The 144,179-nt window shown below is 44.6% G+C and overlaps 1 protein-coding gene across 1 annotated transcript; it reads left to right on the top strand.

Annotated features, from left to right (window-relative positions):
• The first annotated feature begins 17,936 nt into the window (after positions 1 to 17,936).
• Positions 17,937 to 114,189, top strand: LOC115470455 (C-factor-like). The gene is made up of 6 exons (XM_030203647.1): positions 17,937 to 18,201; positions 43,766 to 43,817; positions 62,492 to 62,679; positions 84,619 to 84,780; positions 90,058 to 90,168; positions 113,963 to 114,189. The coding sequence occupies exons 1-6, from the start codon at positions 18,055 to 18,057 to the stop codon at positions 114,074 to 114,076; spliced, it is 774 nt and encodes a 257-aa protein (XP_030059507.1). The 5' UTR covers positions 17,937 to 18,054; the 3' UTR covers positions 114,077 to 114,189.
• Positions 114,190 to 144,179: the final 29,990 nt, after the last annotated feature.

Here is a 144,179-nt window from a genome sequence, read left to right on the forward strand (position 1 = left end):
CCAGGTTGTGTTCAGTTTTGGAGGCCGTATCTTGCGAAGGATGTTAAAAAAATGGAAGCGGTGCAAAGGAAAGCTACGAGGATGGTATGGGATTTACGTTCCAAGAGAGGCTTGCCGACCTGAACATGTACACCCTGGAGGAAAGGAGGAACAGGGGTGATATGATACAGACGTTCAAATATTTGAAAGGTATTAATCCGCAAACGAATCTTTTCCGGAGATGGGAAGGTGGTAGAACGAGAGGACATGAAATGAGATTGAAGGGGGGCAGACTCAGGAAAGATGTCAGGAAGTATTTTTTCACGGAGAGGGTGGTGGACGCTTGGAATGCCCTCCCGCGGGAGGTGGTGGAGATGAAAACGGTAACGGAGTTCAAACATGCGTGGGATATGCATAGAGGAATCCTGTGCAGAAGGAATGGATCCTCAGAAGCTTAGCTGAAATTGGGTGGTGGAGCAGTTGGGGGGAAGAGGGGGGTGGTTGGGAGGCGAGGATAGGGGAGGGCAGACTTATACGGTCTGTACCAGAGCCGGTGATGGGAGGCGGGACTGGTGGTTGGGAGGCGGGTAATACTGCTGTGCAGACTTATATGGTCTGTGCCCTGAAAAGGACAGGTACAAATTCAAGGTAATGTATACACATATGAGTTTGTCTTGGGCAGACTGGATGGACCATGCAGGTCTTTTTCTGCCGTCATCTACTATGTTACTATGTTACTATGTTGTGGGAGACGGTCCTTGGGAAGAAAGGTCTTACTCTTTTTAATTTCCACATTGAGTGGAACATCTTCTTGGTTGTGTTTTTCGGGTGACTCTCAAGTGTCTCATTAGATGTCCTACCTTCCTTGGGGTTAATTTTGGCTTAGTGGCCTTTTATACCCATCCCCATCAATTTTATTTTAAAGCCCTCTTTAGTACTTTAGCCAGCCTTTTGCTGAAGACACTCCTTCCCTTCCTTGACAGATGGACACCATCACCACTCAGTGCCTCTTGGAAAATCATTTGAAGGCGGCCAGGGATGGAGCTAGTCGTAACGGCTCAGGAAGCCCATTCCAGGCATAAGGTGCGGCGAGACAAAAGGAACGGAGTCTGGAGTTAGCAATGGAGGAGAAGGGTGCAATTAGGAGAGATTTGCCTAGTGAACGGAGTTCCTGGGAGGGAGTGTAGGGAGAGATGAGGGTGGAGAGGTAGTGGGGGCTGCAGAGTGAATGCACTTATAAGTCAATAAGAGGAGCTTGAATTTTATACGGAAATGGATAGGGAGCCAGTGAAGTGACTTCAGGAGAGGGCTGATATGGGCATAACGACTTTGGCGAAATATTAGTCGTGCAGCAGAATTTTGAACAGATTGAAGAGGAGAGAGGTGGCTGAGTGGAAGACCTGTGTGAGAAGCAAGTTGCAGTAATCTAAGCACGAGGTGATGAGGGTGTGGATGAGGGTTCTGATAACGTGTTCAGAAAGGAAAGGGCGAATTTTGGCGATATTATAAAGGAAGAAATGACAGGTTTTAGCAATCTGTTGAATATGTGCAGAGAAGGAGAGGGAGGAGTCAAAGAAGGAAGAATGAGCGTGTTGTCGACAGAAATAAAGAATGGGGGAAGGGATGAAGTTGGTTTAGGTGGGAAGATAAGGAGCTCAGATTTGGACATATTGAGCTTCAGGTGGCGGTGAGACATCCAGGTAGCAATGTCAGAGAGGCAGGCAGATACCTTGGACTGGATTTCTGCCGAGATTTCTGGTGTGGAGAGGTAGATCTGGGAGTCATCAGTGTAAAGGTAATAATGAAAACCGTGGGAAGAGATCAGAGCACCAAGGGAGGAAGTATAGATGGAGAAAAGGGTCCTAGGACGGATCCTTGAGGCACACCCACTGACAGCGGCATAGAGGAAGAGGAGGATCCACCAGCGTATACACTAAAAGAACGCTGTGAGAGATAGGAAGAAAACCATGAGAGAGCAGAATTCTGAAATCCAAGTGAGGACAGCGTGTCAAGGAGTAGGCTGTGATCAACAGAGTCAAAAGCAGCAGAAAGATCGAGAAGGAAGAGGATAGAATAGAGTCCTTTGGATTTAGCCAGGAATAGATCATTGGAGACTTTAGCAAGTGCTGTTTCAGTTGAATAAAGGGGACAAAAGCCAGATTGGAGTGGATCAAGAATAGGTTGAGAAGAAAGAAAGTCGAGGCAGCGACGGTGGACAGCACGTTCTAGTATCTTGGATAAGAAAGGGAGGAGGGAGATGGGGCGATAGTTGGAAGGAGAGGTAGGATCCAGAGAAGGTTTATTGAGGAGTGGGGTGACCATGGCAAGGCATCAGGGACAGTCGCAGTGGAACGTGACAGATTGAGGATATGACAGATGAAAGGGGTGACAGCAGGAGAGATAGTGTTGAGAAGATGAGTGGGAATAGGGTCAGTGGAGCAGGTGGTTAGTTTTGAGGATGACAGAAAAAGTAAAGTTTCTTCTTCAGTGATTTCGGAAAAGGAAGAAAAGGAGGCAGGGGTAAGAGGGTTGAGAGAGTGGACTAAGGGAAGAAGGGGTGGAGGAGAGCTGGTTGTGAATTCAAGTTTAATCTTGTGAACCTTATCATGAAAGTAATCAGCCAGAGTCTGGGGAGAAAGTGAAGGGGGAGTAGGAGGAGAAGGCACTTTGAGGCATCTACTTCCTCTGTCTTCCCTCCCCTCCATCCATGTCCAGCATTTCTCCTCTCTTCCCTCCACTCCATCCATGTGCATTTCCTTCCTGACTTCCCTCCCCTCCATCCATCCATGTCCAGCAACTCTCCATTCTACCCTGCCCTTTCCTCCATCCTCCCATATCCCAACCCTCTCCCCTGCCCCCTCCATTCATCCATCCATGTCCAGCAATTCTCTTCTCTCCCCTGCCCTCTCCTCCATCCATCCATCCATATCCAGCAAAATTCCTCTCTCCCCTGCCCCAATTCATCCATCCATGTCCAGCAATTCTCCTCTCCCATGCCCTCCCCTCCACCTATCCATGTCCAGCAACTCTCCATTCTCCCCTGCCCTCTCCTCCATCCACCCACATCCAGCAAAATTCCTCTCTCCCCTGCCCCCATTCATCCATCCATGTCCAGCAATTCTCCTCTCTCCCCTGCCCTCCCCTCCTCTTCTGTCCAGCGATCTCTTCTCTCCCCCTGCCCTCCTCTCCCATCCATGTCCAGCGATTTTTCCCTGTCCTCCCTCAGCTTCCCAACAGCCCTCCTCTCCGTTCCTCCCCCCCCCCCCCCGGCACGTTTAACCTTTTATTTCAATGGCAGCGAAGGCAGTAAAGAAGAAAGCACTGCGGGCTTGCCTCCAGCTTCTCCCTTCCCTCACACAGTGTCCTGCCTTCTGCGATGATGTATTTCCTGTTTCCACAGGGCAAGACACTGTGTGAGGGAAGGGAGAAGCTGGAGGCGAGCCCGCAGTGCTTTCTTCTTTACTGCCTTCGCTGCCATTGAAATAAAAGGTTAAACGTGCCGGGGGGGGGGGGGGGATGAACGGAGAGGAGGGCTGTCAGTCGGGGAGCTGAGAGCTCAGGGTGGGATGGAGGGAGAGCTGCCTGCAGCATTGCGCTGGCCCTGAGTTTGCCCCTCCCCAAACTACGCCCATGTGCTTCCCCCTGAAACAAATGTGGCATAAAGGCAGTGGCATACCTAGGGTATTTGACACCCGGGGACGGTCATTTTTTAGCACCCTCCTCCAAAATCCAGTACTAGGCATACTGAGAATACAAAACACTCAGGACCTATGGAGCAATTCTACCATATCATAAGCAGTAATTTCTACGAGTCACACAAAGGTGTACCTAGGAAAAGGAAGCATCTTAAACATTGCAGTGAGCACTAGAACATCAATTCACCTAATGTAAAACAAAGATCGTCGATCCTGCACAGTCAATGCCAACTAGAAGCCATATCTTTTTCACAGACACAGATACACCCTAATACACTATAGAATAAATAACCATAAACTTAAATAAAACTGAACCCACAAGAAGCCAGATTCTGCATACAATGCAACATCACAGAAACAGAAAATGTCCCCTAGTACTGTGCAAAATATAAAGACAGCAGATGTAAATTTGAAAAACCTAACATGTACCAATCACCACTTTACAAATTAACAAATAGAAATAAAACAAATATAGAAAATAAAATATCATCATTTTATTGGACTAATACATTTAGCTTTCAGAGGCCAAAACATCCCTCCTCAGGTCAATATAGTATAGTACTGTTACAGTATCCTATCCTGACCTGAGGAAGGGGGTTTTGTTCTCCGAAAGTTAGTCAAAATGTATTAAAATTTGTCCAATAAAAAGATTACCTTGTTTACATGTTCTATTATAAACATTTATTAATACAGCTATAATACTACTTTATCCTAAAGCAAAAAAAGAAAAATATATATTTTATTTACAGTTTGTTTCTGGTTTCTTCTTTCCTCATCTTCTCTTCACTCTCTCCCTTCCATCCAGCATCTGCCTTCTCTCTCTTCCTGCCATCCAGTGTCTGCCTTCTCTCTCTCCCTGCCCCTGCCATCCAGTGTCTGCCCTCTCTCTCCTATCCCCTCCATCCACCGTCTGCCCTCTCTCACTATCTGCCCTATATCTCCCTTCCATCTAGCGTCTGCTCTCTATCTCTGCCCCTTCCATCCACCACCATCTGCCCCTGTCTGCTCTCTCTCCCCCTTCTAACCACTGTCTGCTCTCTCTCCCTTCCATCCACTGTCTGCCCTTTCTCTCCCTTCCATCCACTGTCTGCCTTTTCTCTCTGTCCCTTCCATCCACCATTTGCCCTCCCTCTCTCATCCATCCAGGGTCTGCCCTCCTTCTCGCTCCCTTCCATCCAGGATATGTCCTCTCTTTCTCTCTCTCTGCCCCCTCTTTTCATCCCCCAGTTCTAGCCCCATTATCCCACCTGCCCCTAGTTCCAGCCCCAGCCCACTTCTCCCACCTGTCCCCCCTTTTCAGACCCCAGTTCCAGCTCCATTATCCCACCAGTCCCCAGTTCCAGCCTCAGCCCACTTCTCCCACCTGCCCCCCTTTTCAGACCCCAGTACCAGCCCCATTATCTCACCAGTCACCAGTTTCAGCTTAGTTTCAGCCTCAGCCCTTTTCTCCCACCAGTCCCTGAGCTTCAGTCCCAGGCACTTTCTCCCTGCCCTCTTTTTAGCCCCCAGTCCCCACAGTTTTAGCCCCTGCCCCTTTTCAGCCCCCAGTTCTAGAATAGCCCCCTTATCCCACCTACCCTCCTTTTCAGCCCCCAGTTCCAGTCCTCTTCATCCACCTGCCTTGCATTATGGCCCCCGCTTTTCAGCCCCATTCTCTCATCTGCCCCCCCCCCCTCTTTCCAGCCCCAGACCCATTCTCCCACCTGCTCATGCATGGCCGCATTCTCCCTCCTGCTACTGCCCCAGGCATGGCCCCAATTCCAGTTCCAGCCCCCTTCTCCCATCTGAGCCCCCCTAGACCCAGTCCCCACCTGTCTACCCTCAGCTCCCTCGACAGCCCCCTTCTCTCTGCCACTCGGCCCCATGCAAAGCTTCTTTCACAGACGGAAGCGAGGCACTGCACGCTGGCGCTGCGCTGCCAATTAAGATGTTTTTAAAATGCATTGCAGAGGACTGGGTGGCAGAGAGAAGGGGGCTGTCGAGGAAGCTGAGAGTAGGCAGGTGGAATGTTGCCAGATGGCAAAAATGTTTACCGCACAAAACCAGCCCCAAACAGCACAAAATTAATATAAATATTAATAAGGCAAATATGAATATTAACAAGGCATATAAAATAATATTAATAAAATAAATATGAATGAGGTCAATATGAATATTAATAAGGTAACCACAATCATCATAAACAGAATCATCAGCAGCAAAATCACAAATTCATAATCCATCTACAAAACAAAAGGAGCAAGTTCCCATCACAAACTATTTCTCTTTTGATGTAGGCACAGGAAAATAAATTTTTTACTTCTCCCCTAGATTTCAACTTAAAACATGTTTAATGTGGGATATAAATGTAAATAACTAAATAGAAACTGAATGTTGAGGATCTGATTCTCATAACATATCTGTTTTAGTGGCCCTTTACCAGGAGAAATAAAATATATCTCTTCAAGATACAACACGTGCTAGGCTAGCCTTGTGTCCCTATAACCAGCCCCTCCAAATGCCACACTGATTAATGACCTAAAACAAAGTACAAGTAACTTCATTACGTCCTCTGTGAATCTGTATGCTGCACAACCAGAAAGTTTGAAAATACAAGTCAGATTAAATATAAATGCTACCAAGCACAACGTGGTAACAACAGCTCATTATGGCAGATCCGCAGTCCGCTCCATCCCTCCCCCTCCCCGGGCCTCTCCTCCTCAGTGACTTACCGGCTGTCTGGCTCATCATCGTCGTTGTTCTTTCTTGGCCACGGTGTGGGCAGGTCCCCTGATCGCTCTGACTCTCCAGACCAGATCAGGAGGAGGGGAGCCGCCGCCACCACCACCACAACTGACCCCAGCGGGCCACAGCCAGCCGGCCACTTCACTTGACATTGCTGCGCTGCTGTCTGACCTGCAGGGCCAGGGGAACCCAGGGAATAAAGGGACGAGGAGGAGGAGGACGCGCACAGCCTGCAGGCATTTAAAGGAAACCTGCAGTCCTGTCTTCTATTGGTCCAATTGGACCAATAGAAGCCTGCAGCCCGCCTCTGCAGGGCTTCTATTGGCTTCGGCCATGGGAAAACCAGCCAATCCACGACTGTAGGGAAAACCACCAACCTGCGGCTGCGGTGGCAAAAAGCCACCCAAATTCCTGCAACCTGCGGCCGTCAAGAAAAATTGCAGTGGGTCGTGGAAATTAGCCCAATTGTGCGAGAAACCCGCCCAATTGACAACTGAGTGCGGCACCAGCAACATGAATAAAAAACAGGACGGGGTGGGAGCAGAGCACCCCCCTTTATGCTTACACCTGGGGCAGACTGCCTCGCCTTTGGTACGCCACTGCATAAAGGCATAGAGCTATTGTCTAGATCTAGCTACTGATGACTCTGCTGGTTCTGCACCTTAAAAATAGGAAGTTCATATCAGAAGAAGTAGGACTGGCAGAGCCATCAACTGTGCATACTAAACAGCAGCTCCATACCAATACAAGTCTTTAATTTTTTAATTTATTATTTATTTGCTGGAAGTTGGGGTGGGGTGGGGGGGGGGGGGGGGGAAAGGAAAGATGCTGGACCAGAGTGCAGAATGCCAAGGGTGGACCATCCCAAACACTAAGAATGAAGGCCAATGAATGAAATTTTCCTCTTGGTTCAATTTGGGGTATAAATTTGGCAAAGTGTGAAGGGCCTGAGGAAGGGCTGCTGGCTACTTTTATTGGCACGTAATGCTTCACGTGATACTAAAATGGATTTCTGTATCTAAACCCCATACACATCTAAGGAAACAATTCAACTGTATTAAAAAAAACCCTCAAGAGCTAGTATCATGTAATTTAAACCTCATCAGACAAAAGACTGATATAAAACAACCACCTCAACACACATCAGATCCCGTAGCATGTTCTAAAACCTCATCTGATATTATAACTAAAATTATATTAATGTTTTGATTAAATTCCTTCATTGCAAAACACTATGCACAAACTTGTGCAAAAGCACACTCAGATATCATGATAGCACTAACTCTCAGGACAAAGAGGTGCAAACTTCACTCCAGTCACCAGACCAGCTCTCTGCATTCCAGTTTAAAATCCAGTCTGCATTCCAGTTCCAGTCCTGCTCTCATTCCCAGTCTCCAGCCCCGCTCAGTGATCCTTTCTCTGTTACTGCTTGACACTCCAGCCTCTGCGGCCTTCCACCTGTGAGCTCTATTCCCAAGTGCTTTCTTGTAGTCGGCCACTGTCATCTGGTTCTCTCCTGACCTTCTGGTTAAGGGCCACTGGCAGCCCAAGAGCTCACTTATCAAGATCCGTGACACTGGCAGAAGGTGGTGATAAATGGAACCTGCTCGGAGAAAAGAAAAGCGAGTACTGGAGTGCCTCAGGAATCATTGCTGGGGCCAATTCAATTTACTATATTTGTGAGTGACATTCCCAAAAGGTTAGGAGGAAAAGTTTGCCTTTTTGTTGATGACACAAAGATTACAAACAGAGTGGATACCGTAGAGGGAGTAGAAAACATGAGAAGCAATCTACAAAAAAATTAGAAGAATGATCAAAGAATTTGCAGTTAAAATTTAATATGAAGAAGTGCAAAGTCATGCACTTGGGATGCAGAAATCCAAAGGAGACGTACCAGGTTGGAGATGAGAGACTGATAAGCTCAACTCAGGAGATGGACCTTGGGGTGATAGTGTCTGAAGATCTCAAAGCAGCAAAACAGTGTGGCAAGGTGGTGGCCATAGCCATAAGGATGCTAGGCTGCATAGAAAGAGGTACAACCAGCAGAAGAACAGAGGTGTTGATGCCACTGTGTAAAGTCGCTGTCGAGTCCCCACTTGGAGTACTGCGTTCAGTTTTGGAGGCTGTAAAGATTTGAAACAGTTTTAAAAAAGTGACATTGATATGGGGTTTGGACCGAAAGATGTGTGAGAAGGGACTAAAGGAACTAATATGTATAGTCTGGAGGAAAGAAGGGATAGGGGTAATATGACATAGATGTTTAAATATTTAAAAAGTATTAATATGCATACAAATCTTTTCCAGAGAAGGGAAAGCAGTAGAACTAGAGGATATGAATTGAGGTTGCTGGGGGGGGGGGGGGGGGTCAATTTAGGAGTAATGCCAGGAAGTACTTTTTCACAGAGAGGGGTGGTGATGCCAGGAATGCCCTTCCACAAGAGGCGATGGGGATGAAAATGGTAACAGAATTAAAAAACGTGTGAGATAAACATATAGAATTTCTATATGGAAAGAGAATGGAATCAAACCAAAAAATTAGTGGTGCTTAGACTCTAGTAATTGGGAAATAACACCAATAAGAGTCAGACTTCTACGGTCTGTGCCCAAAGTATGGCTAGACAGATCTGGCTGGCTGGAGTAGGCTTTGATGGCAACTCCAGTAGTTGGGGAATATGTCCAATGCTGGGCAGACTGCAATGGTCTGTGCCCTGAAAGTACAGATTAAGATCAAGAATATTGTTATACTGCATCATATGCTTTGAGTTTATCTTATTGGACAGATTGGATGGGCCATGCAGGTCTTTATCTTTCATCATCTACTACGTTACCATGTAAAGGGATGGGGGGTGAGTGTGGGGAAAATGGCAAAGAGGAAATGTGTGGTCCTCCCCCCCCCCCCCCCCCACAGTCCACTCCTGCTCCCCCTCCAAGAAAATGGACTTCTGGCTAATCTACTGATGTCTAATATGACATTATGTGGACATACCATTTATACTCGAATATAAACTGAGATTTTGGGGCCCAAAAATGGGGATCTCAATTTATATTTGAGTTTCTGGTTCTTCCTTCCTCTCTCCTCCTGTCCTTTTGTCCTCTGCCTCCCCAACCGATAACCAGCACTTCTGTCCTCCGCCTCCCTACCCAATAACCAGCACTTTTGTATTGCTGCTACCTGTACCATTCCTTTGCTGGCTGAAATTGACGCCAGTGCTATGTGCTGGGCCAGTATGGGACCTTGAGGATCTGTGCATGCTCAAGGCCTGCAATCGCCTACCTTCTCAGGAGATGGCATAGAACACTGCATAAGCTTCAGCCAGAAAGAGAGTGCTGGTGGGTGAAGGACAGAAGTGCTGGTTATCAGAGGGGGGAGGAGAGAACAGAAGCGCCAATCATCAGGGGCAGGGGGGGAGGACAGAAGTGCTGGTTGTCGGGTGCAGTAACTCATGGCCGTCCAATACTAACTAGCTTTGAAGCTATGTGAGTGTATCGAGGTTGACTGTGCTTTAGTCCTGGAATTCTCAGATGAGGCTTGTGCCACTTAGAAGATTCCTGGCATGGGAGCTGTTGGATGTTGGCTGCTGACATGATACAGAGGGCTGTGAGAGTTCTGGGCACTGCCTTAGACACCTGTACGAAGGTTGCTAAAGCTCACTGCAAGCTTTGCAGCATGTGGCCACAGGAGTGTGGCCCAAAGGGGCCCAAGAGGCCAGGAACTCTGGTGCTTTCTTCTACTGAATTGTGAGCACTAGGTTCTTCATATTATGGGGAAGAAGCAGAAAATCAAGGAAGGTGCTAGCTCCAAGCAGATGACCATGATTGGTCCAATGGACAGACATATGCAAAAGTTGCCTGATCCAATCAAAGTTGTGATAGCCTCCTCCACTCTCAATTCATTTTCTGGTGCATCTCTTAGTTCTAGGGGTCCCCTAAACCCATTCCCTCCTTTGACATCTATATTTTTTCCTGAAGGAGGGTCTACTACTAAGGTTCCCAGACCTCAGAGAAGTGGTGTTGTGGGTCCTGAGCAAGCAGGTCTCCTTCCCTCTATGGGCTCTGCTATTTTGAAACCTGGTGGTTAAACACCAGGAATTTTCTCTGGGAATTCTGGAGCAGATGCCTCTTGATGTTACTTTGATGGATATTTGGAAGCTTATTAAGGGTATGGAAACCATGCTTAAGGGCTCTGTCACAATTTTGTGATTACACTGAACCATCTTCTCAGGCGTTGGCTTCTATGGACAAGAAGCTGTTGGATTATGATAAATGTTTGAACAATTTGTAGCCTAAGGTTTTGATACTTCAAGTGACAAGTATCTCACGTATAAAAGATACTTTGGCATTTTATCATAAAAACGAACAGTTCAAAGAGCCACAAATTTGTGGATTTTGAATTTTCATTTTACTCCTTTGTTATCCCCTGAGATTTTGTTCAGGAAATACCTAACAGAAGTGTTATCTCTCAGAAATGCTGACTCTTTATTAATATCTAAAATATACTTTTTGCCACAGAAGAAAATTGTTGGTAACCTGGAGAGTGGTAATATGGATGTGCTTGAAGACATTTCTTAATTAGATTTACCAAAGTTTTTTGAAACTTTGGGGATGACTTCAAGCAAAGTGCCACACTCTTGGTAATGTTAGTTTCTGAAATGGATAAGTTTATGATACTGATAGCTTACTTTAAAATGAAAAATGAAAACTTTTGTGGTCAGAAATTACAAATTTTCCCTGATGTAGCTAGAGCCACACAGGTTAAAAGGAAGACATTTTTGGAATTAAACCAGCGCTTATTGGCCAGGGAACTATCTTTTTAAAATTTCCGTGCAAATGTTTCATTACATTGCAAAATGTTCAGTATGGTTTGTTTTTTTTTAATCTGGAAAATTTAACCAATTTTTTTGGATGAGGAACATATATTTGATAGAACATAAGTACATAAGTAATGCCATACTGGGAAAAGACCAAGGGTCCATCGAGCCCAGCATCCTGTCCACGACAGCGACCAATCCAGGCCAAGGGCACCTGGCAAGCTTCCCAAACGTACAAACATTCTATACATGTTATTCCTGGAATTGTGGATTTTTCCCAAGTCCATTTAGTAGCGGTTTATGGACTTATCCTTTAGGAAACCGTCCAACCCCTTTTTAAACTCTGCTAAGCTAACCGCCTTCACCACTTTCTCCGGCAACGAATTCCAGAGTTTAATTAAACGTTGGGTAAAGAAACATTTTCTCCGATTTGTTTTAAATTTACTACACTGTAGTTTCATTGCATGCCCCCTAGTCCTAGTGTTTTTGGAAAGCGTGATCAGACGCTTCACATCCACCTGTTCCACTCCACTCATTATTTTATATACCTCTATCATGTCTCCCCTCAGCCGTCTCTTCTCCAAGCTGAATAGCCCTAGCCTCCTTAATCTTTCTTCATAGGGAAGTCGTCCCATCCCCGCTATCATTTTAGTCGCCCTTCGCTGCACCTTTTCCAATTGTACTATATCTTTCTTGAGATGCAGCGACCAGAATTGAACACAATACTCAAGGTGCGGTCGCACCATGGAGCGATACAATGGCATTATAACATAGACAAGGATTAGTATTTTGGGATAAGCAATATAGCAGTATTGGTACACTTTCAGGCTTATTTTCGAAAGTGATCGCCGGCCATTTTCCGACATAAATCGGGAGATGGCTGGCGATCTCTCAAAAGCGGCGAAATCGGTATAATCGAAAGCGGCTTTTTTGACACCATCGCCGCTTTCCCGTTGCTGCACCAGCGAAAGTTCAAGGGGGCGTGTTGGCGGCATAGTGAAGGCGGAACATGGGCGGGCATGGGCGTGGCTACCAGATGGCCGGCTTTCACGGATAATGGGAAAAAAAAGCGGTGTTAATCAGTATTTCGCCGGGTTTGCTTGGTCCTTTTATTTTCACGACCAAGCCTCAAAAGGGTGCCCGAACTGACCAGATGACCACTGGAGGGAATGGAGGATGATCTCCCTGTAGTCCCCCAGTGGTCACCAACCCCCTCCCACACTAAAAAAATAAAAATAGAAACCTTTTTTTACCAGCCTGTATGCCAGCCTCAAATGTCATACCCAGCTCCCTGACAGCAGTATGCAGGTCCCTGGAGCAGTTTTTAATGGGTGCAGTGCACTTCAGGCAGGCAGACTCAGGTCCATCCCCCCCCCTACCTGTTACACTTGTGGTGCTAAGTGTTGAGACCTCCAAACCCCCCCCAAACCCACTGTACCCACATGTAGGTGCCCCCTTCACCCATAAGGGCTATGGTAATGGTGTAGAGTTGTGGGGAGAGGGTTTGGGGGGGATTTGGGGGGCTTAGCATCGAAGGTAAGAGAGCTATGCACCTGGGAGTTATTTGTGTATTTTTAAAACATTTTTAGAAGTGCCCCCTGGGGTGCCCAGTTGGTGTCCTGGCATGTGAGGGGGACCAGTGCACTACAAATGCTGGCTCCTCCCATGACCAAATGCCTTGGATTTCACTGGGTTTGAGATGGCCGCCATTTTTTTCCATTATCGCTGAAAAACAAAACTGGCGATCTGAAACCCGGCAAACTCTGGCATTTGGCCGGGCTAAACCGTATTATTGAAAGAAAAGATGGCCGGCCATCTTTTTCGATAATACGGTTCCGGCCACCTGTTGTGCCACAGCCAAAATAGATCGCTGGCGACATTCGATTATGCTCCTCTTTGATGCTATTTTCTTCCCCTTTTTTTAAAACATAATCTATGCCACTCCCTTAATGTGGGCTTGAAATATATCTTATTTGATTGTAAGGGGATTTATTTCTCTTTTTCCTGTTTTATTTACTTGAAAATGCTTTGTTTCTATGTTGAAACTGATATAAATAAAAAATTAAAAGGAAGATCCCTGGCACTGCTCCTTTCCAACTGGACTTAAAGTCACTGCACATGGAGGTAGTGGCAACATCCGCAGAACAGGATCTACTGGAGTGACAAGTTAGACTCTTACTTACACAGAAGTATGAAAGAAAAAAATTGTCTGCACAAAGATTGGCTATCTGCCTCATAATGATTGCTGACAAAACAGGTGATACTTTCAAGTTTGTGGAAACATCCTTTGGCAGTGCTTACACTCTCCTGGTTATGGTCCATGCAAGAAATATCAGGCATCTCAAGTGATGCATCAAAGTTCTAGATCTTTTTACAGAACTGTATATATATGTATATATTTTATTTATTTGTTGCATTTGTATCCCACATTTTCCCACCTATTTGCAGGCTCAATGTGGCTTACATTAAGCCGTAGTGGCGATCACCATTATCGGAATGAGAAATACAGAGTGGTATTGCATTATTAAAGTTCATAAGTGACAGAGTACTTTAAGCAGTCAGGTATAGAGAGTTCATTTCCGGACTGAGAAATAAAGTGGTATTGCGTTAAAGTTCAATAGTGACAGAGTAAATTAAGCAATCAAGTTATCAATGGTTCAGTTTTGTCCAGTTCTGGTATACGTTTTGTTATCTGGTAGTGTAACCAGGCGCCTCTCTTGTGCAGCCAGGGATAGAACAATCTCCTCTAACCACAGGCTCCCGGTACAATGAAGAAACAGATATTCACCAGTAACTTCAAACTCAAGGACTTTATTCCATGCAGGTTTCTAGTACACAGTTCCAACAGCAGCATTCACCTTCAATCCTAAGCACCTATAAGCCACCTGAAAATGTGTGGCCAGTAGTCCCCTTTAGGCAGAAGGCTCTTTGCACATGTCCGGATTCAATATAGGCTACAGTCGGCTTCAGTCTAGGCTCTTTATCCAGTGCACCATAAACATTAGTTCAATTCCAAACAGCAGCAGTCCATTCAATTCGTCATCATAGTTAACTCACAAAGCAGCAGTTATACTTCTATTCTCTTCACCCTCATAATGAGCTCCATATTTTAGGGACTTCTCATGCCCAAGGGATTCCCCCTGCAACAGCTTCACTAGTAAGGTCAATACTTTAGGGACTTCTTCTTACCCCAATGATTTTCAGCCTGCAAATACTTCCAAGACTTCAGTACTTTAGGGACCTCCCTGCCCAAGGGTTTTCAGCCTGCAACTGCTTCTCGCCTTCCTTGCTGCTCTCCCTGAACGGCTGAGACTCCTTCCCACCTGCCTAATCAATCCCTGGCTTCTCCACTCATTAGCTTCTCTACACACCCATACCAGCTGAGTTGAGCATGAGCCTAATGAGGAGCTCCTGCACACAGGGTTTCCTAGCTCTCTTTCCCCCTAGGGGCAGCCAATCTACACATCCTGTCAGCTCATTCCCTTGTCTTCCTCTATTGCAGCTAGAAGTCCAGTCCGGGTTCCTCATCTCACCTCCTGGCTCCTTGCCTGAAATGCCTTCTGGGACTTGTAGTTCAGACTGAAACTGCCTTAACCCAACTATCCTGGATGTGACTTTATCACAGTATTTAGGATCGATCATTATGGTATGCCTTTTTGAACAGGTTGGTTTTTGGTGATCAGACTGTTATGACTGTTGGAAGGGATTGGGGGAACGGGCAGGGGATAGGGAAGCCTTGTGGGGCCCTTATCCAGGTATGGGCAGCTCCTTGAAGTCACCTAGGTGCGCCAAAATTCAGTGGCAGTATCCAAATAACTAAGCATAGTTAAAACCACATTTTATGTGGTCCTTCTTGCCCAGCTGGTTATCTGGGCACCAGCATTAAAAATTGGCAGCACCCAGATACTTTCCGGGCCCACCCTGACTCTGTCCCTGGACTGCCTCACCACAAGCCATACTGTCACTGATATCCAGGCAACTATCTCGTAAGTGCCGCTAATATCCAGATCTGGCCCAGTAAGTAACTTAACTTGATAAGACCCTTTTCTATTCAGATACGTTCTGCTAAATATTGGATCCAAATATTTTCGAAGCAAGCCCATTTAGAAAGAAGCAGAGATGGCCAAGGGTGAACCATACTTAAGGCCTAAAGCATTAGATTTTTCCACAGTGTGTCTAGGACATACGTCTAGAAAGACTCAAGTGGAGGAGTAGCCAAGTGGTTAGAGCTCCAGACCTGACACCCAGGGGTGCCTGCTCCTTCTGATCTTAAGCTACCTAACCCTCCATCGCCTCAAGTACAGATTGTGAGCCCTGCAAGGAGAGGGATATACTTTCTATACCCAAATGTAACTCAGCTTGAGCTAGTACTGAAAAAGTGTATTATTGCTTTGGAAATTAACAAAGCAGAATAAAATATTTGTTTTTTTCTTTAGAACCTCTGTACACAGTGGAAGCAATATGGGAAAGTTTTCTGGGCTGAAAATTACCTTCTATTAAGTAGCTAAAAATATGATCATGGATTTCAGAGTAAGGAGGGCAACGGGAGGCCAAGAACACAGGAAGCTGTGCTCAGATTTCTTCCTACTCTGGTCCTCTTTAAGGTTTGTCTCTCTTGAAAGCAGTTATGGGGATCAGTGCACTAGAACTAATTTTTGGATTTTTTTTTTTCAGTTAGTAGCGCAAGGTGAGTTACATTCAGGTACACTGGGCATCTCTCTGTTCCTGGAGGGCTCACAATCTAAGTTTGTAACTGAGGCAATGGAGGGTCAAGTGACCCATGCAGGATTACAAGGAGTGGTGTTGGTTTACATGTAATCTTAAATGGTTCATATACAGCCATATATGTATTGGGCTAATTTCAAAATCTCAGATGTTTTTAATGTTTTGGATGTTTGATTTTACAATACTTATACATGTAGTAAGTTTTTGAAATGCATCAGTTATTTAATTTTCATATTAATTTTTGTTTATACTATATGTGTATTAAAAAAAAAACTAAGTTTTGCATTTATTATATGCATATTTACTTTATCATATGTACGTTGTTTTTTTAAAATCTAGACTTTTTATGATTTGTATATGATTTTTGTATGTTGTTTTAGACTCCTGAAGCAGGCGCACAGGCGCCGAAACATAGCTGCTGTGTCGAGTTGTTTGATGTTCTTTAATAAAGACTTTGTCATGCTATAGATCTCCCTGGGACATTGAAGGTGCCAGATCATCCTACTCCTTTTTTTGCTGCAAAGCCCCATATGAGCCAACTCTGTGGGGGCTGTGGGTGCTTGAGACCCCCCCCCCCCCAATATTGAGAAAAATCTTTGTTTGTGTCCATGGAGGGTTTATTTCCATTGGGCTTAGCACCCCCAATAATTTTAAAAAGTTGGTTCCTATGCAAAGCCCTAGCTACTGGGTATGACAATGTGGAGGAGTGGCCTAGTGGTTAGGGTGGTGGATTCTGGTCCTGAGGAACTGAGTTCAATTCCTACTTCAGGCACAGGCAGCTCCTTGTGACTCTGGGCAAGTCACTTAACCCTCCATTGCCCCAGGTACAAATAAGTACCTGTATATAATATGTAAGCCACATTGAGCCTGCCATGAGTGGGAAAGCACAGGGTAGAAATGTAACAACAACAATGCAAGTTTGTAGTAATCTTGTGAAGGGAGTATTAAATCTTAAATGCAGCTCTGAAAATTATTTACTTCAAGTTATTTCATGAAGCATGCCATCTGTAACTTGTTGATCTATTTTCATTCTCCAGCTTTAACAAGAGCTAAAAGATATCCTATATAATAAAACTCACCCTCAACGTTCTGAGGACACTGATGTCACTGTCAGTTCCTCCGGGCACTTCCTTCCGGTTCGAAGGGTTCGTGGTGGTGAAGCCACTGAAATCACTGTGTTGGGGCCCCGCCCTCACGTCAAATGTGATGACGTCGAGGGTGGAGCAATGGCGTCAGTGGCTTCACAACCAACGACCAGTGTTGCCAGGTGGCGGTTTTACCACCCAATTGGGCGGTTTTCCGCGACCCGCCACAGGAAATTTTTGCCCGCGGCGGGTTGCGGTTTTTTGGGCTTCTTTTTTGTCTTTTGGGCGGTTTTTAGGCGTTTTTTTCGGCCGTGGGGGGCGGGGTTAGTGATGTTTTGGGCGGGGATAGTGATGTTCTGGGCGGGGCCGATGACGGCGGGGGTGATGACGCGGGGGTGGGGGTGTCAGGGGCGGGGTTTGAGTTTGTGCGGGTTTTGGGCTGGATTTAGGCTGGTTTGGGTGGGAAAAAAATTTTCCACCTGGCAACTCTGCCAACGACTCAGCACATTGAAGGTGGCGTTGGTGTGCGTTGACGAGGTCCGCAACAATGGCGGTCAGTGCCTTCACAACGCCGAAGGGGTGAGCAGGGAGGGTGGGGTTCGGGAGGAAAACCTTGCTAGCGCCCGTTTAATTTGCGCCTGAAATGGGCATGTTTTACTAGTACATTAAAATAATGCAGCCTGTGAAAAACACTGCACATGGTATATCAAGAATAAATAGACATAAACAATATACCTGAATATAACTCACCTTGAGCTACTACTGAAAAGATGTGAGCAAAATCCAAATAAATAAATGAATAACTGTGTTAAACAAGAGACATTTCTCCTTAAGACAGACTCATTCCTCCTATTAAGAGATTTTGGGTGTGGACTTCTTCTATTGTCGAATAGTGCGGGCAGTTTCCAAATGGGAGGAAATTCCCTGCAAAGGACTTAAAAGCAAACCTGCCAGACAAGATACAACTTTTGCTACAGAGAGCAGAGGAGAAAGAGAGTGCGACAGAAAAAGTGAGGCAGAGACTTTAGCAGAGTGAAAATGACAGGGCCAGTGCCTCGAACAGTTTTAATTACAGGTTGTAATCGTGGCATTGGACTGGAACTGGTCAAACAGCTTCTCGCAAAGCCCAATCCCCCAGATTTGCTTTTTGCTACTTGTCGGAGCCCAGGCACCCCTCAGTGCCAGGTAAGAAACTAATTTTATCAATCGTGCTGTTTCTGCTTTGGTCTAGCTCTGTGCCTGTTGTTTATGAAAGTGACCGCAGTCTTGTAATTGGGGCTTTAAGTTCATGCCTATACAGGGAAATATGTTTCATGTAAACACTGTCGACAGGCAGGACTGGATGGATTTGGACTAACTGGTCCTTTCAGTGGTTTCAGCTCTAGCACAGTTCAGTAGTTGTGATCGTTTTAGCACAGCAGCCTGGGGACGGTGTAAAAACCGGATACAGCGGGATCTTCAGGATCTTCCCGGATTCGATTGCCAACATTTTAAAACGTCATTTTTCTTTTGGTAGTCGTATACATATGAACATTTTACATGTAACCTCCTAATGTTTTTTTTTGTTTTCTCCGTCTCCTTTGTTCAGCATTTCCAGCACCATCATTACCTCAACTACTTTACTCCTTCTACCCCTTTCCAAATAATATGGAAGGGATCAAGGAGGAAAGGGAATATCAGTGTGGCAGTGCCGCTTCATACCTGCAGCCCGAGGACACACATTCGAAAAGCTGGCCCTGGCCTGAAATCCAGAAACTGGCACTGCATAGTTTTTTTTTTACTGAGTAAAATTGTTATACAGTCTTCTGTAGCAGTGGTGTAGCTAGCCTAGGACTGAATAGGCCCCTAGGGCATCGTTTTAAGACAGTAGAGGTGTGTGCATACCCACCCCATATAAGAGACTTCCACAACTGTGCCTTTACCTGGCTTCCTTCCCAGTATTGCTCTGTTCCTTTGCTTTCTCCTTCCATATATTGCCCCATCTTTCCTTCTTGCCAACCAGTATTGCTCCTCTAACTCTCCCCAACCCCATCCACCGCTATGCAGAACCTTTTTCCTCCCTCCTTGTTGCCACATCCACCAGGCATATGCTCGCTATGCAGCACTGCTGCTCCCATTGACTTCACAGTTTGCATAGTAGTATAGGGCCTGTGGAAATGGCAACAGGAATGAGGGAGCAAAAAGGTGCTGCAGAACAAGGGGGGGGGGGGGGGGGAGTGAAAGAGAGGCAATACTGTATGGCAGAAGAGGGATGGGGCAATATAGGATGGGTGGGGGATGAGAGGCAATGCTGAAAAGGCTGCAGAGAGAGACAGAGGCAATGTTGTATGGGCTGCAGGTAGAGACAACAGGCAGGGAAAATACCATGGGGGGAGAGATGGAGATAATTATAGGTGGGGAGACTAGAGAGAGGCAGGGACATTGGTATGGGGGGAGAGAGAAGGGGCAATGCTGCATAGCATCAGGGCCACTTTAACCACCTATGGGGCCCTGGGCAAATATTTATAGATGGGGTGGAGGAGTAGCTTAGTGGTTAGTGCAGCAGACTCTAATCCTGGGAAACTGGGTTCAATTCCCATTACAGCTCCTTGTGACTCTGGGCAAGTCACTTAACCCTTCATTGTCCCAGGTACAAAATAATATGTAAACCACTTTGAATGTAGTTGGAAAAACCACAGAAAAGTGGTATATAAGTCCCATTCCCTTCCCTTCTCCCCTGGGCCATCTGCACATCTCCCTTAGCTCCTTGCCAGCCAAGCTCCTTCCCCCTGAAACAAATTTGGCATAAAGACATGGAGTTGTTGTCTAGATCAAGTCAGGGGCGTAGCCAGACACCCAAATTTGGATGGGCCTGGGCCCAAGATGGGTGGGCAGAAGAACTCCACCTTGTCCCACAAGTGATTTGGTCTCTCCCTCTCTTGCCTGCATCCATATGGTCTCTCAAACATCTGCCCTTCCCTGAATACCTTTTAAATAGCAGATTTTCACCAACAGCGAGCAGCAACTAATACACACTGCTCATGCTGGCCCCACAACCTTTCCTCTGATGCAACTTCCTGTTTCCACATAGGCGGGAATACATCAGAGGGAAGGCTGCGGGGCCTGTGCGAACAGTATGTATTAGTCGCTGCTTGCTGCAGGCAAAGATCTGCTATTTAAAAGGTATGCAGGAGGGACAGTTGGAAGTTTTCGGCTTGTGGGGCTTGGGAATCCCTGCCAGCCACATTATAGATGTGTTGCTACTGGGTGGGCCTGAACCCAAAGTGGATGGGCCTGGGCCCATCCAAGCCCACCCTTGGCTACGCCACTGGATCAAGTTACTGATGACTCTGCAGGTTCTGCACCATGAACCTGAAAATGGATTTCTGTATCATGGTATATTTCATATTTTAAACAACTTATTTCAAGCACTTACTAATTCTAAACCACATGCACATCTAAGGAAATAATTCAACTGTATTTTAAAAAAATCCTCAAGAGGCAGTACCTTATAATTTAAACCTCATCAGACAAATGTCTGCTATATAAAAAAAAAACACCTCAACATACATCAAATCCTGCAGCATGTTCTAAAACCCCATCTGATATTATAACTAAAATTATATTAATATTTTGATGTAATCTCAGTATGGCCAACACAAAGTCCCTTCATTGTAAAAAAGCACACTCGGATATCTTAACAGCACTAACTCCCAGGACTCAAAGAGGAACAAACTTATCCATGAAAAGAAAGCACTGTAAATATTACACCAGGCCCAAGATCTCCAATAGTGGAAAAAAAGAAAATAAAGAACAGGACTGCTACAGATGTCTAGAAACTACATGCTAGCAGAATATTGCACCTTGGTCAAAAGCACAAAATACAGACAGACCCTCAACAAATATGAAATATGTACTCCTGCCGGAATTCTGCGTGTCTGCAGAGAACAGAATTCCACAACTGCACAGAATTCAGTATTTTTTTTGCAGAATCAGGCACAGGCAGCTCCTTGTGACTCTTGGCAAGTCACTTAACCCTCCATTGCCCCATGTAAGCCGCATTGAGCCTGCCATGAGTGGGAAAGCGCGGGGTACAAATGTAACAAAAAAAAAATCTGCGCTCGGAGGTTGGCTGGTTGGCCTCCATGCCACTCCCCTGTGCCACGGTGTGCCCTCCCCAGCCCACGGTGCTGGCTGGCTCTTCTGCTGCCCTCCTGGGCCTACCTGAGTACACCTTGGTAGTCTAAAGGCCTCTTCGGGGGCAGGGGGGCTCTTTCCTGTTGCCACTTCTCTCTGGCTCGTGCTGCTGCTTCTTCAAAATGGCTGCCGAGACTTCAAGTGGTAATCTCATGAGACTGCCACAGGAAGTCTCGGTGGCCATTTGGAAAAAACGGTGGCACCGGCCAAGAGCAGTGGCAGTGGACAGGAAAGAATGGGTTTCAATTTGGCAACCTACCAAAAACATTGTTAGGTAAATCATTTTATGGTTGCCAGTAACCACAGTATATCTTTTAAAGTGGTGCTTGAACACCGCTGTTCAAATGGCCAATAGGAAGATAATAGACTGGGGGCTAAAGCTGGCTGGGAACCAAGTGTCAAAGTATCTGCTTATATTTCCAGAATACTGCAAATATTGTTCTGCTTAATATGTTGTATTTTGGTGCATTTTGATTTTTTTGAACGTACTGTCTGGAGTTTATTCAGTATGTACATTACCATCATTAACAGAGGTACTGGGGGGGGGGGGGGGGCAGCTTGTACAGTTGCTCCCTACCCCAAGGATTTTAATTTGCTCTGTTTTTTTTCCAGTCTTCCCCATACCTTGACCCTAGCCCCAGCCCATATCTTCACCCTAGTCTTGCCTCACTTTAGCCTCCCCAAATAGTTGAGTCACTGACCACCTATAGGTGTGATGTGTTTCTGCAGTGGGTAAGATGTCTAAGGTTTGGGGGGAAGGGCATGTGTATGTCAAGGGCATCTTGGATGTGGTGTGTGGGAATAAATGTAGGTGAGGTGTGTCAATGTGGTGTGGCTAGGGCAATAGCGGCATGTGGCAGGGTGTGTGTATGTGCATAGAAGGTACCAAGATGTGTGTTGGTTGCACTGTGAAGTTATGGGTTGGGAATGGTCTGAGAAGGGCTTCTGAGATGGTGGTGGAAGTGTCTGAGGTTGGTCTAACGGAATGTATCGGGGGTATAAGGGAGAGGAGGTATCCAAAGTGGGTCTTACAGGGGGGCTGGGAGTGCAATAGAAAGTTTAGGAAATTCACCCGCTTCTTTCCCTTTCCCTTAGGGCCTATGAAATATTTTTAGAATCTGTGAAATGGGTGGAGGTCACTGTGATACACACTGTATTTACCTCTAGCAGTGCTGCTGCCACATTGCCGCCTGATCTGTCTTCACCTTTCTCCATGTAGCTGGGCAGCAGATAAAGTGTTTGAGCACTTCATCTCGGGATGCTGCGGGGCTGAAGTCGTGTAGTAAGAGCTGTGAAATCACGGTTGTTATCATGAGACTTCAGCCCTGCAGGAGCCTGAGATAAAGTGCTGTTTGTTACCCAGCCACATGGAAGGGGGTGAGCTCTGGGATTGGGAGGCAGTGTGGCAACAGCACTGCTAGATAGGTACAGTGAGTGCCGTGCTCCCCTCCCAGCACTGCTACCTGCCTCAGATTTTTTTCAAAAATTGAATTGCCTTCAGTCCAGCAGAAGGCAGCCTCTGCCAGTAGGCAACCCCAAGCATTTTGCTGGGTTCATTTAGCAGCTGTGCCCCTATTATTAGACAAAAATATGCACCTGAATATTAATAATTCATCAAATGCCTCTATCCCCACCTCACTCCCAGGCTGTGATACCTACTCAGACTGACTGTGGCACATCTCTCACACTGACTGTGACCATGTGGAAAGAGATATACCCAAGTCTCCCGCTTACAGCACAGCATCTGGATCCTGTTAGGATGAGCTAAATTACTTATGTAACAAATCTGTCACAGAGAGGGAGAGGCTAGATCCAGAAAATCTGTCACAGAGAGGGAGAGGATAGATCCAGAGGTCTTGCATAACAAAGGAAAAAGTGACTGGTATGTTATTTATTTATCTGTTACATTTGTTTCTCACATTTTCCCACCTATTTGTAGGCTCAATGTGGCTTACATAGTACCGGAGAGGTGTTTGCAGACTCCGGTGTAAACAAATACAAAGTGATATTGTGGTTAGATCGAGTTCATGTGGCACAGCCACATTATTGAATCGTACAACGGAAGAGTTGTGTTATGTCCATTATGTACTTTAGTTTTGTTGTGTTGCAGAGATCAGGCATTTATGTTGGATTGGCAGGGTATGCCTGTTTAAACAGGTTAGTTTTTAGTTTTCTCCGGAAGTTTAGGTGGTCGTACGTAGTTTTCACGGCTTTTGGTAATGTGTTCCACAGTTGTGTGCTTATGTAGGAGAAACTGGATGCATAAGTTGATTTGTATTTGAGTCCTTTGCAGCTTGGGTAGTGCAGATTTAGGTACGTTCGTGTTGATTTGGATGTGTTTCTAGTAGGTAGGTCGATCAAGTCTGTAACGAATCCCAGGGCTTCGCTGTAGATGATTTTGAAAGCTATGTGTTCTTTGATTGGGAGCCAGTGTAGTTTTTTGCGGGGGGGGGGGGGGGGGTTTGCACTTTCAAATCATTTTTTTCCAAAGATAAGCCTAGCTGCTGTGTTTTGAGCGGTCTGAAGTTTCTTTAATGTTTGTTCTTTGCATCCCGCATAGATTCCATTGCAGTAGTCTACCTGGCTTAGTACCATTGATTGTATCAGGTTGCGAAATGTTTCCCTCAGGAAGAATTGTTTCACGCATTTGAGTTTCCACATTGAGTGGAACATTTTCTTTGTTGTGGATGTCACTTGGCTATCTAGTGTTAGGTTGCAGTCCAATGTAACACCGAGGATTTTCAGGCTGTCTGAGATAGGGAGGGTATAATCTGGGGTGTTGATAATTGTGGGGTTGTCCGCACTGTGTTGGGATGAGAGGATAAGACATTGAGTTTTTTCTTTGTTGAGTTTTAGTTGAAATGGATTTGCACAAGAGCCCCTGATGTTCAAGCTGATCTTGATTTTGTTGGTGATTTCTGTCAGTTTAGATTTGTACGGAATGTATATTGTGACATCGTCTGCATAGATGAAGGGGTTAAGGCCTTGGTTGGATAAGGACTTGGCTAGTGGGGTCATCATTAGGTTGAAGAGGATTGGTGATAGCGGTGATCCTTGTGGTACTCCACAGTCTGCTTTCCACGGTGATGATATGTTTGAGTTTGATTTTACTTGATATGTTCTTGTGGTTAGGAAACCCTTGAGCCAGCTTAGTATGTTTCCACAGATCCCAAACTTGTCTAGTAATCTTATTAATATATTGTGGTTTACCATGTCGAATGCACTAGACATGTCGGATTGGAGGAGGAGGATGTTTTTGCCTATTGCTATTTCATGCTTGAATTTGGCTAGGAGAGTGAGTAGTACTGTTTCTGTGCTGTGGAGGGGGCGAAAACCTGACTGTGATTCGTGTAATATTGAGAATTTGTTTATATAATCTGTAAGTTGTTTGGCTACCATGCTTTCCATCAGTTTGACTGACAACGGGATGGATGCTACTGGACGGTAGTTAGTGATTTTGTTTGTTTTTTCTTGGTGTCTTTTGGTATCGGGGTGAGTAGGATATTGCCATTTTCCTTAGGGAAGAGACCTTGCTGTAGCATGTAATTTAGGTGGGATGTGAGGTCAGGGGCGGATTTCATTAGGTAGTTGGGGCAGGTATCTAGTTTACAGTGAGTGTTGGAGAACCTGCTGATCGTCCGTGCAACTGTATTGACGGTGAGGAGGGAAAAATTTAGCCAAGTTTGGTCAGCCGGGTATTCTCCAGTGGTTGGGTCCAACTCATTTAGGAAGTTTTCGATGTCAGTGTTGTCCTGAGGTAGTGTGTTGCATAGGTTTACAATTTTTTCATTGAAATATTTGGCAAGTTTATCTGCAGATGGGATGTCTGTATTCGATATAGTGACCAGGTTGGTGTCTAGGAGTTTGTTCACGAGTAGGTATAATTTCTTTGTGTCTTTGTAATCTGTCCCTATTTTAGTTTTATAGTATGATCTTTTGGTCCATCTTATAGCATATTTGTACTTTTCTTTGTGATTTGTTTCCATGTGTTGAGTGCGTGTTCATCTTTTGTTTTTTTCCATGCTCGTTCGAGTTTTCTGGATTGTGTTTTTAGCTTTTTCAGTTCATCGTTGAACCATGGTATCGAGTTATGCTTACGTGAAGATCTTGTTCTTAATGGTGCTATTTCATCTAGTATGCATTTGCATCTTTTATCCCATTCCATGAGGTAGTATATGGAGTCTATTTGTGCTGTCCATTCATTGTTATATATCTGTTGCCAGAATGTTTTCATGTCTATTTGACCTCTTGTTCTGAAGGATGTGTGTTCTTGTATTTGGTGTAATCCCTTCTTCTGCCAGTGTAGGGCTAAGTTTAGTTTGTTGTGGTCAGTCCAGGGTGTTTCTGTCCATTTAATATCTGTTATTATTAAGTTTTGGTCTGTTGAAAGTTTGTGTAAGATGAGATCAAGTGTGTGCCCTTTGACGTGGGTTGCTTGCATTTGTGGCCATTTTAGATCCCATGATTGGAGGAATTCCTTACATTCTCATGTGTTGATTGAGTTTGGGTCTTCTAAGTGAAGTTCGATGTCTCCTATTACTAATACATTGGAGTTGGTTACATATATGTTTGAAATGAAGTCCATGAAGTTAGTCTGGCCTACGTTCCAATTACCTGGAGGTCTGTAGAACAGGACACAATTCAAATGATCGCAAAGGGTTTTGTTGTGGATTCTGATTGAGGCCATTTCAAGTTGAGGTGTCATAGACTCAGCGGTGGTTTCGGTGGTAAAGTGGGATCAATAGATTAATGCTATGCCTCCGCCTCTCTTTTCCTTTCTGGGTCCAGTGTGTGATTTTGTTAAACAGGGAGGATCCAAAGAGTGCAACACATTGATGTAAAAGGGCCTTCATGAAAAGGGGTAAACAATGCTGCTCACAGACTAAACTGAAGTAAGTAAAACAAGGCATGTGATGAAAGACAAATGGGAACTGTATAGAATGTTTGTACGTTTGGGAAGCTTGCCAGGTGCCCTTGGCCTGGATTGGCCGCTGTCGTGGACAGGATGCTGGGCTCGATGGACCCTTGGTCTTTTCCCAGTATGGCATTACTTATGTACTTATGTAACTGTAAGAATGCATAAACACCTTTATTGGTGATACCCATAAAATGTATTTACAGTCCAAAACAGGAAGAATATTCAATAGGTAGTTTTATTTATTTATTTATTTATTGTTCACTTATATCCCACATTTTCCCACTCATGCAGGCACAATGTGGCTTACAAACATTAAATAAAATACAGAATAGGAAAACTTAAAAGAATATACAAGGAGTACGCAGGGGGAGAAGCATCTAACAGGGCGAACTAGCAGGGTAGGAGCCAGGGAGGGTGCATCACAGCAGCGGTATAAAGTGAGGAGTAGGTCTTGGCAAAGAAGTAGGTCTATAACAACTTCTTGAAGAGGGCGTGGTCCGCTTGAGTTTTAAGGTGTTGCGGGAGAGAATTCCAGTGCTTAGGACTCCAATAGCGGAAAGATGAGGCGAAGATCCTCTTGTACTTGACACCCTTACAGTTTGGGAAGTGAAGGTGGAGGAAGGAACGAGCAGTAGGGTTGGCATTCCTGGGCGGGAGGTCGATCAAGGGGTGCATAGGCAAACCCATAGATAATTTTATGGGTCAAGGAGCAGAGTTTAAAGGCAATGCGCTCCTGAACAGGCAGCCAGTGTAATTTGAACTGTAAGGGTTCGGCATGTGCAAAGCGTTGCTCTTTCAGGATGAGTCTCGCAGCAGTGTTCTGAACTGTTTGGAACTTTTTCAACAGAGAGGCCTGGCAGCCCGCGTAAATTCCGCTGCAATAGTTCAGTTCACACGATAGAGTTGCAAAGTTCTTGGATCTGAAACACTCTGATATTGTTTTCTTATCTACCTCCCGGCACACAAGCTCCTTTTGTCTTGGGCTGGGGATCTCATTTCACTGCTATTGTACTTCACTTCTGCAACTAAGGAATAAAAGCCACACAAGTCCAGTTCTTCATACCTTTAACAGATGCTGCCAGTGTATATTGGCACTGGATATTAGATGAAAAATCCAAACACTGAACCTCAAAAAATGCATAAAGATACGTGGCCAAAGTGGAGGTAAAAGTTATTCTCAGAGGACGAGCAGGCACAATATTCCCACACATGAGTAACACCACTCCCATGGACCCTGGTGTGGAAGTGCTCCCCAACTTCTAATTCCAGAAGGATTTGGAAATGGCCATTGCACATGTGTGCACCTTACCGCTTGTGAGCACTACACAGGACCAAAGAGCAAACCTGGCATGCTTCAGCCATCTCCTCAATGTTCGCACCTGTGTTAAACCTAATTCAAGCCTACTTGTTCTTTTTCACCTGTTTCTCAGCTGTAAGTGCTGCATGGGACCTCATTCCAGCAGTTTCTTAGTTTTCTCAGCATAAGTACGTATTGCCATACTGGGAAAGACCAAAGGTCCATCAAGCCCAGCATCCTGTTTCCAACAGTGGCCAATCCAGGTCACAAATACCTGGCAAGATCCCAAAAAAGTACTGCTTATCCCAGAAATAGTGGATTTTCCCCAAGTCAATTTAATAATGGTCTATGGACTTTTCCTTTAGGAAGCCGTCCAAACCTTTTTAAAACTCCGCTAAGCTAACTGCCTTTACCACATTCTCTGGCAATGAATTCCAGAGTTTAATTACATGTTGAGTGAAGAAAAGTTTTTTCCGATTTCGTTTTAAATTTACTACATTGTAGCTTCATCGCATGCTCCCTAGTCCTAGTATTTTTGGAAAGTGTAAACAGACGATTCACATCTACCCAGCCACTCATTATTTTATAGACCTATATCATATCTCCCCTGAGCCGCCTTTTCTCCAAGCTGAAGAGCCCTAGCCGCTTTAGCCTTTCCTCATAGGGAAGTCGTCCCATCCCCGTTATCATTTTCGTCGCCCTTCTCTGCACCTTTTCTAATTCCACTATATCTTGAGATGCGGCGACCAGAATTGAACACAATATTCAAGGTGTGGTCGCACCATGGAGCGATACAAAGGCATTATAACATCGTCATTTTTGTTTTCCATTCCTTTCCTAATAATACCTAACATTCTATTTGCTTTCTTAGCTGCAGCAGCACACTGAGCAGAATGTTTCAACATATTATCAACGACGACACCTAGATCCCTTTCTTGGTCTGTGACTCCTAACGTGGAACCTTGCATGACGTAGCTATAATTTGGATTCCTCTTTCCCACATGCATCACTTTGCACTTGCTCACATTAAACGTCATCTGCCATTTAGACGCCCAGTCTCCCAATCTCGTAAGGTCCTCTTGTAATTTTTCACAATCCACCCGTGATTTAATGACTTTGAATAACTTTGTGTCATCAGCAAATTTAATTACCTCACTAGTTACTCCCAGGTAGGGTCAAGTGAAGGCTTCTTCAGGAGTGGTGTGACCACAGCATGTTTGAAGGCATCAGGAACGGTTGCAGTGGAAAGAGAGAGATTGAGGCTAATTATTGAAGCTAATATCAAATCCGATCATATTATGATCACTGTTATCAAGTGGCCCCAGCACCATTACCTCCCGCACCAGATCATGCGCTCCACTAAGGACTAGGTCTAGAATTTTGCCTTCTCTCGTCGGCTCCTGTGATTTCATCAAGAAAGTTTACCTCCCTAGCTTGCCCCAGTGTTACATTTACCCAGTTAATATCGGGGTAATTGAAATCACCCATTATTATTGTGTTGCCCAGTTTGTTTGCTTCCCTAATTTCCTTTAACATTTCTGCATTTGTCTGTTCATCCTGGCCAGGCGGACAGTAGTACACTCCTATCACTATCCTTTTCCCCTTTACACATGGAATTTCAATCCACAGTGATTCCAAGAAGTGTTTTGTTTCCTGCAGAATTTTCAATCTATTTGATTCAAGGCTCTCGTTAATATATAATGCTACCCCTCCACCAATTCGATCCACCCTGTCACTACGATATAATTTGTACCCCGGTATGACAGTGTCCCACTGGTTATCCTCCTTCCACCAGGTCTCAGAGATGCCCATTATATCTAATTTTTCATTTAATGCAATATATTCTAACTCTCCCATCTTATTTCTTAGACTCCTGGCATTCGCATATAGACATTTCAAACTATGTTTGTTGTTCCTATTTACTTGATGCTTAGTACTTGACATTATTCATTTGCAATCTTTTGTCTGATTTTTATTTTTATTTAAGGACACCTGATCTACTACGGTCCTCTTGCAATCTCACTATCAGGATACCCTATCTTCCCTGTTTTGGTGATATCTTTGAAAGATACCTTATCCCGAACCATGCGCTTTTGAGCGACTGTTGTCCTTCCCCCCCCATTTCTAGTTTAAAAGCTGCTCTATCTCCTTTTTAAATGCCGATGCCAGCAGCCTGGTCACACCCTGGTTAAGGTGGAGCCCATCCTTTCGGAATAGGCTCCCCCTTCCCCAGAATGTTGCCCAGTTCCTAACAAATCTAAAACCCTCCTCCCTGCACCATCGTCTCATCCATGCATTGAGACTCCGGAGCTCTGCCTGTCTCTTGGGCCCTGCGCGTGGAACGGGTAGTACTTCAGAAAATGCTACCCTAGAGGTTCTGGATTTAAGCTTTCTACCTAAAAGCCTAAATTTGGCTTCCAGAACCTCTCTCCCACATTTTCCTATGTCATTGGTACCCACATGTACCAAGATAGCTGGCTCCTCCCCAGCACTATCTAAAATCCTATCTAGGTGAGGCGTGAGGTCCGCCACCTTTGCACCAGGCAGGCAAGTTACCAGGCGATCCACAAGCCACCCAGCTATCTATATGCCTATTGATCGAATCACCAACTACAACAGCTGTCCTAACTTTTTTCCTCCCGGTCAGCACTTGGAGACATATCCTCGGCAGTTAGTATGATTTATTTTTCTGCAACTTGTTAGACCCCCTTAAGCCTGAGCACTCCAGTCTGGGTTCCATCCTTATTTTTTCCACAATTTAACCATTTGATTTCACTTCAGCTATTTTTCTTTTTCTTTTTTTTCTTTATAAATTTTCACATTTACATTTATGCAATATACATAAATCTTGAAATATGGAAAAAAGTAATTATAAAGATTAAATCAAAGTAAGGCAATAAAAAATTATAGATTAGTCCACAATTGGTGATCCAAGAACTAGAAAATTGTCTTATATAAGACACAATTAAATTATAAGAAATAATAATTATCTATAGAATGGAAGGAATTAGAGTTGGCACAGCCAATTAAAATAGCATTTATGATCCAGGATAAATACTACATTACTCTTTACTGGAAATAAATTCTAACATCTTCCCTGGGTCAAAAAATATATAATTAGTGGAATCCAAAGAAATATGATATCTGCATGGAAACTTAAGTAAAAAAGTCCCTCCTAAATGGAGAACTCTTGCTTTCATCAACATAAACTCTTTTCTTCTTTTTTTTGTGTATCTCTTGAGAGATCAGGAATCAGCTATTTTTCTGACGATATCTCAGACAACTTCTAGTGGTTTTAAGAAGTATTCCCAGTGTGACAAAAATCATGTCACTTACTGACCCTAATAACTGGTGTTTGCCTTGTCTGGGACCCATCCATAATAATTCTGTTTGTAAACTCTGTTCAAGAATGTGAAAGAAAACCATTTAGAGTAAAGAGTAGCACAAAAATATTTTTGTCACTGAGAAGTCCAGTCCATTGACTTCTGTATCAGAAGCATTGGTCCCCATTGCTTCACAACTTCACCACACAGTGGGGATGCATCGATATCAAGGAGGTCTCTGTCTATCTCTGTGTCAATTATTGGTAGCGCCCATCGGGATTGAGCACCCCGGATCCCACTTTGAGGACACATAAGGATTCAATGCCGTTCTTGTCGGCGCTAAAAGGCTCTGTCATGCATCGAGCAGAGACCAAGCAGTATCAGCATCGGTCCTCTTCTAGGCATAGCACCAGTAAATCACTGGTTAGTCCCAAGGAACAATCTGCTCCTGGATTCAAGTCATCTAAAGAACGTGTCACACTGTTGGTTGTCATAAGTTGGAGTTATTGCTGATTGGTAAATCTAAAAATCCTTGTGCATTCAAAAACATACATAACCTTCCATTGTTGTATAGATGCCGAGGTTTTCCTTGACTGGTATGACACTTGCTTCATACCGGAGGTGAAAAGATTTCAGCTTCGTACAGGAAAACAAGGAGATGTCATTTTATTTTTGGACAATGCACCTTTACATCCTACAGCTGAAAGCCTAGAACGAGAGGAAGGTAGATTCAAAGTGTTTTTTTTGCCACCAAATGTGACCTATTTAATGCAGCCAATGGATCAAGGAGTTATTGTTTCACTGAAACGACTTTATAGGAAACAGCTGCTTAAAAAAAACCCCCAACTTATTTTGTCTGACAGAGAAACTGAAAGTGGCATGATCCAATACATAAGAGAATGTGCCAGAGACTTTTTTGGGATCTTGCCAGGTATTTGCGACCTTGATTGGCCACTGTTGGAAACAGGATACTGGGCTTGATGGACCTTTAGTCTGTCCTAGTATGGCAATACTTATGTACTTATGAACATAAAAGATTGTTCCTACATGGTTGCTGATGATTGGAATCATGTTAAAAACCAAGCACTGAAAAAGGTGTGGAACATAATTCTAAACAAACGAGAAAGAAGAAGATGATGTTCTTGAAAACATTGCCAGAAATCTTCTACAGGTTCCTGGTTCCTCTGATTGTCATGTTGAGAACATCAGTGCATGGATATGCAGTGATGCAAATTATACAGGGTATCAGATCATAACAGATGATGAAATTGTGGAATCTGTACAAGACAAGGAACATGAAGAACCTGAAACTGATGATGATCACCAGGTTGATGCTGATGCGGGACCAACACATGCAGAAGTCTTTGAATGTTTGAAATAAAAGGGGAGAAGGTGAGAGCACTGAAAGTGAGAGGACGTACTGTGGTGGTCTGTGATAGGGAAAGGAATAATTTGAAGTTTTATTTGGGGAAAGTATAAATGCTAAAGAGGACAGTTGAGACACTGGTTGTGGGTGACTGGTGAGAGTGAGAGGGACTGTGATTTTTGGTTGGTAAATGCACTAATTGAGGAAATTTATAAGAAGGTCTGGGAAAAAGTGTGAAAGTGTTATGCATTTATGTGAAGTCTATGACATGGAATGTTAAACCACCAGTTGGATATGAAATGTAATACTGTGTGAGATCTCTGAATGCAGTGAAAGTGTGCAGTGCAGGAGTCTTCTGCAGAAATTTAAAATAGGGAACCAACAGTGAAATATATATTCTGAAGTGTAAAAACCTTTAACTTATTTCATTTTAATTAGAGTGTGTGGCCACAGTCTTGAACAAGGATTAATTGTCACCAGAGAGAAGTTTCCAGACAAGGACAGGGAGTTTAGGATTTTGCCTCCCTGGTTATTTCCTTTGCAAGTGAGGTTTAGGAAGAAGAAACCAGTGAAACATCCTGCATCAAAGCAGGGGCGTAGCCAGACACCCAATTTTGGGTGGGCCTGGGCCCAAGATGGGTGGGCAGAAGAACCCCACCCCATCCCATCCCATAGGTGATTTGGTCTCTCCTCTCGCCTGCATGCCATATGGTCTCTCAAATATCCCCCCTCTCCTGCACACCTTTTAAATTTCAGATTTTCACTGGCAGTGAGGAGCATGTAGGCCCCACATCTTTCCCACTGATGCAGCTTCCTGTTTCTGCATAGGCGGGAATATGTCAGAGGGAAGGCTGTGGGGCCGGTGTAAACAGTATGTATCAGTCGCTGCTTCCTGCAAGCGAAGATCTGCTATTTATAAGGTATGCAGGAGGGACAGTTGTTGGGAGTTTTCAGCTTGGGAATCTCTGCTGGCCACATCATAGGTGTGCTGCTACTAGTGGGCCTGAGCTCAACGTGGGTGGGCCTGGGCCCACCCAAGCCCACCCTTGGCTACGCCACTGCATCAAAGACTTCTTCAAGGGCCCCCCACACAAGAAAGAATTTGCTCCCATTGGTCACAGACTGAGCAGCTACAGCTAAGTGCCAATATCAGAGGAAAAACTTTGTCAATTTGAATTAGTATGAAGGAAAGGGAAAATATTTAGCTGAGTAATCCAGACGACTGAAAGAGATGGTCCTGTAAAATAAAAATTGAAACCCAAAGAATCAAATTCTTTAAGCATTTGCATAAGAGAAACAATTACAGAGTTCTCTGGAAGTAAATGTAAAATGTTGTAAAAGGGAGAAACACTTATCTGATGTTTGAGTTTTTTGTCTGAGAAGTTCAGTTGACCTGTTGACATACAGAACAAACAAGAGTTGAATGTGAAGTGACATTTATAAGGAAACAGTTTGTTAAGTAAATAAAAATTGGTCTATACATTATATAGTTAAATATTTACTTCAATTTGAAAACATAAAAATAAAAAAAAACAGTTCTTAACATGCAAAATTGAAGGTTTGGTTATTCAAACTTTTGGGTTAAATTGGGAAAAAATCGAGTTTAATTACTTTCCTCGCCTTCTTAAAGTGAGCAAGGGGATACGTTTTTTTTTGTATCCCTCGCCCTTCTCCAGCGGAGGATTCAGAGTCACGGGCACGACTACTGATACAGAGTACTCTGATCCTTCTGATCCAAACTGCCTCACTTTATTCATCAAAATAAAGTGAACATGGGTCACTCATATATAATTTTGTGGAGATATTTTTCTGGTAAACCTTGTGGTTCAGCATTTATCATTGCAAAGATAATTGTTCATTTTGCATTGACACAGTTTTGGGTGTAAAGGAATTGACCTTAAAAGGAGTGGGGAAGTTCTGCTTCGTGATTGGTCCCCACACATCAGGTAACAGAGGAAGATGGAGGAGTTGCAGAGGCAGATCAATAGCTGAGAAATTCAATGGAAGGCTGGAGACAAAGTGGGCCGAGTGCTTGAGTCAGCAACCCACTACCGTGGTTATTCAGAGGGAAAAGAATATCCCTGATTTTTATGGGTTTCCTACTCGTTCGGGAGACTTAACAGTGGAGGAGTGGGTAGACACAGCAAGATCTGCCCTTAAGATTCTCCGTGTTCCAGCAGAAGAACAACTAGAAATCTTGAAGGATCACATCAAGGGTGAAGTGAAAGACACGGTGAAATACATGGCTCGGGAACGAGGGCGTATGATAGATGCAGTATTTGAGTTGTTGCTGCAAGTTTATGGAGATAAAGTCCCATTGGGGCTGAGAATAAGAGAATTCTACGAGAGGCCACAGCAGGACAGAGAAACAATCAGAGCCTTTGCATACCAGCTGCAAGAAAAGCTAGACTCAATCCGTGCTCGAGACATCACCCGAGTGGGGTGCCCAGAGAGCGCCCTGAGAGAACAGTTCTTGCTAGACCTAAGGGACGATAGAGAAGGGAGATGACCAGTCGTTGGGAGGAGAATCCTGATATTAGATTTACTGAACTGATGCAGGCTGCCATCAGGTGGTCAGAGGAAGAGCGCATGCCAGAAGTGGGGTCTTCAGGGGTGAGAATTCAGTGAGGCCGTGGTGAAAACTCGGGACAGTCCACTTCAGCAGAAACAGGGGTACTGGTCTCGGCTCTGACTGAAATAAGCAGATTGCTGGGACAAATGGGAAAAAAACAGGATGAGTTGTTAGAAAGACAAAGAAAAGAGACCATATGCCATGCAGAAGACATGAGAAGAGAAAGTGCAGTGTCATATAGGAGTGCAACCCCGAGAACACCTCTGCCTAATGATAGGGGGCTATTGATATGTTATAGGTGCCAGGAACCTGGGCATATAGCCAGGTTTTTTCAAAGCGAGCGGAGGGTGACTCCTGGAATATCGCAAGCTAGAAATTTGGAGGAAGACAACCGACCGTCAACAAGTGCAAGCGCTTCCAATTGTGAGAGGACAGGAAAAACGCTGGTGAAGTCAGTCAATGAAAGAGAAATTCAGAAGACAGTAGTGAGAATGCAGAGCGTACAGGGGAAGAACTCTGAAACCAATTGGGAGAGTTTCAAGGAGAAAGCGATAGGAAGTAGCCCTGTTTTGACAGTGTCCTTTGGGGGAATTAACACTCCATGCATAATAGATATCGTGGCGAGTCATTTCTATAGACACTTTCAGGATGTGAGCCAATTACAGGATGCCAGTTGGATCACCTTGACTGCAGCAAATTGCACTGATCTACCTGTGTTAGGATGCATTGAAGCAGATGTGGAATGTTTGGGTCAAGTGGTACCGTCGTGCTGCATCTTGATAGTTAGTGACAATTTGAACACTAACAAAGCAGAAATAATTGTATCCCTGGAATTTTGGGGATGAACGTGTTGCTGTTTAAAGATCTGTCACAGCTGTCACCAGGTTCCAAACATGCAGGAGTCACACGAATCTGGCATGACATAAGGCAGCGAAGAAAGTTTAAAGAACATGATTCGTCCAAAGGGTTAGGTTTTATTAAGATGACAGGGAACGAGAAACATACCATACCACCCTTATCTGAGAAAATGTTTAAGGGCTAATGTCACAGTGTGAGGGGAATGACTGCATGCACTATGATGGTGACCGTTGGCAATGAGAAGGAGGGGCAGAGACCCCCAGTAGTAAGAACAAGGAAGAAGGACACCTCAGCACTAAGCATGGAGGGGGGAAGGACCCCAAACAGTGTTGGGAAGGATGGCGAAAAGGGGACAGAAGAAAGGGCACCTAGTGCCTATAAGGAAGGGGAATCTGGGGTAAAACTGAAGAGGAAGAAGAAGAGAAGGAGTCAAGCAGCGAGAGCAGTGAAGGCGAATTCAGCAGCGATGAGGAGGAAGACGAAGCAAAAGCTGATGAAAAGGGGGCTGAAAACTCGGAAGGGAGCACAGAAGGCAGTTCAGGAACAGCTGCAGCAGCGGGGGATAAAGCGAAGCTAGAGACCCCAGGGGCTCAAACAGAGGTGGAAGAAACCACCACGGAACCAGCTACAGTAGAAGAAAACATTAAAGAAGATGAAGAGAAGTTACATGTTGCTCGTGACCTGGCCAGAGTGTCTTCAGAGCAAAGTGGTTTGAGGGTGAAGAAAGCTTATGATCAGCGTGCCTGCAGACAGATTGTGGAGCCTGGTGTGTGGGTTCTGATCAGGAAACAGAATTTCGGGGGACGACATAAGCTGCAAAATGTTTGGGGGGAAGAACCGTATCAAGTGGTGGAGAGGCTGGGAATTGGTGACTACGTGTACAGAATTTGAACGCGGTGTGGAAGGGAGAAAGTTTTCCATAGAAACCAATTAAAGCAAGTTTATTGGGATGTTGATGAAAGTACCTATGGTTTGACTGATGATAAAATTGTCGCAGAGGGTATTGGGGTTTCCTTGGCGAATGAACAATTATCTAAAGGGCTGAATGAGACTAAGCCAAAGCCACCTGAGACATCTTGGCTTATAATTACTAATGAGGTTATTCCTCATGAAATTGAGAAAATGGAACATTGTGAAACTGTTTCAAGTAATGATTTGGGTGCACGAACCTCTGAAAGAGAAACTAAAGGGAAAATTCCTAGATATTTAAAAGAGCATTTTATTATGTAAAATCATTAAGTAAATAGGAAAGAATGGGATGAGGAAAGAGTGGTGTAGGGAAAAAATGTTATTGTGCATAAAGTTGAACTGGAATGATATGTGGTTGGTGGGCTGATGAAAAAAAAAAGAAATGTTTACTGCGTACATTTTTTTTTTTACTTGGTCAGCGCGAATGTAACCCTAAGGGGTTAAAATAATCTTACCTGAGCTCCTCCAGAGGAAAACAAATAAGGGTTCTAAAGTGACATCACTCTGGGACAACAGCTGAGCAAGCTGAGACCTGGCTGCCTTGGCAACGGCTTGCTGGTCAGTTGAGGGTTGGGCAGAGGCAGCTGAGGAGAGAAGAAGCACTGTGAGTGTGTCTCTGTTTGAAATAAAAGGGGAGAAGGTGAGAGCACTGAGAGTGAGAAGACGTACTGTGGTGGTCTGTGATAGGGAAAGGAATAATTTGAAGTTTTATTTGGGGAAAGTATAAATGTTAAAGAGGACAGTTGAGACACTGGTTGTGGGTGACTGGTGAGAGTGAGAGGGACTGGTTGGTAAATGCACTAATTGAGGAAAATTATAAGAAGGTCTGGGAAAAAGTGTGAAAGGATTTAAAGGGTGACTGAGGGGAGTCTGAAGGTGAGTTTAATATTTGGGAAAGGAAATCTTAAAGCTGTGTCTGTGTGAAAGGTATGTTGTGTGACAGTGGTATGAGGTAGAGGTTTGGGAATTGATTGTAAGTAAAGGAAGATTCAGCACTGCTTCTCTTTGAGTATGCTGCAGGGGCGTAGCCAGACAACAGATTTTGGGTGGGCCTAGGCCAGAAGTGGGTGAGCACCAAATGTTCTTCCCCCCCCCCCACCCAAAAAATATCTCAGCTAGTGGGAAAACGCTTCTTTCCACCTTGGCAGTCTGCAGCAGACATGCACTGAAAACTGAGCATGTGCAGGTGCTAGTATTGTGGAGAGTAGCGTTTTCGTTAACATCAGGAGAAACTTCAGCTGGTGGAGCTTGGGATCCCCACCAGCTACCGCTAAATGTGTGCTACTGTTGGGTGGGCCTGAGCCCTACCAGGCCCACCTGTGGCTACGCCACTGGTGTGCTGAGTTTTCAAGGTTGATCTGATAGTTGCTCAGGGTAATGTTATGCATTTATGTGAAGTCTGTGACATGGAATGTTAAACCACCAGTTGGATATGAAATGTAATACTGTGTGAGATCTCTGAATGCAGTGCTGGAGTCTTCTGCAGAAATTTAAAATAGGGAACCAACAGTGAAATATAGGTTCTGAAGTGAGAAAACCTTTAACTTATTTCATTTTAATTAGAGTGTGTGGCCACAGTATTGAACAAGGATTAATTGTCACCAGAGAGAAGTTTCCAGTCAAGGACAGGGAGTTTAGGGTTTTGCCTCCTTGATTATTTCCTTTGAAAGTGAGGTTTAGGAAGAAGAAACCAGTGAAGCATCCTGCATCAAAGACTTCTTCAAGGGCCCCCACACAAGAAAGAATTCACTCCCATTGGTCATAGACTGAGCAGCTACAGCTAAGTGCCAATATCAGAGGAAAAACGTTGTCAATTTGAATTAGTATGAAGGAAAGGGACAATACTTACCTGAGAATTTAGCTGAGTAATCCAGACGACTGAAAGAGATGGTCCTGTAAAATAAAAATTGAAACCCAAAGAATCAAATTCTTTAAGCATTTGCATAAGAGAAACAATTACAGAGTTCTCAGGAAGTAAATGTAAAATGTTGTAAAAGGGAGAAACACTTATCTGATGTTTGAGTTTTCTGTCTGAGAAGTTCAGTTGACCTGTTGACATACAGAACAAACAAGAGTTGAATGTGAAGTGACATTTATAAGGAAACAGTTTGTTAAGTAAATAAAAATTGGTCTATACATTATATAGTTAAATATTTACTTCAATTTGAAAACATAAAAATAAAAAAAAACAGTTCTTAACATGCAAAATTGAAGGTTTGGTTATTCAAACTTTTGGGTTAAATTGGGAAAAAATTGAGTTTAATTACTTTCCTCGCCTTCTTAAGGTGAGCAAGAGGATACGTTTTTTTTTTGTATCCCTCGCCCTTCTCCAGCGGAGGATTCAGAGTCACGGGCACGACTACTGATACAGAGTACTCTGATCTTTCTGATCCAAACTGCCTGAGAAGGGGCGGGGCATACATATGCATGGGGTTTATGTTTGGTGCAGGACAGATTGTTTACTTAGAAATCTGTCATCAAGAGCATGCTAAAGGCATTATTTAAGAGTATACCAAGCACTACTCACACCTATATGCCTAGTGCCCCCTCATGTTAAGTCTGGGCCTCCCCAAAATGGCAAGTCTGGCGACACCACTGCATAGGCTGTGCAAGGACTGATAGAATTCATCTCCACAAGTTTATGAACAGATGCAGCCTTGAAGATGTGTGTAGACTATTGGGCTCATTTTCAAAAGAGAAGGACGCCCATCTTTCGACATAAATCGGAAGATGGACATCTTTCTCCCAGGGTCGTCCAAATCAGTATAATTGAAAGCTGATTTTGGATGTCCCCAACTGCACTCCATCGCAGGGATGGCCAAAGTTCAAGGGGGCATGTCGGAGGCATAGCGAAGGCGGGACTTGGGCTTGCCTAACACTTGGACGTCCTTGACCCATAATCAAAAAAAAGAAGGACGTCCCTGACGAACACTTGGATGTTTTCACCTGGTGGACCTGTTTTTATTATGACTAAGGCATAAAAAGGTGCCTGAACTGACCAGATGACCACCGGAGAGAATCGGGGATGACCTCCTGTTACTCCCCAAGTGGTCACTAACCTCCTCCCACCCTCAAAAAAACATCTTTCAAAATATTTTGTGTCAGCCTCTATGCCAGCCTCAGATATCATACTCAGGTCCATGACAGCAGTATGCAGGTCCCTGGGGCAGTTTTAGTGGGTGAATGCACTTCAGACAGGCAGACCCACCCCCATCCCCCACCCCCTACCTGTTACATTTGTGGAGGAAACAGCGAGCCCTCCAAAACCCACCACAAACCCACTGTAAGAATCAATCCTAACCAAGCCTGGGAAAGATGCTACCATGTGTGGCTCCTATTGGCTAATATCTTTCCTAGACACTTTTACAAAGATTTTAGCTGCTCATTTGCAGTGTTACTGATTTGACCTAATCCATAGCAACCTGGCCCGTTTTATTACAGGTCATCAAATCAGTGTTAATATTTGAAGGCTCTTAGATTTAATTTGGCAGGACATTAGAGGCCTTCTTCAGCAGTCCTATTTACTATAGAAGGGAAAGGGAAATGGGCCTTTCTGAGGTTTTTGCAACTACATTCAAAGCGGTTTACATATATTCAGGTACTTATTTTGTACCAGGGGCAGGGCAATGGAGGGTTAAGTTACTTGCCCAGAGTCACAAGGAGCTGCAGTGGGAATAGAACTCAGTTCCCCAGGATCAAAGTCCACTGCACTAACCACTAGGCTACTACTCCCTTTGGCCCTTTAATATGGCTACCCAAAGCATGATGGGGATTGGTGGCCTAACTTGGCCACCCCTGTTTGAATGTTAATGTGAGCGTCAGTGATTTTTTTTTTTTAATTAAAAAGAGGTACTTGGCAGCAGAAGCATAGCCAGGTTTTGGCATCAGGGGAGCAGACAGTGTAAAAAAAAAAATAAAATTATATATATATATATATTTTTTTATTTTATTTTATTTTATTTTTTTCATTGTAAGTCTGTTTGGGGGAGATTCCATTCCCGTTGCACCTCACCTCCCCTAGCTACACCTCTGCTTGACAGGTTTGCCCTCTCTTGACACTGATCTTTGCATTGCTAATGGAGCCATTTGTTCAGACTGGAGACATAAGATGCTCCCATTTGCAGATTAAGTGTTCATGATAACAGATCCCCAAGTAGCCCCTGACAGCTATAGTTAACCAAATAAGAGGTTTGGAGACAGGTTTTCTGGGTTCAAAAGAATTATTGCCAAGTCAGAAATCTTAAACCTAAACCTGCTGGGAGAATAAGCCAGTGAGATTCAAAGTCAACACTAATTTTACAGGGCAAAATCCCACATCAGATATCGGGGGGTGAATATATTAGGAAATATGGATAGGTTTGCTATAAATTACCCTCCCTTGATTAAAGCTATTTTTGAAGATTTGGATGAATGGGAGGGCCTTAGAGTGTCATGGTTAGGCAGAATTAATGCTGTGAAATGGTAGTTTTACCCACTCTTTTGTATTTGTTTGCATGTTTTACCTGCATTCATTCCTAAGTCCATTTTTATTAAGCTGCAAAGAAAAACATTTGCCTATGTTTTGACACACAAGCCACCAGGAGTAAAGAGGGAAAAAATATTCCTCTCCAGAAGTACTTAGGCATGGGTGTGCCTGACTCATTTGCATTGACTTTCATTTGCACTATCAGGGTGCTCAATTGAAAGCACTGACAGAGTGGTTTTCCAGGTCTCATAAAGCGTGGGTTAAGTTGGAACAAAACTTATTAGGAGCTGCTCCTCTATGAGCAGTACCATTGCGTCTTCCTAAGCAGCTTTGCTTACACTCTTAGTGGACTTGTTATAACATGGCCTAAACCTTGGAGGTCTGACAAGAGATGCAATTTAAACTCTTTCCACATATGCAGTATTTCTTTGCTACATGCATAAAATACGCTCCATGCTTTCTTGAGAATGCACTATTTCTGGGATTAGCAGTATAAGAATGTTTTGTACTTTTTTGGGATCTTGCCAGGTATTTGTGACCTGGATTGACCACTGTTGGGAACAGAATGCTGTGCTTGATGGACTTTGGTCTGTCCCAGTATGACAATACTTATGTACTTTCTTCTGAGGAGACAGAGCTCTGTTTTTCAGAGTTGGGGCGAGTAGATTTCTCCAGGTGGGTTTTGATGGGATTATTATTCCTTTTGATACCCTTCGGGATAAATATGAGATGGATTGAACTGATACATTTTCGTATCTTCAGCTCCGGGACTTTTTGAAAGTATTGACCTAAGGAGGAAGCACAGAAATTTTATTTTTGAAAGAATTGAGTTTGAGGTCTGGAAAAGGGAGCATTTCTAGGCTGTATAAATCGCTGCTCCTTAGCAAGTCACCTTACAGAAAATAGGAAAATTGTGAAACCCTGTTGTGCTACACCATAGATGGTATGGAGTGGAAGGAATTGTACACGTGCCCTCTTGGGATTTTCATTGCTAGTAACTTGATTGAGCACAGCTATAAGATCTTATTCCAATGGTACTATACTCCTTGTTGCCTCCATAAAATGTATGGGTTAGGCTCTGGTGAATTGTTGGAGAAGTTTTGGATAGAGGCACCTTTGTACATGTTTGATGGAAATTTTGTAAGGCACAATCATACTGGAATACTGTGGTACAACACTTAGAAGAAATTTTGCACATTAAGGACACTGAACCATGTACATGACCATTGGACATGTACATTTTTTAATGAATGGACCAAATCTGGACTTGGAAGGAGGTGGTCAGGAAGTGGTGGCCCTGGTAGAGTAGGGTTGTTATCTGATTGGAAACAACCCAAGCTATCCTCTAGAGGGAAAGGGAAATGGGACTTGATATACCGCCTTTCTGAGGTTTTTGCAACTACATTCAAAGCGGTTCACATATATTCAGGTACTTATTTTGTACCAAGGGCAATGGAGAGTTAAGAAAAGCTGTTAGTGGAATTGATCACATCTATTTAATGTCCAAGCTAACAGCTTTGAGAGAGCAAAATTTGCACTTAACATTTGCCAGCCCTGCCAGCTCTACCAGCATTGGAGGAGTCTTTCAAGGTAGAAAATATTAATGAGGGAGGAAGGTTTGGAAGGAAGCATGGGAGAGGGAGAGGTTTGGATTGTACGTTATGTTATTAAAAACTGTTCGAAGCCTGTATGAAGGTTTGTTTGCTGTAACGTGTCATTTTTACTAAATTTGTTAAGTTCCGGGATTAGTACATGTTCAATAATTAAAGAATGAAATAAAAGAAATAGAGGTAGAACGTACTATGTGTTCAAATGATGCTTTGTTGTGTGTAGAGTATGTGTATGAAAATGGCAGCTCTAGCTTTCCTAATACTAAGCAAACCCTTTCACTGTGTCCAAGGAGGGGTAATTTGTGTTACAATTAGCACCCTACCCTTTTGAAAAGTTGATTCCTATGAACAGATTTCTATGTCCAGAAAAATCAATAGAGTTCTAAAAATAAAAATAAACAATGGACATAGTTTTCAAAGATATATTTCCCACATGAAACATTGGTTTACACATGCAAATAGCTTGTTATAAAATTGCTCTGACTTTATATGAGTTAAATTATGTGTGTAATGCCTTTTTGCTCATACTTGTACCTGTGGTAAATGGAGGCTTTTTTGGGGGCAGAGTGTAGACATACTTTTGGATTTTCAAAAAGTACACACACACATTTTCTAAAAATAGCAGGTAGGCCATTGCTTTTCTATGGAAACAAGCTATGCAGTGGACTGAGAACATAGGAAACTGGGCAAGTCACTTAACCCGCCATTGCCCCAGCTACAAAAACATAGTTGTGAAAACACTAGAGACAGAGAAAGTACCTGCATGCATGTAATAAATGTAAAACCGCTTTGGTTTGCACCCACAGAAAGGCAGTATATCAAATCCATGACCCTTTTTACCTTTTTGGAATATTCAGGTACTTCTGGACTAGCTACTGTTGGAGACAGGATGCTGGGCTTAGAGGACCTTGGTCTGACTCAGCAGTGCATTTCTTATGTTCAGGTATAAGTGTGCTATATTTCAGTGGGATCCATTCTCAACAGAATTTGCATATATGTTCTTTATTAAATTTCACCAAGGCCCACACAGGAGAAAGTATGCACCTATGTTTTATGCATGCCTGCAGTTATAAAATTATACCCAGTATATATATGATGGAATATAGTAATTAGTTAAAATAAGGTTTATGATTTTTAGAACTCCACCCGTATAGTGGGTTTGTATTTATCTTTCTTTAACATTTTTATATTTTAGGAGCTGACAAATTTGGCTGCAAAACATCCCAACCTTTCTGTGATCAGCCTAGGTATGTCTGTTTGTTATATTTAAGTGATTTTTTATATCACCTTTCAATAAATAACGACAAAGACATGGGCATTTTCGATCTGACATCTAAATCCGACTTTGGACAATTTGCTGAAAAGTCCAAAAATCAAGTAGTGAAAATGACCATTTCCAAACCAGAAAAATGTCTCTCTTTTTTTCTTTGAAAATGACCATTTCCTAGATGTTGTTGTACTTAGTATATCTATCTTTTTGGACCATTAAAAAAAAAAAAAAAGTACAAATGAAAAATGCACAAAATCAAGCCACTGGGATGTAGGATGAGCCAGCTTTCCTAGTAGACTGGCCACAGTGGTATATCCCAGCAGAACAGTGGAGCACCTTAGGGGACACTGCAGTGGACTTCACATAAAAGGTCCTAGGTACATATCTCATGGGGTGGAGGGGGGGGGGGTCAGTGATCACTGAAGGTGTAAGGAGATGTAATTCTTTTATTCCTGCAGTGGTCATCTGGTCTTTTAATTTACTTTTATATGGCTTATTCATTAATAAAGAGGTCTAGACCAAAACATCCAACTTATAGCCCTGGATGTTTTTGTTTTGTTCTATTATGGCAGAAAAATGTCCAAGTGTTAGGAACACCTAGATCCCACCCTTAACACGCCCCTGAAAACCCCCCTTGTAATTTGAATGCACTTCTGACCACGGGCATATCTGCGTGGGGCCACAGGGGCCTGGGCCCCCGCAGATTTCGCCCTGGCCCCCCTCCCCGCCGTCAACCCCCGCTGCTTACTTTTGCTGGCGGGGGGCCCCAACCCCCGCCAGCCGAGGTCTGACCCGCAGTCTTCATATTTCGTCTTCCTCCGACTCCTCCGTGGCCATTCTGTAAGTAACGCTGCTGATTTGTTGAATCCAGTTCGGATTGGGGGCCCCCCGCCAGCAAAGGTAAGCAGCGGGGGAGGGTTGACGGTGGGGGTGTGTGGGGTGTGGAGAGTGGCAGTGGCGGCGGGGAGGCAAAAATGTGCCCCCTCTCTCTGACTCTGGCCCCCCCTACCGCTGGATTCCAGATACGCCCCTGCTTCTGACAGACTTTATAGAAAAGTGTCTAAAAATTGGTTTTGAAAATACCAGTTTGGACGTTTTTGTGAGAAACAAATGCAGATTTATATGACTTTTTGGACTTTTTTCTCTTTTGAAAATGAGGTTCCATACTAACATAGTAGATGACAGCATGTAAAGACCTGTATGGTCCATCCAGTCTGCCTAACAAGATAAACTCATAGCATAAAGTATGATATGATAGTACTTATGTATAACTGATTTTGATTTGTGCTTGCCTCTTTAAGGACACAAACCATCTGCTTGGCACTGGCCTTGTTCTCCAACTACTGAAATTGTCATCAAAGCCCCACTCTAGCCCATCCAAATCTGTTCAGCCACGATCAGAGCACAGACTGTAGATGACTGCCCGGCACTGGGCTTGCTCTCCAGCTACTGAAGATGAATTTTTCCAGCCATGATCAGGGCACAGACTGTAGAATCTGCCCAGCACTGGTTTTGCTTCCAAATTACTAGTGTTGCCATCTAAACACCACTAAATGTGTTTGGTTCCATGCCTTCTACATAGGATTCCTTTGTGTTTATCCTATGCATTTTTGAATTCCATTACTGTTTTCATCTCCACCACCCTCCACAGGAGGGCATTCCAAGTGTCTACCACCTTCTTCATGAAAAAGTACTTTCTGACATTATTCTTGAGTCATCCCCCCTGCAACCTCAATTCATGCCCTTTAGTTCTACCACTTTCCCGTCTCTGGAAAGGGTTGGCTTGTAGCTGTATCATATCACCCCATCTCTCCTTTCCTCCAGGGTATGCATGTTCAGGTTCTCAAGTCTCTTCTCATTTGTCTTGTGACGCAAACCCCATACCATATTTGTCACTTTTCTCTGAACTGCTTCAAATCTTTTTATGTCCTTAGCAAGATACGACCTCCAAAATTGAACACAGTACTCCAAGTGGAGCCTCACTAACGACTTGTACAGGGACATCAACATCTCATTTCTTCTGCTGGTTATACTTGTGTCTATGCAGCCTAGCGTCCTTCTGGCCATGGCAACTGCTTTGTCGCATTTTATCAGCTTGAGATTCTCAGACACCAAGGTTTCTCTCAAGAGCTGTGCTTATTGATCTCTCTCCTCCTATCTGGTACATCTCCTTTGGATTTCCAACCCTAATGAATCACTCTGCTCTTCTTTGCATTAAATTTTAACTGCCAGACCTTTGACCAGTCTTCTAATTTTTGGAGATATCTTCAATGGTTTCTCTGGGGTATCCGCTCTATTGGCTATCTTTGTGTCATCCACAAAAAGGCAAACTTTTCTTTCTAACCCTTCAGCAATATCTCTCACAAATATATTAAACAGAATTGGCCCTAGTACTGACCCCTGAGGCACTTCACTACTCACTTTCCTTTCCTCCAAGCGGATTCCATTTACTACTACCCTCTGTGGCCTGCCGGTCAACCAGTTTCCAATCTAGTTCATCACTTTGGGTCCTAAGTTCAGCCCTCTCAGCTTATTCATTAGTCTTCTGCGAGGAACTGTATCAAAGGCTTTGCTGAAATCCAAATAGATTACATCTAGCACATATCTTATTTTATCCAGTTCTTTGGTCACCCAGTCAAAGAAATCAATCAGATTTATTTGACAGGATTTTCCTTTGGTAAAGCCACATTCCTCAGATCCTGCAACCTGTTGGATTCTAAAAAGTTAACTAGCTTTTTTCCTTCAGCAGCAACTCCATTATTTTTTCTACCACCTACATGAGGCTCAAAAGCCTGAGGTTTCCCTCTTCTTCCCTGTCCCCGCTTTTGTGAAGATGGACCAAATCAGCTCATCTCCAATCCCATAGAACCTCTCCTCTCTAAAGATCTATCAAATAAATCTTTAAGAGGTCCTGCCAGGATTTCTCTGAGCTCCCTCAGTATCCTGGGATGTATCCCATCTGGCCCCATAGCTTTGTCCACTTTCAGATTTTCAAGTTGTTTATAAAACGCTTTCTTCCATGAACAGTGCAATATACACCCCATTCCCAGATATATCCTAGCTAGCTGACCATGGTTCTTCTGCAAGATTTTCTTCCATGAACACTGAAGAGAAGTATTTGTTAGCATGTTCGCTTTATCCTCATCATTCTCCACATATCTATTCTCTGCATCTTTCAGCCTTACAATTTCATTCCTAGCTTTTCTCCTTTTCCCAAAATATCTGAAAAGGGTCTTGTCACCTCTCTTTATATCTTTAGCCACTTTTTCGCTAGCTATATTTCCCTGTTAGCTTCTTTGAGTTCAATCTGGTAATCTTTTCAATGATCCACTTGTTGTGGTCTTCTGTATTTTTTTTTGAATGCGGCCTCTTTTGCCCTTATTTTTTTTGGCCACTTGTTTCTCTTGTTTTTGTTTACTTTCCTTGTATAAAGATCTGTTGCCATGCAGCTTTCAGCTTGGACCACTGCATTTCCACTTCTATTCTTACCCATGTTGTCAGCTCCTTCAGGTATTTCTCCATTGTGCCCAACCCACATCAGCGTGTCTGAAATCCTGTAGTTTGAGCTTTGTGCGTTTGCACTCTGCTTTTATATTAAACTATATCATGTGATTATCACTATTGCCTAGGTGGGCACCCACCCAGATATTGGAAATACTTCCTCAATTTGTGAGCATTAGATCCAGCATCAACCCTTCCCTTGTGGGTTCTGTCACCATTTGTCTGAACAAAACACTTTGACAGACATCCACGATTGATCTCTCTACTTTTTTTCATTTCTGCCGATGGGACGTTGCAATCCACATCAGGAAAGTTGAAATCTCCCAAAACAGTGCCTCCCCTTTCATTCCAAGCATATGGATATTTTCAATCAGATCCTTGTTCAGCTTCTCCATTTGTGCTGGCGATCTGTAAATAATACCCATGTGGATACAGGTTCCATCTTCTCTTTCAAGGATGATCCATATAGCTTGCAGCCGCTCTGATATTACTTTTCACATACAGTGCCACTCCTCCACCTCTTTGGCTCTCCCTAGCCTTCCTAAAAAGATTATTGCCAATATGGTCGCATCCCATTAATGGGAATCATTGAATCATGTCTCTGTAATAGCAACAATATTCAAGCCTTCCTGAAACATCAGGGCTTGCAAATCTTGAACTTTTTTTTTTTACTTTGATTACATGCATTTGTGCTCATTGATTTCCATGTGTTATTAAGTGAGTTTAGATGTTTTTCTATATTAATATTACCTTCCCCACTGCCGTCATATTTTTCCTGGGGTGACTTTCTAAATTCCTTGCTTCCTTTTCTCACGTCCACCCTCAGTTTAAATGTCTAGAAACATATTGTCTGAATTTCTCTGCAAGGATCCTTTTTCCTGTCACAGAAAGGTGTAGCCCATCATTACAGTACAGCCTGTTATTTTTTTCATATACTGCCCCATCCTCCTGTGTATCTAAAACCTTGATGTAAAGAACTCCTCTGTTTTACGTAGTCTTTCCTTTCCCTTCCCATATGTAGGAATAACTTCAGAAAAAAAACAGTCTGAACCAAAGACTTGAACCCCTCCCCATTTTTGCTATCGTTGGCCAGGCCATTTATCCCCAGGTTGATTACAATATCAGTATTAGAATCCTTACTATATTCTCAGATCACATTCAGTATTTGGTACTTCTGATAGCAGAGGATCCTGAAAGGCATTTCTCTAGGTTGGCATCTTTGAGCTGTGTTCCTAAGTTAATGCCTCTTATAATGGAGTCTCCTAATAGTAAGAATTTTCTGCTATGAGCTGCTCTGTCATTGTTTTGGGGATGTCCTTTTACATTCCTTGCCTCTGGCTCCAGTTCAGTACTTCTTTACGGATTATCATAATGCTCCAATGTATCAAAGGAATTATATAGGAGCAAAGGCTGGGAGGATGAAAGCCTCTGTTATACAGGTTGTAATCTATCTGAGCCTACTGTGACCCATCTATTTCTCTGTTGACTTTATTCTCTGTGGCAGTGCTGGTGGTAAACTGGATGGGAATTGGGTAGTCCTGGATGCTTCCTTAATTTCAGCCAGTTCCTTCTTGAGTTTGTTGATTTCATCTTTCATAGCTGATATTTGGAGACAGATGAGGCAAGCTCTAAGGTTCCAGATGTTTTGCCTTAGGACTAAGGCACAATATATATTGCATTGAATGAAAGTAATTTTGATATGATTAACAAGTGTGAGAAGACAATGTTGGGGGATATCAAAGAGCATGATTATCCAACATAGGGTTTATTGAAGATAATTGTCTCTTGGTTTTCCTAGCCTAGGTATAGGTGGGAGAGGGGTAGGTATGGAGGGATTATATAAAGTCAGGAGGAGGACAGAAATATAGCAAGTGAGAGGAAAGGAAGGATTTTTTTTTCTTTTATATAGGATAGATGGAGATAAAGTCAGTAGATTATCAGGAAGATATTGAGAGAGAGAGAGACACGGGTAAGAAAGCAGTTTAGAATCTATGAATCAATCCAAATACTATTAGTCTTCCCTTTGCTGAGAAGTTCTTTCTTGTGGTTTACTGCTTAGGGTATACCCTAGTCCACTGTACTAGAGGGCTCTGCAAGACCATCTGCTACTGGTCTTACAGAGCCCTGCCAACAGGACTTAGAGGCAGATGCACTAAAGCTAAATGAGCCTTTAATGACTCTCCAACGAGGAAAATTTGATCCGTTGCATGCATCAAAGGGCTTTTACCGAGGAAGCCAGCAGCTAACGAAAACGGAATGGAGATGAGCAATTAGTGTGAAAACCCCATTGAAACGACATGCACTAACCTTTTCCGATTGCCTTTACGCAGGAAAAAGGCAGGAAAACTAACGAGAGGTCTGGACCACTCGTTAGGTCAGCTCTGTGGCAGGAAAAATCATTAAGAGAAAAAATAAACAAACTTTGAGCCAATCCCAGCGCATTAGCAGAGCTAAAAGCGCTGTGATTGGTCCAAAGGAAGTCAGAAAAACAAAAATAAAAAAAAAAAAAAAAGGATCGGGAGGGGGCAAGGGCGCTCATCAGGAGCGTCCTGTACGGACGGCCTTGCCCCCCCCCCCGCTGCTCGCCACTTTCCGCCGCTCCCCCCACCCCGAAAAAGCAAAATTCGAGCAGCCCCTGCCCCCTCCCTTCCTCACTACTCTCTCACCTCAGCTCCGCCTCCCGACATCCTCCGTCCTGTGCCCCGCCCCCTTTTGGGGTCGTCGCCGCCATTCCCCTCTTCCATCGGGCCCCCCTCCCTCTTACCGGGCCCGTGCAGCGCCTCTCTCCTCTGTCCGAAGGCGCTGCACGGGCAACAAGAAAGCTGATGGCTGCCTTCGCCCAGCTTCGATGGCGCGTCTTTCTCCTGCTGGGCCCGCCCCTGTCTGACGTCAGTAACCTACGTAGGTGTTTTGACTGTTTGTGGCATGCGCAGAGCAGCTAACATAACGCTTGGCTGCTCTGCGCATGATTTGGGGGCCGATTAACGATGTGTATTGTGATTCTTTGGTACATTGTACGTTTCAATACCGATCTCAGCATGTGTGACTTTTTTTTTTTTTGGTGCATTTTTCGTTATTTTAAAATCGTTAGGGACTTTAACGATTTAGATTTTTTTACGTTTGGTTGCTGCATCTGCCTCTTAAGCAGCAACTGGCTTGCAGAAACAAAACCAACAGACAAAAGACCACTTTCTCTCTAAAGCTGGGGCCTTAAATAAGTAAAAGAACATTCCTGTTTCCTATCCTTGGCACATTCCAGCTGGGAAGCAGCAAGCACAGTCATAGGCTTGTATTTCTTTATGTTTCTTCCAGGGCAGATCTACCCCTGAAAAAAAGAGAAAATTCACCTTCAGTTGTAAGGATTTTAGCAACACCTGGGTCACATCTATAACAATAGTTTCTGGTTTGCCTGGTTTAACTGCTGATCAGTATCAATCGCATACTGATACTAGGTAATTTATTTTTCCCTGTAACCTTTTCTGATCTTGACAGAAGGAAAATTCCATACCAGCAAGTTACTATGTGCCTGGAGAGATGTTCCTTCAGAAAAGATGTTGTGTATCCAAGAGCAAGTATAAGCTTGAAGGAGATTAAGCTTGTTGATCCCTTGCTATACCCTCAGGAGAAACTCATCTTTCCTGGCAAACAAGTTGCTGAGCAAATAAAGCTATCATAAGTACATAAGTATTGCCATACTCAGGGCCGGTCTTAGGCAGAGTCGACCAAGGCGACCGCATAGGGCCCCGTGCCTAAGGGGGCCCCGCGCAGCGCCTAAGGGGGCCCCGTGCAGCGCCTCAACTCTGCCTCGCTCGTGCCTCCACTCCGACCTCCACCACTGCTCGCCTTAGTCGCCTGAGATGATCCCCATTCCCGCGGCTCGGCCACTCCGCTCCCGCCACCACCAGCGCGGCATCCACCCCCGGCTTGGGCCCGCTACTAATTGTAGTGGACTTGAACTGAATAATTTCTGGGGAGGGGAGGTTTCATGATAGCATTGTGCTTGTTATTTCAATCAGGTTTTTTTGTATAAGTTTAGCTTCATTTGTCTTTATTTGAAATTTCGTAAATAAAAAAATGTTCTAAAAATGGAATAATCTCATCAATGGGGTGGAGCTAGGGTGGGGGCGGGGCTAGGGTAGGCAGGGCTAGGATGGGGCCCCACCAAATTGGTCTGCATATGGCCCCGCACTTGCTAAGACCGGCCCTGGCCATACTGGGAAAGACCAAAGTCCATCAAGTCCAGCATCCTGTTTCCAACAGTAGCCAATCCAGGTCACAAATACCTGGCAAGATCCCAAAAAAGTACAAAACATTTTATACTGCTTATCCCAGAAATAGCAACTTAGAAGCCAGAAGATGACTCTGTCCCGATGCTCAAAGCTAACCAGGCTTGCAACATTTCATTTAGTCTGGTTTTAGACAGTTTAGCATGCATGTTATTGTGCACCTAATGCACAAAAGGTTTTTGCGCTTTTACTGTTCACGAAAGAAGCGACCAAATATTTTATGCAAATTTGCTCATTAGTATTAAAATATCATGTAAATGAGGCTAGTAGCGATTCTCTCCAATGCTCAGGAAAATGGCATACAAAATCCCCTGCCCTAATGACTAAAACCTGCTGACAGCTATGAGCAAACATTAGAGTGAGTGTGCAACTGATCTTTGCGTAATTTCAAGGATTCCCCGCTGCTCTCTAGTTCTTGATGTAGGAGGTTTCGGGTACCAGAAAGCTGTGTCTCTGTTCAGCTGTGCAGTTTCTACAATCAGCTTCTGGTATCGTCTTCAGTGTTACTGTTTTTAAAACTTTTTTTTACTTATATATTTTTACATTTTTGCTGTCTGCCAGGCACGTTCCTCCACCTTTAACTTCCAATATGCAACACTAGCAGCATGCATATAATTTGCATGTTGTTAGTGTTGAGCATTGTGCAGTAATTTTTCTTCGGTATTCAAGCCAGTGTTTTCCAGAGCTGTTCCCTGCAGCACCAGAGTTCTGAGCATTTGGGCCTCAGTTATTTGGTACAAGCATGTAAACTGTGTTTAGTATAAGTTTTCTTGTCATCAAGCAGATGAAGCCATTACGTATGGGTTATGTCCATCAACCAGCAGGGGAGATAGAGAGCACTCAAACTTTCACAGTGCCCTCTTGGCCAGCTAGCTCCACTGCCTCTTCAGTATTCTCTATCTCCCTTAGCAGGGTGGCTGCAGCTTGTTCGAGCTCCAGAAAAATCTGCTGGGAGGTGGTTCCTGGCTTGCCAGTTGTTAACCGGGGTGTTGGAGGCTATAGCAGCTTCACTTTAAAGGCACATAGGTTAGCCCTTTCCCTGCCTTACCCATACCTCTGTGGATGTGGACATATTGCCTTGCTTTCCCTGTCCTTACCCACCAACAGTGGATGCAGGCATATAGGTTCGCCCTTTCCCTGCCTTTCCCACTCATCTGAGCCTCCGGAGTCTTCAATACCTCTGCTTTCCTCACAGCTTAAAAAAAAAAAAAAAAAAGTCGCGTCGCGTTTTTAAACGCAGAGACGCTGGAACAGAGGTTATTGACCTTATTTTCAGCAGGATCGTAGTTGTACACTAGATCCTTTGAGGTAAGAGTGTTTTCCAACTCCTCCGGGGTGGGCCCGCGATCGGGGCGATGTTGGCGCGAAACCACCATTTTGGATTTTACCGCCGTTTTTTGGTGATGGCTGCGGACAATGTAAAGCGCTGTTCCACTTGTGGCAAGCGCAAATCAGCAGCAGGGCTCTGTAAATCGTGCTGTACTGGCATAGGAGCCGGCCCGAGCATGGCGAGCGATGTTTCTTCCCGCTCTGAGCTGGCAGTGGGCTCCATTTTGCTTACACCGCATGACGCGGCCTCTGTGGACACGGAGAGACCTGAGCCGGGTGGGGCACCTCGAGATGGGGTTATTTCAGGAGTGGCTAGCACCGGACAGGATTTGGGTGCCCAGGGTGAGATTTTCTCCCCGGATTTTGTGCTTTTGCTGCATAAAGCATACATGATGAAAAGAGCCCTTCCTCAAGGGTCGCCTGAGGCTCCTCTGATTGCCCCCCCGATGGATTCTGGCCTGGGACTGCCCAGTGAGGCTTTTTCCCGGATGCTTGGCCTAAAGATAAGCGCAGAAGGGTTAATTCCCCTTCAGATTGTGGTGCACCTTTTTCCCCCCCGTGGTCGGGGTGTGAGGATTCGGAGAACTCTGACAGACGTTCTTGGTCTGAGGAACCAGAGTCAGGTGCGGATTTACCACAGGATCTGGATGATCCCTCCGCGGTGAGGATTTTCCACCGTGATGAGCTGCCAGCGCTTATTTCAGATACCCTGCAGGCCCTCTCGATTGAAGATCCTGACAGTGGCATGGCCTCCTCGGGTAATCCCAGGATGGCTAGTACCAAGAAAGCTGCTCGGGCCTTCCCTTTGCATGACTCCATCCTAGAGCTTGTTTCGGCTCAGTGGGCTGACCCCGAGGGACCTTTGAGAGTTTCCAGGGCTATGGGGCAGTTATACCCTCTGCGTGAGGGACATATGGCTCGTTTTCAAATGCCTACAGTGGATGCCCTAGTCACTGCGGTGACAAAGAGAACTACCCTCCCTGTTGAAGGATTTGTTGCCCTGAAGGATGTTCAAGACCGTAGGCTGGAAACAGCATTGAAACGGTCCTTTGAAATTGCAGGTCTCACTGTTCGGGCGTCTGCATGCAGCTGTTATGCTGTGAGAGCCTGCCTAGCTTGGCTGCAACAGGCAGTGGCTCAGCCCGGAGATGGAGCGGAGCCCTTCTTGGATGTGGCTCTGCGGATGGAGGTGGCCTTGTCCTTTCTGGCTGATGCCCGTTATGACCTTGTCAGAGCTTCGGCTAAACAAATGGCAGTAGCAGTGGCGGCTCGCCGTCGTCTGTGGCTACGACACTGGGCAGCGGACATGGCCTCTAAGCAAAGGTTGGTGAAGTTGCCTTTTCAAGGACTTCTCCTATTTGGTGAAGAGTTGGAGAAAATTGTGAAAGGCCTGGGTGATCCAAAACCCCAGCGCTTGCCCGAAGATAGGCAGAGGCCTTCCTCTAAGGGCCAGGCGGTCCACTCCTCGTACAGACCTCACTTCCGTGAAGCTAGAAGGTACCGCCCGGGGCGTTCTGCTGGGTTCACTTCACGTGCCCGTGGTCAGCTGAGGAACTCCTTTCGCTCGGACAAGCGTTCCGCAGCCGGTGGCTCAAGACCAGGAGTTCAGGGGCGACCCTCTCAATGATGGTGCGCCGGCCCTCTCCTCGATGCCTGTCATCGGAGGATGGCTTTCCCTCTTTGTCGAGGAGTGGGCCAAGATTTCCTCAGATCAGTGGGTTCTGGACCTAATCAGAGATGGATACAGACTAGAATTCAACGCCCCAGTGTTTGTGGAGTCCCGATGCAGTTCTGCCGTCAAACGGGCGGCGGTGGAGGAGACTTTACAAGGTCTGATTCAGTTAGGGGCAGTGACCCCGGTGCCTCCCGCCGAGCAAGGCTGCGGCCGATACTCCATCTACTTTGTGGTGCCGCGAAAAGGTGGGTCCTTTTGCCCTATTCTGGACTTAAAAGAAGTGAACAAGTCCCTGAGAGTGCGGCATTTCCACATGGAATCCCTGCGCTCCGTCATTGTGGCGGTTCAGCCAGGAGAGTTTCTCACGTCTCTAGACCTGAAAGAAGCTTACTTGCACATAGCGATTTGGCCCCCGCACCAGACGTTTCTGAGGTTTGCGGTGTTGGGAAAACATTTCCAGTTCAGGGCCTTGCCTTTTGGCCTCGCCACAGCTCCCCGAACCTTTTCGAAGGTAATGGTGGTAGTAGCTGCTTTTCTCAGGCGAGAAGGTATCAGGGTTCACCCGTACCTAGACGACTGGCTCATCAGAGCAGACTCTGCAACAGAGAGCTTACAAGCTACAGCCAGAGTGGTCTCTAGGCTGGGTCGTCAATATGGCCAAAAGTCACTTGTCCCCTTCACAGTCTCTAGAGTTTTTGGGGGCCAGGTTCGACACAGTCTCGGGCTATGTGTTCCTACCCGAGCTAAGGCGGTGCAAGCTTCAGAATCAGGTCCATCTGCTCCTGAGGATGCCCCGCCCGCGAGCTTGGGACATTGTCCAGCTGCTGGGATCGATGACAGCCACGATGGAAGTGGTACCCTGGGCGAGAGCGCACCTGAGACCTCTACAGTATTCCCTACTCCGGAGATGGTCTCCTATTTCTCAGGATTACCAATGCAGACTTACTTGGCTCCCTGCGGCCCGTCTCAGCATGGAATGGTGGCTCTCGGACAGCATGCTGCGGCGAGGAATGCCACTGACGCTCCCCATTTGGTGCCTAGTGGTAACAGATGCCAGCCTGAAGGGCTGGGGCGCACACTGCAAGGGGAAACATGCCCAGGGTCTATGGACACCCGAGGAGTCGGAGTGGTCCATCAACCGCCTAGAGTTGAAAGCGGTGTTTCAGGCGCTTCTGGCCTTTCAAGTGACCCTGGAAGGATAGAGTGATGTCGGACAACACGACAACGGTGGCCTATATAAATCGACAAGGCGGAACAAGGTGCAGAGCACTAGCCGTGCAGGCCGAACTGATTTGCCACTGGGCCGAGCTGCATCTTCAGTGTCTGTCGGCAGCTCATATTGCAGGTCAGAGCAATGTGCAGGCCGATTATCTGAGCAGGCATCAGATCGATCCAGCAGAATGGAATCTGGCAGACGAAGTATTCCTGCAGATCTGTGCCAAATGGGGCAAGCCCGAGATGGATCTAATGGCAGCAAGTGCCAATACCAAAGTCCTGTGCTTCTTCAGCAGACGGAGAGATCCTCGCTCGACGGGGTTGGATGCCTTGGCTCAACCCTGGCCTCCGGGTCTACTTTGTGTTTCCCCCATGGCCCTTGATAGGGCGCCTGCTCTTGCGGATTCGGCTGCACCCAGGAGAAGTGGTCCTCATCGCCCCGGATTGGCCAAGGAGACCTTGGTATGCAGACCTCCGACAGATGCTCCTGGAGGCTCCTCTGCTGTTACCTCTGGTACCGAACCTGTTGACTCAGGGACCGGTAGCCATGGAGGACACCGGCCGCTTTGGTCTTACGGCATGGCTATTGAGAGGGCGCAATTGAGGGATAAAGGTTATTCCAATAAAGTTATTTCCACTCTCCTGCAAGCCCGCAAGCGGTCCACTTCCGTGGCTTATGCCAGGATTTGGTGCCTGTTTGAGTCTTGGTGTGCTTCCAGAGCCATTGTTCCAATGCGGGCTCCTGTCTCGCCGATTCTGGACGTTTTGCAGGAAGGTGTACAAAAAGGCTTGGCCTATAATTCCCTGCGGGTGCAGGTGGCAGCGTTGGCCTCCCTTCGTGGTAAGGTGGAAGGCGTGTCTTTGGCTGCTCACCCAGATGTGGCACGGTTTCTTAGAGGGGTGCTTCGGCTCCTACCTCCAGTGCGAGCACCCTGTCCAGCTTGGAACCTGGGGCTAGTTTTGAAAACCCTGCAGGCATCTCCTTTTGAGCCGCTTCGGCGAGCATCGGAGAAAGACTTGACACTGAAGGCCGTTTTTTCTGGTGGCCATTACCTCGGCGAGACGGGTGTCAGAGCTCCAGGCGCTGTCCTGTAGAGACCCATTTCTGCAATTTTCAGAGTCCGGAGTCACGGTTCGGACCGTGCCTTCCTTTATACCTAAGGTGGTTTCAGCCTTTCACTTAAACCAGCCTATTTTCTTGCCCTCTTTTTCAGAGGAAGAGTTTCCAGAATCTTTTGGGCAGCTGCACCTTTTGGATGTGCGCAGGACTCTGCTGCAGTATCTGCGAGTTACTAACTCTTTCAGGACTTCTGATCATCTGTTTGTTTTGCTATCCGGTTCTCGCAGAGGGTCTCCAGCGTCTAAAGCCACTATTGCCCGCTGGCTCAAAGAAACTATTTTTTCAGCTTATCTGCTGGCCGGCAGGGTTCCGCCTGTAGCCTTTAAGGCACATTCTACTAGAGCGATTTCTTCCTCTTGGGCTGAAACTGGAGCACTCTCTCTTCAAGAGATATGCAGTGCAGCAACATGGGCTTCTAAGCTCTCCTTTGCCCGACATTACAGGCTGGATGTGGCTGCCAGGAGGGATGCGCGTTTTGGTGCACAAGGAATAGCGCGTGGTGTGGCTTGTTCCCACCCTATCTAGGGATTGCTTTGTTACATCCCATACGTAATGGCTTCATCTGCTTGATGACAAGGAAGGGAAAATTAGGTTCTTACCTTGGTAATTTTCTTTCCTTTAGTCATAGCAGATGAAGCCATGAGCCCTCCCTGTATGATTGTCTGTATGCTGTGAATCTGTTTTTCAGGTTCTGTTCTAATTTCCTGAAGTTCCTTCCTTGGGAGAAAGTTGGAAAACAATCTTCAGGATTCGTTCAGTTTAAATTTAGGAGGATGTGTTCATTCCCTCCAGCATGTTTTTTTTGGAGGATGTGTTGATTCTCTCCAGGAGGCGCGTGTGTTCCCCTCCAGTTCTATAAATAGGAGGATGAGTTCATTCCCTCCAGTGTGTTGGGAGGATGTGTGATTCCCTCCAGGAGGTGCGTGTGTTCCCCTCCTCTTTTATACAATAAGGAGGATGAGTTTATTCCCTCCAGGAGGATGTGCATTCCCTCCTTTATGAGTTCATGCCCTTGTGATGGGCCATCGTTCGCTGTGAGGAAAGCTCTTGTGATTCCCATTGCGGTTTGCCATACTGCTTTGGAAGCTTCAAATACTGAAGAGGCAGTGGAGCTAGCTGGCCAAGAGGGCACTGTGAAAGTTTGAGTGCTCTCTATCTCCCCTGCTGGTTGATGGACATAACCCATACGTAATGGCTTCATCTGCTATGACTAAAGGAAAGAAAATTACCAAGGTAAGAACCTAATTTTCCCATCCTGCTAGGTGCTTGCCTAGTACATACATAACTGAATTTTAATATCTCCTAGTATATAAACATTTATTTTTGTTGGGACCAGAATTGTTTACACCAGGAGGCCGAATAAGCAGTTCTCAGACATAAGCACATAAGCATCGCTACCCTGGGACAGACTGAAGGTCCATCAAGCCCAGTATCCTCTTCACAAGTCACAAGTCACAAGTACCTGGCATGATCTCAAAAGAGTAAAACAAATTTTATGCTGCTCATCCCAGGAATAAGCAGTGAATGTTCCCAAGTCCATCTTAATAATTGTTTATGAACTTTTCTTTTAGGAACTTGGCCAAACCTTTTTTTAAACCCTGCTAAGCTAACTGCTTTTACCACATTCTCTGGCAACAAATTCTAGAGTTTAATTACATATTCAGTGAAAAAATATTTTCTCTGATTTGTTATATATTTTCTACTTAGTAGCTTTATTGCGTGCCCCCTAGTCCTTGTAGTTTTGGAAAGGGTAAAAAAGTGATTCACGTCTATTCGTTCCACTGCACTCAGTATTTTATAGACCTCTAGCATATCTCCTCCAAGCTGAAGAGCCCTAGCCTTTTTAGCCTTTCCTCATAGGGAGGTCATCTCATCCCCTTTTTAATATTTGTTGTCCTTCTCAGTATCTTTTCTAATGTATTTATTTATTTATTTGTAACATTTGTATCCCGCATTTTCCCACATATTAGCAGGCTCAATGTGGCTTACAAAATATCGTAATGGTGAACGCCAAGTACGGTAGGTATTAAACATAATTACGCTATGGAGCTCATTTTTGAAAGATAAAAATATCCAAAAAGTGTCAAAGCACCTCTTGGATGGATTTTTTTCTATAATGTCCAAATTGGTAATTTCAAAACCTGTTTTGCAGATGTTTATCTATGCATTTCATCTGCAGTGCATCCAAATCACAAGGGGGCGTGTCAGGTGTTTTTAGGGCATGCCTAACACTTGTACATTTTACAGCCATAATGGAACAAAACGAAAACGTCTAGGGCAAAGACTTCAACATTTTGGTCTAGACCTGTTTTCAGAACAAATAAGGCACAAAAGGGTGCCCTAAATGACCACTGGCGGGAATAAAGGATTACTCCCCAGTGGTCACTTACCCCCCCCCCCCCCCAAAAAAAAAAATAAAGTGAATAAAAATAGTACTTACCAGCCTCTGATAGCCTCGGATGTTATAGCCGGATCTATTAGAGTAGCATGCAGGTCCCCAGAGTAGTGTAGCGGTGGGTGATGTACACTGTAGACAGGTGACCCAGGCCCATACCTCCCCCTACCTGTTACACTTGTGGTGGAAACTGAGCCCTCCAAAACGGACCAGAAGCCCACTGTACCCACATATAGTTGCTCCCTTCACCCATAAGGGCTATTGTAGTGGTGCACAGTTGGAGGTAGTAGGTTTTTGGTGGGTTTGGAGGGTTCAGCAGACAGCCTACATGGCTTAGTACCATTGATTGTATCAAGTTGCGAAATGTTTCCCTCGGGAAGAATGGTTTCACACGTTTGAGTTTCCACATTGAGTGGAACATTTTCTTTGTTGTAGATTTCACTTGGTTCTCTAGTGTGAGGTTAAGGTCAATTGTAACGCTGAGAATTTTCAGACTGTCTGAGATAGGGAGGGTGTAATCTGGGGTGTTTGTTTGTGGGTTTGTTCGTATTGTATTGAGATGAGAGGATGAGACAGTGTGTATTTTCTGTGTTGAGTTTTAGTTGAAATGCATTTGCCCATGAGCCCATGATGTTCAAGCTGAGCTTGATTTCGTTGGTGATTTCTGTCAGATCATGTTTGTAAGGAATGTATATTGTGACATTGTCTGCATAGATGAAAGGGTTAAGGCCTTGGTTGGATAAGGACTTAACTAGTGGGGTCATCATTAGGTTGAAAAGGATAGGTGATAGTGGTGATCCTTGAGGTACTCCGCAGTCTGCTTTCCATGGTGATGATATGTTTGAGCTTGATTTCACTTGATATGTTCTAGTGGTTAGGAAACCCTTGATCCAACTAAGTATATTTCTGCAAATCCCGAAGTAAACTAGGATTCTTAGTAGTATTTTATGGTTTACCTTGTCGAACGCACTAGACATGTCGAATTGGAGGAAAAGTATGCTTTTACCTGCTGCTATTTCCTGCTTGAATTTGGCTAGGAGAGCAATTAGTAGTGTTTCAGTGCTATGGAGGGGGCGAAATCCTGATTGTGATTCATGTAATGTTGTGAAATTGTTTATATAATCAGTAAGTTGTTTGGTTACCATGCTTTCCATCAGTTTGACTACCAGTGGGATAGATGCTACTGGGCGGTAGTTAGTGATTTAGTTTGTTTTTGTCTTGGTATCTTTTGGTATTGGGGTGAGTAGGATGTTGCCATTTTCTTTAGGGAAGAGACCTTGTTCAGCACTTAACCAGCTATGGAGTACTGCATATAGATAGGACTGACTTTTATGCAGTCCTATTTATGTGGTTACCCTGGCAGGTTAAGTGCTGAATATCAGCACTTTAACCAGCCACATGTCGACTCCGCCCCTGGAATGCCCCCAAAATAACTAGTTTTTAGTTAGGCACTAACTGGACATTTTCAGCAGTATTAACCATTAAGTGCCACTGAAAATGAGCCGTTAGCCCTGAACAGGTGATTTAACGGCCAGAAACCATTTTTGGCCATTTTAAATTGCTTTGAATACTAACCTGTATATATTTGTTTATTGGTTCTTTATATATCACCTTTCAAGGCCTACCAATCAATTCTGTTTACATAAAAACAAAGGGTGAAAGAACTGCAAAATGTTTAACAGGAAAGAGAAAAGAGGGAAAAATGGAGTGAGGTCAGACAAAAAGAAAGAAAGAAAGGAAAGTCATAGTTCAAAAGACTGGCAAGAACTCCACCTTACTTTGTATTCACAGCACCTAGCAAAGGCCTGTGTGAAAAGGTGGGTCATCAGGCCAGTACAGAATTTCTTCTATGAGGACTCTGTGTGTAGAATGACGAGTAGTGTATTCCATAGGGTCAGAGTAGTAAAGAAAAGGCACTTTGGCAAGTGGATTCTAAACTAACCCAGAAAACAGGGGGAATGATCAAATGAATGTTTTGGGCAGATCACAGGGCTCTGAATAGGATGTACAGTGAAAATGAGGATGCCAGGTACAGTGGGTTATTTGAGTGAAGAGCCTTATGGTTAGGTTCAAAATTTTAAATTGGACTCTGAGATATGGAGAGCCAGTGATAACACTCTGCCACACTAACCACTAAAGGAAAAGTCCATAGCCCGTTATTAAATGCATTGGAGCCGACTCTGTGGGTGCTGTGGGTGCTTGAGCACCCCCAATATTGGAAAATTCCTTGTATGTGTCCAGGGAGGGATTACTTCCATTGGGCTTAGCACCCCCAATAATTTTGAAAAGTTGGCTCCTATGATTAAATGGACTTGGGGAAAATCCACTATTTCTGGGATAAGCAGTATAAAATGTTTTGTACATTTTTGGGATCTTGCCGGGTATTTGTGGCCTGGATTGGCCACTGTTGGAAACAGGATGCTGGGCTTGATGGACCTTTGGTCTTTCCCAGTATGGCAATACTTATGTACTTATATGTACTTATGTAGGCTACTCCAATGAATAAGGAGTGGGGGATGTTGTCAAATTTTTGCAGCTTTGGTAGAATCCATGTTCCAGTCTTCTGGATTGATTGATTTGTAGCTTTTTGAACAGAAAAGAACTGAGACCAGTAGATGACATTACAACTGAGGAGTCGCAATGCAATAAGCATATAGGGCCTGATATTCAAAGTGAATTAACCAGAGGGGAATGGCCACCAACAGGTTAACTTGCTTGTATGCAGTAGTCCGGTCATTTTCAGCGGCACTGAACCTGTCAGCAACTCTGAAAATGACTGCTTAGTGACGAAGTGGGAGCTAGCTACTTTGGGATATACTTTTTTCTAGATCAGTATTAGACAGTAGCTCTCCCATTATGTGGATTTAGATTTTAGAAAGAACACATTCAGACTTCATATTGCACTCTTGTTCTGCAGTAATGGAATGTGTATAAAAAGTGATTTGAATAAATAAAAATCACTCAGGTGGCTTACAGTGACTCTCTATCACTAGAAGAACATTTTTTAAATGAGGTCAGATGTGAAAGAATTGTACCTGTCTAATAATTACTGATTTTCACAAAGATTTTCTAAAGCAAATCAGTGTAGCAAATGTACATTTATAAATTCTCCACTCTATTCTCTTTCTAGAAGCAACAGATCCTGGAAGTGTGGCAGAAGCCAAGAAGGAGGTTGAGAAACAGCTAAAGGGACGTGGGCTGAATGTGCTGATAAATAATGCAGGGATCATGCCAGAGAGTACACTGGAATCAGTGGATGAAAAAGATTTACTGAATGTCTACACAGTTAATGTGGTTGGGCCAGTGTTGGTGACCAAGGTAGAATGTTCTTTTCTTATAATGCTTCCTTCATTATGTCACAGGAGACACTATAAACAAGACATAAAACTGTGTCTGGTTACAGGACAGGCAGCAGCAGACCAAAATGTCCTCATAAACCACCCCACCACAGGCACGTATCAGTAGTGCAACACCCCTCCCCCCTAACATATACGATGCTGCACCACAGAATATATAGGCGTAGCACAAGGTTCCTTCCCCACAACAACACACACATTTACTGTATATAAATATGTATATATAAAACTAAATGTGTGTGTGTGTATATATATATATATATATATATATATATATATATATATATATATACACACATGCATACATAACGCAGCAACAGTGAAATCTTCACCCTTCTGTAATACTCTCCACTAAAGAACATGCAATAGCAGTGCAAGCTCCACCTCCGCACGCGGACACTTGCTTCTCCACCACCAGAGAACAGATATAACTAACAATACAAGTAGAGAAAGAATGTGGAGTATGACTCATGGAATTCTTACAATACAAGCTTTCTCCTCTTCCAACTTTCTGCTCCAGCACATAGGTTCAGCATGTGTACCTTCTTTTTTACACTACCTGACAACTTCAACAAGGCATTAAATGCAACAGTGCGATTTCAGTTTCAAGGCCTATTTAGTCCTCTGTCCAATGAGGTGCCCAACTTCCTCAAAATTTGACACTGTAATACACAATGAAACATAAAATCATAGCAGACTTACATTTTACAAATCTGGGACTGCAGGCCATGATCATTACATCTTATGTGCTCTCCCCTCCCCATACCTTCCCAATAAGAACTCCTAACAGTCTACTGTAGTACAGCAAGAAATCATGGCAGCCATTTTGAAGATGCTGCTGCTAGGGGCAGGAGCGAGTGGGGTTCGCTTCTGGCCCCATCACCCCCACCGGACCACTAGGAATTGAGACTGGGGGAAAGTCCCCATAACTGTCTTCTGTGGGCCTCAGATGAATACTGGCTGGGACCCACATAAGCTCCAGTGGCCAGAGCACATGCTATTAGCCCCGGATATTCAGTGCTGGTGCCCGCACGTGGCCTGACACTGAATATCGGGGGTTAATTTAGCCAGCCACAGTCAGTGTTTAAAAGAAATGCTGAATGCCTCCAGCTGAATATCACCCCTTATGTTTCTTCAATATTCTTCCAGTTGTTTATCTGCAATCCCCACCATTACTTTAGTGCAAATAGGAATGTTTGTTATAGGTCTATAACTAGCCAGATCATAAATATTCTTCAAAATCAGTTACCTTAGCATCTGCAGCAGATGAATCCAGAGACTTGTGCGTTGTGACCATCTACCAGCAGGTGGAGATAGAGAGCTCTGTCCTCTTGGACTGTGTCCTTCCTGTGTACCTCTAGCAGATGGTGGACGGTCGTTCAGAAGCTCCTAGTCTCATCTGCTTTAAAACACCTGTTGTGGGTTTCCCAGTTCCATTGAACTTGGGGGTGCATGGGCTGAGTGGTGCCAGCTTTAGGGGTACACCTGGTGGCGCCAGGTCCTTCCCCCACCTCACAGCCTTATCCTGCCACTTAGCTGTTCTCCTTCAGAGTTTAAAAAAAAAAAGGAGAGAGGTACGTGACGTTGTGGGTTTTCTTATTGGAAGGGGTTGTTTTTCCTGTTATCAGCAGTGCAAGTTGATTTACAGCTTTATCTTTTCATCTGGGTGAGTTTCTTTCAGTTTTATTTCTTAATTGCGCTTTTAGTTTATGGAGGCTGAGGCAGTTATATGCTGCTCCTGCTGTAGGAAGCAGCATTTGGAAAATGTTTGGGAAGGGGGCTGTACAGACCTAAATTCTACTACATTTCTTTGAAGGGGTGAATAAACATGTGGATAAAGGGGAGCCGGTTGATATTGTATATCTGGATTTTCAGAAGGCGTTTGACAAAGTACCTCATGAAAGACTCCAGAGGAAATTGGAGAGTCATGAGATAGGAGGTAGTGTTCTATTGTGGATCAAAAACTGGTTAAAAGATAGAAAACAGAGAGTAGGGTTAAATGGTCAGTATTCTCAATGGAGAATGGTAGTTAGTGGGGTTCCCCAGGGCTCTGTGCTGGGACTGTTGCTTTTTAACATATTTATAAATGACCTAGAGATGGGAGTAACTAGTGAGGTAATTAAATTTGCTGATGACACAAAGTTATTGAAAGTCGTTAAATCGCGGGAGGATTATGAAAAATTACAAGAGGACCTTACGAGACTGTGAGACTGGGCTTCTAAATGGCAGATGACGTTTAATGTGAGCAAGTGCAAAGTGATGCATGTGTGAAAGAGGAACCCGAATTATAGCTACGTCATGCAAGGTTCCACGTTAGGAGTAACGGACCAAGAAAGGGATCTAGGTGTCGTCGTTGATGATACGTTGAAACCTTCTGCTCAGTGTGCTGCTGCGCCTAAGAAAGCAAATAGAATATTAGGTATTATTAGGAAAGGAATGGAAAACAAAAATGAGGATGTTTATAATGCCTTTGTATCACTCCATGGTGCGACCGCATCTCGAATATTGTGTTCAATTCTGGTTGCTGCATCTCAAAAAAGATATAGTGGAATTAGAAAAGGTGCAGGGGGGGGGGGGGGGGGGGGTCACGTGATGCCTGCTAAGTGAGAGGCAGCAGGAAGGAGAGGCTCTGTCCCGAACCCACGAAAATCTGCTGAAGATAAAAAAAAAAAACGGACCCCTGAACACTCTAAGAACAGGAGTAAGACGCCCTGGCTTAGTCTGGGATTCATCAGCGGGAGTTAATAAGAGGTATGCCTGCAAAGGTGCATAAGAAAGCAGTACCCGTTGTGAAGCAGACACCAGACAAAATGGCGGGGAACTCGCCTCTGCAAGCTGCCAAGCTGCCTTTATCTGCGGACTGGGAGCAAGAAATATCGCGCTCAGCAACTACAGCGTTGGAGGATAAATTTAACAAACTGCAATCTGTAGTAGATGAAGTCAATGAAAAATTTGATTCCCAAGCGACACGGCTCACGGAGGTGGAACAGCAACTGTCGGCACGAGAGGACGAGGCACAAAGGGCCGCAAAGCAGGTCGCGATCCTCCAAAAAGAGGTGGATACCTTGAAAGATCACATGGAAGAACAGGAGAACAGGGCTCGGAGGAGAATAATCTGCGAGTAGTTGGATTACCTGAATCGGTGATGGATAATCACCTCTACGAGTTCTTTGGCACATGGCTACCGGAACACCTGTGAGTTGGAAACTCGGGCTCCTCCTTCTGCTGCGACCGAGTGCATCGTATAGGACCGCAAGGGTCTAATAACAGCAAGCCTAGAACCGCGATTGCCCACTTCACGACCTGGAGAGAGAAAGAACAGCTTTTGAAGGCATTCAGGCAGCAGAGAGTGCTAGAGTATGAAGGACAGCGTCTACTGCTCTTTAACGATTACTTAGTTAGAGTGGCGCTTCTGAGAAGGGCAATGGCACCCGTGTGCTCGATGCTCCATGAGAAAGGAGTAAGATTTGCCCTGACATACCCAGCAGCACTGCGTATCTGGCATGAGGGGAAATCAGTTGTGTACACAGATGTGACAGCAGCGAAAGAATTTGCGGAGAAACTTATGTGGGAGTGGGAAGTGCAACCTGGAGCCCCGGACTGATTGAGAAGCTGCGAAGTGATGGAGGCGGAATGGTTTGCAATGCTTGAGCACTGCTGATGAGCGAGTTCCATTTTAGGAGATTTGCTTTGTTTATAGGATGTTTAATTTTTTGTTGATATGCCTTGAGGCTTTGTGGGAGTTGAAGACTTGAAGACATGGGGCAGGGGATTTTCTCTGCTTGCTCCCCCCCTGCGCAACTGTCAGCTAATGCCCTAAGGGGGGTTACCTTGGAGACCCCCTGCGGCTGGTCTGAATGGCCTGCTGCTGGGGGTCTCGGTGATCAGGTGGGGGGGCGCGGGGGGAAGGGAGAGACCACAGGAGATGAAGGATAGAATGTATCTGCAGGGTGTTAGGGGGGGGAGGGCTGAGGTCTGGCAATGTGCTGAGCTTTTTTGGTTGATTGTGTAATGATAGTAACAAGGGGGAAATTTAAGTACTGATGGGTTGTTGGTAAGGAAGGGGGGGCGGATCTATAGCTGCTCTCGGTAGGTGAAGGATGGGGACACAGAGGACGAATGGGAGGTGGGTGGTGGGAGAAGGAAAGGGGGGAGTCTAGGGGAAATATTATAAAGGAACCTTGTTGCTGGCACCCTGCCAGTGTTTTGTTCTTCGCCAAAGAACCAAAGCCACGTCACAGATGATAATTATTATTTTATTTATTACAGGTAAAAAAATTGACACTCTGCAATAGCTTATATGCAATATAATATCTCTTACTGATAAGCACACTAACAAAATATATTGTCTAACTACACTCTGATTATCCTGAGACTACGTACAGTAATGATTAGAACAGTACAAATGATATCCTAATGATTCTTATGAAACCTTATCATATCTTATGCAATACACATTAGCAGCTTTCCCTGACCAAGAGCTGACATAAACCAGTTGTACTTAGATAAAACCACTGCCTAACCCCAGACCAGGAAATATATCACTGTGATCTTACCACGCTGTCCTGATGACGGCTTCAGATAAGACCAGAGCAGAATCTTCCCAGACACTATCTTAGCTGTCTGTGTCTTATGTAGTGCAGGTCTTTCTCAGCAAACAAGCAGGTTCCCGTCTCTCCATTGGTTATCAGAGCCAAAATCTCTGCCACAGGTATTTGCACCAGTTATGCAGGTCACAAGGTTGGTATCATACAGTCTCTAGCTCACCCCGAGCCTTGCTGGATTTCTCAGGTCCTTCCCAGGTACTCCTCCTCCGAGGGTCCCCGACTAACTCCTTCTCCCACTTTCCCCGTGTTCTTCCAGACCTCTCTGTCAGGTGATAGCCTGGACCAATTAGCCTCTCGTACAGTCCAGTGCATGGGCAAGAAGAGTTCTTTGTTTTGTGACCTTGGAGATGGTAACTTCTGGTGCCATGAGCATAGGCGTAGACTGGGGGGGGTGAGTGGGGGCAATGCCCCCCCAAACGACGATGAGGCGCCGCCGCGCCATTAGTTAAAAAAAAAAAAAACAAACACATGCACGCACGCGCTCCTCTCCATCCGCTTGGCTTCCCTGCTCTCTCTGTCTGCGTCCCGCCCTTCCTCTGACATCAGAGGAAGGCGGGACGCAGACAGAGAGGGCAGGGAAGCCAAGCAGAGTAGCGGACGGAGAGGAGCGTGTCCGTCTACCCCTCTCTCTTCCTCCCTCCCTCCGCCGCAGGCAGCAGTCTTTTCCAGCGTTCCTGGCAGCGGTAGCGATGTACACGCTGCCTTTGGCTCTGCCCCGAAGCCTTCTCTTCAAGTTCCTGTTCCCGCATAGGTGGGAACAGGAACTTGAAGAGAAGGCTTCCGGGGCAGACCGAAGGCAGCGTGTACATCGCTACCGCTGCCAGGAACGCTGAAAAAGCTGAAGACTGTTGCCTGCGGCGGAGGGAGGGAGGGAGGGAGGAAGAGAGGGGGTAAACGGAGTCACCATCTTGGACCTCGCGGGGGGTGGGGGGGTGGGGAGCAGAGGGAAGATGGATGGGACTGGGAGGGGTGGGGAGCAGAGGGAAGGAGCAGGAGATGAATGGGACTGGGAGGGGTGGGAAGCAGAGGGAAGGAGCAAGAGATGAATGGGACTGGGAGGGGTGGGAAGCAGAGGGAAGGAGCAAGAGATGAATGGGACTGGGAGGGGTGGGAAGCAGAGGGAAGGAGCAGGAGATGAATGGGACTGCGAGGGGTGGGAAGCAGAGGGAAGGAGCAAGAGATGGATGGGACTGGGAGGGGTGGGAAGCAGAGGGAAGGAGCAGGAGATGGATGGGACTGGGTGGGGTGGGAAGCAGAGGGAAGGAGCAAGAGATGGATGGGACTGCGAGGGGTGGGGAGCAGAGGGAAGGAGCAAGAGATGGATGGGACTGCGAGGGGTGGGGAGAAGAGGGAAGGAGCAACAGATGGATGGGACTGGGAGGGGTGGGGAGCAGAAGGAAGGAGCAAGAGATGGAATGGGACTGCGAGGGGTGGGAAGCAGAGGGAAGGAGCAAGAGATGGATGGGACTGGGAGGGGTGGGAAGCAGAGGGAAGGAGCAGGAGATGGATGGGACTGGGTGGGGTGGGAAGCAGAGGGAAGGAGCAAGAGATGGATGGGACTGCGAGGGGTGGGGAGCAGAGGGAAGGAGCAAGAGATGGATGGGACTGCGAGGGGTGGGGAGAAGAGGGAAGGAGCAACAGATGGATGGGACTGGGAGGGGTGGGGAGCAGAAGGAAGGAGCAAGAGATGGATGGGACTGGGAGGGGTGGGAAGGAGCAGGAGATGGATGGGACTGGGTGGGGTGGGAAGCAGAGGGAAGGAGCAGGAGATGGATGGGACTGGGAGGGGTGGGAAGCAGAGGGAAGGAGCAGGAGATGGATGGGACTGGGTGGGGTGGGAAGCAGAGGGAAGGAGCAAGAGATGGATGGGACTACGAGGGGTGGGGAGCAGAAGGAAGGAGCAAGAGATGGATGGGACTGCGAGGGGTGGGGAGCAGAAGGAAGGAGCAAGAGATGGATGGGACTGCGAGGGGTGGGGAGCAGAGGGAAGGAGCAACAGATGGATGGGACTGCGAGGGGTGGGGAGCAGAGGGAAGGAGCAAGAGATGGATGGGACTGCGAGGGGTGGGGAGCAGAGGGAAGCCTACTGGAAAGAAGACACTGAATAAAACAGAAGACACTGGGACCAAAGTGAATAGAAAAACTAAATGATCAGACAACAAAGGTAGATAAAAGTATTTTATTCATAATTTATTAATTGAAATGTGTCAGCTTTTTGAAATGAGCATCTGTGATATTTTGCCTGTAAATTCAATTCCTTCCTCCACATTAGCATATTCATTTGCATATGTATATATGCAAATGATATGCTAATATGCTCCGCCCATTCTTTGTCCCCCCCAAATGAAACAGTCAAACTACGCCTATGGCCGTGAGTATGACTCCCTTCCCAGCCTCAGAGATAGAAGGGGGATGGTTGGAACACAGAATGTCCTTGGCTTCAGCAAGCCTGTCAGTGATTTTTCCACAAGCTGAAGATGGATCTTGCTGACACAGAGATGTTCAGGTCAGAGGGTTGCAGCAGCCATCTTATTGTACCAAGCTGTCATAAGCTTGTATAGGCCAAGACCAGCTCAGGCTAGATCACAGGGAAATACCCCTACAGCACCTTTATATGGCGTGGGAAAGGGGCGAGGATTGGATATCATAAATTGTCCCTTAATAAACAGCAGGGGGGACTGGGTCTTCTTGACATTCGCCAGTATAATGTGGCTGCGCTAATTCGCTTTGTATACGAAGGAGTGGGCAGACATTGTCGATTTCTACCCAGGATGGGGTTAGTAGGTTGGTGTGCCCCATGGTTCTTTTTGAACTTGTTACATATGAACTCCAGTAACAATTCTAGCATAGCCAGCAAATTGGGTTTCTTAAAACCCTTGAGGAGGGCTTGGATACGGTGGAGAGAGTTCCAAGGGCGAGCCCCGGATGCATCACCATATTTGAGTATGGTGGGAAACGAAGCATTTCAGGCGGGCATGGGGCATTCGGTTTTTGTAGATGGGAGGATCGGGGTTGTAGGATTTTGGGGCAAATGTGTAGCAAGGTGCAAGACTCTTTACTTTTAGCGAAGTAAAAGATAGGTGGGATATACCAAACAACAACTTATTACAATACTTACAGGTTAGGCATTACTGGTCTTCCTTAAAAGCGAAGTATGGAGCTACATGGTCTTGAGGCCCCCTTGATATGGTGCTTCTTAATATTCCCAACACTTTAAATAGCTTATCTACATGGTATAAACTTCTCATTAAAAACACACCTTTGGATGCTATGGAGAACCTAGCCAATGGGTGGAATGAGGAACTGGGAACTGAGTATATGGGGCAAACGATCGAGGTTTTGTTTGATACCTTGTTTCGAATGGTGCGGTCAGCTGCACTACAGGAAACCCACTATAGGCTGTTGCATAGAGCTTACATATCCAAGGTTAGGGGGGCCGTATGGGCTTGTGGGCAGATGATTTATGTAATAAGTGTAAGACCCAGAGGGGTACAGTTCTGCATTCCTTTTTGGAGTGCCCGGCCTTAATATTATGGAATGAAGCTTTTGAAATGTTTAAGGCTGTTTTAAAAAGGGAAATGGAATGGGACTACGCTACACTCCTTCTGGGAGATCAATCCCTGCTGCTGCAACAGGGGCTGACACTCCCAAGCAGAACATTTCTTTATGTTGCCCTATTACTGATCCGGAAGGCTATATTGCATGCATGGATCCCTTCTGAAGTGGTATTCGGGGAAGTGTGGTGGGCAAAAATGAAGGAAGTGGGCAAATATGAAACCCAGACTTATTCTAGCTCTCCCAGGCTTGGCAATCGACAGTATGCACGGCTGTGGGATACGTGTATAGGTTTACTTGCCTAACGGGGTTACTATTGGAGGTTGGGGGGGGAGGAGGAAGGGGGAAGGAGGGGTGGCAGGGGATTGGGAGGGAGGGGTAAGGGCTGTTTGGGTTGAATGGAGTATGAATGATGCATATTGGTATGGTATCAGTGGGAGGTTGTTAGAGTGATTGGAAAAGGGGATGTGGGTATGAAAAATCTCTATACAGAGAGTGTTTACATGTTTGAAGATAACTGCAGTTTTGTATGTTCAGTTTCTATTTTCAATGATTGGTTGTATGCCATAAATTGTTTGTACTCCTGTATTGAGACAATAAAAAAAAAAAAAGAAAAGGTGCAGAGAAGGGCGACGAAAATGATAAAGGGGATGGGACGACTTCCCTATGAGGAAAGACTAAAGCGGCTAGGGCTCTTCAGCTTGGAGAAAAGGCAGCTGAGGGGAGATATGATAGAGGTCTATAAAATAATGAGTGGAGTTGAAGGGTAGATGTGAAGCGTCTGTTCACGCTTTCCAAAAATACTAGGACTAGGGGGCATGCGATGAAGCTACAATGTAAATTTAAAACAAATTGGAGAAAAATTTTCTTCACTCAATATGTAATTAAAGTCTGGAATTCGTTGCCATAGAATGTGGTAAAGGCAGTTAGCTTAGCGGAGCTTAAAAAAGGTTTGGACGGCTTACTAAAGGAAAAGTCCATAGACCATTATTAAATGGACTTGGGGAAAATCCACTATTTCTGGGATAAGCAGTATAAAATGTTTTGTACATTTTTGGGATCTTGCCAGGTATTTGTGACCTGGATTGGCCACTGTTGGAAAAAGGATGCTGGGCTCGATAGACCTTTGGTCTTTCCCAGTATAGCAATACTTATGTACATACTAGTAAAAAAGGCCCGTTTCTGACACAAATGAAACGGGCACTAGCAAGGTTTTCCTCGGCTCCCCTGCAGCCACCCATGTCCAGCGACCCTCCTCTCCCCCTGCACCCACTGCAGCCACCCATGTCCAGCGAACCTCCTCTGGACATGGTTCAGCTGTGAGGCATGTTCCCCCCCCCCGGGTTCTGAAGTTGACATCATAATGGCTACGGTGATGTCAGCCTGATCTACGGATCCTAGCAGAACAACTCGGAATGAGCCACGGTCCCAGGCAAGTCAGAACGTTGGAGGTGAGAATTATTATATGGGATGTACTTATAAACAAGAAAAAGCAACACTGGGCCTTCAAGAAAGAGACAATGGCAGTCCTTTATTGTGAAAAAGACAGGCCGTGTTTCGGCACACAAGCGCCTGCCTCAGGGGTCTGACATAACACAAAGATAATTATAAATACACATTTCACAAATATTAACATCCATATCATAAAGTAATAAACAATTGAAATGCAAAAACATAAAAATAAGATATACAGTATTAAAATATTAAAAATAAATCTATGAGGATCAAAATCTTGTCAGTGATAACCCAAAGTGTTTAAAATAAAATAACTAAAATAAACTTCCATGAACCATTATGTACAATCATATACACATTAATAACACCATTTATAAAATCATAGAATGAATTAAAATAATGTGATATATTAACCTATTGTGATATGACACTCTGTAGATATTATAGTATCACTAGTAAAAAAAAAGGCCTGTTTCTTAACGCAATGAAACGGGCGCTAGCAATGTAATGAGTTCCTGCCATTAATGTTTCCACGGTTGTATTCTGAATATAATTGTTGCTTACATGTGTAAGATTTCTTTATATACAATTTTTTGTGTAAACTGTGCAGAGCCGTAGCGAGGGGAGCTGACACACGGGGCGGGTCGCCGCTGCGCACCCCTCCCCCCCGGGTGCAGCACGGCGCACCCTCCTCCTGCTGGAGCGCATACTCCCCCCCCCCCCCGGAGCGCATACCTGCGGCGAGGGACGGGCGGGAGGGCCGATCCGCCCCGACTGCACGTTGCTGGGGTGTGTCGGCTCCGCGCTGGTTCACTGCTCTCTCTGTCCCGGAACAGGAAGTAACCTGTTCCAGGGCAGAGAGGGCAGGGCACCAGCGCGGAGCCGACACCCCCCAGCGGCGTGCACCCGGGGCGGACCGCCCCCCCTTCCTACGCCACTGAAACTGTTACAATGTGGTAAACGTTATCCTTGTTCAGGCCCTTCAATCAGTTTAACAATCACATCAGAAGAGCTTCTTACTCGTGAGAATGCAACATACAGTTGCCCATGTGAGAGACTGAGAGTGACAGTGTGTTTTACAGACAGTGTAAGAGAGAGATACACAGAGTGATTGAGTGTGTGTGTGTGTGTGTGTGATGTCTGTGAGTGACAAAGTGATTAAATGTTTGTCTTCCCTTCCGTTCTGTGCACTTGCCTCCACTGATGTTCGTACCTCCCTGTATATGATTGTTTGTTAGAAATTCAATCCACTCCACTTCCCTCCTCCAAGTTCCGTTCTGTCTGATTGGTTCTTCGTTCCTGTGACGTCGTGTTTGTTTGCTTGGCAACTATGCAGCATTCCGTTTCCTCGACATGAGGCCGGGGACAGTGAGAGCCAATGAAACGCTGAACTACAGACTTATGAACCCTACACTGCCACAGTGCCACGGAGTCAGCTTCAGAATGTTGGAGGTGCTTTTTATTATATAGGATGAGTGTTATGGTAATTTTTTTTTTTTTTTGTTACATTTGTACCCCGCGCTTTCCCACTCATGGCAGGCAGGCTCAATGCGGCTTACATGGGGCAATGGAGGGTTAAGTGACTTGCCCAGAGTCACAAGGAGCTGCCTGTGCCTGAAGTGGGAATCGAACTTAAGTTCCTCAGTTCCCCAGGACCAAAGTCCACCACCCTAACCACTAGGCAGTACTCAATATATATCTGCATAAAGAAAAGGGGGAATGGCTTACCAAAGTGTGTCTTCACAATATATGAGCAGGAATGTTCAGACAGTCTGAGTAAATTGCCTAATGTGAAACAGGAAGGTGTGTTTAATTATCCATTGAATACTTAAGAAAAAGAGCTCACCTCTGTGGTCCATTATAACTGATTGGGCATAGTGTTTAAAAATCTCGAATGAGTACTATCACTTCTATGATCCACCCCACAAAGACCAGGAAGATTTACTTAGAAGCTTAATGTGAATTTGCACCTTAAAGTTAAACATTATTAGAAAACACCACAAACAGAGTGGCTCTGACTTTAAACATTACTCGGATTTTAACCTTCTGTCATTTGCAATAATCATATATACTCATTTAAAACGTCCAATTCTGATGAGGTGTGAACGTGTGTGTAGTACTATCTTCAGTGTCTTTGCCTGACTTACCAAATAATATAACATATATAACTATAGCTGCTGGCACAGCTGTGCAGACAAACTAATAGGAGTGTCATAGAAGCTAAAGCTCCTCAGCATGTCCTCAAAGATAAAACTTACCAGCCACCACTGAGCGTTTGTTGAATCCTACCAGACGCTGTCTGTATGAAAAATGCCAAAAGATAGGACAGACGCCATTACCGGCTCATAAGCAGTATAAAATGTTTTGTACATTTTTGGGATATTGCCAGGTATTTGTGACCTGGATTGGCCATTGTTGGAAAAAGGATGCTGGGCTCGATGGACCTTTTGGTCTTTCCCAGTATGGCAATACTTATGTACTTACTAGTGAAAACGGCCCGTTTCTGACACAAATGAAACGGGCACTAGCAAGGTTTTCCTCGGCGCCCACTGCAGCCACCCATGTCCAGCGACCCTCCTCTCTCCCCTGCTCCCCCCCTCCAGCCACCCATGTCCAGCGACCCTCCTCTGGACATGGTTCAGCTGTGAGGCATGTTTTTTTTTCCCCCGGGTTCTGAAGTTGACATCATAATGGCTACGGTGATGTCAGCCTGATCTACAGAGCCTAGCAGAACAACTCGGAATGAGCCACGGTCCCAGGCAAGTCAGAACGTTGGAGGGATGTATATGGGATGTACTTATGACCGCATCTTTCCAATGAGCAAACCGTTATCTTTTCATGCTGAAGAATTGCTGACGTGCTCACCTCAGCTCATACTGTCCGACACGGTTGTTTCTCAGCTCTCTGTGGCCATGTTTTCTCAGCAGCAGATGACTCCCACACCTTCTGCTTTGGTAGGTAATGTGTCTGAGACTATTTCTAATTCTAGGCGATGGAGCCATTTTATTCAGAGTTTATTCTGCTCCTCCATCAGTTTATATTCTCAAGCACTCTCATCAGCAGGCAAAGTCATCTTCTAATTTGTTGCAGAACCAATCTAACTCTGCTGAATACTTGCAAAATTCTCAATTGCTGCCAGTTGATCCTTTATTAAAAATGAGATGTTTAGAAGCCATCTCTGAGGTCTTTAGCTCCTCAATCTCTCCCTCATTCTGATGCAGGTTTATCTACATCTTCTAAGCATGCTCATATTCCTGAGGGACTTGAAGAGGGGGGTTTATTCAGTGATGAAACTGATGATCTGACTGTGTGTGGTTAGGATTGTTCATAAGGAGGCGTTAACATTCCTTTATTACAAAAGCCATCTCAATATTTCCTTCTAGCCTCCGCATCAACGATTTCTATGGTTTTGCAGTTCTAAGCAATGCCATTTGGCTTAGCTACAGCACCCAAAACCTTTTCGAAAATAATGATGGTGGTGTTTCTCAGGAAAGATGAGATTCAGGTGCATCCGAATCTCGATGACTGGCTAATCCAAACTTCATTGGAACAGGAAAGTCTTCAAGTTATGACCAGGAGTCCCAAATCTCCATTTGTGGAATTACGTTCAAGTGTTGGGTTCCATGGCAGTAACCTTGGAAGTAGTACTTGGGCCTGAGCCCATATGTGTCTGCTGCAACAGTCTCTTCGGTCGATGGCCTCCAGTTTTTCAGGATTACCATTTGCGCCTCCTTTGGACACCTCAGGCAAAGCGCAGCGTTTTGGCTGTGCATGAACAACCTCTGCCGGGGGATGTTATTGGCATCCCCCTCTCCTTGGATGGTGGTAGTGACCGATGCCAGCCTCTCAGGTTGGAATGCTCATTGTCTTCACAGTGCTCAAGTACTATGGAGCAAGAAAGAATAACTGTGGCAGATAAATCATCTGGAACTCAATGTGATTTGGCTTGCCCTTCAGGCATTTCAAATGGTGCTGGAGGGTAATCCAGTTCAAGTTCTCTTGGACAACATGACAGCAGTGGCTTGCATCAACAGGCAGGGTAGAACTCAGACTGTCTTTGGTGATGGAAGCTTGCCTTCTTTATCTCTGGGAAGAACATCACTTGCAGCAGATCTCAGCTTGCATACATAGTGGGATCTCTCAATGTACAAGCAGATTTCCTTAGCAGAACCTCCTTGGACCTGGCAGAATGGGAATTGTTAGCGGATACCTTTCAAAGTGTGACTCTGAAGTGGGGCACACCAATCTTAGATCTAATGGTGACTTGTAACAATGCCAAAGTCTCCAGTTTCTTTAACAGAAGAAAAGAGTTCAGTTTGGAGGGCATAGATGCTCTTCTATATCCTTGGCCGGAGTAGGGTCTTCTGTACATTTTTCATCTATGACAGATGATTGGCAGGGTTCTTCACAGAATATTTCATCATCAAGGCCTAGTAATTCTGCACTGGATTGGCCCAGATGGCCATAGTGTGTGGACTTAGTTTGACTCCTGGTGGACAGGCTGTTATGTCTTCCACCAAATCCAGGACTCTTATGCCAAGGCCCAGTTCCAATTCAAGATCCTTCTGTTTTGATTTTATGGCATGGCTCTTGAAAGGTCAAAGTTAAGGAAAAAAGATTATGCTGAAGGTGTTATTTCAGCTTTGCTTCATGGGAAAAAACATGCTACTTCAGCTACTAGTAGATGGTCACAACCCACAAGTCTCTGGATTCATCTGCTATGATTAAAGGAAAGAAAGTTATCAGGTAAGACAACTTTTCCTTAAGTAGTATGTTGCCCATAATGTCTGGAAATAATCCATATTATAAACGGTCCACTAAACGTGAAAAAAAGCCATTCTATGAAGAGTGAAGCCACAGTTTTGGACAAACATCTAATTCAAGTTTCAAGTTTATTAATAGCTTACTATCCCGCCTAATGGGAAATTCCATCTAGGTGGCATGCAATCTAAAATTTAAATTGAGGTAGGACAAACATACTGGACTAAAATACAATGGGGAGGGAGCAGAGAACTCCAATTAATGAAAGGAAAGAGGCTTCACCAATTCCTCAAAAAAAGAGAAAAAAAGTACTAGTGAAAAAAGATAGTCACACGGTATTGGAAAAGACATCATGAAACAAAAATATTTTAAGATTGGATTTGAAAACATCTAAGGAGGTACTGTTTATCTTTCTGCCCTCTCCCAGGTATAAAGGTACTAGTTACCTGTAACCTGGAATGTCCAGCTCTCCAGGAATTATGGTGGAGAGACAGAAAGACACAGAAGGCCATAGTAATATGAGAATAATCAGTAATTGTTTATTATACTTACCAATCAGGAATACAATTAGAATAAGTAATATAATTACTTGCCCCTATTGTCTGTCTGTATTACTTTAGATTGTAAGCTCTATTGAGCAGGGACTGTCTCTCTGTGTCAGGTGTTCAGCGCTGCATGCGTCTGGTAGCGCTAATGCTAATAATAATAATAATAATAAATTCTCATATGAGACAGCAACCGGGACACAAACGTGACCTCTGACATTAACTCTCTGGTTGCCTCTCTCCGTAATTCTCCTTTTATACTCTTTTTTTTTTTTTTTTTCTCATAGGCTAGTATTGGAAGTACAAAGTCAGCATTTTTCTCATAGGCTAGTATTGGAAGTACAAAGTCAGCATTTCTCTCATAGGCTAGTATTGAAAGTACAAAGTCAGCATTTCTCTGATAGGCTAGTATTAGAAGTACAAATTCAGCATTTCTTTCATATTCTAGCCCATTCTAGCAAATTCTATCTTCACAGAAGCAAAGTTCTTCATAACATATTTGTTTATAATAAGTAAGGTCAGTAAGGTTATCCTACTTTGCAAAAAACATCTTCCCAGCAACTAAAGTTATGTCTTCATTACCTGCTTCCATGGTCAACAGCAAATTTTCCCTCTTACATTATAGTATTCTCTTGCCACACATATCTTTGTTATGACTCCATATCTGCCTGTGTCTCCAACAGAAGGGCAGGCTGACATGAGATTCACATTCTGTATAATTCTTATAATTCTTATTATTTAGCTTCTCAGTGATTCTTTAACCTGTTCATAGCCTGTTCACCATAGGCGGTCGGTGGCCCAACTGTTTGGGGAGGCTAAAGGGGGCGGGGTTAGGGGTGGGGCCAGAGGCGGGGCTTACATCCATAATTGTCTGACAACAGAAAAAAATAAGTAAAAATAAGTCACAATTAATACCTTTTATTAAATTTAGATATTAAATATGTATCATATGTCAAAGAATAAAGTGGTTGCTCAAAGCATGTACTAACCACAACTGCAAAACACTATGCACAAATTTGTGCAAAAACACACTCATAAACCTTACTGTACCATAACACTGGGCAGACCCTAATAAACCAATATACCACCCATACGGAAAATGCAGACCGTCAACAATATGAAACAAGGGATCATAATATCACAATTCTCATGTAGAGCCACAAAACACCCTTTTAGGGTGGAAAGTGTTCACAATGAGCTCCTTTTATGAACGACTATATGTAGATCCTTTAAGAGGTAGTGTGTCATGATTTAGGCTCTAAAACCCTTTCTGATGATTTGGTGCCACCTCAGTAAGGCCAATACACAATCTCTCCACTGCAAAACACTATACACAAACTTGTGCAAAAACACACTCATATAGCCTTACCAAACCATAGCAGTACTAATTCCAAGGACAGGATGAGCTAAACCTTATGCATGGAAAGGCAGCACTGTAATTACACGGGGCTCTAAAACTCCAGTGCACAACCTAGTGAAACAAAAAAAAAAAAACCCAAAAAGTGCTGAAAATACTACACGCTAGCAGAATACTGCACCTTGATCACACATGAAAAACACATGACCCAACAGATATGAAGGCAAAATACTGAACTGGAAAGTTACCTCAAGAAGTCAGACTCAGCATGCAGCAATACTAGAAAAATTAAAATTTACATGCAAAACATCACAGATGCACATTTCCAAAAGCTGACATATTCCAGTTAATAAATTCAGAATAAAATACTTTTTTCTACCTTTGTTGTCTGATCATTTAGTTTTTCTATTCGCTTTGGTCCCAGTGTCTTCTGTTTTATGCAGTGTCTTCTTTCCATTTGATATTTTTTCTCTCACCATGTCCACCATCCTCCTGTGTCCTTATGCGTCCTGTCTACCATCTGTAGCCCTGTCCCTATCCTTCAGTATCCCGATCCAGCTCTTAAATTCAACAGTTTCCCCTCCATCCATATCCAGCATTTCTCCTCACTCCCCTCCATCCATGTGCATATACTTCCCTCCCCTCCATCCATGTCCAGCACCTTCCCTCTTTCTCTCCTACCATGCCATCCAGTGTTATCCCTCTTTCTCTCTCCATCCTTCCACCCATTAACCTCTCCCAATCCTTCTGTCCATTGTCTTCCTCTATCTCCCCTTCCTTCTAGACAGTTCTCTCTTGACCCTTTTCCATTCAGCATGTCCTCTCTCACCCCATCCTTCCAGTGTCTTTCCTCTTTCCCTCCCTACCAGTTTCTTCCCTCCTTCCAGCATTTTTCCTCTTTCTCCCGCCTTTCATCCAGCCAGCATTTCTCAGTCTGACAGCTAGGGTCTCTCTGTTTCTCCCCAGCAGCTTCTCTCTCTCTCTCCTGCCCATGGCCCCTCTTTCTCTCCTCATCTCTTTCTGGCTCTCCCCTGCTTTTTTCCATGTCCCTGGCTCTCCCCTGCTCTTTTCCTTGGCCCCTCTGGCTCTTCCTTGCTTTTTTCCATGTCCCTGGCTCTCCCCTGCTCTTTTCCATGGCCCCTCTTTCTCTCCCCATCTCTTTCTGGCTCTCCCCTGCTTTTTCCATGTCCCCTCTTTCTCTCCCTATTGCTCTCTGGCTCTCCACTGTGCTGGCCATGTCCCCTGGCTCTCCCCTGCTCTCCTTCTCTCTCCTCTTACCGTTTCCAGCCAGTGGCCATGTTCTCTTCTCTCCCTCCAGCCCGGGCCTCTTTAGCTGACAGAAGAAGAAAAAGAAGCGCGGGGCCGCAGCAGCGTTCAGACATGCGCTGTCGGCTCTGCTGGTCCTCTGCCCCCGGAACGGGAAATTGACATCACGGGGCAGAGCCAACAGCGCATGTTTGAACGCTGCTGCAGCTTCGCGCTTCTTTTTCTTATGCTGGCTCCAAGAGAAGCGGCGGCAGCGGATCAGCTGCGTAGATGTCGTTCCTGGCTGCCGCTGCGCTGCTCAATAGAAGCGGCGGCAGCAGAAGATTTCGTCAGGAGTCTCGGCAGGGCTGCGGGGAAGGTCAGAGCTGGGCTGGGGAGGCTTAGCCTCCCCAAGCCTCTTATACGCCCTATGCTGTTCACAGAGGCTTTGCTCATAATTCTCAGTTTTTTTGAGATACTTATTCTAATTGTAGTCCTGATCGGTAAGTGTAATAAACAATTACTGATTATTCTCATATTACTATGGCCTTCTGTGTCTTCCTGTCTCTCCACCATAATTCCTGGAGTCCTGGACATTCCAGGTTACAGGTAACTAGTACCTTTGTACCTGGGAGAGGGCAGAAAGATAAACAGTACATTGGCGCAAATGGGTAGGCAGTGAATTCCAAAGTTCAGGGGCTTGTACTGAAAAGATAGCATGTCTTGTATGTTCATGATGTAGTTCCTTGTATGTACATTGAGACGCTGAAGATGTGCAGATCTGAGGGCCTGAGAGAGAAAATAGGGAATCAGAGTGCTAGGTACAGGAGTTCATCTAAGATACAGATCTTGAACACTAACAGTATTTTATAAGTAATATGGTATGTGATAGGTAACCAGTGGGCATTTTTAAGGTGAGGAGTGACATGATCAAATTGTTTAGGCCATTAATGATCTTTATGGCTCTATTTTGAACAATCTGAAGTCTTTGACAGATCTTTAACTCGGAGAATTACAGTAGTCTAGTTGACTGATGGGAATTATTCAAATCAGGGGGATAGATCAGTGATTGAATGGACTTAATTGAAATTTGAAGAAAAATGTTGCACTACTTGTGATATCTGCGGCTGGAACGAGTCTCACATACAGAATTAATCCTAAAAGTCGGGTAGTTTGCACTTGAGGCACAGGAATGTCATCTAGAAGTATGGGTGCGAGTAAAGTTGCTTGGATCTGATCAGAGACTCTGTTTTCATACTTATGATATTCACCAATAAAATATCTTAAGCACTACTATACACCTCCGTTGTTTGGACTGGAGGGCTATTCATACGGCCCTACTTTTTCCTGTTTGAGCAGATGTTTGCAGCATCAATTAATTTTATCTGCTTGCACAAACTGCAGGCTGCAATTAAATAACCAATTTCTCTACAAAGACCACTAAAATTATGGCTCAACTGGTATGCTTCAAGAAGCAAAACTTTATTGAATTGCCCACAAACAATTGAAAAATGCCTTTAATTTTGTTTTAAATGGGCCCTTATTCTTAAACAGAATGGAGATAGAGGGGGGGGGGGGGGGGGGGAGAATTAGCAGTCTTTCATAAAGAAATGTATACTAAAATCTGTTGAGAAAACTATGGTGTCATTATTGTCCCACTAGCAAATAAATTAGAAAAAATTGTGGAAAAATGATAAAATGTATAACTATTATACAATATAAGTAAAAATTAGTACACAGGCTGTTTCATAGTGATTCAAAGAAGTATTTAATTTTCTTTCTTGCATTTCATTTTCTTTGTTAATTCTACATTGAAACCATTGACTGCACCATGTTGCTTTCTAAAATGGCTGCTATGAATGGTGTTAAGGCCTGCGTCAGGGGTCTATTTACTTCCAATATAGAAAATACTCGTGGATAAAATTAACAACCAGTTAACTTTTTGCAAACTGAAATAATTTCCACATTAAACCTCCTCGGCTCATGCCCTGTCTTCTCCTGTCTCAATCAAACTTCGTTGCCGTTCTCTGGCGTCAGAGGAGAGAGGGACGCCAGAGAACGGCAACGAAGTTTGATTGAGACAGGAGAAGGCAGGGCATGAGCCATGTGGAAATTATTTCAGTTTGCAGAAAGTTAACTGGTAGTTAATTTTATCCACATGAGTATTTTCTATATTGGAAGTAAATATACCCCTGACGCAGGCCTTTACGGCCGAAACACGATTTGTGTCGGGTCGTTGTTTTAGTGATTTGAAATAAAGAACTTGTTTAAGGAGACACCACTTGTGAGAGGACTTTTTTGGATCCACTGTTTCCTTTGCTTCGTTGTTTTTCTGTGGAGAGAACACCTTCTGTGTGTGTTGGCTTGCTATGAATGGTGACACCTAGGGGTCTTTTTACTACAGGGGAATAGAATCTGAGTTCAGTACATCTTGAATGACTATTAACTGCACAGACTGGTGGGTGTGGGTCTATCCAATTTTTGAGCAGAATGGATGGTCCGTGCAGGTCTTTAACTCTCGAACAAGGAAAACAGTGGCGATGACAAAAGACAACTGGATGTTTCAATGCCTTTAAATGTAAATCTTCACTTGACTCGACATGTCGTGTTTCAGCTGTAGGGCCTGCATCAGGAGTCTCTAGCATTAGTGTGCACTAAAAACGCTAGTGCGCCAATAGCGCAGCTTAGTAAATAGGGCCCTTATTTTATAAATAAAATAAAACTTTATTGAGGATGTGTTTTGCGTTGTTTGCCCTGGGTGCTAAAAACCCTAGTTCTAGTCCTGCCTAGAAGTGAAGACCAGTCCCACAGAACACTCCATAGTCTGAAAGTGTCATATTTTCAGCTAAGATGTATATCATATCATATTTTTATATTTCCTCTGTGGCGCCCTGTCCTTCATCTGTATTTTCAAAGTGAACAGATTTGATTGCTTGTCTTTGAAAGCACACCAACTGATATTCAGCCGGCAGCAGTCAGCTGGCTGTATTTCCAGCAGTGGCGTTCCTAGAGGGGCAGACACTCGGGGCGGATCGCCGATGCGCCCCACCCCCCCGGGTGCAGCGCCCCCCCTGGTGCAGCGCGACCTCCCCGGTGAATGGAACCCCCCACCCCAGCGAAGGAACCCCCCTGTTCAGGGGCAGAGGGAGCATGGAAACGAACGACGCTGACCGGCGCGCGGCACCCCCCCAGCGGCGTGCACCCGGGGCGGACTGCCCCCACCTCCCCCCCTTGGTACGCCACTGATTTCCAGTTATTCAATGTTGGGCCATGTCGGGCACTGGCATTGAATATCCGGTTTTAGATTGGCCACTAAAGCTTATGTGGTTCAGGGGCCCTTCTCCTAAGACTCACCCAAAAATGGCCTGCGCTGGTGTAGTCACGTGTATTGGACGCACACAGGTCCATTTTTCAGTGCGCTGGCAAAAAAGGCCCTTTTTTTGGACGAAAAAGAACGTGCAGCAAAATAAAAATTGGTGCACGTCCATTTTGGGCCTAAGACCTTACTGCCACTCACTGACTTAGGGGTAAAGTCTCACACGTGTGTACACTGTCAATTACCGCCTGGTTAGTGCCAAGCGGTAGAAAATAGAAATTATTTTCTGCTGTGCATTTTGGACACATGTCAAAATTAGAATTACCGCTCGGGGTACGCGTAGCCAGACGGTAGTTCTAATTTGGCATATTTAGCCCTGGCCCGCTTAAACTGAACTGCTTAAAGACAGGACCACTATTTATGCAGCCCAATTTAAACGATTATATTATGTGGTCAACGGCTGAATATTGGCGCTTAATTGCATAAGTGCCAGTTATGCCCATGGAACGCCCACTAGTTAGCCGAATATCGGCAGTTAGCTACAAACAAGCAATTTAAGTAAGCAGGAGCCTCTCCAGGCCCACTTTAATCATTTTGAATATCGACCAGACTGTTTTCAAAGCTGTTCACACATTGTCTGATTGCTGTCCTCATTCCAATGCCAGAGCTAACTGTTGCGGTGTGTGACGCATCACTGCAGGAAAAACTACAGACCAGCACCAGAAGCACCCTAAAAAGTACAGCTTCTGGGACACTCCCCAGCCACCCTGCCCTAATTCTAGCTCTGCCTCTTTCTTTCAATCAAACTAAATAGCATACTGGATTGAAGAGGCCTTTCTGGAGGCACGTTTTAAGTGGGATTGGAATCAATGCACCTAAATTGTATTTTCAAATCTGCACGCTTAATGTTCCAGAGATATTTCACATCTAGAAAAGGCAGAAGCAACCATCCTTGAGTCCTTTATACCCATGTCAGTTATATCCAGTTTCTTGAAACCTTTCCCCTAGGTACAAGTTTGAAAATTGTCCCTAATGTGACACAGTTTGTATTTCTTTGCAGGCATTTCTACCCTTGCTGAAGAAGGCAGCTCAAGTGAACCCCCAAGCACCAATGAATTGGACCAGAGCTGTCTTGATAAATATGTCGACTATAGGGTCATCTATAGCGAAAGTTTCAGAAAACTTTTCCTGGATGCAAGTAGTCTCCTACCGTTGCAGCAAGGTATGGAATTCCAACCAGAGACAAGCTAGTAACATTATTCTATTCTGTTCTACACTACCTTGGTCCCTCCTATGTGTTTTGGGGGAATTCTGTAAAGCATTTTCCACATGTAAAGCATGTTTTATAAGCGGAAAATGGGCTATTAACAAATTGCACGGGGGTATACATGTAAACGAGTAAATATGCTGGCAAGAACATACATACTTTTCAAATCTAAGTATAGCTGGGGCATAGTTGTGATGTATATGCATATCTTATAAAATAAGTGTGTACACAGAGAGGAGAGAATTCAATAAATGTCATCCAAAGTTAGGTGCTGGTAAGATCTATACTAAAATAGTATTCTACAAAGGGCATTCTGCGCAGAGAGCCCCTTGCAGAATGTTAGCTTAGCGTGGATCTCATGCCTATCTTTGGGCATGAGCACTTATGCCTGCTGAAACCTGGTGTAAATGCTGGCATGCAACTAATGGCGGTTGGACACGTGACATAATTCTATAATGTTGTACCTGAATTCTGGGCATGCTCGTGATCTGCCCATTCCCCTCCCTTGTCCACATCCCCTTTTGAGTTGCACGCCATAAAATGCAGGCATGCATGTTATGTTTAAGTCATCCTATATAATAATTCTCACCTCCAATGTTCTGACTTGCTGCCTGGGACCGTGGCTCATTCCGAGTTGGTCTGCTAGGCTCCGTAGATCAGGTTGACATCACCGTAGCCATTATGATGTCAACTTCAGAACCCCGGGAAAAAAAAACATGCCTCACAGCTGATCCATGTCCAGAGGAGGGTCGCTGGACATAGGTGGCTGGAGGGGGGCAGGGGAGAGAGGAGGGTCGCTGGACATAGGTGGCTGCAGTGGGGGCAGGGGGTCATTGGACATGGGTGGCTGGAGGGGGGCAGGGGAGAGAGGAGGGTCACTGGACATGGGTGGCAGGAGGGGAGGCAGGGGAGAGAGGAGGTTCGCTGGACATGGGTGGCTGCAGTGGGCGCAGGGGGAGAGGAGGGTCGCTGGACATGGGTGGCTGCAGGGGAGCCGAGGAAAACCTTGCTAGTGCCCGTTTCATTTGTGTCAGAAACGGGCCTTTGTTACTAGTCTTTATTGAAAGCAGACAACATACCATACAATACCAATCACTTCTAAGCAATTATAAACAAGCAAAATGACAGCAGTCTGCTCACAAAAAAATACCTACTACTACTACTATTTAGCATTTCTATAGCGCTACAAAGCGTACGCAGCACTGCACAAACATAGAAGGAAGACAGTCCCTGCTCAAAGAGCTTACAATCTAGTAAGCAAAAAATAAAGCAAACAAATCAATTAATGTGCAGAGGAAAGAGGAGAGGGTAGGTGGAGGTGAGTGGATACAAGTGGTTACGAGTCAAAAACAATGTTAAAAAGGTGGGCTTTCAATCTAGATTTAAAGATGGTCAAGGATGGGGCAAGACGTAGGGGCTCAGCATCTAAACTATCCACCCCCTATCCCCCCCAAAACCCCTCCCACACTGCTATGTTCCCTGTTGACCGTGACCAGTGGCATGCACTAATTGAGGAGTCGACTGCGAGCCATTCGCTGTAAGTGTCCCAAAAGCATTCCCAGACATGTGGGAATTCTTCCTTGAGGCATGGACAAGTCAGGCATAGTCCAACATTCCATGGACAGCAAAGATATCATTTGGACACACCAGGATGCAAAAGTAGGGGCAGAGGTATCTCTCCAAGCCAATTGGATCGCCTTCTTGCCCATCAGTAGGCCATGGCGAAGAAAACCCTGCAGGCCCAGTGAGACAGGCAAAGATAATCCATAATGATCAAAAAGAAGCAGCAGAGAGGAAACTAGACTCTGGGACCACTGTGCAGAAACACTTTGGAGTACCTGCGCCAAATTTGGGGACAACCCCAAAACGTGACCCAAGGAAGCCGAAGGGTGTTGACATTTCAGGCAGGCCACCGTGGGACTAAGAGAAGCTTTATAGGCCTGGGAAGGTGAAATATACAGACGCAGCCCAAACTTATACTGAAGCTCCCAGAGCGCTTCAGTGCTGAAATGCCACTGAGTAGCAACAACAGTCCTTCAACAAGTCTGCAGAAATCACCAAACCCAAGTCTGTTTCCATGCTGCAGTATATCAAGAATAATCCCAAATCTTCTGATAACTTGCAGAAATCAGTGATGATAAGCTAAAGGAACTGGGTTTTGAGAGCCCAGGGTCAAAGCTGAATTTAGAATATTTTGCACATCCTCTGTCAAATTTGTTCAGCCAAGACCACGGACGTAATGCCGCAAATGAAGATAAGCAATCCATCTGAGACTGGCAAGGAAAACTCAGTTTGTAATTCCACAGAAGGTTTCAAATGTCCCTCATCAGTCAAAAACTGAAAGTGACTGTTGAAGATCCCTCAAAATGAGCAGCATGTCAGCTGCATAAGCCAACACGTTGATGTCCACCACACAAAGATGAACTCCAACCACAGTCTCGGATTGCTGGAGCTTAACAGCAAGAGCTCTAACGACAGGATGAAAAGAAAAGGGAAAAGAGGACAGCCCTGGTGCATACTGCTGTGAATGGAAAATGAGCCCGTGCAAGAGCCATTAATCAGCAAAGAGGCCTGCAGGTTGGCATACATGGCCTCCACAGCTTGAGCAAACCATCCATCTATGCCCACATAAGATACAATGGTAAAGAGAAAGAGCCAATAAACCTAGTGAAAAGCACGTTCTGCATCTAAATTGGTCAGTAACAATGGTTTGCTTGCCTGAGATCCACGCATCATAGCCGACAATAACTTCCTGACGTTAACAACTGATTGACGCACATTAACAAAACCAACTTGATCCACCCCAGTGAACCTAGTCAAAAGCATGTTCTGCATCTAAACTGGACAGTAACAACAGCTTGCCCACCTGAGAACCATGCATCATGGCCAACAACAACTTCCTGACGTTAACAAAACCAACTTGATCTACCCCAATCACCTCCGACAAGCAAACTGCCAAACAATCAGCCAAAATGCAAGATAAAATCTTGATGTCCTATATGAAATGGAATGATAAAGACGCCACAAAAACGACAGCCAGCCAGGTTTAGGCAGCCATTGGCATATAATTGAAATCCTGGTGGCTAACCATAGCATTGTAATAATCGAAAAGGGGACCTACCAATTGAAGTTGCAAAAGCTTGTAAAACTCTCCGGTGAAGCTGTCTAAGCCTAGTGCCAAGTGCTATTTAAGGGCCGAATAATGGACTGAACCTCTTTATCCCACAATTGTTGATTGAGATAGGCCACCGCTTCTGCTGAAAGGTGGGGCAGGCCCAGCTCCCGAAGATAACTCAAGATATCCACCTCCAACTGTTCACCCGGCTCCCCGCCCGCATAAAGATGACAGAAATGTGAAGAAAAACATCTGCGATCTTGTCCATTTTGGTGGTAAGACAGACAGGATGGTGTGAATATACCAGGAAGAAGCTACAGATTTTACCACTCTCACTAGTAACTTGACCGATCAATTTCCAAACCTGAAAAATTCGTATTTGTGAAATACCATCATACAAGAAGTATGTTTGTGGAGCAAAGCATTTAAGGCCACCTGAATAGCTGTTAAAATCTCAAAAAGAACCAGGGTAGGGTGCGCTATGTAATGCCATTTAAGAACGCGCAGCTGCTGCTCCTGAATCCTGGTGAATCCGAAGATTACGGACACTAACATACACAGTAAGATTGCCGCATAACACTGCCTTAGCCGTAGGCCACAATAATAGGGGCTGATCAGTATGTTGTTATGCGACAGGAATTCCTCCGACTGACCCTGCAAATATTTGCCAAAATCCTGAGAAGTAAAAAGATACACAGGAAAGTGCCACCCAGGACTCTGGCAAAAGTACAACGCTGCCTCCAAATCCAGCCAGATCAGAGCATGGTTGGAGATGTCCTCTGGACCAATGGTGGCACCGCACACCTGAGAAAAAAAGCACACAACACACCAAAATGTAATCCAGGCGGGAGAGGGTGCCATGCCCGCAAGATGTATGCGTATAGTCACGCTCTTCAGGATAAAGCAGATGCCACAGATCCACCAAATCTAAAGCTTTACAAAATTGCGATAGACAATCCGCTCCTGCTCCCCCGCCCGGATGAAATACAGAGCAATTTAAGCGGGCATCAGAAATCAAATTCAAGTCTCCTAGTGCAATCAATTCCTGATCCACATACTATTGAGACAGCAATTGATAAAAAAAAAAAAGCTTTATCCGAGACTGGGCCATAAACCCCAACCAAAGTGAGGGAGCATCCCTGCAGGTGTAATCAGACCCCAAAATATCGACCATTCTGATCTTTGAACAACTTGAACTTACATGCCAGTGACTTATTCACCAAGATAGCCACACCTCCTCGGCAGGCAGCCAACAGGGAACCATACACTTCCCCTACCCAATGCTGGTGTAATTTTAAGAATTCCCAGGGGACAGTCTGGTCTCTTGGAGATGGGCACCAATATCAGCCTTATGGCAGTTCAATGCTGTCAGAAGTTTAGTACATTTTATGGAGCTGTGAAAATCTATGCAAAATAATTTGTGTGCTATTGGGGATATTTCTGAAAGGCTGTTTTCCCAAAGCATATTGATACCTATATTGTCTTGATAAAATAGGAATCAAATAAGCACCTTTTTCAAAATTTCAGTGAATGGTCCTAATGTATAAAATTGACCTCTGCCATACATCTTAACTATTCTGTTTTATCAGGATTGTGAATCTCTTCTGTTCTATTCCTGTATATAAGCTATCCTCTGCTATTCCTATATCTGTTATATCCTATTTTTATTTTATCCCTGTCTATCCCAATCTTACATTACTTATATTCTGACCTAGTATATATCACTGTCTGTACTTTCCTCATATGTAAGCCTATTATATGAATCACTGGATAGGTCTGAGCTGCAGTGGACTAAGCCAAACCATGTGACCAAAGAATTGCTCTCTGTTCCATCAATTGGCAAAATAGTTCCATGCAGTCCACAGTTCCTTGTGCAGAACTGGGTGAACTGTCATAACCCGGGATTTTCAAAATTTCTGATGTTGAACTTAAACCAGGTAGAATTCTGGCTTTTTTGAGTTGGAAGGAAAATGTGGATTTGCCCTAGGTCTGCAGGGAAAAAATCCATCAAACTTCCCCCAACTCTCAAGGAAATTGATCCAGATCCAGTGATTCTCAAAAATCAAAATGGGCTCACTATGGATTCATGCCTTATCTTTTGAATGTCTCCCCTGCAGGCTGCTCTGAACATGCTCACATGTTGCCAGTCATTGGGATACAAGAAAGACAGCATCCTGTGTACTGCTATCCATCCTGGTTGGGTGCAGACTGATTTGGGAGGATCAGAGGTGGGTAGGAATGTGCACTATGACTGCTTCCCCATTCTAAGTGTGTGTGTGTGTGTGTGTGTGTGTGTGTGTGTGTGTGTGTGAATGTCTCTTATTTCTTTATTAACAGAGCTAATAGACAAGGCAGTGGTTCAGAAGTACTTTATATATCTCAGCTATCACTCTGCCCAGCCGCCCCAATCAAACCCAATAGATCCTCAATAGAGGTCCTTCACTTCCAACTGGCTACCTCTTCACCAATAGATTTCCTCCTCATGTACCTCCCTCCTCTTTTGACCTTCTACACCTATCATGGTCTTCAAGCTCTTATTAGCCAACATTATCTATCACCTTCTCCCATCATTACAGGGGATCTTAATCTCCATTTAGATGACCCCCCCTGACCCTTCTCTCTCTCTCTCTCTATTTTTTTTAATGTTCAAGAAGAGCTTTATTGAAGTCCACAAGCATGATAAACTACAACAAATCAAACTGAAAACAAACAATAAGCTTAAATAGCATCATATGGCCAGAAACCTTCAAATTCTAAAATACTTTTTTATATATACCCAATAATCCTCCTCCTTCACACCAAATGCCCTCCCACCCACCCCCCTAAGAAAACCACTATAACCCCCACTGGAACCATAGCCCACAAGCAATACCAGTTCATCACAACTCTACAGACAACCTTAGCTGAATCAAAGGCTGCCATATTTTTGTCCATTTTGCAAGGGCTTGTGTCTTCTCCGACAACAACTTTTCCATATCAGAACAGCAAGTTGTCTCAACTTCAAGGCAGGTACTGTTTATTTCCTAGATCTGCCTTCTCTATCTGGGGAGCGGAAGCCATGGCCCTTCTAATAGCCTGGAAGGAACTGCATAGCCCCTCTAGATACTTAATTACCCCAACCCTGTATCTGCTCATGGCAGGTCTGCACAGACCAGGCTGTAGCTAGGTCTGTAATTAGAAAGGAACCCAGTATTGAGTAGATAAAGAAATATAGTTTATTAGCATTGATATCTTACCCAAGGACAGTACAATCAGTTGTCATTCATATGGTATAGAAGCATCTCGCAACACATCTCTCTGGGGTCTTCTATGGTCTCCTGTTGGTAGCCTTCTAATCTGATACCCCTCAGCTTGCTCCTTAAATACCATTCTGCTCCCATTGATTCCAATGAACCCCAGCTTTCTCACCAGAGATCTTGGTCCTTATCAGTTGATAAGAGTGACTTCACCAGTTCTCAAGCGCTAACTATAAACAATATCTGCGCAGAACACATCTGTGAGATGACTTCACCGGTCACCCTGCTCTCTTTCAGCTCCCTCCTCCCCTTGGGTATGCCCACCTACGTACATGTGACCCTCTAATCACATTCATTAGCCAAAACAGCTTTCTCATGACTTCTCACAGGTGCCAGTCCCAGTGATTGTGTACAAGAGCAAATGCCCCCTCCCTTGCCAGCTCAGCACTTGCTACAGTGAAATGTAACTGTGTCAAAGGTGATCACTGATTCTTACAAGCTAGCTCTCTTTTGTATCAGAGATGATTTTGATTTTAAGAAGCCTAGCTCTTATTATGAGCCATTGGCCTGTATTTTACTGAGAGCAAGGGCTAGCAAGGCTAACATATTTCTTCAGTACCCAACAATTGAACACTACATTCCTGAGTCTCATAGGATAGTCCAGCCCATCCACCTCTGCAGTTTATAGTGAATAGCTTTCAGAAGGCTTTAGTTTAAATACATATCCACCAGATGTGCCCCATTGTACCACATTCCCTACATCATCTTCAGCAGAGAAGTGGCATACCTGAGAAGGAGTGGTGCAGCTGAGTGGGCATCAAATACAATCTATACCATACTGTAACATTCTCTTGCACATTGGTAGCTGCAGAGACTTTCATTAAAGCACTATCCATCTGATCCCTCTCCTTCCCTTCATAATATACAGCCAATTCACCCTCCCAACAGTCCCTATGTTGGTAACTCATCGAGTCCCGGCCCCTAAGAAATTTATACAGAGCAGCAATTGGCCCTTAGAGCCAAAAAATCCTTACAAATCTCCTTTAGAAAGAAATGTTCCCTCAAACTGTTTAGAGCATAGTAAATGCACCAACTGCCTGTAAACGTGGTAATCTGTCTGGGGAAGCTGGTAAATTTGAGCTAAATTCCCAAAACTAAGAAGCGTATCCTCTTTGAACCCCCCCCCCCCCCACCACCACCTTTCCAGTCCCAAATCCACCCATTTCCAAAAGGGGCCAGGACCTAGCCCTGGCTGAAACAGAGAGCTGTTAGTAATAGTCAAGTAGCGTGATTTTTGAAAGTTCAGTAGTCTACCCAAGGAATCATACACCCTGCAAGTATGTTTAGTTATTGGACTCATATTAGCCCCCAGTGATCAATATTTCTGGGGAAGCCACATAAGGTAGGAAGGATGAACAGAGACCACCAAAGTCTGTTCCGGTCCAATTCATATCTTAAAGGAGCAATTCTGAAAACAGTCTATGGCTTTCTGAACTTGGGCAGCCTGATAGTACCAACTCAAGTCAAGCACTCCTGATCTCCCCTTTCTATGAGCTTGAAACAATACACCACTTAGCTATCTGAGGTGGTTTATTATGCCCAATGAACATACTTAAAGAGCTCTCTAAGCTCATCCAAAATTTTGGGACAAAGAGACTGGGAGCACCTGAAACAAGTAAAGCAGTCTAGGCAAGATGTTCATCTGGACTGCTGTAATCCTACCAAACCAGGAAAATGGGAGCAAGGTCCACCTATCCAGGTTATTTCACAATGTTTGAACTAATTGTCAATATTTCTTTTCAAAGAAGCCAGAATACCAAGTTTACAAGTTTATTAAAAGACTTTCTATTCTACCTATAAAAGCATGCCTGAGCAACTTAGATTCTAAAATAAGGAAGTGTGTGTGGGGAAGTACAGTAGGAAGTTGCTCATGGAGTAGTGAATCGCTCAACACCATTTTGCTTCACTAAAAAAAAAAGGGGGGGGGGGGACTGAATGAGGCCACACTTATGCATGTGGAATGCATCTGTAAACAGAAAGGTTTTAAGGTTTGCTTTACATTTTTGAAGAGATGATTCTAATCTGAAATTTTGTGGAAGTAAGTTTCATAGTTTAGGCCCTTGAACAAAAAATATGGATCTGCGAGTAGTGTCAAGAATAATTTCTTTGAAGGTGGGAACAACCAGTCTATTTTGTTGTGAGGACCTGAATGCTCAAGTAGGACAGTAGGAGATCAGAAGCCTAGAGAGGTAGGGTGGTTCCCCTGCTTGGAGAATTTTAAAGACCAGAAAAATTTTATAGTTGATATGATATGATATGATATCGGTAGTCAATGGGCTGATTTAAGAAGTAGAGTTACATGATTGCATTTTCGATGGCCAGTGATTAGTTTAGTACTCTGAATAATTTGTAATCATTTATGGTCCTTAGTCCAGATTTCCTTGATATATTGCATTGCAGTAATACAGTTGACTGATGATAAGAGAGTGAACAAGAATGTTTAGTGCTGAAGGATGCAAAAGAGAACGTTTAGATCAAATCATTCAGAGCTTGTAGAAGCAGCCCTTGACGGCTGTAGAAATTTAAGAAGTAAATGTTAAGGTAGAGTCTAGAATAACCCCTAGGACATGAGTAGTAGACACTAGAGGAACAGTGGAGTAATAGTGACTCCTAAATATCTTAAGCCCATCTGTATCCATTTAAGGGAAAATGAAGACTTAGAGTTTCTAACAAATGGGGATTTAAGTTGACACTAAAGCCTTCTGACATATACATGTTAACTTTAAAGCCAAACACGTCAGCAAACTGGGCAATCTCCTTCAGTAGATTAGGGAAAGTAGTCAGAGGCCTTGTAAGGGTCAGTAGCATATAATCAGCAAAGAGAGCAACTTTCTACTCCTGAACACCCCAATCTCAAGCCTGAGATGGCCTGGTTAAACCTGATTGCTGCAGTAAAAGGTTCCATCACCAAGGCAAACAGTAACAAGGAAAGGGGACGACTCTGCCTAGTGCCTTGCGCTATCGGGGACCTCCGTTAAGAAGCACACACGCCCAAGGGGAGACATACAAGGTCCTAACGCATCTCTGAAAAAAAGTCCCCAATGTCCATTCTAACCAAAACTTTGTCCATAAATCTACAGTGGACCCGATCAAAAGCCTTCTCAGAACAGAACGCAAGTGAGCTAAATGTAGAAAGTTAGCCACCCATTGAACGTTATCCAAAGCTTGGGCACAAAACCTGTCTGGTCAGGTTGCATCAGGTCAGGAAGAAACTCAGCCAAGCAAGTTACCAAGACATTTGCCAAGTTCTTTACATCAGCATTTTATATATATTTTTTTTTTATTATTTACAAAATATATCAAGGAATTACACTTGAATAGAAAGTGTTAAACTAGTAATTATAACAATTCAAGAAAATTTCAAAGCAGGAAAAAAAATACACTTTTTCAACACTCAACTCCACATTACTTAGGGGAGATTTCCAATACAATGGAGGTAAGAGGAAAATAAGTAACTTCAAGTAAGAATTCAACCACTAGGAGAGTATGGGCATATTACATTAATTAGCTCCTTACTTTCTTTTAGAGGTTACAAAAGTTGTTAGCTGAGATGGATCCATAAAAACAAACTTTGTGTATTGTAAACTAGTATACACTTGCAAGGATATCTAAGAAAAAATGTGCCTCCCAGCCGCAGGACCTCTGGCTTCATTAACAGAAATTGTTTTCGTTTCTTCTGTGTCTCCCTTGAGACATCAGGAAATATCGATATCTTAAGGCCGAGAAACAAATTATCTTTCTTTTTAAAGAACATTTTAAGCAACCATAATTTATCTGGTAGTAAAGCCATCACAGCGACTAAAGTTGCTGCAGTGGCTTGTGCTGTATCAGATGCTTCAAGGAAATTTGTTAAATCTAAAGTTGCTTCTTGTTGTGATGGTGGATCTCTTTGTTTCTGAGGTACATAATAGACTTGGGTGAAGGGTGGTAAATTAGTCTCTGGTATCTCAAGAACTTCTTTAAGGTATCGTTTCAACATTTCCACCGGACTTATCATCTTTACTCTAGGAAAATTTATGAATCTAAGGTTATATCGCCTCATATGATTTTCATGAAGTTCCATTTTATTCCTTAGATTCGATAAATCCTTCATCATACTAGTTTGAATAATCCCAAAACTTGTAATTCTTCCTTCCACCATTTCAACCTTTTCAAAACATGTTTTTATATCAAATTCATTTTTCCCACTTTACTTTCAATTTTGTTAACTTTTTGAGTTAACATATTTGATTATTTTAGCAAATGTTGTGCCATTTGAGTCATTAAGTCCCACAGATTTTCTAGTTACCTTTGATGGTTTCTCTAGAGACCAGGGAGGAAAATTTAGAACGTGTGTTTCCTCCTCAGCTTCTATTCCTTGTTGTCCTGCAGTCGATTCTTTTGGAGTGCTCTGCTCAGGAAGCGTTACCCGTCCTCCTGGCTCCCTCTCGAGCTGTCCAAGTTGAGCTTCATTCGAGCCTAGTTCAGACCCATTCTGCAGAGCTGAACTGCTCGCTCCTTCGAGGGGGGACCTCATCCGTATTGGCTGTGGAGGCGGAGCTCTAGCGTCGGGGCTCAGCGTCACATCAAGTCCAGGGAGCGCCGAATTTCCCTCCGCTATGCCGGCTACATCAGCATTTTAAACTGAGATGGACTGATAGGGGAAGGACAGGGCTGAGTGTAAGTCCTAAGTTTGTTTATTTATTTGTTACATTTGTACTCCACATTTTCCCACCTATTTGCAGGCTCAATGTGGCTTACATGGTACCGGAGAGGTGTTGATAGACTCCGGAGTAAAACAAATACAAATAATGAACAAATACAAATAATGGTTAAGTTGTGGTAGGAAGGTTCATGTGGTAGGAACCACAAAAAGGATCATGTGGTGGGACCACATAGAGGAAAACAAGAACAGATGAGATTGTTTGGTGATCAATACGAACTGTGGTGTTGTACTGTCGCGGAGTTCAGGCATTTATGTTGGGTCGTGGGGGGTAAGCCTTTTGAAACAGGTGGGTTTTTAGTTTTTTCCAGAATTGGAGGTGGTCGTATGTGTTTTTCATGGTTTTTGGTAGTGTGTTCCATAGTTGTGTGCTGATGTAGGAAAAACTGGATGCGTAAGTTGATTTGTATTTTAGTCCTTTGCTGCTTGGGTAGTTGAGGTTTAGGTGGTGTCGTACTGATGTTTCTGGTTGGTAGGTCGATTAAGTTCGCCATGTATCCCGGTGCTTCGCCGTAAATGATCTTGTGAACCATAGTGCAGATTTTGAAAGCGATGCGTTCTTTGTTTGGGAGCCATTGTAGTTTTCTGCAAAGGGGTGTTGTGCTTTCAAATCGTGTTTTTCTGAAGATGAGTCTTGCCGCCGCGTTTTGAGCAGTCTGAAGTTTCCTTAAGATTTGTTCTTTGCATCCCGCGTAGATTCCATTGCAATAGTCAGCATGGCTTAGCACCATTGATTGTATAAGGTTCTGAAATATTTCCCTCAGGAAGAATTGTTTCACTCGTTTGAGTTTCCACATTTTACTTGGCTCTCTAGTGTTAGGTAGCGGTCCAATATTATACCGAGGATTTTCAGGCTGTCTGAGACTGGGAGGGTGTGATCCGGGATGCTGATGGTTGTGGGGTTATCTGTGCTGTACTGGGATGAGAGGATGAGACAGTGTGTTTTCTCATTGTTGAGTTTTAGTTGGAATGCTTTTGCCCATGCGTCCATGATGTGTAAGCCGGCCTTGATTTCATTAGTGATTTCTGTCAGAGTGGATCGGTAAGGAATGTATATAGTAACATCGTCTGCATAGATGAAAGGGTTAAGGCCATGGTTGGATAGGGTCTTAGCTAATGGGGTAAGAGGATCGGCGATAGTGGTGATCCTTGTGGTACTCCGCAGTCTGCTTTCCATGGTGATGATGTGCTTGATTTTGAATTTACTTGATATGTTCTTGTGGTTAGGAAACCTTCAAGCCATTTCAGTATGTTTCCTCCGATCCCGCTCTTGTCAAGTAGTCTCATTAATATGTTATGGTTTACCATGTTGAATTGTAGGAGGAGGATATTATTACCTATTGCTATTTGCTGTTTGAATTTGGCTAGGAGAGTGAGTAGTACTGTTTCTGTGCTATGTAGAGGGCGAAAGCTTGACTGTGATTCATGTAATATTGAGAATTTGTTTATGCAGTCTGTAAGTTGTTTGGTCACCATGCTTTCCATCATTTTGATTGACAGCGAGATAGTTGCTACCGGTCTGTAGTTGGTGATTTCATTTGCTTTTTTCGAGGTGCCTTTTGGTATCGGGGTGAGTAGAATATTGCCATATTCCTTCGGGAAGAGACCTTGCTGGAGCATATAGTTTAGGTGCGGATTTCAGTAGATAGTTGGGGCAGGTATCTAGTTTGCAGTGGGTATTGCCGAACCTGCTGAGCGCCCGTGCTATTATGTCAGTAGTAAGGGGGGCGAAGTTCAGCCATATGTGGTCAGTTGGGTATTCTCCCATGGGTGGGTCAAGTTTGTCAAGGAAGTTTTCAATGTCGGTGTTGTCTTTGGGTAGTGTGTTGCGTAGGTTTACTATTTTTCGTAGAAGTACTTTGCAAGTTCAGCAGCTCAGCCAATAAGGGAGCCAATTCTACACCAAAGGTCTTATAAGATTCCCCAACAAAGTCATCCAAGCTTGGGGCTTTACCAAAAGGCAGGGCCTTGAGAGCACACAAAATTTCCTTAGGGGAAATTGGGGCATCTAAGCAGGCAGTGTCTAAATGTCAGTAGCAGAAGGAGAGATACTAAGATCACCTGCAGGAAAATCACTGTAGAATTGCATGAACCTGTTTATTTGTGAAACAGAATTGTCAGCTTGTTGCTTATGCAAACAAGAAGCCAGATGCCTGGCATCCTTGTTAGCAAATTTGTAATGAAACAGGTTTAGACAGGCACACATAAATTAACTCATTCATCAGCAAAGCAAAAAATTAGGGAGGCTAACAAACTGGGGAATACAATAATAATGGGTGATTTGAATTACCCTAATATTGACTGGGTAAATGTAACATCAGGGCATGCTAGGGAGGTAAAATTTATTGATAAAATCAAGGACTGCTTTATGGAGTAGCTGTACAGAAGCCAACAAGAAGATGAAAAATTCTAGACCTAGTCCTTAGTGGAACATGTGATCTGGTGCAGGAGATAATGGTGCTGGAGCCGCTTGATAACAGTGATCAATATGATCAAATTTGATATAAACTCTGTATTAAGTACACACAGGAAATCCAATATGTTAGCATTTAACTTTCAAAAGGAGACTATGATAAAATGAGAAGATTGGTGAAAAAAGAACTTAGAGGAGCAGCTGCGAAGGTCAAAAATGTACATCAGGCATGGATACTGTTCAAAAATACCATCCTGGAAGTGCAGGCTGATTATATTCAATGTATTAGAAAAGGAGGAAGGAAGGACAAGCGACAGCCGGCATGGTTAAAAAGTAAGATGAAGGAAGCTATTAGAGCTAAAAGAAAATCCTTCAGAAAACGGAAGAAGGATCTGTCTGAAAATAATAAGAAACAGCATACCTCCCAGAAACGCCACAAGATCTCGCAAATTTCTCAACCTGCACTTCCCCAGCTGTAAAGGACTAAAATACAAGCTGATGCACGCCACCTCCTTCTCTTACACAAGCACGCAGTTATGGAATGCATTACCCATAGACCTGAAAACAACTGACGAAATAACTATCTTTCGCAAATCACTAAAAACATATTTCTTCAACAAGGCCTACAACGAGAACCCATAGCCACACTAATCCACTTCACCAACCCATTCAGCTATGAAAGCACATCTTCTATAAATACCCTTTTAAATCCCTTCCTCGCCTTTCTTCCCTTAATTAATCTCTACACAATACTAATTATACCTGATATACTGGATTAACTATGTTAACAATACTATGTAAGCCACATTGAGACTGCAAATAGGTGGGAAAATGTGGGATACAAATGCAATAAATAAATAAATAAGCCAAATGCAAAGCGCTGATAAGAAAGGAAAAGAGGGACTATGAAAACAAGATTGCATTGGAGGCAAAAACATATTAATAAAAACTTTTTTAGGTATATTATTTTTTTTTATTTTTGTTACATTTGTACCCCGCGCAAAAGCAAGAAACTGGCAAAAGAATCAGTTGGACCACTATCCTGCTTATAATTGAAAGAGAAAAATGCCTATATTGCAACCCAAATTGGGAGATGGGCATCTTTCTCCCATGGGCGCCCAAATCGGTATAAACGGGTAAAGTTGACGGGCGTGTGTCGGAGGCGTGGTGAAGGCAGAACTGGGCATGGTTATCGGCTGAGGAGAGATGGGCGTCTTTAGCTGATAATCGGGGAAAAAAAAGGCGCTTTTACCGCGATTTTGGGTCACTTTTTTGGACCCTTTTTTTTCACGGACAAGTCCCAAAAAAGTGCCCCAACTGCCCAGTTGACCACTGGAGGGAATCGGGGATGACCTCCCCGGACTCCCCCAGTGGTCACTAACCCCCTCCCACCAAAAAAACCCACTTTAAAAACTTTTTTTCCAGCCTCTATGCCAGCCTCAAATGCCGTTCCCACCTCCATGACAGCAGAATGTGTTCTATCCTGTGACTGCCTTTCCCTGGTTCTGATGTGGCTCTCGGGTGAGTGTGACACCTTTTCTGTTATGCGCACTGCAGAGTCAAATCAGCAATGCATTGTGGTGGGTGTAGGGTATTGGGCTCCGTGATTCCACTAGCTTGTGGCAAATGCTCACGATGTTGGCAGTTGGTAGGCTCTACTCCCATGGTGCTTTTCCCCCTGCTTACTGGGTCAGAGTGTGCCCTGTTTTGTTTCCGGTAGTCCATGAGGTAGTGGCCATTTTTGTAAGCCAGTTTTAGATCCCTTTCACGTGTTAGCCACGTTACAGAACTTAGTTCTTACCTTGAATGTGGCTGAAAGAGGGCATTGTACAGCATTCTGCCAGCTCTGACCTACTGCTCATCTCAGTACCAGGGAGACTCGTTGCCAGTGGGGCACAACCTCTGATCTGCAGTTAACTGTGAGTAAGCGTGCTTATTCCAATAAAGGACATTTTTGGAGAGATTAGTCTTCAGGTGTCAACTGGTGTGCTAATGTTATATAGCAGCAACAAGTCCTAGAGGCCTGCATGTATGCAGGTCCCTGGAGCACTTTTAGTGGGTACCGCAGTGCACTTCAGCCAGGTGGACCCAGGCCCATCCCCCCTACCTGTAACACTTGTGCTAGTAAATGGGAGGTCTCCAAAACCCACTGTACCCACATGTAGGTGCCCCATTCACCCCTAAGAGCTATGGTAGTGTTGTACATTTGTGGGTAGTGGGTTTTGGGGGAGGGGGTTGGGTGCTCAGCACCCGTGGTAAGGCATGTGGGAGCTGTTTCTGAAGACCACCGCACTGACGTCTAGGGTGCCCAGTTGGTGTCCTGGCATATCAGGGGGGCCAGTGTACTACGAATCCTGGCCCCTCCCATGACCAAATGGCTCGGATTAGGACGTTTTTGAGCTGGGCGTTTTTAGTTTCCATTATCGCTAAAAAAACCAAACACCTAGCTGAAAAACGTCCATTTTTTTCGAAAATACGGTCTGTCCCGCCTCTTCACGTACCTGTTTTCGGACATAGACGTCCATGGAGATAGGCATTCTCATTCGATTATGCCCCTCCACATGACCGAGAGGTAAAAGGGGCACTCAGGGAAGACAAAGCCATAGCAGAGAGATTAAATGAACTCTTTGCTTCGGTCTTCACTGAGGAAGATTTGGGAAAGATACCGGTGCCAGAAATGGTATTCAATGCTAATGAGTCAGGGAAACTGAATGAAATCTCTATAAACCTGGAAGATGTAATGGGGCAATTTGAAAAACTGAAGAGTAGCAAATCACCTGGACCGGATGGTATTCATCCCAGAGTACTGACAGAATTGAAAAATTAACTTTCAGATCTATTGTTAGTAATATGCAATTTATCTTTCAAATCAAGCATGGCACCATAAGATTGGAGGGTGGCCAATGTAATGCAGATTTTTAAAAAAGGTTCCAGAGGTGATCTGTGAAATTATAGACCGGTGAGCCTGACGTCTGTGTTGGGCAAAATGGTAGAGACTGTTATAAAGAACAAAATTACAGAGCATATTCAAAAGCATGGATTAATTACACAAAGCTAACATGGATTTACTGAAAGGAAATCTTGCCTCACCAATCTACTACATTTCTTTGAAGGGGTAAACAAGTATGTGGATAAAGGTAAGCTGGTTGATATTATGTATCTGGATTTTCAAAAGGCATTTGACAAAGTACCTCATGAAAGACTCCAGAGGAAATTGGGGTATCATGAGATAATAACAATAGAACAATTGGAGCGTCATGGGATTAATAACAATAGAACAGAGAGTAGGTTTACATGGACAGTATTCTCAATGGAGAAGGGTAGATAGTGGGGTTCCGCAGGGGTCTGTGCTGGGACTACTGCATTTTAATATATTTAAAAATGATCTAGAGATGGGTGTATGTAGTGAGGTAATTAAATTTGCTGACAACACAAAGTTATTCCAAGTTGTTAAATCGCAAGAGGATTGTGAAAAATTACAAGAGGATCTTATGAGACTGGGAGACTGGGCATCCAAATGGCAGATGACGTTTAATATGAGCAACTACAAAGTGATGCATGTGGGAAAGAGGAACCTGAACTATAGCTACGTGATGCAAGGTTCCACATTAGGAGTCACTGACCAGGAAAGGGATCTAGGTGTCATTATTGATACATTAAAATCCGCTGCTCAGTGTGCGGCGGTGGCAAAGAAAGCAAATAGAAAATTAGGTATTATTAGGAAAGGAATGGAAAACAAAAATGAGGATGTTATAATGCCTTTGTGTCGCTCCATGGTGAGACCACACCTCAAATAATGTGTGCAATTCTGGTCACTGAATCTCAAAGATATAGAGGGGCATAATCGAAAGGGGTGCCCAAGTTTTCCTGAGGACATCCTCGCAGGATGTCCCCAGACAGGGGCAGGGAAACCCGTATTATCGAAACAAGATGGGCGTCCATCTTTCATTTCGATAATACAGTCAGGTACGACCAAATCTTGAAATTTAGGTCGTCCTTAGAGATGGTCAACCCTAGACTTAGTCGTTTCTGATTTTCGGCGATAATGGAAACCGATGACGCCCATCTCAGAAACGACCAAGTGCAAGCCATTTGGTCGTGGAAGGAGCCAGCATTCGTACTGCACTGGTCCACCTCACATGCCAGGACACCAACCGGACACCCTAGGGGGCACTGCAGTGGACTTCAGAAATTGCTCCCAGGTGCATAGCTCCCTTACCTTGTGTGCTAAGCCCCCCAAAACCCACTCCCCACAACTGTACACCACTACCATAGCCCTTATGGGTGAAGGGGGCACCTAGATGTGGGTACAGTGGGTTTCTGGTGGGTTTTGAAGGGCTCACATTTACCACAACAAGTGTAACAGGTAGGGGGGGATGGGCCTGGGTCCGCCTGCCTGAAGTGCACTGCACCCACTAAAACTGCTCCAGGGACCTGCATACTGCTGTCATGGAGCTGGGTATGACATTTGAGGCTAGCAAAAAATATTTTTAAAAGGTTTTTTTTAGGGTGGGAGGGGGTTAGTGACCACTGGGGGAGTAAGGGGAGGTCATCCCCGATTCCCTCCAGTGGTCATCTGGTCGGTTTGGGCACTTTTTCATGGCTTGGTCGTAACAATAAAAGGACCAAGTAAAGTTGCCCAAGTGCTTGTCAGGGATGCCCCTTTTTTCCATTATGGGTCGAGGACGCCCATGTGTTAGGCACGCCCAAGTCCCGCCTTCGCTATGCCTCCGACACGCCTCCGGGAACTTTGATCGTCCCCACGACGGAATGCAGTTGGGGACGCCCAAAATCGGCTTTCGATTATGCCGATTTGGGCGACCCTGGGAGAAGGACGCCCATCTCCCGATTTGTGTCGAAAGATGGGCGTCCTCCTCTTTCGAAAATAAGCCTGATAGTGGAATTAGAAAAGGTACAGAGAAGGGCAATGGAAATGATAAAGGGGATGGGACGACTTCCCTATGAGGAAAGGCTAAAGTGGCTAGGTCTCTTCAACTTGGAGAAAAGACAGGTGAGGGAGAACAAAATAATGAGTGGAGTGGAACGGAAAGACGTGAATTGCTTGTCTACTTTTTCCAAAAATACTAGGACTAGGGGGCATGCAATGAAGCTAAAAAATAGTAAATTTAAAACAAATTGGAGAAAATATTTCTTCAATCAACATGTAGTTAAACTCTGGAATTCATTGCCAGAGAATATGGTAAAAGCAGTTAGTTTAGCTGGGTTTAAAAAGGGTTTGGCTAGCTTCCTAAAGGAAAATCCATAGGCCATTATTAGGATTGACTTGGGGAAGATCCGCTGCTTGTTTCTAGGATGAGCAGCATAGGATGTACTGTTTTGGGATCTTGCCAGGTGCTTGTGACCTGGATTGGCCACTGTTGGAAACCGAATGCTGGGCTTGATAGACCTTTGGTCTATCCCAGTATGGCAACACTTATGTACTTTAAAGCTGAGCCTCCAGGAGGTGGCAGTAAACCCAATGAGATCCAGAACGCTTGTGCTGCCCCTCCAAAAAACTAACTTACACCCATCATTGAGCTTTCTTAAGGTCAGCAACTCACTTGCACTGGGATGCCATCTTTATAAAGAAACCCTTGGATACTGCTTTAAGAGCATCCCAGACAGTCCTCATGGAAGGACCAGAGCACAGATTAAATTCCAAATATTCCTTCAATAACACTTTATAGTCCTGGACAACAGTTTTGTCCTTAAGCAGATTGTTTAGGGACCACTGACAATTCTCGCTCTGTACTTGCTGAGTATCTAACATCATACAACATTGGGCTTGATCAGATAGTGTGATATTACCAATGCTGGATGCCCAGATCCACTCCCTCAGTCAATAATCAACAAAATATGTGGTCATTCCAGGAAAAGAAGGCATGAGAACTAGAATAAAATGTATAATACTACCCTGGAGGATAACTTCCCACCAAGAGTCAAACAAAGCTAAGTCTCACACCAGCTGCCCCAGAGCCTTAGATTGCTAAGCTCCTTATTGGTACACACTCCAGTACTGTCCTTGTTGTGATGCATATTACTGTTGAAATCTCCCATCTCCATCCTCCAATATTATAGGTCCCACTACAAAGGCAGCTACTAATGCACAAAGATTTGAAAAGAACACTCTCTGCCCATCATTAAGTGCATATATATTGATTAAGGTGATCTCTTGATTATTCAGAAGAATTCTGACAGCCAAGTATCTATCTGTTAGTTCACATATGACCTGAACAACTTGGGTCTGGACTCCCTGGGTGACAAGGATGGCTACTTCCCTCTTTTTACACTCTGCGCCATCTGAGGCAAACAGGATAACTGGGTATTGCTTATGTGCTAGGAGATGCTCGTGATCTTTAATAAAATGAATCTCCTGCAGAAAAACTACTTCAGCTTCAATATGATTAAGCTCAGCAAATATATGCTGTCTTTTATCTAGAGAGTTCAGACACCGCACATTGAAGGTTGCAACAGCAAATAAGTCATAAGCCATACAGAACAAAAGCCAAATCACCCCAAGCATGTAACAATACACCATCTGGTATTCCAAGAAGGAAAAGGCAATGGTGGTAACAGGAATGGAGTGGTAACAGGAGTGGAAGAGTGGCCTAGTGGTTAGGGTGGTGGACTTTGGTCCTGAGGAACTGAGTTCAATTCCCAGCACAGGCAGTGCCTTGTGACTATGGGTAAGTCACTTAACCCTCCATTGCCTGCCGCATTGAGCCTGCCATGAGTGGGAAAGCGCAGGGTACAAATGTAACTAAAAAAAACATAATCAGTCAGCACTCCCAGAGGCTTTACATGTAGAGTGCTTAATTTTCTCTGGCACCCTTTAGCATTGCACCAGATTCTTTTTCATGGCTGTAACAGTTCCTTGTGATAATGGCACTTGAAGCCCAGGTCTTTCAAAACATTCCAAGCCTCTGCCACCAATATAATTCTGTGGGATTTGCCAGCTACAACAAAGCACAAAGGAAAAGTCCACCATACTTGAGTCCTTCTTTAGCCAACACATCCAGAACTGGCTTTCATTTGGCTAAGATTAAAAGGGCAGAAACATCCTGAAAACTCTGGATGGGATGGTCTTGATAAGTCAAATGCTCTTCCTTTCTGGCCTTCTGCAAGAGCCATTCTCTGTCAGAATATGTAGAATGTCCTCCTGCTCCTGCTACCCGGCACCCCCCCCCCCCCCAAAAAAAAAAACATAAGTTCTTCCTGTGACTCTTTAACAAGAAAAACAAGAGGTCCAAATGTTGCAAACCATTAATGCTAAAAACACAGAGCAGCCTATACTAAGCCAGTAGCTGTTTTTAATTTCTTTAATCAATTAAAAGCAACCTTAATTAAAAAAAAAAAAAAAAAGTGCTGGGTGGGAGGGAGGGAGGCTTGGTGCTGGTTGGCCTGGTGCTGGGTGGGAGGGAGGCCTGCCGCTGGGAGGGCAGGGGGGAGAGGTGGGTGGCTGGAGGGGAGGGCAGGGGAGAGAGGAGGGTGGCTGGACATGGGCGGCTGGAGGGGAGAGGAGGGTGGCTGGACATGGGTGGCTAGAGGGGAGAGGAGGGTGGCTGGACATGGATGGAGGTCAAGAAATGAAGAAGAAAGGAGGGAAGTAAAGAAATAAATGGAAAGGAAGTCCTGGAAACTGAGTTAAGAGAACAGATAGAGAGCAGCAGAATCAGCGACTAGGACCAATATGGATAGAAAAACAAAATCACCAGACAACAAAGGTAGAAAAAAATCATTTTATTTTCATTTTAGTGTTTGGAATATGTCCAATTTGAGAATTTACATCTTCTGTCTTATTTTGCACTGGGTATACTGGAGCTGTAATTATTTTCTACCACGGGAAACTGTATGCACCAACTTCGGAACTACTGCCGGGTGCCTATACTACCTCAGAGGTAGGGTTGATTTGTCATGCGCTACCCGCATAAAAGGGCACCTATATCTGTGCTATCCTTGAGTGACTATAATGCCTCTTTTTCTTCTTTGGATTAATTGTAAAATATATGTTTATTTGTTTTTCAAGATCTTCAATGTCTTTTAAAACCACTCTCTGAAAAACTTGAATTGAGGGGTCAGGAACATAAGAGTAGCCATACTGGGTCAGACCAATGGTCCACCTAGCCCGGTATCCTGTTTTCTAAACAGTGGCCAAGCCAGGTCACAAGTACCTGGCAGAAGCCCAAATCGTGGCAACATTCCATACTACAAATCCCAGAGCAAGCAGTTGCTTCCCATGTCTGCCTCAATAGCAGACTATGGATTTTCCTCCAGGAATTTGTCCAAACCTTTTTTAAACCCAGATACGCTAACCATTGTTACCACATCCTCTGGTAAAGAGTTTATTTATTTATTTATTTATTATTATTTACGGTTCATTTCTACCCCACATTTTCCCACAAATGCAGACACAATGTGGCTTCCATGAATTACAAAAGTTAAGAGTTCCAGAGTTTACCTATTCGTCAAGTGAAAAAATATTTCCTCCTATTTGTTTTAAAAGTATTTCCATGTAACATACATAGAGGGGCATTTTCGAAAGGGACGTCCAAGTTGTGATTTGGACATCCTTGCAAAATGGCGAAATCCAGGGGTGGGGAAACCCGTATTTTCAAAACAAGATGGACGTCCATCTTTCGTTTTGAAATTACCGGGACATCCAAATCCTTAAATTTGGACGTCCGTAGATTTGGATGTCCCTAGACATGGACATTTTTGACTTTAGGGAATTTTTGAAATCAAAGATGTCTATGTCAAAAACGTCCTAATGCAAGCCATTTGGGCATGGGAGGAGCCAGCATTTGTAGTGCACTGGTCCCCCTGACATGCCAGGACACCAACCAGGCAACCTAGGGGGCACTTTAGTGGACTTCATAAAATGCTTCCAGGTACATAGCTCCCTTACCTTGTGTGCTGAGACCCAACCCCCCCCCCCCCCCCCCCCCCAAAACCCACAACCCACAACTGTACACCACTACCATAGCCATTACGGGTGAAGGGTGCACCTAGATGTGGGTACAGTGGTTTTCTGGTGGGTTTTGGAGGGCTCGCTGTTTTCTCCACAAATGTAACAGGTAGGGGGGTATGGGCCTGGGTCCACCTGTCTGAAGTGCACTGCAGTACCCACTAAAACTGCTCCCGGGACCTGCATGCGCTGTCATGGACCTGAGTATGACATCTGAGGCTGGCACGACATATATTTTTAAAGATGTTTTTTGAGGGTGGGAGGGGTTAGTGATCACTGGGGGAGTAAGGGGAGGTCATCCCCGATTCTCTCCGGTGGTCATCTGGTCAGTTCGGGCACCTTTTTGTGCCTTAATCATAATAAAAAACAGGTCCGGGTGAAAACGTCCAAGTGTTCCTCAGGGACGGCCTTGTTTTTTTCGATTATGGGTCAAGGACGTCCAAGTGTTAGGCACGCCCAAGTCCCGCCTTTGTTATGCTTCCGACACGCCCCCTTGAACTTTGGCCATCCTTGTGACAGAGTGCAGTTGGAGACGTCCTAAATCGGGTTTCGATTATACCGATTTGGATGTCCCTGGGAGAAGGACGTCCATCTTCCGATTTATGTCGAAAGATGAACGTCCTTCTCTTTCGAAAATGAGCCCAATAGTAACATAGTAAATGACGGCAGATAAAGACCTGAATGGTCCATCCAGTCCATGTAACATCCTCAAGTGTCCCCTAGTCTTTTTACTTTTGAAACAAGTAAAAAATTGATTTACTTTTACTCATTCTACACGACTTCTCAGGATTTTATAGACCTCAATCATATCTCCCCTCATCTGTCTCTTTTCCAAGCTGAAGAGCCCTAACCTCTTTAGCCTTTCCTCATTCGAGAGGAGTTCCATCTTCATCATCATTTTGGTTGATCCGCTTTGAACCGTTTCTAATTCTGCTATATCTTTTTTGAGATACGGCAACCAGAACTGAACGCAATACTCAAGGTACGGATGCACTATGGAGTGATACAAAGGCATTATACTGTTTTCGGTCTTATTCACCATTCCATTCCTAATAATTCCTAGCATCCTATTTGCTTTCTTGGCTGCTGTCGCACAGTGAGCAGAAGATTTCAGCATATTATCTACAATGACACCTAGATCCATTGAGCGCTGACCCCCCCAAGGTAGACCCTAGCATCAGGTAACTATGATTCGGATTATTCTTTCCAATGTGCATCACCTTGCACTGTCCACATTAAATTTCATCTGCAATTTGGATGCCCAGTCTTCCAATTTCCTAAGGTCTTCCTGCAATATTTCACAGTCTGCATGTGTTTTAACAACCTTGAATAATTTTGTATGATCTGCAAATTTGATCACCTCACTCGTTGTTCCGATTTCCATATCATTTATAAATATGTTAAATAGTACTGGTCCCAGTACAGATCCCTGTGGCACTCCATTGTTCACCCTCCTCCATTGAGAGAAATGACCATTTAACCCTACCCTCTGTTTTCTGTCCAATAACCAATTCCTAATCCATACCAGAACCTTGCCTCCTATCCCATGACTCTTTAATTTTCTCAGGAGTCTCTCATGAGAAACTTTATCAAAAGCTTTCTGAAAATCTAGATACACTACATCAACTGGCTCACCTTTATTCACATGTTTATTCACACCTTCAAAGAAATGAAGCATATTGGTGAGGCAAGACTTCCCTCCGCTGAACCCATGAAGACCTGGAGATACCCACTTGGAAGTTCTTTTGACTAAAGAAAGACTGCTTTGTCTAGCCAACAGTTTCAAAAAATTATGTTGAATATGCAATTATCTGGTGAACTTAAATTAATCAATGCGAGTCTGAAAAGTATTAAGACAGCCCACTCATTTTCCACTAAGACCTAAGCCCTCATGTCACGCTTGTGGCCTTGCCCTTATGTCCTGCCCTCGCTTTGGTCTCCCTGCTTCTGCTTCATTTCCTATTTGTGACATCATCAGCCTACTCCTTTATAAGGACCCAGGGAACTTTCCTGCGTTGCCTTTGCAACAGGTCTATTTTTCCCTTTTCTTGTTGTACTGTTGTTCAGTTCTGAGGGAACTTGTCTTCTTGTTAAGCTGTGTCTCTGAGCACTGCCCTGAGCCCTGTGTGTGTGGTTTTGGTTTGAATCTGCATGGATTACTTTCCTGTTAGGTTTGCTCTTAAGCAAAGCCCTCTTCTGTTTCTCTGTGTGCGTTGTTCTGGTTTCATTCTGTATGGATTGCTTGCCTGTTAACTTTGCTCCCAAGCAAAGCCCTGTTCTGTTTTTCTGTGTGTGTGTGTGGTTCTGGTTTGTACCTGAATAGATTCCTTCCTTGTTATCTAGGCTCTCCAGCATAAGCCTGTTCTGTTTCCTTGAGCAGTTTCCCTTGTTACCTTTCTCTGTTCAGAGAGCCCGTTGTTGCCAGCCCAGCTGCTTTCCTTGATTATCTTTCTTCCGCACAGCTGTGTGTGCTCTCTCTGCCTGCCTGTCCTTTCCCTACCTGGCTGTGGGTGCTGGCTGAGTTCTGGTAAGAACATTGTTTGTTTTTCCCTTTGTTTGCTTTAAACCTTTGCAGTGTAAGCCCTGCTTCTTTCTGATGTGTTTTAGAAGCAGCCCTTCCCTTTAGCCTTCTTTAACTCTTTGTCTGCTGTGTTTGTCTCCTGATTCTTGTGAGCATTGCTCCTTATCTGATTTGTGTATGTAAAGACAACTTTCCCTGTTTGCTTCCTTTTCCCTTTGTCTCTAGTGTCTGTTATTTGACTCTGTGGCACAGCCTAGAGTGTTCCTATGAGTAGCTTCCCTTTTCCCTTGAGTGCTGTGTGGCACTCCTGTGAGTGGCTTCCCTTTTTCCTTGAGTGCCTGGTGGCACACCTTGAGTATTCCTTTGAGTGGCTTCCCTCTTCCCTGAGTGCTGTATGGTACAGCTTAGAGTGTTCCTTCATGAGTGGCTTCCCTTATCCTTGAGTGCTGTGTGGCATAGCCGTGAGTGTTCCTTTGTGTGGCCTTGTCTTTTCCCTGTGTGCTTTCTGTTTGAGTCCTCTCTGTGAGGTTGCTGGTTGTGTTTTGAGTGGGTTGCTTTTTCGTTTAGCTGTAACTACTAGCGTAGCCTTGAGCGGTCTCTCTGTGTGGCACGAGTGGGCCGTTCTTCCGTTTAGCTGTGTCTACTAGTACAGTCCTCTGCATCCTCTCTGTTTGATTCTGTTTGAGTGGGTGGTTCTTCTGTTTGCTGTGACTACTAGCTCAGCCTTGAGCTGCCTCTCTGTGTGACATGAGTGGACAGCTCTTCTGTTTAGCTGGGACTACTAGTTCAGCCTTGAGCTACCTCTCTGTGTGATTTCTGTTTGACTTGGTTAGGATTATTCATTTATAGCTGTGGTTCTAGCACAGCCTTGAGTGTCCTCTCTGATTCTGTTTGTGTTTGAGTGGGTGGTTCTTCTGTTTAGCTGTGACTACTAGCTCAGCCTTGAGCTGCCTCTCTGTGTGGCATGAGTGGACAGCTCTTCATTTTAGCTGGGACTACTAGCTCAGCCCTGACCTACCTCTCTGTGTGATGTCTGTTTGACTTGGTTAGGACTATTCATTTATAGCTGAGGTTCTAAGCCCAGTCCTGTGCTGACTTCCTGTGTGGTTTTCTTATCTTTTACTTATGGTTCCTACCATGTGAGTCTAAGTGGGGTTGTCTTTTTCCCTTCAGTTTCTTTGTGCCTGTGTGTAGGGTATTTTGACCCGTTGGTTGTGGCTCTGTTTAGTACAGTGTGTGTGCACTGCTTGAGTAGTACTTGCTCAAGAGATTCCATTCTGTTTCTTTTCCCTTCCCACTGGTATTATTCGGTTCCAGTTCGGCTGTGGGGCCCGTACACTTGGATTCTGTACGAGTGGGTTCCGGATCCCGCCTGAGTGGTCTATTTCCTTTTTCTGGTGGTCTTGTGTGCTCTGTCTATTTGCCATGTCTGGTATCCTGTTTGTATTCAGTGCCTGGCTCGCCTCTGCTCTGCGCTTTCCCAGAGGACTTGTCTGCTGTAGCCTGGCTGCAGCCCAAGGGCTCACCATCCCGGGTTCTGTGACACCTCAATAATCTGGCTCCTGAATCCTTCACAGCACATTTTCCCTTGACATTGACTCATTTACCACCTTATTTCTGGCAACTCAAACTACATTATAGAACCACAAACTTTAAAAAAAAACCTCACAATATACTAGCTCCATTGAAAAGACATATTACATCTATAATGAAATCTAAATGAGAGCCATGGTTTGACCTCAGTTTTCTTCTCAGAAGACAGCTTAGACAGTTGGAATCTCAGTGACCAGGCGATCCTCACATAGACCCAGCTATTTACATGCCTAATGATCTAATCATCAGCTACAGCAGCTGTCCTAACCCTTCCCACCTGGCAGAGGTTCTTGGAGACCTATACTCGGTGAGAGAAGATAGTACATCCCTTGGTGGGCAGGTCCTGGCTACAGGAGTACTTCCTGTTTCTTCAGTGTGATTCTCTCCTTTTAGGAGACCTTACTCCTCCAAGTCAGCACAGGGGCTGTGCCTTCTACAGGCTATCTGTTAATGTTGTATGCTGTGGCAGAAAGTTCAAGTTTTAAAACTATAGGGCAAAAATGTTGTGCTGCAAACTAAAATTAAAACTCTCCAACTGGGGTTTCCTGTGACTGTATTCCTTTATTTCAACTGGCTAATGCTGCAAACTAAAGTTAAACTCTAGAATTTTCCTTTAACTGCTAGCATATGGAACTATAATAGAGACTTTTAAATGCTAAATAACCAAAGAAAACCCTATTCCTTAAACTGCCTTTGCTAAATAAGTAGAGTAACTTAAAAATAAAGACACTGAGACATGTAGATCTACCTTTGTTTAAAAAAGCAATTTCCTAACAAATAACTTACAAGTGAAGCTTTGTCCTGCACTGTAAGTCCTCACAGCACCTTTTCTGGGTTAGAAGAGTAAAATGGTTGTTAGGTTTTAATTGTGTGGAATTATTGTAATTTATTTGTTTATTTTGTTCTTGGGTATTTCAATGCTGCAGATTCATCTTCTAGGAGAATTTTTATGAATATTTTATTTTTTTTAATTTTATTTTAAAGATATATTTAGTGTATTTGGTCTTGTATGTATGGGTCTTTTCTATGTATGGAGTTCCTTTCTTATTTTTTCTATTATTGTTATATTGTAAACTGCTTTCATATGTTTCATGTTTAGTGGTATAACAAATTTTAAATAAATTATAAATCTGCCCTCTGTGTCCCTATCCTCCCCTATATTCAGCATCTCCCTTCTGTGTCCCTACCTTGACCTGTGCTGCATTTTCCCCCTCTGCCCTACCCCTCCCTCTGTGATCAGCATTGCTGCACTGTCCCTATCCCCCTGTGTCCAGCATTGACTCTGTGCTCCTATAACCCCCTCATGTCCAGCATTGACCCTATGTATCCCTCTCACCATAGTGTCCAGCATTGACTCCTGTGTGCCCCTAACCCTACTGTCCCCTCTAAGCTGAACAGGAGTCCTCCAGCTGCTTTGCTGCCAGTGGGAGACGGTGCTTCAATATTGTTTTCTATTGTTGGCAGAAGCAGAGCTTGCCTGTCCTTCACTATTGAAAAAGTGATAGTGCAACAGTACCCACCACTGGCAGGACTATAGGTGGAGGAGTCCTGCTCAGCCTAGGGGGAGCAGTGCCTATCCCCCATATCCCTTCTCTGTCCAGCAGTGCCTCTCTGGGTCCTTGTACCCATGCTCCCTCCATATCCAGCATCTTTTCTGTATCTTCCTGTCCCTTCCCTCTCTCTTCCTTTTCTCTCGCACCCTCTACCTTGGGCACACTATCTCATCCTCTCTTTTCCCACCTCGCACCCTCATCTCCCCACCTCTTCCATCCATTATCTTTTCCCCTCTTGTTCCCTCCCCCGGTCTAGTCTCTCTCTCTCTCTTGTTCCACTATCCCTCTGTCCTGTACCTCCTCTCCAATTCCTTGGTCCAACACCTCTTTCTGCCTCCCCCCATCTTCCAGTCCAGCAGAGCAGCACCTGCACCTTTTCTTCCCCAAGTCTGTCACTTCTTTATCCTTCAGGTCCAGCATATTTCCCATTCCTCCCCACCCCTTCGGTTCCAGCATCTCTCTCTCTCCCTACTTCCCTGCAGTTTGACGGTCCCTCTACCTTGCCTTCATTGCCTCTGGTAGCAGTTCTGCAGTGATTCAAACAGGCTGCCTCAGGGTCTTGGTCTTCACTGTGATGCATCCCACCCATGCAGAAAAAGGAAGTTGCATCAGAGGATAAGGGATGTGTCATAGGGAAGACCAAGGTCCTTAGGCAGCCTGTCCTGCAGATCTGCTACCAACAGCAGTCAAGGCAACGTAGACAGAGAGGTGCCAACATCTGGAGCAGCCTGGGATAGTGCCTGAAGTGAGAGTTGGGGGGGGGGGGGGTAACTGCTGCTGAAAGAAAAAGTCCTAAGGTGCTGTAAGTTGCTGCATGCTTGTGGAGGACTTGTGGAGGTTGCGCTTGCGACTGGGGAAGCTTAGCCTCCCCAAGCCTCTTATACTGGGTGCCTATGTCTCAAATATTGTATGTCTCACTCTATTTGTCCAGGACGATTGTTGGCATCACTTTCTAACATGTACCACTTTTAACTTACAGGCTCCTCTGTCTGTAGAAGAGAGTGTGAAAGGGATCCTTAAAGTACTCTGCAACCTCACTGAAAAACAGAATGGGATCCTTCTGGATTGGGAAGGCAATACTATCCCATGGTGAGAGGCTGAGATGTCAAGGACAGAAGAATAATTCACCTGAGGGCACTGTACACATATATACAGTATGTGTGTCAATAAATATTCTGATCGTAAAATAAAGATGTCCACCTTTTACTCACTCCTGGCCTGAGTAATTTTGAATCTTATTTCTTAATCCTTTAAGTTTAAAAAACGTTTGTAGCGCTCTCTCTCTCTCTTTTACAAGGGGTTTTAGTATTGTCCTTATCCTTGGAAAACCTGGGGGGAAAGAGATCTACCTCTTTGAAGTCCAAGGTGCAGGAACACTTTCACAAAAAACATTTCTCTCCAGATCCACAGATGGTGTTGCAAAACAACAACTAAATGTATTGTGGAATTTGATTCAGACACATCTAACAGCACATTCTTCATTGCCTTCTAAACAGATCATTATTGTCTATGTGGTCCAGAAATATTAAACGCAGTCCTAAACAGTGTATGAGCAGTTCATCATGTGACACGTCATCACTCCCAAACAGCACAGGAGAAAAGATGCACCAGTTATCCCTCTTTTGCTCCTTTTAGAGCATAGGAGCCAACTTTTTAAAATGATTGGGGGGGAGGGGGGTGCTCAACTCGGCATACATTCTATAAGGAACAGCCATGTTTTAGGCTGCAAGAATGCACATAAATCACCTCTTATAGCAGTGGCGTAGAAATGGGTGGTCCACCAAAAAAAAAGGTTCAGTGGCAGCCACCTAGCTCTGCTCTTTCCCACTCCTGGATCTGGCATTGCTCTCCTGTGGCCCAGCAGCTCACTCTCCCTTTTTGATCTACCTTAGCATCTTTCCTGGCAAATAGAGACGCACCTCCACTGCCAGTGCTGGCCCTGCAGGTGTCCCTCTGCCGAGTCTCACCCTTGCTGACGTTCTTCCTGTTTCCTAGATGCAGCAGAGGGAACCCTGCGAGGCCGTCGCAGGCAATGAAGGTACATCGCTGCTGAGCCAGTGAAGATGCTGAGGTAGACTGGAGGGATGCCAGGGCCATGAGCGGGGAGAGGGGCTAATGCTGGATCCAGGGTGGGAGGAGAGAGGGAGAGATGCAGGACAAAAGGAGGGAAGCAAGTTTTGGATGGCCCACTTAAAACGATAGGTCTTGCTATGCCACTGTCTTAGAGAACACAAACTAACAGGAAAGTATTATTATTATTAGCATTTGTATAGCGCTACCAGACGTACGCAGCGCTGAACACCTGACACAGAGAGACAATCCCTGCTCAATAGAGCTTACAATCTAAAAATGCGTCATGTTTTGATAGTGTGTACTTTCCCAGCAGACATTCGCATGGGTGGAGATTGGGCAGAGCATGGATGGAGCATGCAAATACACATGTAATTATAGTATTCCATAATTTGCGCATGTTCTGGCTAACATCAAGGTGTGAGCATTTGTGCTATTGTAAGTGATTGCTTACAATAGCACAGTGTAGATGTATTTTCTGTCCCTTGTGCTAGTATTCTGTTAAGAAAAGTAGGCACCTGCTTTCCTTTATAGAACAGGCTTTAAATAGGCATTTGCTTATTCTCTTATGTTAGGCACCCTGTTATAAAATTACCCTCATGATTTAGAATATGGGGGTGGGGCACCACTGTAGTAATACCCCCTCATTCATGGTGCCCTGCACATCCACTAGGTCACACACTCTAAAGCTAACCCTGAGCAGAGTCAGGATTGGCAGATCAGTACTAGGAGCGAGAAAGGAAGCTGATTCAGTAGCTGATCCAAGAGGGAAATAAAACCAGGAAACACACATACTTTGGAGGCAATGTATCCCTTGCTTCCATCCAAATGCCACCCATATCTCTTGTCACCTTTTCTTGCTGTTGCCATGCTATTTCTTTGGGCTGATGCAGCATAATGAGCCTCACTGTCTCCCATCGGATGTAACACGAGGATGATTGTTTTATTTTTGTGAAAAAAGGAAATGATATTCTTCTCCATCCCTCTTTCAATCGGAGACTTCACTATTGGTCCTCTCCATTACCGAGCTGTCAGAAGAGCAATGTTTAGGAAAGATTTCATACTATAGCATCACATTATCCACAATGCCTCCTGCTCCCTCATGCCCCGCCAGTAAAATAACCTATTTATCCTGATGACCATAGGGCTGGAGGGAAAGGGGAAAATACCAGAAAGTCACCACCCTTGAACCTGTCCAGCTAGCACAGAACTCTTTACTAAACTTAAACAAGTTTCTAACCTTTGTGTCTAGTTTTCTATCCTGACTCTGCTTATTCTTGGTCTTCTCTTATATTTTCTCTCAGCTTTCACATTCTTTCTCTTTTATGAATTATTTTCCAATCTCTTCTCATTTCTTTTATTTCTCTTTTCTCCAAGTATTTATTTTGCCATAGCCTATCTTTCTATCTTCTCTCATCTCACTTTCTTCTAGTCTCACCCCCTAATGCTACTTTTCACTTTTCTCGCCTTCATGTCTCTTCTCTCCATCATTATCTCTACCATCACCTTTTTCTCAGCTCCTCTTTTCCTAAGCCCACACAGCTACTCTCTCTCTTTAACTCCTCTTCCCTCTGCAACTTGTGTTCCCTCTGCCTGATCTTCTTCCTCTCTCCTAGATCATGTCTCCATCTCCTCATTTCTTTCCCCCATCACAGCCCACACTCTCTCCCTGAGTTCCTCCTATCTCCACAGCCTTTTTCTACTTTTCTCACACATTTCAGCTCCACTACCAGTCCTTGTCCCCATCACCTAGGCTCTCTTCCCTTTAGAACTGTTTTCTTCTGTATTTAGCAATCTAACCCTTTATAGCAGCATTTTCTCTCCACAAGTAACCCCTTTCAGTTCCCTTTACCCTTTCCTAGACCCTCTATTCTAGTCCCTCTGGTGCACTCCCAGTCTCTGTACCCACCACCCAGCTTCCCTTCCCCTTACAGCTGCTTTCAGCTACCTCCAACTCTTCAGAAAAGAATTCTCTCTCCCTGCCAGTAACCCCTTTTCAGTTCACTTACCCCTTCCTAGTCCCCTCAATTTCCCTCCCCATAGTTCCATTCCCAGCCGTTGTCCCCACTATCCAGGATCTCTTCTCCAACAGCTGCTTTCTGCTACCATTAGTTCTTCACAGCACAATGCATTCCCCTTGCCAATAACCCCTTTCAAACCACTTCACCCCTTCCTAGCTACTCCATTCCTCTCCCAGTACTTTCTCAGACATTTTACATTAACTGCTAACACATGTAAAATTGTCATGCCAATAAAATCAGGTAACTCAGTCTTTCTCTTTTCTCAATGTCTATATACTGCTTTTCCCAATGAGGTTTAATAGGACAGGAGATGACGTGAGCCTATATGGCCCATTATGTGGGCTGAAACTTGCTACCATATTGAGTGACCCAAAACATTCACAGACATTATTGAAAAACAATATCAAATAGGTTTGTATTGTTTTATTAAACCTCCTTGGTTTGCATTTATTCTGTTAGTAGGGGAGTGGGTGGGAGGTTGGGGAGTTTTCAAGGGGTTTGTTTTGGGTACACTAATATGGCAGCTGCTGGGGGAAACTGGCTTCCATTTCTTTGACACCCATCATGCCGTCTCCTGTCCTATAAAACCTCCTTGGCTTTTCCCCTTCCCACTGGTAGCTGTAAATAGAAAGTACCTCTATCTCTAGGCTACAGCTGCTCCTCTTACAGCCCATCAGTCAGACAAAGCTAGCCAATAGGCTGATTAGCTCCCTCTTCTTCTTGGAATCCATTTGTCAGTGTTTGCACCTTTCATGCTGCGATTCAGAGCCTTTACCCAGCCAGCACTACTCATGCAAAACAATCCTCTCAACTGGTATCTTTAGAAACTCTGACAGCTGGTTAAGTCTGCTTAAAACAATAACAAAAGAAAGCCAAGAAAGCTTCCTGGGGTTAACAACACAGGTTTATTCTTTATCCAGAATTAGGACAAAAAATAAGAAATAGAACAGATGCAGTCTAGAATAGGAAGAAGAGCATATTACAGAAATAGAAATTACAATGATAAATGGTCAGGGCAGTCCCTCAGTTCTCTGGCGTGAGGCCAAGAGCGCTGCACACTGACCAATCTTTCTGACCTTACAAAATAGTTTAAATAGGGTTTTCTTCTTACAGTACAATGAGTACATAAGTAATGCCATACTGGGAAAAGACCAAGGGTCCATCGAGCCCAGCATCCTGTCCACGACAGCGGCCAATCCAGGCCAAGGGCACCTGGCAAGCTTCCCAAACGTACAAACATTCTATACATGTTATTCCTGGAATTTTGGATTTTTCCAAGTCTGTTTAGTAGCGGTTTATGGACTTGTCCTTTAGGAAACCGTCCAACCCCTTTTTAAACTCTGCTAAGCTAACCGCCTTCACCACTTTCTCCGGCAACAAATTCCAGAGTTTAATTACTGCTCCCCTCCTTAATTAGCATCTTACAGTCAGTCAGCATTTCCTGTGTTTTAAAATACATTGCATATGTTTTCAGTTTCTTCAGAAGGTGCATTTGTCCTGTTGTTAGAAGTGACAAGATGTTTTTGATCATTATATCGCTTCTATTCATCTTTACAGCTTTTCTTACAAAAGAATATATTTGTCAGAACCTTTGATCTTTTATCTTAGTATTTCCCTTTATTCTTATTTTTATTCTAATTCTAAAAAGAGGAGGCAAGAGTTAATTACTTTCCTTTAGAGGTGATATGTTTCAAGCTTCTGACAGCCCAGGTCATTCTTATTCTAAAGACAAGAGTTAAAACTGCTTCCTTATAGAGGTGTTAGATTTCTCTCTTGCCAGCCCAGGCCCTGTGTTTATGTCATAACATAGATTTTCTTGTGTTCAAAGAGATGCGTAATAGAACTATTGCTGCCTGGCATAAAACTATTGCTATTGGCTCCAGAGATCTGTCTGTCAGGGAGATATAGTGTTTGATCTTATTGTTCTAGGCAGCGAAAGAAGTCTTCTGCAAGGTGTTGCCTCTTATGTCCCCTCACAGTTACAAAAAAGGTCATTCTCTCTTGTACTTTGAAGTGGCCTTACCTCAAAGGGCATCAAAGGACATAGGGAAGAATTCTGTCTCCTGAATTCCCTATTTCCTGAATAGGCAGGAAATGCTATACACTTTGTGAGAATCCTGAGTCCTGAATTCTGTTTTAGTCAAGCTTGTTTAGTGTCCGGTGTGAGAATCCTGTTGTTCCAGTCAGTCGGGTCCAGCATTTCCTGCCTATTAGCTCCGTCCTGTAAGTCCTGCAGGCTGCCCGCACCTAGGGGCTCAATCTCTGGGGAACGGTGGTCAGCGCAGGTGAAGTCCGGTTGCTCCAGTCCTGTCATTCCAGCCAAGTCTATTTCAGATTCCAGCTACATCCTTGCTCGTTTGTCTAGTCCTGGTTGGGGAATTTTGTCTGCTGCTGCCTCGCCTTGACAGTAGCCCAAAGGCTCACGTTATTCCAGTGTCCGAGAGCCTGAGACCGTGACATAATCTGCCTTGAGAAGCCTGATGTTATAAAGATTGGAAGTAAATTAAACTCTTCGTTCATTGGGGCACATAGAATCACATCTTCACCTCATCTCTTGTACAGATGGATTATTCTGTTTTTTAAGCATGTTTCAGTAACAAGTGGTTTTCAAGTCAAAATAATAAAAATAAATATTTTCTTTCATGCAGATCTCTCATTTGTTTAAACCTAACTAAATAGGTTATAAGCCCCTACTGCAGTCCATTGATTTTACTACTACTACTACTACTATTTAGCATTTCTATAGCGCTACAAGGCATACACAGCGCTGCACAAACATAGAAGAAAGACAGTCTCTGCTCAAAGAGCTTACAATCTAATAGACAAAAAAATAAAGTATGCAAATCAAATCAATTAATGTGTACAGGAAGGAGGAGAGGAGGGTAGGTGGAGGTGAGTGGTTACAAGTGGTTACGAGTCAAAAGCAATGTTAAAGAGGTGGGCTTTCAGTCTAGATTTAAAGGTGGCCAAGGATGGGGCAAGACGTAGGGGCTCAGGAAGTTTATTCCAGGCGTAGGATGCAGCGAGACAGAAGGCGCGAAGTCTGGAGTTGGCAGTAGTGGAGAAGGGAACAGATAAGAAGGATTTATCCATGGAGCGGAGTGCACGGGAAGGGGTGTAGGGAAGGACGAGTATGGAGAGATACTGGGGAGCAGCAGAGTGAGTACATTTATAGGTTAGTAGAAGAAGTTTGAACAGGATGCGAAAAAGGATAGGGAGCCAGTGAAGCGACTTGAGGAAAGGGGTAGTATGAGTAAAGCGACCCTGGCGGAAGACAAGACGGGCAGCAGAGTTTTGAACCGATTGGAGAGGGGAGAGGTGACTAAGTGGGAGGCCAGCAAGAAGCAGATTGCAGTAGTCTAAACGAGAGGTGACAAGGGTGTGGATGAGGGTTTTGGTAGAGTGCTCGGAAAGAAAAGGGCGGATTTTACGGATGTTCTAAGGAAAGAAACTACATTATACTTTGTCTTTGTGATGACTTATACTGTGCCAAAACTGGAAATACAGTGAGGCAGAATAATAGAATTCAGTAACATCCAAAACTTATTAATTAACGTTATAATGTAGGTTTCAGGGGAAGGCAAATGAATTGTTTCAGCGAGGCAAGATAGTTCTGTCAGCGAGGCAAGAATTTGTCAAGATAAGTGCACAGTTTTCACGTAGTATATATATTTTTAAAAGTGATAAGCGATTTTATAGCACTGAGGTGATTGGGAAGCATGAAAAAATGAGCATATGTTGCTCCCCCCCAAAAATTGTTAGAGTTACCCGATGAAAGAAGTGCTATGCCACTTTGTAGCAGCATTATTGACTGCAGTAATAGTGGAAAATATCTGAGGATACTCTACATACACAAAAATTTCTATTATATTATACTGGTGTGAACTGTTTCAAGCACTCCCTTTGAGTTGGTGGCTAATAGTCCTGGTTTGTGTGTATATGTCATTGGATGTTACCAGAGATATTGATATTCTGGATTCGCTCCCCCCATGTCCAGCAACCCTCCTCTTTCCCTTGGTCTCCCCCTGTCCACCAACCCTGCTCTCTCCCCTGCCCTCCCCCCATGTCCAACTACCCTCCTCGCCGCCGCTCCCTCCCCCCTCCGTGCCGGGCCCCCTGCACTGACATGACAGCGCCTCTCACCACCTTGTGAAAGAGCTGCAGGCAGCAGAAGATCGATCTTCTGCTGCCTGCAGCGCTTTCACACGGAGGAGGTGAGAGGCGCTGTCATGTCAGTGCAGGGGACCCGGCACGGAGAGGGGTGGGAGCGGCGGCGGCAACGTCGGGGAGGGGGGTGGAGGTTGGTGCTTCAGCAACCTCGGGGAGGGTGGTGGAGGGTGGTGGGGTAGCGGCGGCGACCTTGTGGGGGTAAAGGGGTGGGAACGGTGACGTAGTTAGGGGGCCTGGCATGGAGGGGGGCGGGAGCGGTGGCGGTGGCGACGTCGGGGAGGGGGGGGTGGACGTTGGTGCACCATCGGTGGAAGGGGCGGGACAGTGACGCCGGCCTGGATCACTGTGACCTGGTGCGCATGCGCGGAGCGTTGATGACAGCTGCTCTGTACTGCGCATTTGCGGGTGAGTCAGTCACAGCTCATTTATGTAGTAGGATAGTTCACTATAACCACCTTGTCCTGTTACCCATAGCCCAAAATTCATTCTCACCCAGTTCCCGTCTGGGGTCCGAGGGTTAAAACTTATATGGCTGAGGGTCTTAATGTTTGGGAAAAATATGAGAACAAATTTCCTTGTATAAAACCCTCCACACCACCAACTAAAGTTCTACCCCTGTTTAACAAATCTTCTGCATGTGTCCCACATACAGAGTACATTCCATACTCTGATGTTGAACTCAATAGTTTAGCTCAGCAACTACCTGATTTCTAACTGCTTACATTTTAAAACCACACATTATGGACCTATTACTGGCTAAATCCAGAGGTCTCTATTCCATCCTCATTCTTCTTGATCTTTCCGCTGCTTTTGACACTGTCGATCACAGCATACTCCTCGATACCCTGTCCTCACTTGGATTCCAGGGCTCTGTCCTTTCCTGGTTCTCTTCCTACCTCTCCCTCCACACCTTCAGTGTTCACTCTGGTGGATCCTCTTCTACTTCTATCCCTCTGCCTGTCGGCGTACCTCAGGGTTCTATTCTTGGTCCCCTCTTCTTTTCTATCTACACTTCTTCCCTTGGTTCATTAATCTCATCCTATGGCTTTTCCTACCATCTCTATGCTGATGACTCCCAAATCCAGTGGCGTAGCCAGACTGCCAATTTTAGGTGGGCCTGAACCCAAAGTGGGTGGGCACAAAATTTTCTCTCTACACCCCCCCCCCCCCCCAGCAAAATTTAGTCACACTCAGATGCATTTGTCACACAGGGTAAAGTGCTGCTTTTCAGTGCATCAGATTTCAGACAATTTATTTAATAGCCTAATCCTTTTCAGTGAGCTTTCAGAGGCCAAAACCTCCTGCCTCAGGTCAGTATAATGCTGTTACGGTATCCTCTCCTGACCTAAGGAAGGAAGTATTGGTCTCTGAAACTTTATTAACACCATATTACTTTATCCTAAATTAAAAATAAAATTATTTTCTTTACCTTTGTTGTATGGCCATTTACTTTTTCTCATTGTGTTGCTCCCAGTCTCTAGATTCTGCTTTCCTTGGTTTTCACTTAACTCTTCTGCCAGGATTTCCTGGCCATTTGTCATTTTTCTCTCCTTTTTCTTTGCTTTCTTCAATATTTTTCTGCCTCTCTCTGTGTCCAGATTTAATTCATTCTTACTATCCATTCTTTAATTTCCTTCATCTACTTATGGCTTTTCATCTTTTTCTCACCCTTGTTCTCCCCATGCCCCTTCCTCTTATTCTCCAATCTTTCACTACTCCCCCTTTCCATGCAGCAGCTCTCCTCTTTCTCTCCCCATCCTTCCAGTGTCTCCCCTCTCTCTCTCCCCATCCTTCCAATAGTCTCCTCTCTTTCTTTCTGCATCCTTCCATCGTGTCACCTCTTTCTCCCTACCCTTCCATCCAGCTTCTTCCCTCTTTCTCTCCCCATCCTTCTACCCATCTACCCTCTCTCCTGATCCTTCCATCTAATGTCTCTCTCCCTCCTTCTAACCAGTGTCTATCTCTCTACCCTTTTCTGTTCAGTGTCCCTTCTCTCCACATCCTTCCAGTCTCTCCCCTTTTTCTCTGCATCCTTTCATCCATCTCCCCTCTTTCTCTCCCCATCCTTCCATCCAGTGTCTCTCTCCCCATCCTTCCGTCTGTTTTCCCTCTTTCTCTCCCCATCCTTCCATCTGTTTTCCCTCTTTCTCTCCCTATCCTTCCGTTTTCCCTCTTTCTCTGCCATCCGTTTTCTCTCTTTCTCTCCCTATCCTTCCGTTTTCCCTCTATCTCTCCCCATCCTTCCATCTGTTTTCCCTCTTTCTCTGCCATCCTCCCATCTGTTTTCCCTCTTTCTCTCCCTATCCTTCCGTTTTCCCTCTTTCTCCCCATCCTGCCATCCGTTTTCCCTCTCTCGATTCAGGCCCACCAGCCCCAGCTCCCATTGCCGGCCACTGCTGCTTTTCCTGATGAGCAGCAGGGTTGGCGCTACAAAAAGAAGCGCTCAGCTGACTGAGTTGAGCGCCAATGCTAATGCGACGAGAAAAAATGTTTAAAAAAAAACGCGGCACCGCAGGCAGCCTCGAAGCATTGGCTGCTGGTTGTGCAGGCTCCGGCCGACTTTTACGTCACTGCCCCTGCTTCGCTCCAGGGGCAGTGATGTAAGAGACAGGAGGAGCCTGCAGAGCCAGCAGCCAATGCTACGAGGCTGCCTGCGGTGCCGCGTTTTTAAAAAAAACATTTTTTCTCATCGCGTTAGCGTTGGCGTTCAGCTCAGTCAGCTGAGCGCTTCTTCTTTTTGTAGCGCCGGCCCTGCTGCCCATCAGGAAAAGAAGCAGTGGCTGGCAATGGAAGCTGGGGCTGGCGCGGGCCTTGAGGGGTGGGCGGGCCAGAGCTGAAACAGGCCCACCCAGGCCCACCCGTAGCTACGCCCCTGCCCAAATCTACCTTTCTATCCCTGATATCTCACCTTGCATCCAAACCAAAGTTTCAGCGTGCTTGTCTGACATTGCTGTCTGGATGTCTCAATGCCACCTGAAATTAAACATGACCAAAACCGAGCTTCTCATTTTTCCCCCCAAACCCACCTCCCCACTCCCCCCGTTTTCTATTACTGTTGATGGCTCTCTCATTCTCCCTGTCTCCTCAGCTCGAAACCTTGGGGTCATCTTTGACTCTTCTCTCTCCTTCTCTGATCATATCCAGCAGATTGCCAAGACCTGTCGTTTCTTTCTTTACAACATCCGTAAAATCCGCCCCTTTCTTTCCGAGCACTCTACCAAAACCCTCATCAACACCCTTGTCACCTCTCGTTTAGACTACTGCAATCTGCTTCTTGCTGGCCTCCCACTTAGTCACCTCTCCCCTCTCCAATCGGTTCAAAACTCTGCTGCCCGTCTTGTCTTCCGCCAGGGTCGCTTTACTCATACTACCCCTTTCCTCAAGTCGCTTCACTGGCTCCCTATCCGTTTTCGTATCCTGTTCAAACTTCTTCTACTAACCTATAAATGTACTCACTCTGCTGCTCCCCAGTATCTCTCCACACTCGTCCTTCCCTACACCCCTTCCCGTGCACTCTGCTCCATGGATAAATCCTTCTTATCTGTTCCCTTCTCCACTACTGCCAACTCCAGACTTCGCGCCTTCTGTTTCGCTGCACCCTACGCCTGGAATAAACTTCCTGAGCCCCTACGTCTTGCCCCATCCTTGGCCACCTTTAAATCTAGACTGAAAGCCCACCTCTTTGACATTGCTTTTGACTCGTAACCACTTGTAACCTCTTGCCTCCACCTACCCTCCTCTCCTCCTTCCTGTACACATTAATTGATTTGATTTGCTTACTTTATTTTTTGTCTATTAGATTGTAAGCTCTTTGAGCAGGGACTGTCTTTCTTCTATGTTTGTGCAGCGCTGCGTACGCCTTGTAGTGCTATAGAAATGCTAAATAGTAGTAGTAGTAGTTTTCCAAAGATACTATTTTTCTTACTGAATTATCTTTTTACATCACAAGCTGTTTTATGTACTGCTAATGTTAATTGCTTATACAGTGTTCCCCATGTTATGGAAAACATTTATATTATCTGGTTTGACCACCTTGATAATCATTGTTGCTATATTTGTACTTCTTGGCTGTTGTGTAATACCTTGCATTAGGAGTTTAGTGCAACAATTAATTGAAACTGCTTTAAGTAAGAAAGAACCTATAGGACATGAATATGTTCTATATGAAAGACTACATATTAACGCAGAGATTTAAAATGTTGAAGATAATGCTTAATTTTTTGTGGTTTCTTTTTCTGCATTATGGTTCTCCTCTAGGATTATTTAGATGGGGAGGCATTGTAAGTAACATAAGGCCCAGGGAAGGTTATATATATATCACTATAACCACCTTGTCCTGTTACCCATAGCCCATAAACTGCAAAAGAGAAAAAAAGGGGTTTGACCTTGTGACTCACACCTACAATCTCCCTAACCTTAATATACACCTGAGAAAGAACTATTTTGTCAAGGAATTTTACCTCCCTAGCATGCCCTGGTGTTACATTTACTCAGTCAATATCAGGGTAATTGAAATCACCCATTATTAATGTGTTGCCCAGTTTGTTAGCGTCCCTAATTTCCTTTAACATTTCTACATCGGTCTGCAAACCGATGCGTACATGGTTAATGCATCTACACGGTTAACACAAGTTATAAACGCTAACATGCCTATAACGCAGCTTAGTAAACAGGGCCCTCAGAGTGGAGGTTAAGCTGGTACACTGGTTGGTAATAGAAATATTTCATTTGTAGGAAAAATGAGTAGTGCTTTTTAAGTTTAAGTAGACTTTTGCTAAAGCACTAAAAATTGGTACATTTTACTAGTTAAACTGGCTGTTAATGTTTAATTGAAAATAAAGTACCAGAAGCTTGAATGTCTTGAAGAGAAGTATAAACACATCTGTGGGAAGGTGCTAGCAGGGACTGTAATTATTTGGTTTTAATTTGCAAACTAGATAGTTAGGGAAACTGGGAAGCCTTTAACTTTACAAGCTTTCCTGAGATAGTTAAGGTATTCCATTTTTGAGTTGGTAAAATCAGGGAGTCGCAATTAAAGAAGAAGATGGAATTGCTGAGCTCCAACTTTAAAGGAAGGAGAAGAAGAATAACCAGAAAGACCTAAGAGAATGAGGTGACAGACAGAGCAGAAGTGTAGCTAGGTGGGTTGCCAGGGGAGTGGCTGCTCCCCCAAATGGACTTCCGATGGTGCCAGGCAAAGTAGTGCTGGTAAGTCCAACATCAGTGCCGGGCAAAGTAGTGGAAACTATTATAAAGAATAAAATTACAGAACACATAGAAAAACATGGTTTAGTGGGACAGAGTCAGCATGGGTTCAGCCAAGGGATGTCTTGCCTTACCAATTTGCTTCAATTCTCTGTAGGGTGTGGTTTGGATCCCAGGGGGTGGGGCTTACATATGACAGGTTTTCTACAATATATGAGTCCGGAATGTATTTGTTTTTTTCAGAGTTTGTTTATGGAGCTCTGTCTCTGTTATGTAAAGTTTGTGATGTAATTATAGAACGTATTTACATGTGTCAGTTTTTCTTTTGAGATGGCAACCCTAATGTGGACAGTTGGTTGTATAGGGGTGGGAGAAGGGTACAACAGTAGGTGTGGCAAGGGACTTGGGGCATGGCATGAAGGTGGGACAAGACAGGGGTAGAACATGGAGCAGGGCAGGAGTTGGGTTTTTCTTTAGCTAAATGTTGGAAACCCTATTCAGTGCACAAGGGTTTCTGCTCCGACACTTCACGATGGCTAGGAAAACCAGACTCTTCCCCTTTGCCCTCTTGAGTAAAGAACAGAAGGGTGCTGTTCTTTCTCCTCTGTCACACTATCCACAATAGCTCTACTTTCAGGGGTGAGACAACTGCTGGGAACTTAGGATAGAGTATCTAGCTCTTTCTCCCTCTCTTACTCCCACCTAACCAGGGGCATAGCCACGGGCGGACCTGGACAGGCCCAGGCCCAACCATTTTCCCTCCAGGCCTACCCACCCAACACAGACCTGCCAAGTCTCCCGCAAAACACGCGGCACCAGCTCCCATTTCCGGCCACTGCTGCTTCTCCTGTTGAGCAGCAGCGGCCACTACAAAAACAAAAGAGCTAATTTAAACAACCCAAAATGTTTTTAAAAAGCAAGTGCGGCAGCCACTCCTCTTGCCTCTCACGTCACTGCGCTCCTCCGGGGTCCTGCTCCAGTGGCAGTGACGTGAGAGGCGAGAGGAGCGGCTGCAGAGCCAACAGCCAATGCCTGATGGCTGCCTGCGGTGCCGCGCTTGCTTTTTAAAAACATTTTGGGTTGTTTAAATTAGCTCTTTTGTTTTTGTAGCGGCCGCTGCTGCTCAACAGGAGTAGCAGCAGTGGCTGGAAATGGAAGCTGGCGCCGCCTGTTTCATGGGAGACTTGACAGGTCTGTGTTGGGTGGGCAGGCCTGGATGGAAAGAAGGGGATAGAGAGAGAGACACTGGATGGAAGAATCGGGAGAGGGGGGTAGACGGATGGAAGGATGGGGAGAGATTGAGGGAAAACAGATGGAAGGATGGGGAGAGAAAGACACAATGGAAGGATGGGGAGAGAAAGGGGGAGATGGATAAATGGATGTAGAGAGAAAGGGAAGAGATTGGAAGGATGTGGAGAGAGAAGGGACACTGAACAGAAAAGGGTAGAGAGAGAGAGACACTGGATAGGAGGGGGAGAGAGACATTAGATGGAAGGATCAGGAGAGAGGGTAGATGGGTGGAAGGATGGGGAGAGAAAGAGGGAAGACGCTGGATGGAAGGGTAGGGATGAAAGAGGAGACACTGGATGGAAGGATGCCGAAAGAAAGAGGGGAGACATTGGAAGGATGGGGAGAGAAAGAGGGAAGACACTGGAAGGATGAGGAGAAAAGAGGAGAGCTGCTGGATGGAAAAGGGGAGTAGAGAAAGACTGGAGAATAAGAGAAAGGGGTATGGGGAGAATAAGGGTGAGAAAAAGATGAAAAGCCATAAGTAGATGAAGGAAAAGGAAGGAAATTAAAGAATGGATAGGAAGAATGAATTCAATCTGGACAGAGAGAGAGACTGAAAAATATTGAAGAAAGCAAAGAAAAAGGAGAGAAAAATGACAAATGGCGCAGAAGAGTTAAGCGAAAATGAAGGAAAGCAGAATCTAGAGACTGGGAGCAACACAATGAGAAAAACTAAATGGCCATACAACAAAGGTAAAGAAAATAATTTTATTTTTTAATTTAGGATCAAGTAATATGGTACCTGTGTTAATAACGTTTCAGAGACGAATACTTCCTTAGGTCAGGAGAGGGTACCATAACAGCATTATACTGACCTGAGACCAGTGGCGTACCAAGGGGGGGGGGGGGCGGTGGGGGCGGTCCGCCCCGGGTGTCGGCGGGTGGGGGGGGGGGGGTGCTCCGTCGTCTGCTGCCACCACCCTGCGTTTTTTTTTTAATCCATGCAGCGACGCAGGTTTCCGCTCTGCTGTGTGCTGTGAAAAAAGAAAATCGCTTTGTTCGCTGGCGTCGGCCCTTCCTTCGCTATGTCCCGCCCTCTTTTGAGGTAACTTCCTATTTCCTCGAGGGCGGGACATAGCGAAGGAAGGGCCGACACCAGCGAACGAAGCGATTTTCTTTTTTCACAGCACACAGCAGAGCAGATACCTGCGTCGCTGCATGGATTTAAAAAAAAATGCAGGGTGGTGGCAGGAGAAGAGGGCTCTGTCGCTCTCCACGGAGGGGGGGGGGGCTCAGAGGGGAGAAGGGAATTGGGGAGGGGTGGGGGGAGATCAGAGGGGTTCTCAGAGGGGAGAAGGGAATTGGGGAGGGGTGGGGGGAGCTCAGAGGGGTTCTAAGAAGGGAGAAGGGAACTGGGGAGAAGGGAACTGGGGAGGGGTGGGGGAGCTCAGAGGGGTTCTCGGGAGAATGGAATTGGGGTGGGGGAGCTCAGAGGGGTTCTCAGAGGGGAGAAGGGAATTGGGGAGGAGTGGGGGGAGCTCAGAGAGGTTCTAAGAGGGGAGAAGGGAACTGGGGAGGGGTGGGGGAGCTGAGAGGGGTGCTCACAGGGGAGAAGGGGATTGGGGAGGGGAGAAGGGGTCTGAAGCTGGAACTGGGGTCTGACAAGGGGGCAGGAGGGAGAATGGGTCCATGCCTGGGGCAGGTGGGAGAATGGGTCTGGGGCTGAAAAGGGGGGATGCAAAGCATGTGGTGGATAAAGGGGGCTGGAACTGGGGGCTGAAAAGGAGGGTATTTGGGATAAGGGGGCTAGTGCTGGAACTGGGGGCTGAAACGGGGCAGGGGCTGAAACTGGGGGCTTTAAAGGGGACAGGGAGAACTGGCTGGGGCTGAGCTCAGGACTGGTGAGAGAAAAGGGCTGGGAGATGTGGGCTGGGGCTGGAACTAGGGGCAGGTGGAACTGGGGGCCTAAAAGAGGGGGCAGAGAGAGAGGGGACAGACCCTGGATGGAAGTGGGGAGCGTGAGGGAGGGCAGACCCTGGATGGATGGGAGAGGGAGGGCAGACGATTGAAGGGGCACAGAGAAAGGGCAGATGGTGGGTGGAAGGGGGAGAGAGAAAGAGGGCAGACTGGGGCAAATGGTGGATGGAAGGGAGAGAGAGGGCAGACAGTGGATGGCAGAGAGAGAGCAAAGACAGATCCTGGATGGAAGGAAGACAGTGAAAAGAAGATGAGGAAAGCAGAAACCAGAGAAAACAAACTGTAAATATATATTTTTATTATTGTGCTTTAGGATATAGTATTGTAGCTGTGTTTTTTATAAATAGAACATGTAAATAAGGTAATCTTTTTATTGGACTAATTTTAATACATTTTGACTTAACTTTCAGAGAACAAAACCCCCTTCCTCAGGTCAGGATAGGATACTGTAACAGCACTATACTGTACTGATCTGAGGAAGGAGATTTTGGCCTCTGGAAGCTAAATGTATTAGTCCAATAAACTGGTATTATTTTATTTTCTGTATTTGTTTTATTTCTATTTGTTAATTTGTAAAGTGGTGATTGGTATTTGTTAGTTTTTTCAAATTTACATCTGCTGTCTTTATATTTTGCACAGTACTAGGGGACATTTTCTGTTTCTGTGGTGTTGCATTGTATGCAGAGTCTGGCATCGGGGGTTCAGTTTAATTGTCTAAATAGAAAGTTTATGATTACTTATTCTATAGTGGATTAGGGTGTATCTGTGTTTGTGAAAAAGACAGGGCTTTCGGTTGGCATTGACTGCAGGATCAACGATCTGTACTAATCTGTCTATTTTCGTTTTACAATAGGTGAATCGATGTTCTAGTGCTCACTGTAGTGTTTAAGATGTTTTCCTTTTCCTTGTGTGACTGGTAGAAATTACTGCTTATGATATGCTAGAATTGCTCTATAGGTCCTGAGTGTTTTGTATTCTCGGTATGCCTAGTACTGGATTTGGGGGGGGGGGGGGGGGGGTGTTAAAAAATGACCGGCCCCGGGTGTCAACTACCCTAGGTACGCCACTGCCTGAGACAGGAGGTTTTGGCCTCTGAAAGCTCATTGAAAAGGGTGTTAGGCTATTAAATAAATTATTTTCTGAAACCTGATGCACTGAAAAGCAGCACTTTACCCCTGTGTGACAAATGCATCTGATTAGTGTGACTAAATTTTGCTGGGGAGAGAAAATTTTGTGCCCACCCACTTTGGGTTCAGGCCCACCCAAAATTGGCAGTCTGGCTGCAGCACTGCACCTAACGCTCCACATGCCCCTTTCCTGTCTTAAATAGGTGATGCACCACTCAGACCTCTCCAGTGGCAGTGCACTTAATACACACTCTCAGATCACTTCCTTTTCACATAGTTACAACAGTACGTACCAATTTGGGAGAGGCACCTTGGTAGTGAAGTGGACATAGGAGGCAACTTTTCAAAATGATTGGGGGTGCTCAACTCAGCACAAATTACTAAGTCCATATAAAGGAAACTAAAGCATGGTGGGTTATGAACACAACTGGTCAAGCAGTCTTTAAATGAAGAGCACAACAGGTGGTGCACATACAGGGAGGGCTTGTGGGTAAAAGAACGCGGTTATATGACTGTATTCCGTTTGAGAGACTGCCCAGAAATTTTTCTAGCAGCCAGCTAAGTACCCATGAAAGCTTAATTTGATTAAAATAAGAGAATACAAGTGGGATACTTAATAGAGGTTTTTGAGCCAGTGATGATCAGGCAGTGCTCCCTAACGTTGTACAACAACACAAGGAGCACTTGCCAAGATTGAGGCTTTTCCTCTGTAATTAAAGTATAATTCATATTTGACGCTATCTACATTTATATAGGAGTCTAATGTTGTATGTGTGCACTTTTAGCTAGCCAGAGGAGAACAATTTTTAGACCTCCTGTTTTACCTAAGTAAATTGTTATCCAAGTAGTTTTTGAAAATGATACCATTGCTCTGAAGTACGGAACAAGGCCAATAGTGTGTCCTGTAGGACCACGCACACTTGCACAGAAACTCACTTTTCCTGCCACAGCCTCTTTTCACAATACCAGCTTCTGAAAATCATCTGCCACTAGAGGGACTCCTTCAATATTCCTTAGTACAGGCTGTCAGCTGTATTCCACTAGAAATGGAAACTGGTGACAGATGAATAAAACTGGAGAGAAAAAGTGAGCTGGGAGGGGTAAGCATTAGGGAGAGTGAATGAGTCAAAGGGGAGCACTGAAGGAGGATCAGTAAGGCTAGAAGTTGCTGACTGAGAATGGTGGCAGAATGAGTAAATCTGAGGGGCACTGGGGAGTACATAAGTGAAACCAGAAAGAGTACAGAAAATGATGAAAGAAAGTGGAAAGGAGTACTGGCAGAGATGTCAAGCCTCACTATTATCAGCGTGTCACACTTATTTTAGGACTGTCTCACTCTTGAGCCCTTTCTCTTACTCCTTAGGAGTGTGTCACACCCATTTGAAGGCTTTCTCACTCTCACACTCTTTGAGCCCCTTTTATCACTCATTAGATCCTCTGTGCCACTGCACTAATCCCAATCACTATTATTATGAAAGGCAAACCTAAAAGAAGAAAAATCAAGTGGCCTACCCAGCAGGAAGAAATCTGAACATACCCTCCTGGGATGCAAGTAACTGCTATCAGTGCATTAGAACATTTTACAAAAGCTTGAAAATTGAGGGCACAAAGAACAATGTTCCATTCTTTATTGAAAAGAGTAAGAATGAACTTCTGGTATGTCTTAACGCTTCCAAAAGCATTATGCCTTTCATGTGTGAAAACAAAGAAATCGGAAAATATTGAATGCTTCCTGATAAGGCAAGTCTGATGAACAAACAACCTGATTGTGGTTTTGCTGGTCTGGGTAACTGTGTTTATGTTGTATCAGTCTTATGTCATGTGGTAGAGACCTCCCCAGTATTTTGCATGGCTTATGACTCATTAACTCGGTAAAATGGCTCCCACACTGCAGAGTAGGCCAGATAGCAGCAGGAGCTGTGCAGCAAAGTACATAGCAAATGTCAAACTCTTTCTGAAGATTCAGAGTCCCACATGTCAGTGAAAGGGGTAACAGTTGAGTTTTCAGTGGTAGAAAATAAATCAGTTGTTTCTCATGGAAGAAATAAAAGGCAAAAGGCTGTTTTGATGATTTGTTCATCTAGATTAGAAGAACTCTTATGTCTTAACCAGTCTACCAGCTCATTCGTATGACAGGCTTGCAGAGACGCCAATACAAAAAGAGGTGAGTTAAGGTCACAAAAATACCCACTCAAAATATTTTAGCAAGAAAACATGAAAGGAAGGAAAAAGCCTCAGAAAACTGACCAGACACTTAGGGCCTCTAGCTAAGTGGACGTCGTTAACATTTAGCACGCCCTAAATATTAGCACATGCTAAAAACACTAGCGCGCCTTAGCAAAAGACCCTCTTAATTGACAGTACTCAATCACTGGCTAAAAAACCTTCCTTGAAAAATATTCTTTTAAATTATCTTTTTTAATAGTGAAGCATTTATATAAATATTTAACAAACATTAAGGGGCCCTTTTACTAAACTGCGCTAAAAGTGGCCAGCACTATCCCCAGTGCAGGGCTTTCCCACGCACTGAGGCTACTTTTAGCGTGCCCATAAATTGGCCCTATTTTCCATTTTGTCTATTAATGGCCACGTGCTAATATCCCCATTAGCACATGAGCCTTTACCACCACCTATTTTCTAGGCAGTAAGGGCTCCTGCACTAACCACATGCTAATTGGTTAGTGTGTAGCGATGTCGTTGCGCTAAATGATTAGTGCTGGGCATGCCTACTCTGAGCCCCAGCACTAAAAAATATTTTCTATTTTTTAGCGCATGTGTAGCATGTGCCAAACACAAAACTACTGCAGGACACAAGAGCATACCCTGCAGTAGTGCTTTTTACCCTGCGGTAAGCATACATTACTGCTTACCGCAGCTTAGGAAAAAGGTCACTAAATATGGCTTGTCATGGCAAAAACTTCATTTCAAAAAGTGGTAACTTATCTTAGCTGTGCAGATACGATACTCCAAAGACTTCTGACAATTGCCAGTGTTTCGAAAAACTGTGCCAGAGAAGGATCTTAACCATAAACTTAAAAGAGATGCTAAAAAAATTCTTAACTCTGAGTTCTGGAGCATATTTTGATATTCTGGTTTACATATGGTAAGTACACAAGTTTTACCGTACTGGGACAGACCAAAGGTCCATCAAGCCAAGAACCCTTTGTCCAACAGTAGCCAGTTCAGATCAAAAGTGCCTGGCAGGATCCCAAAGAGTAAATGGATTTCATGCTGCTTATCACAGAAGTAAGCAGTGGGTTTTTCTCAAGTCCACCTTAATAATGATTTATGGACTTTTTCTTCCAGTAACTTGTCCAATTTTGTTTTTTGTTTTTTTTATTTATGCTTTTATAATTTTACACAAGCAATAAACTTGTTACATGCAACTCAGGAATCAAAAGTAAATAAAATATGTAACAATATTTATACTCTTAAACAGAGATTAACCAAAGGTAAATTATTTCACTTTTGTCCCTTCCTTAGACCACAATCAAAAGGGGGGAGTGACAGATAAATCAGGGAAATCACTATAGGAATATAAGAAAGAAAGAAAGGCAATATGCCCACCCACCCATATTAACTATCTAGCCTTACTGATATTATGACCCCAACACCCTCTTCAGTTCTACGAAAACTCTAAGTTGTTCTGGTAAAAAGAAAACATACTTTACTCCCAGAGTGGAGGAGTGGCCTAGTGGTTAGAGTGGTGGAGTTTGGTCCTGGGAAACTAGGTTCAATTCCCACTGCAAGCACAGGCAGCTCCTTGTGACTCTGAGCAAGTCACTTAACCCTCCATTGCCCCAGGTACAAATAAGTACCTAAGCCACATTGAGCCTGCTATGAGTGGGAAAGCGCAGGGTACAAATAAAAAAAAAAAGATATCTCACTATACATTTACATGGGTATGCTAACAAAAATGTTGCACCTATAGACTTTGTCTCCTCTCTCATTTCTAATTTTTTTTCCTTTTCTCTTGAGTAACTTTAGTGACATCAGGAAAAATCCATATTTTTTGACCACAAAACTTTTGATGTATATTCTTAAAGTATAATTTAAGTATAGCATTAAAGTCTTGCTCAAATACGAATGAAATCAGAAGTGTAGCCCTATTTATTACTTCTGATAATGAATCTTCCAATATTAAAGAAATATCTTTCAATTCATCATTCTGCTCTACTTGCTGAATTTGTTCCAAATCTTCAGGGTTCCCTCCCTGACTCTTTTTGACAGGAAGAAAAAAAAATCTTGTTTATTGGGGGAATATTTTGAGGAGGAATCTTCAAAATTTCAACAAGGTATTTCTTAAATAGTTCTAAAGGGAGGATCCCTACTGACTTAGGAAAGTTCAAAATCCTCATATTCAAGCGTCTGATATAGTTTTCAATTTGTTCTATTTTCTGACGCAAACTTAAATTATCTTTCATAACCACAGCAACATTTTCCTTTATACTTGAAAAATCATTCAGAGATCTCTGTACCTGGTCATTAAAGTCTTGTTTCAATTTATCCATCGACTTTGAGAGTTGATCCACCGTAGAAACTAAATTCGTTGTTTCTTGAGTTGATCTTATAATCGAGGAGTTCATGTTTTCTATAGCCTGCAGAGAGTGTCAAGCGTCACCACCATAGTGGGGTTTGTAGGCCCCTTCCTTTCCAAGTTCTCAACTCCCCCCGTTAATTGCTCCAGGGGAGAACCAACTCCACAGGCCCCAATATTAGCGCCTTCTGTGTTTTGTTGACCTGTCTTCTCTTCCCGCATTACAGCTGGGCATGGTGGGATTCCGGGCTCCGGAGGGGAAAGCGTGGTCTCGTGTTCCAAGGATGTCAGGCTCCCTTCTCTAACGACCTGCGGAAATCCAGCTCCGGTCTCAATCGGTGGGCGCTGGAGAGTGAAACTGTCTATCGTCCGCTGTTTCGGAGAGGATACAAGGGTTGGTGCTGGTAAGGCCCTAATAATTCCCTTTCTTTTTGTGTGAGGCATATCGGTACAGAAAGGAAAAAAAAAAGGTTCCTGCAGCAAACGCAGAACAGACTCACTCCTCTCGGCGTGTCGGCGCCATCTTGCTCAATTTTGTTTTTAATCCTGCAATTGCCCTGGGCCACCAGGCCAGAAAGGAACCCAAGCCTGCCTTATGATGAAGAAGACATTGCCTGCTAGTAGACTTTGCAGTTCCTTCCCAAATTTCTGCCATAGCCCCCAGACATATCTAAAACACTCGCCCTGGCAGATGTACATTCCAAAAAGTGACAGATTCCAATCATTAAATAGAAAACTAATTTCTTTTTTTTTCTACCTTTGCTGCCAGGCCATTTTATTTTTTTAGTTGTGTTGGTGTCAGGATCTGGTTGCTGCTTTCCTTTGTCTTCTCTTAAATATCTTTCCAGGGTCTCTAGTCCATTGGCCATGTCTCTCTCCTCCTGTCTTCACTTCCTTCCCACATCCATCTCTAACATCGATCTCTTTATGTAAGAACACAAGAATAGCCATAGTGGGTCAGACCACTAGCCTTCTAGCCCAGTATCCTGCTTCCAACAGTAGCCAATCCAGGTCAGAAGTACCTGGCAGAAACCCATATAGTAGCAACATTCCATGCTACCAATCCCAGGGCAAGTAGTGGCTTCCTACATGTCTATCTCAATAGCAGATTATGTAATTTTGCTCTAGGAACTTGTTCAAACCTTTTTTAAACTCAGCTACACTAATCGCTGTTACCACATCCTCTGGCAACAAGTTACAGAACTTAACTATTCACTGAGGGGTAAATTCTTTAAGTGGCACCTAAAAATCCATGCACTTAGCGTGATTCCATAATGGGAGTGCGTCACATATAGAATTGCGCATAGCAAGAACTTTGGCATGATCACTGGCCTGAGTGGCTAAGTAATCATGCCAACATTCATGCATAGTGTAATTCTAAATATGGCGCACACCCTTTGTAGAATCATGCTATGCATGATTATTTATTTATTTATTTATTTGTCGCATTTGTATCCCACATTTCCCCACCTATTTGCGGCTCAACGTGGCTTACATAGTTCCGTAATGGTGATTACCAGTTCCGGAAAAGAGAAGTACATAGTTAAGGTAGAGGCAGTGGCGTTCCTAGGGGGGCTGACATCTGGGGCGGATCGCTGATGCGCCCCGCCCCCCAGGTGCAGCGCCCCCCGGAACAGCGTGACACCCCCCCTGGCGAAAGAACCCCCCGGGTGCACGCCGCTGGGGGGGGTGCCGCGTGCCTGCCGGCTCCTCGTTGTCATCCTCTCTCTGCCCCGGAACAGGAAGTAACCTGTTCCGGGGCAAAGGGAGCATGAAAACAAAGAGCCGACAGGCGCGGCACCCCCCCCAGCGGCGTGCACCAGGGGCGGACCGCCCCCCCCCCCTTTGTACGCCACTGGGTAGAGGAGACAGAATGGATTAGGTATTCAGGTAAGGAAAGTTCATATATATATGGTGCACTCTATTTAGCGTGAAATTTTTGATCCATGCTGAACCTGAGCATCAACATCAGCGTGCAAAATGTCATAATGTCATCCATGTGGGGAGAGTGTAAAAAGTGGCCACCGCAAGGAAGCAGCCAAACTTCTCCGAGGCAGACACACTGCTGTTGGCCAGGCTCATCCTCACCAAACCAGCCAGGTATTTCATTATACCTGGCCACAGAAAAAGGAGCTATAATTTCTACAAGACGGTCTGACTCAGGTTGACTAAGAGGTTCAAAAATGAAGCCTCCTACCCCAGGGAGGTAAGTGCTAGCAAGCAGACTAAGTTTCATAAAAACATCAGTCAGCTATGACTTCTGTACAAGAATGCACTCTTTTGCGTTCTAAGTTAGGCAATGGAGGATGAAGTTAACAGCTTCAAGTGGTAGACCCCATGGTGGGACTTGACCCTACCACTCCTGAATGAGACAATAACTGTTCTAATCACTAGGTTACATCATATTCTACATAACCCTATGTCTCAGGCATAAATACTGAATCTATAGGACAGCCTGTTCATGTATGAGTGTCAAATATCTATTGCCATATATGTCCTTAACTAGGAATGAGATCACTGAAACCACCCCAACAGTCTTTCCCCCCATAATGTCACACCTTTATATAAAGCCCCACTGCAAACAGCAATGTAGCATTCTGAAACATCTGTCATATACCTGCCACTCAACCTCCTTCTCCCTCTCGTCCCTTGTCTCCATACAGATAGAGGACCTGAGAAAAAGGGGACACTATCTGTGCCAGAGGATGAGGGGACTACCTCCGGTTGGTGAGATGCCAAATGTAGGCAGAGCTAGATGAATAATATTGCAGTGTCACATGCACACACTATTGGCTCCCTCTCCATTTAGAGGTTATAATGGTTCAGAGCGCAACTAAGGAACTGCATGAATGTAACCTAGGTCCATGTTCCCTGCCTTTGTAGAACAGCAGGAAAACCACAAAAGTGGAAAGAACACCAAAGTCCCTTGGGGAAACACACAGCAAAAAGAAGAGTGGGAACTAGATCAGGTTCTTCAAAAATAGACAAAGGACGCTCATTATGAAGTATAGAATTTTATTGATGACTCGATGATGACTCGATATGGTGCCATGTTTCAGCACAGATGTGCCTGCCTCAGGAGTCTGTAATTAATATATTTATTTATTTATTCATTCATTCATGCTTGTATCCCACAATTATCCAAAAATGAGTTTCGGTTCAATGTGACTTACATATAGTAGTTATGGGAGATTACATTGATGCATAGCAGTTAGTAAGATACATAGGTTACAAATTTGGATTGTATATAACAGTGTTCTTGTAAAATAATATTGGGTTATTAATTGTTTGATAAAAAACACTCTGAAGCCTATATTCATAGGCAAAAGTGTAATTTTTGTAAGTATTGGAACTAGTGCTGCTTGTAAATACTGGGTGACCCTTATTGTTACAGTTTAGCCAATGAACATAGGCGTCACTGTGTTTTTCACCACTGAAGACAAAATCACTCGTGATTGTCAAATATATTAATTAGAGACTCCTGAGGTAAGCATGTCTGTGCCGAAACACGGTACCATGTTGAGTCATCATTAGGAGTCATCAATTAAAGTTCATCCTTCATAATGAGCGTCTTTGGTCTGGTTTGGAAGAGCCTGATCCAGGTCCCACTCTTCTTTTTGCTGTCCGCCTTTACTCTCCAGAGCGGCTGCCACAGGGCTGGCTCAGGCAGACCGTGGGGAGAGGGAGGAAGCAGCATGAGGAGAGGGGAAAGAGGAGGAAGAAGAAGAAAAGGGAGAGGAGGAGGAGAATGAGGCAGAAGCTGTCCCCAAGCCCAACATCCACCCGTCCTGCCCACCTCATCTCTCTGTACTACACCAGGAGCAGCAGGACCTCCCCCAGGAGGGGGATATCTCTGCTGGAGAGGACAATGGCCTCCTACATGTCTCCTCGTCTTCCCCAAGAGCTGAGGATCATGTCATACCACCACTGCCTTCACCCGCTACTGGAACAGAGACTGTCTTGGAGGAGATGGTGTACGTGCGGGACACAATTGACTGGCGACTAAGGGCCCTGGAGGTAGGGCAGGCCAGGCTGGAGGATGCACTAGATCAGATGGAGGTCACACATTCCACAGGACCCTTAGTCATCCCCACCTCCTGAGGCTGCTCCTACTGTGCTTGGGGTCACCTCCCTCCCTCCTCTCCACCCTTAGTGAGCCTTTCCCCTTCCGACCCTCACCCTTCTTATTTGTATTATAGATCTGACCTTTTATTTTTATTATTATTGTTGTCGTTCATTTTCCCTCTTTCCCTCATGTTTTTAAGTTATATCTGTTGTTAAAAAATGTTATTTGGAAATTTACACCCCTTGATTTTATTCTGCTCTATCAAAGTTTATTTTATTATATCTAGTATATAAAAAGCTTTTATTTTATTTTATATTACAACAAAGTTGATGTTTCTATTAATGTCCTGTCTTTCTATCTCAATGCCTACGGCTGCTCTATTGTTATCATGGAGAAGGAAGGGGAAGGGAGGGGAGGGAGGAAGGGTGAAGGAGGAGAAGAAGTGGGAGGGATGGGGAAGGGAGAGGGAGGAGGAAGGGGAAGGGGAAATGGAGGGAGAATGGGAGGGAAAGGATGGAAGAGGGGGAGGGGAGGAGGGAGAGGGGGAGAATGGGAGGGGAAGAATGGAGGATGGGGAGAGGAGGAGGGGATGATGGGGGATAGGGAAGGGGAAACATGGGGGTCACTTTTTATATTAATTTTCGATCTATTTGGCTATATTGCACAATGGGGTGGTGGGATGGGAGAGGGGGGAATGGTAGTGGGGAACTGACAGCTGTGAGCTCATCCCTAATATATAGCTCACAATTGTCATAAAAAAATGTGTCTGGATCTCCTGGCCTCTCTGTCTTGCTTGCAAAGGTAGCAGATCATCTCAGGGTCCCTGGGGTTCCTTGTCTTCATCACTTTTCTCTCTGGACTGGTCCTGGGGTTCGGGCATATAGCGAGATATTGTCAAATTGTGCAGGATGCAGCAGACAACAAAGATGTCTCAGACCTTCGAGACATCAAAGTCCAAATGCCCATTCAATCGCTGCCTGGGTTGCAGCATGGGCCCTATTGTATCTTTGCTTCTCTGGGGTTTCACAATGGGGTTCATTAGCCACCTCCTCAGCCAATAGCTATGATCACCTGCATTGAGGGAAGGAGAGAACAGACGATGTTACAGAAGGGACACACAGCTTTTGGTGCATGTTATCAGATTCCACAAGCATGTTCCATGGCATCCTCCAGACCACTGTGCCTCTACCGCTTTAATCGAAGACCACTGTACAGCTGTGTGAACAAATGGATGAAGACCTGGAGTCCACACTTGGAAGGTAAGCCCTGCCTTATGCCACAATGGATTGGGATGGAGGCAGTCCCGGTCCCATTCACCAAATCCGAGGCCATGGGATTGGCATACAGGAAACAGCTTGATAAAACCACACCCTTAAGCCCATATATTGCAAGGTTTAGAAAAGATAAGGCCAGGCCACCTTATCAAAGGCCTTTTCCACATCCAAACATACCAGACTGCCCAATCACCTAAGCATGAAACATTGCCAGGAGAGCCCTATGCACATTCAAAATGGAGTGGCGGTCCTTAACAAAACCTACTTGAGCATCACTGATGAGGGATGATAAGTGCACCACCAGCTGTGTAGCAAATATTTGAACCAGGATCTTCATGTCTACATTAAGAAGGAATATCGGCCTATAAGAGCACAAACACGTTTTCTCCTTCCCTGGCTTCGGTATTAAGGTAATGAGTGCTTCATTTGCCTGAGGGGGAAAGGCACCCTTCTCCAAAGCTTCAGAAAAATAGGCAACTAAAAGACGACATAGATGAGGGGATAAGATCTTATAAAATCAGGCAAATAGCAGTCCGGGCCTGGAGCTGTAAAATGTTTTAGGTTCTTGATCTGCTATGGATTTACAACCTGTCTCACTAACACAGACTACCCAATAATTACCCTGGATTCTTTTGGATTGGTAATGAGTAAATGAAACCTTTATTAGAGGAAGCTAGATTCTACAATGATTCTGATATATACAATAATTAACTATATGCACACACTAATTAGCTGTATACCTAAACAATCATTACATCACTGGGCTTTACATCTCCATTCATCATTGGGCTTCTATATCTAAGCAATGCTAAGAGTTCTTAGACCAGGAACAGAAGTAATCAATCATCACTGGCCCTCTATAGGACAGATATATACATATATATACATACATCATCACTGGTCAGGGATTTCAGGCTCTTAACTCATCAGCTGAGGAGGCCAGGTCCAACGAAAGCTTGAAGTCTGAACACAGGAACGGATCTAATGATCCCTGCTTCTACACAGCACGTCTGCTTGTAGATGACCTCAAAGCTTTTGCTGCAGCATGACCCCTTTTATAGAGAGTTAAAGCTTGTTTTCAGAGCAGAGGAAAAATACCATAATGAACAGGAAGATGCAGTCACATGCTCTCGGTTTCAGACAACAAAACACACTGGCCAGGTGGTTTTCCTCCTGAACCTCAAGCACATCCTGCATCCCCCCTTCACCAGCTGGCTTCAAGGACATTCCAGCCTGTTGTTGAGATGTGGAAGAAGAGTTACTTTAGGTCAAAGACAGAAAGTTACTCTCGGTCAAAGTTAAACAGAATTACTTCTAATTAAAGATACAGGCCCCAAGTGCACTGGTCTGACAAGGCAGACAGAGTTGAAAAGCAATCTTTTAAAATTCACTTCCATTACAGTTCTTAATGGCCACCTGAAGCTGTTTACCCAGCAAAGGAGCATTAAGCGAGTGCTAAGCCTCAAATGACAGTCTCGGCATCCCAGAGTCTCCCAAATAGTTTGCTTCACTAGGGCCCTCAGGATCTCTTACCACACTGTAAAAGCATTGAAAATAAGTGAAGCAGTACGATTACAAAGATGTCCCTCCGCATCATGGGAGGCAGGGAATATACCTGGAGCCCATCCATGTTTTGGTAAGGCAAACTAACATTTTACCTGATCAATTACCAAAACGATAATATTTAAATTTATGGTAAAAGAACATTTTTTTAGTGCACTCATAAATAATGGAGTTCAATGTGACCTGAGTTGCTAACAGGGCTTCCCGAGCCAACGGTGAAGGATACTGGATATCTGATACTTGTGTTCCAAGTGTACTATGCCCTGGGAGAAGTGCAATGGTGTCTACACATAGGATCATTTTCGCTGTCTCCCGAAAAAGACTTAGATCATCAGCATGCTGGTGGGCATTGTTACGTCTGTGCTCACCTCGCCCTCTGGTGGCCAGAACCGGTGGCTGCTGTGGACCGTCACCCGTTCCAGATTTCAGCCCAGTCCGTTCCGGATCTTCAGGGCTGCCAGACTTGCTTGCTTGGATTGAACCTACACAGCACCCGTAGTTTCCTGATGATTGTTGCAGTGAGCTCCAGGTGCTGCTGGGCTTATTAGCCATTCTGAAACCTTGCTGCTTTGCCTTTGCATTGCGTCTAAGGCCCTGGTATGTTGGTGCTTTTGCACTTCAGCCTGAGTTTGTTTCCTTGCTCTACTTCTTGCCTGAAGTCTTGCCTGTTCTAGTTAGTCTGTGTTTAGTTTAGGGTATTGCTTGTATACTGTATTGCTTGTTTCCCAGTCTTGTGTCTTGTTTGTATGTCTTGCCTAGTTCTGGGTTTATCTGTATTTGTTCCATGCTTCAGTGGCTGCTTGCAGCTTTCAGTTCAGTCTTGTGTCTGGCTGTGTTTGTTCTCTGTTTCAGTGGCTGCTCGCAGCTTTCAGTCCTATCCTTTAGCCTATCCTTTCCCTGCCTTGCTGTCCCTGTGCTGCCTAGCTGTTAGCCAGTCCTGCCCTGTCCAGTAAGTCCTGCCGGCCACCTGAAGCCTTGAGCTCAACTCTTGGTGGAAAGTGGCCAGGTGCAGGTGAAGCCTAACTGTTTGTCAGAGATCTGCCCTGTCTCTAGCGTGGGGTGGTTTTGCCTGCCACTGCCGCTACTCGGCAGTGGCTGAAGGGCTCACAAACCCAGTTTCCAGCTGTGAAAATGTGACAGAATGCAAAGGCCATGAGCTCGGCAAGATCATCCGACCTGCTGGGCCTCCAGCTTAGAACTTCTGCTCCTGTTTCCTTTGTGAAGTCTGGTTATGGTCGTATTGTTGTTTTTGACCTTTTCATGACACTGAAGGAATATCGTAGGGAACTTTTGTCTGATCCACATGTGAGGAAGCTGCATGAAGCTTCAGCGGAGAGGAAGCGTGTCTGGAGGCTTGGGCACCGGATGAACCCAGTTTCTGCCATTGATCCTAAGACCCCGCTCTGGGAGTACAGTCACCTACTTCTCTTCGACCCAGCCCTGCGGAATACTCTGGAAGCTGCCGTTGAGAAAGAGCATGTTGCAAAGCCCAAGGTCCGGGCGTACTATCAGTCCATCCGGAGGGACGCTCCCAGCCGAATTGCTCCAGAGTCCACACCGAGTTCCAGTTCCAGCCAAGCCACTGAGTCCATGCGAAGTTCCACTTCCAGCCAAGCTCTGAGTCCTGTTCAAGTAGCGCCTCCAGTCAAGCCTCTGAGTCCAGTTCGAGTGGCGTTTCTAACTGAGCCTCCAATTCCTGTTCAAGTGGTGCTTCTGGTCGAGCCTCCGGTCCCAGTTCAGGTGGCACGTCCAGTTAAGCCCCTGAGTCCAGTCCGAGGGATGCTTCTAATTGAGCCTCCGATTCCTGTTCGAGTGGCGCTTCTGGCCAAGCCTCCGGTCCCAGTGCAAGTGGCACGTCCAGTTAAGCCCCTGAGTCCAGCCCAAGGGACGCTTCTGACTGAGCCTCCGATGCCAGTTCGAGTGGCCCTGCTAGCCAAGCCGCTGCCAAGTTCCAGC

Source organism: Microcaecilia unicolor, chromosome 5 (genome assembly GCF_901765095.1).
Source record: "Microcaecilia unicolor chromosome 5, aMicUni1.1, whole genome shotgun sequence".
NCBI lineage: Eukaryota > Metazoa > Chordata > Amphibia > Gymnophiona > Siphonopidae > Microcaecilia > Microcaecilia unicolor.

Bases quoted from the DNA above. Each gene is read 5' to 3' on its own strand.
- LOC115470455 (XM_030203647.1), top strand. From the start codon at position 18,055: ATGACAGGGCCAGTGCCTCGAACAGTTTTAATTACAGGTTGTAATCGT. The intron at 43,818-62,491 runs GTATGTCTGTTT...TTCTCTTTCTAG, and splicing joins CCTTTCTGTGATCAGCCTAG to AAGCAACAGATCCTGGAAGT. The intron at 84,781-90,057 runs GTATGGAATTCC...TCTCCCCTGCAG, and splicing joins TCTCCTACCGTTGCAGCAAG to GCTGCTCTGAACATGCTCAC.